We start from the raw sequence: 101,637 nt of genomic DNA, 5'->3' as shown, positions 1-101,637 counted from the left end.
TGAGAAGAAATTTCTCCTAATTTCCAACTAATGTTTTACTGCTGGTAGGCACCAGCGTGGCTTGCCCCCCCGTGCAGCTGTTGTCACCGTCTCTTGCAGCACTCGGTGTTTTTCTGAAGCCCATCCAGCCTGCGATCTTGTCGCTGCTGACGGTCAAGGACAGCGCTGGCAGGGGAACGCGCTGGCGTAAACCCAGCACGAGTAGTTCAGGCTGGATATTAAGAGGTTTCACGCCTCGAGCAGCAAGGTTCTGGGAATAGCTTCACAGCAGAAGCTGCAGAGGCCAAAACAGTGATGATTTTATCACGGAGCAGTGTCAGTTTGTCACAGGCACAGGAGGCTGGTCCCAGTCCCGGGTGTCTATTTGCAAAAGTCACGTTTCTTAAGCGATTTTCCGAGGCTCTTCTCTTCTACAAACTCCATGCTAGGAAAATTGCAGTTGGAATCTGAACAACTTGAAAGCAGGAAAACAAATAAATAGGATCTCACATTAATTATTTGAACTCTCGTGATTTATAGGGTTGGATCAAGAATTCTGGATGAAGTTCAGCATTTCTGAGTGCTTGGTTTGGCAGTCTGCCAAAGAGTACATTAAAACCTAAGAATAATATGGACCAGTTGTAATTTCTCCTTATCTCTGCCACCCTCTTGAAAGTCATTTAATGTGAAGAAGATACTACTTCATTTTTTGCCATTTCGATTTAAGATGGTGCAATGTTGTGCTCTATCAGACATTGCAGATGACATGTTAAATAAAAGATCTCACTGGACTAACAGACAGCTAGATGTCTGGGCAGCTGCGCCTTCTCAGTCAATCTCTGAATCTGGGCATATCGAGCACCATTTCTGGGCCTCTGCTGCACTCGGTCCTTCACAACATGCAAGTTGCCACAGGAACTTGTAATTCAAACACATAAAATTCTCAGAGCCAAAAGCAGATCATGTAACGGTAAAAGAAATCAAAGGCCTGGGTCATTCTGTCAGCCGTACTCGATCGATAAAGGTGCCTCCTAACTTCCCATGTTCTTACCCGAGTCATACCCGTGTCAGTTGCAGAGAAAGTGCTGCCTCGGTGCTATCAGATAATCACTGAGTATTTGTTCCCAACAACAGGTGGACTTGTGGGTGTTCCTTTTGCTTTGTTGTGCAAGGACAGAGGGAGTGACGATTCTGAATGGGTAATTCCGCAGCAGATGTGTGATCTATCACGCTAAATTCAGACGTCTCATTACCACATTCAAATCACCAGTGACTGCAATCTATGTTAGACTTCCATCACCTGACAGGCACTTTCTATCTTGATGGTATTGAAATACTAGCAGCAGTGACTGAAAAATTCAAGGGTACTAAATCAATAAGGCTAGAAAATATTCGGCCAGCAAGTCCCAAATAAAATAAACTGTGACGTGGCACGTGCATCTTAAAAACAGCAGTAGTTCCTGAATGTGGTTAAATCGGTAAGGTGATGGTGATCTTCCACATGAGCAAAGTTAGAGAGAAAAAAATTATACGTAGGTGGCCTTCCCTCAACTACTGCAAATCTGACAGAGTCTGTAAGTGCACTTGGCAAAGTATGATATCTCAGAGTCAAGCCAGCACCGTAGTTCAGAGAGGAAATCTGTCTACCACGTTACCACAGTTTGAAATGACCTTTAGAAGTAAACCTTTTATTTCAGCCAGTTGTACTGTATAGGAGGGAAAGGAAATCTCAGAAGCACAATTCCAAATATTTTTCTATAACAAAACCCAATTGCGGTGAACAGCTGCCCCATAGCATGGAGAGGATTTAACCCAGTGATTACTAATGATTTTTCCCCTCCTAATAATGTGTAGGAGAAAGTGAAGAACAGTATGTCAATGACTAACCAGTGATAGTGAATCACTGTGCTGGAGAAACTGTGGTTTTAACATCTTCTGTTCTTTACCACAATTTTCCTCACTTCATTGAGAAGGATGGAGTATGGGAGGCCCGGTAGTTAAAGGAAAAAAATGTAGGAGGCTATTGGAGACACTTGGGAAGCCTGGATTCTGACTCTTGGCAGTATGCAGATAAAAGAGGTAACATGAATCTCTGTTGCTCTCACTTGCTGTCACCCATTAGAAGGGGATCAGGAAGGGGATCAGGAGGTGCATAGTTGCAGAGCTGTGCTATTCTAGACTTTATAGCGTCTGTGAAGAATGTCCTTAGGGATATTACAGCTTATCTCCTGAGAGGCACAGCTGAGGATATTCTCCAGATTTGACTATTACAAGGCCAAAATGACAACACTTTGTCATTTTAGGTTTTTTAGGAATTGTCTTTTAGGTTTCACGAATACATGGCTTTTGCTTAGAGAACTTAGAGAAGTTGTCCAGAAGTGAGTGGTATGCGTCTGTCCTGCCCTGAGGACTTCTGATCTAGTTTCATGTTTCTGAAGTTACCAGACGGACTCCCAGAGTGCTTAAATTCACTCTGTAGACCTCAGACACTCCTCCGCAGTTGCTTATAAGAGAGATGCTCGAGTCCCTTCATCATCTTCGTGGGCCTTCACTGGACTGTCTCCAGTATGTCCTGCACTCTCTTGTACTGGGCAGCTCAGGACTGGACCCACCACTCCAGGTGCAGCCTCATCAGTGCTGAGGAGAGTGGAATAATCACTGTCCTCAACCTGCTGGTGACACCGTGCCTACTGCAGCCCAGGACACCATTTTTGCAGCCTTACCAGCAGTAAGCAGCATGGGGGGCACCTGGTGTGTCCGAACAGGCTGTCTGTGAGCAACTGCATTTGCAAGAGCACTGTTGTCACAGGTGGTATGTCTGGGAGCTCCCCAAACTGCCGAACTTGTGTGATGTGGGCATATCCCCTACGCTTGCACCATGTGAAGCAGACCACCAAAGGTTATCAGGACTGTTTCATTTTAAACTTACCTGGTACAGAAACTCTGTGTGTTAGGATGTGAACTTATTCTTTTTTATTGATAAAAGATTGTACCGGGGAGGTAAGAAGCACAGGCATTTTACACAAAAGCAAAAAATGAGTAAGGAAGGAAAATAGACATCCTAATCAGGAGATGCACTTCACCTAGTACTAAAGAGCATATCATGAAATCATTTAAAATAACTCCGGCATTTGATGAATTATTCATTAGTTGGTTGGTTATTTTCATAGGTCTCCTTAGAGCTTCAGTAGTGAGTCTGGCTGTGCCTCTAGATATAGGCAAAATATCCAGTTGCTTATGGCAACAAATTGGAAGAAAGGGGGAGAGAAAGGTCGATAAAACACTATAGACATGGCTCCTCCCATGGAGCTCTTTGGCTGCTCCCACCATGTAACAGACCAGTATTTAGGGGACCCCCTACACAACCACAAATCCCATTTTTTTGGAGCTTTCCCCATCCTTGCTGTCTTTCCAGCTTCTGTCTCCTTCCTCTGCTTTCCAGAAGGGAGGCAGTCATGAGCTTGTCTCAGGTAGAAAATTAATCTTTGCCTACAGCTCTGAGAGGCTTTGAGCCAGTTTGCAAAAGCATGAAGATAGGCTCAGCTCCACAAATGGACTTCGGTGTTGCAATGCTTAAGTGTTTCCTAGCTGACCCCCACAACAAAATCCAGGACTCAAAATCAGGCCTTTCAAACACCCAAAGACTTTGGGCATTTCAGTGGCTGACATGAGTTCAAGGGCACCCTAGGCTACCAAGTGAGGAGACAACTAAATTTGCCGATACATATCGAAATACTGAGGACTGGGAGGCCTTAACTCCCACAACTATATGGAGCTTCATCAGATCTTGCCCCTTGGATTAACCATCAAGTGAGACTGTCTAGGATGTGCTGGTGGTAGAGCTTAGATGGTAGACTAGCATAAGGTACACACTCCAGACCCCAAATCACTTCTGTGGATTTTGTCATCTGCTCTAATTTTATTTTATTTTTTCCAATACGCTGTTAGAATATGAAAACCAAAACTATAGGTAGCATCTATGGAGAGGAAAATGGTCTCTGTGAAGCAGCTCACCTGTGTTCTGTTAGAGCAAAGCTGAGTAGCACTACCTGGGAATATATCTAGCATTAAGAAAAAATTCAGATGAGTTTGAGAAATGTAGCATAGAGAAGCTTATTCTGGAGAAAATTTGTAGCTGGGATAGACAAAACTATGGAAGTCTGCTGCAGTAGTAGCGGCAGCAGCATCTGATATCTTTTGCTGGGCCGCAAGAGTCAGCTGAAGGACAAGTCAAGACCTAGGAGGGAGAATTTCCCCTGAGAGGCATTGGCTAAACCTAGCTCACTGCCTCCCTGAAGAGAGAGAAGGCTCACAGATTCAGACCAACACCCCCCCAGTTCACCACAGCTGTACAGTTCAAAAATCGTAGGTCTTACAAAAGCTGCCACTCAGATACTTTATTAACAAATTGGTAGCAGCATCGTGTGGCTACAAACCAACTCAGAATATCTCATGGGCAACGTGTTGCTCATCATCTGTGACTACTGATGGCCACTGACCTAGAAATATACAACATTTACATTTTTATCACCATCCGTATGAGACGCAAGAGATGTTTGTTCAGTCTGTGTCCTGTGGCTGCTCCAGAAGAAATTTGGGATGGAGCAAATGTGTCCTACCCCAGGTCAGGGGCTTTCCAGTCTACCCCAAGCAACTGGGCACAATCCAGGCTCGTTTAGTCACCCAGTGGTATGTATTAATTACACCCCAGTGAGCTAGTGATATATAATACAGCACTCAGAGTACTGGCATCATCTGGTTACCCTGATGTATTCTGAGTATTAAACACTGCAGTAGTGAAAATCTGAAATTTTCATTGCAGTTGTTTCACACTCCCACCTTCACACAGCATATTGAAGTATTCATTGCATTTAAAATGTGAAATGGATCTGCTATTATAGGTAATGATAAACAATTTCCACAAGCTTTTTGTAATCTCGTAAATTGGAAGCAAAACTGATCCAATTTGAAAATTTATAGTAGTTTAATATTTCCTTCTACTTTCCTTATAAATATAAAAAAATATTATGCAGTGAACAAGTATGTTTAGACTTTGCTTCATACACACCTTCTTGTACTACCTCGTGACTATTTTTTTAATTATCTGCCCTTTATGCTAGGAACTTCAATCCTGCCTTCCTCAGCACTGAACAAGATGCAAGGGTAAGCGAACAGATTCCAAATACACTGAACAAGTGCACCCAAGTCACACTGTGAGATCACGTCTCCATTTGCTGTGGCTGTTCCTGTAGTCTCTATTCTTTAATAATTAAAAAAATAAAAATAAAACCAAACCAAAACAAAAAAAAAATTAATGGTTTGCATACAAAAAAAAAAAAAGAAAGTCACAGTTGGCTCACAGTTGGCTCTTAATGATTATCACAAATTTATACATATTACATATTTTTTTTCTAGCTCTTTCAGACCCTTCTCAAACTATGTGAGTGCGAATTAGCAGTGACAGATTTATTGATAAAGATGGTGTCAACACTGGTGCTTCAGGAGGTCTGACCACTACTTAGCAATTACTTCTGCACGCCCAATCTCCAAATCAATCCAATTTACTCCCATCAGCTACTAAATCATCTGCTCCTCTCTTAGCTTCTTACAGTTCCCCCATATCAAGGCACCCGCTGGTCCCTGCGCTTCCAGGGAGGCTGCAGGTGCAGCCAAGATGCTGTCCCTGATTCTGAACTGGGGGTGATGGGTACACAAATTGCTTTTCATCCCTTGACCATTTCAGCATGAGATTTCCAAAATGAAAATTTTCAGTATTTTCGGTTTGTTTCTGATAATTCCTTTTTCCCAAAGCAGAATGGGACTCTCTCATATGACAGATGCAAATGTTTCCCAATAGAGTGAAGAGGCCACAGCTTTTACTGCAACTCTCAGATCGGAGCACATGTAAAAGGCCAAAACTATCACGGTTCTCCTACATATCTGGTTTGCCCTGGAGTATTTAACACTCTAAGACACCCTGAAATGAGATGGAAACCTTGAGAAAATCAGCTGGAATCGTTTTTAAAGTTCAGGTCCAGAGAAGTAAACCTAAAAGTCTTGCTATCCCCAACCCTCAAACAAAAGGTGTGTCTATCACATACTTTTGTATTCAGCTACCTACTTAGACCAGAGGACACTTTTACTTGGAAAGGTCCTCTTCCAGTCTTTGGACACTTCAGCCTCAAGACAAGCAGACCTTGGACGAGAGCAGTATTTTATGACAAACAGAAGGCTCCTGGGAGTGACAACGTGCTTGGGGATGGTATGTTGACTCTTCTGGGTTAGATGCTGTATTTCTCACATTTCTATGACAGCTGACAGAAAATCATTTCCCATATTCTTTAGGTTGCTCAGACCAGAAGTATCCCATTAACTTACAAATCGGATAAAAGGATAGCGCTAATAAAGGTTCTTCATACCTTCTGGATGGCTAGCAGCAGATTAACAGCGTTGCTCAGGGTGCACACCTACTGCTTGGAGAATTGCACTGACTTGAGAAGTGTCTCATGGACACAATATCTTCCCCACGAAGAAAATTGGAAATCAGGCTCTATTGTAACGCTTCCATTTCTATGCAAATTTTTGTGGAGGTTTCACAGTAATATTTTACCCTTCAGAATTTTACAACTTTTACAACAACAGCAACAAAAAAGCATGTATCAAATGTTCTAACAATTCCAGAGTAAATCGCTTAAAGACATTTAGGAAAGCTTTAATCACAAAGAAAATTTATGCATCAGGTTTAGGCTAGCAGGCAAGTATGGATACATTTCATGGAAGTCAGGGGCTTAAGCACAGCAGAAACTCGGCATCAAGCATGGCTCTAACTCTGCAATGTCAGACCACAAGGGCAATTAAGTAAATTAACACAAACCTTTATGAGCTCTTGTGCCAGTTCTTCCAGTCAGCCTAGGTGAGCAACCTTGACTTTGGCACTGCCTGATGTCAGAATGCTTAAGCTAGCATTTAAGTCAACCTTTACATTAAATGCATTTATATCTGTACACATGCACATGCATGCAGGCACGTGCTCACACATATTTATGTAAGCACACTTTGCTCATTTAAAGGAATAAAAGACCAATGCCGTTCTCATACGGGAATCACCCCTCGTACGTGGGAACCTGGCTGTCACATTCTGCTTCCCTTGTGTTTGGATGTAGGATTATGAGGCATTAAATTCAAGGTAGAGCTAGTGGCACGGGCCCAGAGAGGCAGATAGCTTCCTCAAGCTCACCGACACCTAAAAATAACCTTACTGAAATGTCACTAGGGTGTCACATTTTATGTTGGCCTCACAGCATGGCACAGAACTAAAAGAGGAAGCAGGGGCTGGGTGCATAAAATGGGCTGAGGACAGGGGAGCGGGAAGCCAAGACATCTCACCTCCACAGGCATCCGACTCTGCGTGAAGGGCCCTGCCCTGGCCCTGTAGGTAAGGGCAACATGTGGGCAAGTCTCCTGCCGTGTTGCTTTCTTTTCATGCAGATTTTCCTGTGGAAGAGTTTGAGTTGTGGCTCTGGCCCCTCTATTGACAAAAAAAAACACCTTCCAAAATAAACTTGTAGGGGACTGACCCCACCTGGACTAGCCTGTGGCATGTATATGTATGCCCCAGCTGGAGCTATAGGCCCCGGCCCAGAGTACTGCCTCCTGCCCAGGGGGAGAAGTTTGGGAGCTAACACTTCTGGGAGGGCACCTGAGAAAAACTTGTCAGGGCTGGGGACAAGACAGTCGTGAGGCAACATCATCAGGGCTTTCATAAACTCCCTACAACTGCTAAATCACCAAAACCCTTTAAAACCAATGCTTATAAAAGGTGCTCTTTGAAATAATTTCTTCCAGCTTTGATGCCCAACGTCTCTCGTGGCAGGACCAGGCAGCCCTTTGAGAATGGGACTCCTCGTCCCTCAGCAGTTCTCAGGTGCTGTTTCCTACCTTCAGGATGTAAAACTGGCACAACCTTTCCTCAGCTGGGGTTATTTAGGAGTCTGTACCTCCAGTCACTTGAACTCCACAGTTACAAAAATAAACTGTACGTAGGTATTTCCCTTGTAGCTCCCTGTTGTCATCACACTTTCCTCCTCTGCGTCTGCAAGCTTCCAAGGCAGAAGACTTAATTATCAAACAGACCAACTGACAATGCTTACTCCTAGAAGAAAAACACATCAATACAACAGGAAATACCTCAGTTATGTGATAAGAGATACCAGGTGCCACATTGTGCAAGCTAATTGTCTGTAGATACCAGAGGATTGCTGCTAAAGAGAACAAGATTCCTCATATATTTTTAGTGTCAAACTGTCACCAGGCCTGGTGTCAGCTTATCACCTGGAATTACATGAGAAACGTAAGGAAAAAACGTTCCTCTAGTCTGAAAATGGCACTTGGCTGCTGCCTACCCAAAGCTGCAGCTCCAGGCAGCCTGCAGCCTGGAAATGAAGATACCAGGCACGACATGAGGAAGGTTGGTGCTGAACCTGTCACCTTACACTCAGCTCCAACCGGGGAATGGGAAAAGGATAACTGAGGATTACATCCCCAACTTCTGAACAGTTAGTAGTTATAAATGTTTTATTTTAATATAAACCCAAGGTGGCACTGACAGGCTGAGGAAAACAGGCACGTTTACACCTGAACACACTACACAGCCACCAGAGACGAGACCTTTTCATCTGAACGTTGCGAGTGGTGATGCTATGAGCTGAGCACCCACCTTATAAGCTCTGTTATGAGCTGAGCACCACTATGATGCTGGGCGAGGATTCTCCAGCCCATTAGGATCTCTTGTGCCAGCTGCCTGCTGGTGTTAGCAAAGTTATAAACTGTGTCTGCATTGAAGTCATAAACTGTCTTTTATACACAGTCATAAAAGTACTGTGTGGGTTTATCTCCTAAATTACTTCCAAAACTGCTTTTTCAGCTCCGTCTGGAGTTGCTGAAGCAGTTCACCACCAGGTGGCAGATCCTCCAACCTTAGGAATTTCAAAAGTTCAAGAGACTCAAGCGGCAGCACCAATTCAAACAGTAATTATCTGTTATCCATTCATTTTAGAAAAGCAAACTGAGATTCTTCTTGTTTGACAATGTCCAAGGATGTGCTGGATGGATGCTACCATGCCACACACCCCAGGCTGCAGCCTATTAATAGGTTATGAAGTACAGGGCTGTAACAGGGCAGTTGTAACAAGTTTTAATCTTCATGTGGATTTTCATTGGTTAAGAAAAAAAGAAAAAAGTTTTTTTGGTTCACTAGGGACATTCGACGAAAAAGAGTAAAATAATAAATGTCTAACTGAACACTTACTAATTTGCACCTGTGCTATTCTACAGGCTAAAAGCTACATGGGACACAGTTTCTTACCATGTCTGATCATATTAGTTTAGGGTATTGCCATAAAATTGGCCTTTCAGAGCATTCATGGGTAGAACGAAGGGCAGAAAACAAAAACAGCACTAAGGCACTTCAAGAGCCCTTAACTCACCTTACTAAAGTTTCTCCACACTTCCTGCAGGAGAGCAAAGCTCCACGAGCAACTCCCACGTAGTGGGCCTTTTTTGTAAGATACTCATCCAAGCCCATTGCAATTCTGTACACTTGTGCACGTGACACATTGCAAATGCTCTGAGACAGGAACCATTTTATTTTTTTTTTCTCTGTTTGTACTGGGTTTAGTATGTTTGCACTCTGACTCCAACAATAAAATGTCATTATCACAGTAAGTCCAGGTACTTTCCAGTTCCAGCAGCTTTGAGAAGCACGTACTTCAGCTGGAACAAAGTGGGAGCTGAGGGAAAACCATTAGGGCAGTGGACTCTTAGTGTGTGTATTATCTCCCACCAGTCAGAACCTTTCACAGGTCCTATGATATAAATGTACTTTCGATAATATAGCTAAGATTTAGAAAGTATTAACTTCACTCACTGTCCATTAGAAAATCCTCAAGGCTGATGCATTAATTGAAAACCTGTTCCTAATACTTTTAGAGTCCAATATATTTTCATGACATTCATAAGCTTTGTCATTACAATCTTTTGTGTTTTTCCCTGTTAACACTTGCCATAAAAAAAAACAAAAACAAAAACAAAACACTAAAACAACTGCTTTTCTAGGTTAGAAAACTGCTGGGTTTTCTGGAACTGCTGACATCTAAATTACACTTTGTTCTGTATATTTTAGAACCTTAATACTTGCTTCATTGTGCAACTGTAAAATACATACAAACAAACAAACAAAGTCTTCATATTTTCCCAAAGTGTCTGCCTTGATATGTTTTTGAAAAGTAAAAGAAAGAACTTGTCACTGGACTTTATGATTAGACAAGCGTGTGTACAATAGACATGCTAATCTCAACCCATAATCTGATCTGTGTTACTCTTCCAATTTCATTTAGCATGTGGCTCTGATGTGCTGGATATAGTGAGACATATTTCATAAGCTATGTATTCTGCAAAATCAAATTCAAACTAGTAAAGGGCTGGTGATAACACAGTAATAAAAATGCTGTTTTAAAGATTTGCCAAATGCCTACATTGTGTTTGCTCAAATGTATTTGCTGTGTTAGGACCACAAATTATCAAACACTCAAACCATGTTTTTTGAACATAAAACCAACACAATTAAAGAAACAAATCACTGCAATTTAATAGCAATAATCTCACTTTACAACATAATAAAGGTGGAAACTTTGCAAAGGAATCTGAAAAAGAGACTGTAATTAAAAATGACAGACTTAAGATAACAGAGCTAAAATTAAATAGCACAGTAATTCTAGTAGGCTGAATTTTTAACCATAATGTTTATTTGACACCGCATTCTGATTAGTAAGTGACACCGCATTACCAGCACTTACTGATATCTCATAAACACTATTCCTTTAAAGCAGTATTTTGCAGCTCAGTGACCTTGCACAGATGGACAGTAAGTAACCCACCCCCCAGATCCAGCTCACATGTGGTCAGTAGCAAAATTCCTAAACAGAACAGGAAGACCTGGAATGCACGTAACCACTAGAAGGCAACATACAGCTAAAATGGTGATTTCAATATTTAATGCACTCCACAAATACTATTTATTTCAAGACATATACCACTGCCAAACATGAATCAAAGCAAAACAGAGGTGGTGTAGCTTTGTAGATGGAGAGGATTGGGATTTAGGGAATTTGGATTCCATTCCTGGGTTGAGCCCAGACTCCCAGGTAAGACATTCAGTAAAATGGAAATTACGACACTGGCCTTCTACAAAAACCTTGACATCTACTGGAAAAAGAAAAATAAAAAATAAACCAACAAAACCAATGAATGTGAGTTGGGGCTTATTATTTAATATTAAATAGGAACTATATAACACTTTCTCTAATCACCTTAGAGACTATATAATAATTAACTTTATTAAGTGTGGCTGCTGCTAATGCTGCACAGAAATAATGAAACATGATAAACAATATATATGAAGGACTTCACATGAGCAGAAGTCACATACTTTTTCTTCTTTGAACCCAATTCATGCTGAAGTCAGAAGTCTCACACGAGAACTGGTCCCGCACAAAGCAGACAAAGAGGGGTACGGTGATACTAGGATTTCATTTTGAAAGTCTTCAGTGATACGTAAGCAAACAGTTCAGTATTTACCAAGACAGAGAGGATGCTTTTCTGAAAAGGGGTCTATATTTCCGTATTGGCTGATGTTGATGAGAACTGCTTAAGAAAGTTTGATTGCTAGTAAGTGATATACATGTGAGTATGCACAGCAGAAGAGTAAACCAAAGTATTTTGCTCATTAAATAATATAAAATAATGTGATGACCACTAATAGAGGAAAAAAATCCACAAAGATTTTTTTTGCAGTTTATTTTCAATTATAATTTTTGGATAACCAAGCAGCTCTGTATGGAGAAAGCACAGAAGAATAATTCTGGCACTTTTGGATAGTACATTTTTTTTTTTCAAAAATTTTTCTAGACACATTCAGTCCATTTGCTCGGTCTATAATTCATTTTATGAGCATGATTAGCTCATATTATTCCAGAGGAAACTAACAATATATACAGTCAATGAAACTATCTTCTTGCCTACTCTGGGCCCTTTAAAATGTCTTCTAAGTCTACCCTGGCTAAACAGAATCCACAATATACATGATAGCTACAGAATACACTGTATTGAAATGAGGAATGCTCAGCACAAAATGGGACTCTTGGCATGCAGCTTAAAATAAAAGGTAGAAGTTCAGAAGTTTATAAAATCCCAAATGGGGTCAATTAAAAGGAGTTAGCAAAAGAAGGGACTGTTCATTGTTACTGTAAAAAAGGCACTTTGAGTAAATGGGACCAGAATTGGAGGAATCGTAGTCGACACAAAGTTCAGTTTGGTTTCATAAAAAGGCTTCAATGCTAAGGGATGCTACTCAAGTTTCCTGCAGTTTTACATTAAAATAAATTGCTGAGTAGTTTATAATAAAGGACATAAAATGTTTACAACCAACTTGTAAAATTAAGAAAAGCATAGTATAAGCAAAATATTACTAAAAGCAGCAATGCATAGCCTTTCATTGAGATAATGCACAATTTTGGACACCATGTGTCAAACTCTTGTTTTTAAGATACTTTCAGTAGCATTATCAACATAAAAATGGCCTACAAAACAAAAGCTTTACCAGCTCCCATTCATAAGGAGATTGAGGTCATAAACCAACCAAAACAATTTGTCAGTATTTTCAACATCCTGGATGACCAATATCAAGTATATGGAATAACAATCACACTCTTTGTTCAGCTATCTCATTGGAGGCAGCCGTTTAATCAGAGGAATGATTTTAATTATTTTTCTAACATTTACACAGTAATGCATTTAAGTTCTTTCAAACGTTGCTCACCACAGTTTGTTTTTCTCTTTTCTCTCCACCAAAAAAAAAAAAGAAAAAGAAAAAGAAAAAAAAATCAAGCACTTCCACAGAAAGAATATTTGGCAATTTTATACTCCACTGAATTGTGGATTTTCACAATAGCTCACTTTAGATTGAAAGTCATTAGTGGTCTTTCCTCTCGTTTCTGCCAAGGACTCTTCTTATCTTCCCCTTGGTCGTCTTCCTCATCCTCCTCATCCTCCTCCTCATCTTGTACTGATGTTCCATGTTCCGGACTAGTTAATGGCTCTGGTTTGGTATCCACAGTTCTCGTCTCCTCCTGCAGGCTGGGCAGCTGCACACCACTCCTCTTACTAGTGCCTTCTAGGAGGCATCGTAGAGCATTGTCCTCAGGGCTACAGACCGCTGTTCCACACTCGCTGCCGCTTTGGTCCATATCATCCAAATACACAAGCTGTGTGTAAGCTGTGCTATCTGAAGCCTTCCGCTCTCTCTGCTGGTGCTCTTGCACTGGCGGGTGACTCTGTGGTGCAGACAGATGATCTCCTCTTCCCTTCCGTGCAGATTTTGGTTCATTCATGTCAACGCCGGAGTCCAAACTGGCGTCGTTACTCCCGTTCCTACCAGCTCTTTGGAGATCGATGTATGAATGTCTAACGTGAGCATTTGAACGTCCATCTAGAGAAACAAACCAAGCTCGAGGATGAGGCAATGGCTTTCCACCTCCTAATTCCATCAAAGCCTTTTCTGTAAGAAGCTGCACTTCGCTATTCATTTGAGCCAGGGACGCATCATTAAGGGAGGCTGGAATGGAAATAGATTCGGACATGGAAGCGTTTTGTTGGCTCCACTCAGTCGCACCTGCATCTTGCAAATGTTGCTGGGATATTGCTTGGGCAGTCAGCTGTTGGGGCTGTAGCTGCTGTGGGGGGTGTGGAAAAAGCCGTGCGTGGGGGTTAGGAAGCTCAGCTTGAAGTCTTTCTATATCAATTGGCTGGTCGGCTGGGACAACCAGCGGCTGGCTAACATAAGAGTGTTCTCCCGGTAATTTCATGTAGTGACCTGGGATCACCAACGCAGGCAAAACTTTTCTGTAAACACTGTCATTAACTTGGTCAACAGAATTGCAGCAGATTAACTGACCTGGTCGAGGGAAAGATGTAGGTCTTTCGAGGTGATCGACTGAACGAGACATCATACATTCAGTAGGTCTGCAGTCCAGCAGCTCTTTTTCAGGGGCTGAAGGTGTGGGGTATATTTGTTCCTGAACATTGTATTTACTTCCAGTAGCAATATGGTTCATAGATACTTGAATTTCTCTCTCTTGCTTATCAAATAAAGGCTGAGATAGCATAGCATTATAACTTCTCCTGTATTCCTCTTTGACTGGGGACTCGTAGCCTTCAGCCGTTTCTGCAGATTTTCTTGTCTTTAAAGGAAAGCCATCTGCTGATTTGTGGTAGTCTTTTCTTAGAGACCCGCTGGGAGTCAGGTCATCCAAGGAAATCCTGCTCTTGTCTTTCTCCTTGTCAGAGAGCAGTTCCTCTCGGGAGCTGAACTCCTGGGAAGTACTGAATGAGTGTTTGAGCATAGGTGTGTGCATATCTGCTTCTCCACTAGGTGATACCATCTCCATGTGGACGGCACTCATTAATTCCTTTGCACCTGAGTTTTCGGTGTGCCCATTGCTAGCAACAGACAGCCCGCCAGGGAATTCTGACTCACGGCGTGAAAATATCAAATTTATATGGGACATAGAAGTTGCTTGATCCTTCTTAGAAGTGTCCAGTGCTGTGGAAAGCTGCAGTTTCTTGTGATGCTGACGTGGTCTTAAACATTTTCTTCTATAAAAGCCGGTAACAAAAGAAGTTACATATTTATGACTGTTGTACACAGAAACAAGAACAGCAAGTGCGTCTCAATAGGAGATTTTTAAGCAGTGATTAATGTTAGGGGAATCGAGCTTTTATTACATAACCCAACAATTAAAAGCTTATCTTAGCAGCAAAGATAAAATTAAAGAGTAACTTATGTCAACTGGGAAATGTCGCAAGCACCAATTATAAATTGGAGCAAATGCCTGGAGGAGGCATATACAAAATCACACATTAATATACACTTGCTGATATGAGCTTAACATTCATTTTAATATAGGAGTAATTAAAAAGGTTACCGGCAAGTGCAGAACAGATAGAATTACATAGATCTTGGACCAATGCCTATGTTTGATAGAAGGTTTTAGAAAACACAGGTGTGTGTGCTCCATTCAGCTACCATCCTACCAAAGGCAGGGACTATATGTGCTGCGTATGCAACCAGGAACACATTAAATTGATCTATTTCTTTTACTTTCAAGTGCTTGCTTTCTTCTTCTTTCATTTCAAGTACAAAAGTTTAAATACAACAGCTTTCAATTTCATGAGCACAAAAAAGTTTACACTCCTAACATGGCCTAAGTAATGATGGTGAATCTTACCTGCAATAATACAAAAGGAGACACAGCAAGACTAGAAGTATGAGAGCCATCCCTCCTAAAATTGCCAAAAGAAACATTGTGTGATAGCTGGTAATGTCGTGTGTTACAACGGGACCTGGAAGGCCAGAAAAGAGAATTTAGACCTGTAACAACCTGCAAACAAGAAGAGGAACAGTACTTTAAACAGAGAGGGGCATCTTCCCCGGTTATCAGGATGCTAAGTGAGCAACACTGCCACTCAAAGCCCTGGTGCGTACTGGGCAGACCGCCTCTAAAGAAGGGAGCAAGTTGTGGAGAATGCATGTGCTGGTTTTCATGTCTGCAAGTCCAAATAGATCATTCTGTGGAAAAGCAGTTAGTTTCAACGGGAGCATGCATCAGTGATTGCTGCCTTCCAGGTCCTGATGCTGACACAGTGCACTAAAGCTGTCATCACTGCAGAAAAGTCGTCACAGCATCTTCCAGCACTGTAATGCATGTAGCAGCTCTGTGGCTAACAACTCTCTAAGGACATTTGTGTTGCTTTGCACTGAACAGTACATACATTGCAATACAGGATTCGTTGGAAGATGTGTTGGTGCTCTTAAGCCTAGATCAAGCCAAGCCAAGTGGATCTTCAGTAGCTTTAAAAAGCAAACCACTAGTGAAACAGTGTTGTAACTCCAGGTTCCAATAATGCTTAGGAAATGGTCTAACATACAGAGAATGCACACATGTGGACAGCATCTGTGCACAATTTTGCATGTGTAACCCTCCTGGTTTGTAAAATCCTTATCATGATTTTGAAATAAAGGCCCAAATTTCCCTCTGCAGGCAAGGAGGTACGGCGCCAGCTGACAGAGTAACATGCATGTACCGTGAAGGACAGCAAACTTGAGCAACATTAAGGTTCTAGGTCATGAGGTTTGTAAATCCTCATTTGCGGATCTTGAGTGGTCTGTAGAGCCACTGCTAGGAAAGCAAAGCTCACTTCTGTCCATTTATTAGGATAAGAAATTGAATAGATTCATTGAGGAGACAAAATAAGCAAAAAGACATTAGCCTGATTAAAAATAACATCAGGTAGATTATATTTGGGTAATCTAAGTATTTATACATTCTATCTCACGATTACCTTTACATAACTGATTGATACTGTTGTTGATACATTAAGCAAAAAGACGAGAAAAATTATTTGATTTTTTCATGAAAACGTTGCTCCCATTACAATAAAGTTTTAGGAACTCTGACCTAGCCCTCAGAAAGCAGGAAACGTAGAATAAAAGCAGAAATTCTGCCGTACAAGTTAAATTGCAAAGACAAACGTAGGCCTTCTCCTATTAAGAGCTACAGGCTGCCTCCTAACTGAAGAGTTACAGTCCCAGTTTCATGGCTAGTGGAACTTCCCTACAGTCTGTGGCATTTGGCACAGAGCAGTTGTTTTTTCTTAAAGTACAATTATTTTGTAAAATTCCATTAAATTCCATATGATAGTTTATTTTGATCTGCACCTTTACCTAAACTCCAGTCAGCAATGAATCAGATAAATATTCTAGCAGTTTAAGGTAATATACCTTAAATAAAAAGCTTACATAATGTATAATACAGAAAAAAAAAACACTACATAGCATGAAATGACTTCATGGACTATACAAGTAGACTTTAAAAACAAAGTCCTCATGTTAGAGTTTGGTTTTTTGGTTCGATATAGTTTATTTGGTTTGTACAGCCAAGGCGAGAATGTTCTCATTTCTACTGTATTTGGTTTTCATCCTCTCTAAGAATACGAGATTTTTGTTTGTTTGATTGGCTCATTTATAGAGAAGTACCTCTGATTTTTGTTGGCTGAAGAACTAATACTAAGAAACCTGAGGCAGCCTCAGATAGGAAAAAGGAGGAGCAGGCTGCAACGTTAAGAAATCTCCATGGGCACAGATGTAAAACTAACACCTAGTCCAGAGTGACTGCCTGAAGTTGTACAGAGGCTTGCAGATGGCAACCAGTATTTCCATCTATCAAGGCCGCTCTACTGATAAACCTCCTGCAACTTTTACCCTAAGTTAATCGTGGTGAAAATTAATCGGTCACCAAGATGATGCAAAGCCTAAGCCAGAGCAAAATGGGGATCTTCAGGGGAAAAAGAAGTCCAAAAAAATGTTACAATCAATCAGTTCGTTAGTAAACGTCTGACCTGGAATGATGCTGGTTTTAGATGTATCAATTAATTTGGGAGTTTCTGTACAGAAACTTCATAAAACATATTTTTCTACCTACTGGATACCAATCCATTGATGTTACAACTCCCTTCATTTTCTAGCAATGGCTCTGCCAGGCAGTGGTGACAAATGCATCAAAGCAGGAACACTTTAAGAAGTTTCCCATTGAAATGGTTCAGAGATTAGCAAACTCAAAACAACTTTTGACCACAATTTTTGCCCCCCACAGTCCCCAAAAGATTTTAGCCCTTTACTTTCAGATTTCTGTTTTCTAATAATCCATTATTGATCAAGCTGTGGCATCTCAGATGAGGTCATTCTGAAAAATATAAACATTATATATGAATAAATAATTACTCAGTGGTGGACGTATCAATAAAATTCAATTCCATCTTACCTGGGATAGTAGGTGACATGGCTGCAACCCAGTAGCCCAGCTGAGGTGCAATATAAGTCCAAGTCAACTGATTTCCTTCTTGTTGTACAAGGCCCAAACTACTCTTCAGCCATGTCCCTGTAAATACAAAGGTTGTAGAAAGGCATTACAGATATATCTATGCATTCCTCTGCAAATGAGTGGAAAAGCAAACAGTAACCTATCGATGTGCTTTAGGTGTTGTATGCCTTGCTGTGAAGTGGGAGATGGTGCCTTTCTGTCAATAATGCCTGAGGGCTCCCTCAGGCAATCATTCCTGAGGCCTTTTCAGAAGCTCTGTACGGAAAAGTCCTTAAAATTTAGTATAACTCAAAGGTTCAAAAAGGGGTTATAGAACATAATTATTGTCATATTAGATTCCACTTTTTCCAAGAATGATATTCCTGGAGGTGATTATATGTAGACAGCCCCCTTAAAAACTCTATTTCAAGAGACAACAGATCTCTCAGACCACATGAGTTCTCCACACCACCCTTCTATCTCTTGGCAGTGCAAGTGGTGTTCCCAGAAATGTCGTTTTTCCCATACAGAAAAAAGGCTTAAAAATGTTATTTCCAGTAAGTGTAAAAGTAAGTTGTCCCATCACTTTGATTCAGCAATGTTAGTCATTCACAGTGTGTATGCATTAGGGAATGCTGTTTGCCTGGTAACGGATGATGAGTTTTCTAAAACATGTTTCTCAAAGGAAATACAATAATTTTTTTAGACTTAGGAAGTGATCCTTTCAAAATAAGTAGAGCAGACAATATTAAAACCGTGTGTTTAAGTTAACAAAACTCGTTAATAGTCCAGAGTGATGATCTGTATTAGTTGAGAGCCCTTCTAAGATAAGCTATCTTGCAAGAATTGGGCTACAAAATACCTTTATGACCAAAACAGTTGTTCGTCTTTTTTTTTTTTTTTTTTTTTGTCATTTATTAAGACCTCTAATTCTGGAGCTGTTAGAGAAAAAAAAGAATCACCTTGATTTCTAACATATTAAATGTCCGCTTTGGTTTGTAGATGGCGCCCATCTTTTCCTCTTTGAAAGCAGCACAGGATTGCTACACCGTGCACTGCTGAGAGTTAAATAATCAGATTGCAGGTAACAGACGGGTTACCTGCATGGGTCTGTGCAAAAAGATTCCCCAGCTGCAAGAAAACAGGAGTGAGCAGAGGGAAGGCAGGTCCAGGAGGCATTTCCTGAAGCTGCAGCCTTGACTTGGCATCACCAGTGGGGACCGCACCAATTACAATAATGCAGCCTAGACAAGGTTCTTTGCAGCCACTACCAGTACAGCTTAGCTGCATACACAGAAGGAATAAATCCCTTTGAATTTCCATAGAGTAACTCTGAATTTCTACCTAAAAGGCAGGCAGAATGCTGTGTTTACCTTACTCGGCTTCAAACACCCACTTGAAAAGCAAGTTGCACCTTGCACTTGTGAATCCCTTCCTTTTGAGTAGTCTCCTACACGGCACTCCCGGAAAGGTGCTTTTCATCAGGTGTCACTCAGCACTAAGCACGAGCATTTGTGGATGCAAGTCATCTGCACGTTTAGCAGTCAATGCAGAACACACGGAGGAGATACTTTATTTTTTATTAAAAAAAAAACACTGAGATCCTGATGATTTCCTCCACGTTTCTGGGATTATCCACCTGTGCAGACCCTTTCTATGTGAGAATGGCTTTTCTGAGTATTTATTTCCTCTCTGCTATTGATTTTTCCTGAGTAAGTACACCCGTGAAGCCCACCATCTGACTAGTGGCTCTGCATTTGAAACCAACCTGACTTTGTGGCCAACAGGAGAAAGAAATTACTGGCAATTTTTCTCTTCTCCAAGTATCATTTTCAGTCTGTACACAGTAGCAATAATCTGTTATTTCACACAGAAAGTCAGGCAAGATGAGGCTTTTTGATTCACAGTACCAGACAGATCAAAACCTGTATGTGTAGACTTGAATCAATAAATAGTGTATCCGAACACCTTGGTGCAGTCATTACTTTACCAATTTTGGGAAATTATTATTAAGAAGAACAGAACTGAATTGTCCAGTTGTGTGTAAAAGTTTCTGGAAAAACTAGGAAAAGCAGATTCATTTGCTTCCCCAGGATGGCCGTTTTCCCTTCAGATTTTCTACCAATGCACTTTTTTTCAGAATGCATTATAATAACAGGCCTGAACCACAAGCTGAAAAAAAGCCCACTGGGTCACTTCTATCTTGTGCCTACAAATGCCACTTGATAAGAAGACTGTAAGCTTAAATTGCACTTTTATTTTTTATTTTTTCCCTGCAAGATCTGTGGAGTAAAAATCCATGTGGAGATAATGAGAAAACTGCTATCTCAAAAAAAAGGAATATGCACCAACTATTCAAATACACAACTACGTGAAAGAAAACATTAAGATCAGCACACAAAAGTGCTGATTAAAAAAAAAAGGAAGAATGGCAGGGCCTGGGTGATGAACTTACTATTTTTACAGTCTCTAACCCCCCTAAATTTACGCACAGACAAAATACATACATAGGTAGCATAGCGAATTTCACTGCCATCTTTGTCATCTATTTTTATAGTTAATTACCTCTTCGAGCAGAAGCTATTATTGATTTCTTCACTAGGGGGACCTTGTGTCCAGCTTGCTTTACTGGCATTACGCTGCCTTCCAGCGAACACAATCCCTGTAATGCCTCTTTAAAAGCCTTTTGCTCGGTAATACCCAGCTTGCATAATGTGGCGATCAAGGAGCTAACAGAGGCTGCACTCTTATCGCAGTGAGCAGAGCTCAGCTGCCATCCTGCCAACCAAGCAGCAGCTCGGATTGCTCATATTTTAGCAACGAAAGGAATCCCTGCATTTGCAAGGGATGCAAACAATGGTGTCGCCTGCACAAGGTTGGTTGGGTTTCACGGTCGTTTTCTGCTCATTTAGATCACCCATTTTTGCTAACCACCGGGGACACACGAGGAAATGCAATGGTTGGTGTAACACTTGGGAACAATGGAATTTATTTGCTCTGTTATGCACAGCTAGGAGTTTTAAAAACCTAAGAGACATATATCTGATATCACTTACCCTCAGACAGGAGTTAGACGCTTCTGTTAACCATACCTACATGTTAGTCTGTGAGGACAGATGTAAAATAATTACTTTTAAAATGGCACTGATGTAAGTTCCTTCATCAGGGCAATGCCAAGTGTGGGTTCCCATGGGTAAAACAATCTCATTGGCTGCCCTTTTTAACATTTTCCTGGTTCAATAGTTTGCTGATAAACTTGCCTTACACTTCTGCCGTCTCTTACCGATAGTTCCCTAATATAAGAGTATCCTCCCATATGGAGGGATGAGGAGAACGAAGACCTCCATCCTTCACAACAGCAGCAGAAAAACAGGTTTGAGGGGAAACAGCTGAAACACAAAGTGCTGTCTTGTTTCTTTTGTGATCAAGTAGCTGAAAGCCAACACAGTGTTACTGGAGGGAAGTGATGTGCCTGCGGTATTCTGTAAGTCCATTAGGGTGTTCCCAGGTCTCTCTCATACTTCATCCTTCACAGGGACTAACACCCTGGTCACTTTTCAACTCCCAGTAAACACCAAGCAGTGTTTTTGTAACTCTCCATGTGCAACACCTCACTGTAATGACTAATGTTGGACCTTCTACCGAGCAAAAGTCAATCACGTTGTACTTACAGGCTATGCTCTTAGCATTTCAAGCTGCCTTGAGGAAGCAGCAGTTTGCTGCTGTGCAGTGTCAAGAATGAATTCCTTATCCTGTTCCAGGTCCTTCCTTGCAGTTGGAAGCAAGATGCTCTCCAAAAGTGCAGCTAACTACCCGCTGTGTCCTCGTGTACTTGCTCTTGTAAGCAAGAGGGAAGACCGAGGGGCAGTGAATAAAGAACTTCTTCCATTTTCTGTCCTCTCCTATCCACTAGCTTGCAAACGGAATAAAGGCAAGCAGTATTCACTTCTTCTGTGCAGGCAGGATTACAATTGCAGGAGAACTAAACAGAAGGATTTAGGAGGGAACAGAGGTTTTATCTCCCTGCACGGCTAAGTGTTATGATAATTTAATTCATTATTCTCCAAACATCCTATATCATCTACTTCCTTTTTCCTCCCAAGTCAGCACAACTGAGTAGCTCCACTGCTTGCTAAGTTATACACAATGTGTAACAACTACTAAGTAGCAAGGAATACACGATTATAAACAAGCAGCAATACGAATGACTGGATGTAATGGAACTGATCATTTTTGTTCAAGACTGGCTGTGTAGTTCCAAAGAAAACACGCCAATATCTCCTTGGAGCAGAAACAGCAAGTTCAGTAGAGTTTGTCAGCGCGGCACCATTTGAGCCAATTTGTCATCAATTCTTAAAGAGTGTCTGGTGCTTCACGGAAAACTTCTATATATAGAGACAATCTTGCTTATAGATCATTTTTACATTTCTCTTCCACTTTTTCCTCTATTACTGCTCAGTGAAGCCAACACGCTGATCCAGGACTCAAGTCAGGGGAGCTGTCTCCTGGCTCAAGCTAATGGCAGGGGGAAAACCTAGGAGTTTCTTAACTCTTTCCTCACAAAAATTGCATATAGTGTTACTGATATCTTGGAATAAACGTTGCCATTTAACAAAATTATTCTAAAAAACTTTTTAAAACTGCTGCCCAGCATGCCTTTCTACATTTAAGTGAAGTAAAGTACGAAAACTACCATCAATAACACTGCAAAGGATATAAAAAATGAAAGTACTTTAAGAAAACTTCTAATAAAAAAAAATCAGATAAAGCTGAGCTCCATCTGACTGCAGAAATACCCAAATACCAGAGACAGTCTGAAGATTTCAGCAGAGCAGAAGTTCTGCTAGGGTTATTACTCTGCTGCAACTTTGATTGTGATGAGCATGCTTTATTTATCTCAGACAGCTTTTAGGACTTTCCAATAAGGGGGGAGAGGTTACTATCCTAAGTAATTTTAGCAGCAAAAGGTTTTCATATTAGACCTCCATTTTAGCACACATTCTGCACTAAAAACGCCTTTCTGTTATCTAACTTACTTCTCAATCAGCTTGAAAAAAAAAGCACTTTCAGCAAGGAGAGTATCCAGATGGGCAGCTATTGCAGAAAATCCATTATGTAAAACCTGTTCTAGACTATTTCTCCACAAAATCAGGTCAGTGCACGTATGGCCAGCCTGCCCAGAAAAGACACGTCCTATTGTCTTCAAAGATGCTATTCAGTGTGACAGCTTGCTGGATCCAGACAGCACAAATGGGTCTGCTTTTGCAGTCTAGAGGCACGGCGCCTCAGATCAAGTCACTACTTTCATATAATTAAAGCTAGGCTTTACTATTTTAGATTAATCTCTAGTAAAATCAGTGGAAACGTACGCCCCTCTGGCTTCCATGTGTGTGACTGTGCCTGCTGACAATCACACACTGCTCCAACCAAAGTAAATGGCAAACCTCCTGTTGGCTTATAGGATGCAGGACTGGGCTGAATTCAGGCAGCACTGCCACGCGAGGCCATCTGCTCTGGATAGATGCATGTGACTCCTATTAAAGTCAAGAATAAAGGAGACAAATGCCCCTTTTAGCTGGGTGTGCTGACTTCAATAGGAGTTTGCACATTGGCATTCGAGCACCGATCTCAGCCCTCTGGGGAATGTGTAATAGCGCTTAGTTCATATCAAACTTTCTAAGCTGACCAATTCAGAGCCTTCCAGATCATTACCACTGCACTGACTTCTGCTTTCTTTGACTGTGCATCCTTCCTATTGCTGATCAAAACAATTCTGGTCAGTGACAGTCAGAGGAGTGTCGTGCAGCCAGCAGCTTCTCTTAAGGACAGTCATAATGTCTAAATAACACCAGTGTTTAAAAAATATATATGGTAGCTGTGGTTTATTTTCCATAATTTACTTTTACACATGAGCTTTTGTTAAGAGGGTCGTCCACTGACTAAGCACAGTTTGCTTTTTATTTTGGTTCTTTTAAACAACTTGGTGATAGGATCATCCAATCACACTGAAAGGTATCAAGCAGGGAACCAAAGTTGTGCTACTTACACAGCACAAATGATTTCCTTCCAATTGGTTTGGCAAATAAGAGGATTTAATTAGCCAGAGAGCAAATTAACCCTAATCCCATTAGATGAATTTATTTTTATTCACAACATTAACTTCCCCGGACAAAAGATTTTTTGAAAGAAAAGACAGAGGCTTTTAACAGTACTATTTAATAGCGTAGATGTTTTAAATAAATATTTTTTAATGAGAAGTGGTTTTCTTTCAGCACAGCTCTCTTCTGTGATGTCTACAATGTCTTGTAGGAACGTCCTGTTTAAGCAGAGATTCCCATTTAAATGGAGGTGTGTGTGTCAAAAGGCAAGAGCCAGCTTATTATCAGACAGACTGCGGGACTGCAGAGGATATTCAGAACACCCCTGCCAGTGTTTCTAGAAGTAATTGATTTAGACACTTCCAATGGCAATGTTATTATGGAGAGTTAATCAAGGGCGAGTTTTGAAAATAACTTCTTGAAGTACGTTCTGACATACACAAATTGTAGCTTTTCATTCTACCAGCTGAAAGCTGCTTATCAGATTTCTTTTTCCAGCAGAAAATCACCTCTAATCTGCATCTGCATAGGAAGTTTTCCTACAGAAGGATGTTTTTTTTTAGTTTTACTTTTGTTCATTTTATAAGCAGCTAAAAAACAAGGAAATAGGAGGTTGAAAAATTCTTCCTTGTGACTATCGGTAGAGATTACTCTCCTCCTTTTCCTTCCCCCAATGCACACAGGTTTAAAAATTTTCAGTATTTAAGTTAATATTACAATTTTGTGTTTTTTTTTTTTGAGTTGCTAGGCAACATCAAAAAATAAACGTCCCTGCTCTGAGCTCATACCTTCATTATTCTTCCAGTGTTACAGAGTTGGTTACACAAGCCTTCCGTGGCTAAGTCCTGCTACTGTTTAGCAGCACCATCATTATTTGGCGTGCTCTAAGGGAAACACTCTTCTAACCCACCTGGAAGATTTCTGCAAAATCAACCAGTTCAATTCCTGACTAATGTCTGAGAAGCTCTGTAGCTTTTGCAAACTCTATTCATCTTTCCCTCAAATCACCTGTCAAATATATAACAAAAGAGCATGCCCGTTTTTATTTAATAATTTTAATTGTGTCTGGGCAGAAGGCAGAGCACATCGTACAGGAACTGCAAGCATTGTTTCGGTCCCCTCAGCATTTCCTTCCAGAATGCCAGAACAGAAGTGACTTATTAAATAAAAATGACTTCCATGCATAATTCTTGCTTAATAATTATATTTCAAAAAGGAAAGCTTAGTTATGCTTGCTGAGCCACCATCCCTGGTCACTTGTGTACATGAAAGATACTGCCTTTAATCCTCACTTTATCGTATTATTAATCACAGTCAGCTATTGACAAAATTATTAGAACAAGTAATAAGTAAAAGGATGAGGCAATTCAACACACTGCATGCCTTTTCCTTCACTCAGCCTCACGTCACACTCACGGTCTCAGGCTGGCAGTGGAAGCAGAAGCCTGTTGTGATTTATCTACCATCCCAAGGCTGCAGAGCAAGGCTGTCCCAGGGTTTCCCCGTCTTCTTCCAACCCCAGCCAGACGCTTCACACTCGATGTGCCCTCCTGCTCTATGCACTCCTACCTCTATTTCCACCAACCTTCAATTCCTCTCCCACTCAAGAGCGCTTGCTTGTGCGGCTGCTTTTCTCCACTTCCCGAGTTTTGATGTCTATCTTGTCCCACCTTCTACTGCGTGGCTTCTGTAGGTGGAGCTACAGGGCCATCTACACAATACAATGTATAGTCTATTAATAAAACCTGTTCCCAGAAGCAATGCTATTTGTTTCAAGTTTGATTTCCTTGACAACATAATGGTAGATTATTTTCACATAGCAAATTTTGGTACCGACCTGATTCCTTCAACGTCCTCTTAATCTCCCCAAAATGCCCTACCAGCTCTGCTTTGCCACAGATTCCTCTTGCCACCACTCACTCAGCTCAGACAGCACAAGAGGTGGGGACAGGATCAAGGAATCCATTCACATCACTTACACGTGTGAAGCCCACAACAGACATTTTTAAAACAATGTACATATCCACAAACAAACCCGGCTGCCTCCTGTGATCCACTGCACCTCTCCAAAGGACTCAAGATAGAGAAACATACCTCAGCGAGCAACGCTGTGAAGCATCAGGGGAAGAGCTTATTTCTTTTCCTTTCACTGCTGAGGTCTGTCTACTACTCTGCAATTATATCTGCACCTATTATGTAGACATCGTATATGGTAAAAAGCTGGGTTTGGGAGCTGCCATTTCTATGGCAACACACAAAATACGAAATTCTTTAAAAGCAGTTAGTTAAAAACCTGTATTCCTTGGTGTATTTAGTTTTTAAGAATAATCTAACCTTGACATTTAACATAGAAAGGAAGTCACAGAGTCACAGAATGGCGAGGTTGGAAGGGACCTGTGAAGATCATCGGGTCCAACCCCCTGCCGAGCAGGATCACTCCGAGCACGTTGCACACGATGGCATCCAGGCAGGTTTTGAATATCCCCAGAGAAGGAAACTCCACAACCTCTCTGGGCAACCTGTTCCAGTGCTCTGTCATCCTCGCAGTAAAGCAGTGCCCTCGCATATTACAAAATCACAGAATGGAAATGAAATTCAAATCGTCAAGGAACTTGTATCAGCATTGTGGAAGCTTCATCTCCCTGCAGTCTGCAAAGCTGGTTATGCTGCTTGTATTAAAACCAGGCTTTGGGGGCAGAGAACATGTTCACTGTGCTGATTACAGTAATGCATTTTTTGCTGGGACTCGGGGCAATGCAAAAGCCAATTACAGTAACAGTGTTATGCACATCTCTCACACGTAGCAAACCCAGAAAAACCCACTGAGAAGCACATGAAGTCCCAGGTCACGTAAGCAGCTGTATGTAGTCCAAACACAGTCCGTCTGACCTAAGTTCAGAGCATGGACTGCATTATTTTTTTGTTAATTTAGTTCATGTCTATCGTGCAGTGCATGAATATGGTGGCAATCAGAAGTTAACTGAATCCACAACAAAGAGGAATGCATTTTATTTTTAAACTATGAAAAAGTTGTTGTTTCCTTTGGGAGAATTACTATTGCTACCACATGGGAAGTTCAAATTGGAGACTTTTACAAGTCACCTTATCTAGAACTATTAGACAGGCAGACATAACCTGCTACAGGTCCTGACAGGAGCTGCTCCTCTCTTCCTGTAAGTGCTAGGAACATAAAATGAACTTGATCTACACGAAATACAACAAAACCATATTGCAGTCAAGTTTAAATAGGTACCCACAGTCTTTATATGTAAGTATATTCTCACAACTTCTTACGAGCACAGAAAACATTATCTTCATTTTGCTGAAGAAGGAACACGTAGGACATTCTGACTCCACAAAAATCAATGGATATTTTTTCAGTGGAGGCAGCACGTCACCCAATAAAAAGTATCAGACATCCCAATGTATTTAGATATCTATTATGGCATCAAATGCAGCCAGAAAGCACTGACACAGCACAGTGAGAGTACATAAAATATTGCTCTTTATAAAGCTATAAAAAGAGTCCCCCAAGATACTTGTCTCCATATTCTGCTATCACTTTACATTAATACATGGTTGAGCTTTCAGGCACTGGGGAAAATCTCCTCCCCTGTGAAGAAGCTAGCAATTTAAACCCCACAAGGTCATGTCAGCGACGTACACCAAGTGTTTGGGGAGGAGCAGGAACAGAGAAATAGTACTCTGAACTTCATGTATGTTATTGCACAAAAGGGAACACATTTTAAGGAGTGAAGAGACAAAGGGAGGAGGTTTATCTCCTTCACTCCAAGAGTCTTTTGCCATACACTGTTGAGAAGTGTTGAAAATATTTTCCTGTTCCTTGGTGGGATTCAGATGCATCGGTACTGTCACTAAAGAATAAACTTCACTTCCATATTATGTGATCTGCAGTATTTAGTAATACTTTTAAGTCATTCATACAGATCTAGATATAGATCTAGTAGTCTACAGGCAATGTAATGCTTCCATACCACATGGGATGAAAGTGACAACTTGAAATGAAGAGTTCTGGTCTTACAGTTTTGCTCACTGATTCAAATGAAAAATGGACAGCTTAGCATAAAGCAAAAACCATTCCAATGTTCAAATGGCTGAGGAGAACACATCTAACTATTCATAGGCGTGATATTTTGCCCAGCTGGTGGGAGCAGGAAAACATTCAGGAGGTAAAAAGTTAAATTTCAACTGGGATGTATAGTGTGTAGTATTCATTTCTGACAGAAATGGACAAGGTTAGAAAGAAGTCCGGGACAGAAATTTGGTGTATATTGCTGTAAATCCTACTGACATCAAGGCAAACACACAAGGAGGAAGTCATGATCCCAAACATCTGCTTATGGATAAAGAAAAAAATGAAAAGTTTTCAACCACTTCAGAGTTTGGAGGGAAATAAGACAGGACTTAGAAAATGGAAAAACAAAACAAGAATCACTAAACAATCCTGATTATAAAAATGAAAATCCATATCTCTTATGTTCAAAACTGAAATATAAGCACTCTTCCAGTGGTGCATGATATCCAAGAGAGATACAGGTATATCAACAGTGCAGAATGATGAAATTGCATTTTACTGTATGTCTCCACAACATCAATGCACCTGTGCCTATTACCAACACTAAGAATTGCTGCAGAGAAAGGTGGCTGAGTATCTCCAGCACAAGAACAAGGTTGGAAGCATTCATTTGTCCTAAAACTTCTCCAGAGCATAGTTAGATGCTCTTCATTTCATTAATTATTCACAAAGGTATTAGTGCTTTAATTTGTTCACCATGCAGGCAAGGCAATAAGTTTGTTTTGTAATGAAACATCTCGTTTGTAACAATATAAACTAGATGCAGCAGATTGTCTTATCTTGGTGTCAGCCTGCTTTTTCTGGCTGGCTGTTTCATCAGTGTCAGTGGAGCTACCCTCAGCCTTAAGCAAACTATGCTGCTTCTCCCCCTTCTCTCTCCAGTTCTTCCTGGAGAAAAGACAGAAACTGTGGCAATGAAAATACAGACTGTTTATGGTAAACATCCTAAGAAGCCATTAATTATTTTTGGCTGCAGTAATATGCAAATACGCATAATTTCTGTAGAAACTATGAAAATCTCTGCACTTCCAGTCAGATGCCACTGGGTTTATATCAGCACATCATGAGCTCAGCAGAACGTATGCGATTCTAAGAATTGAAATACATTTCTAGTGTTTCTGTCCCTTCTCCACTCCCTCCCCTAAAAGTGAAAAAGTTTTTCTGCTTTTTAGAGCAGAAATTACACTTCCTACAGTAATGATGACAACCACATGGATTCTGAACAAAAACAATGGCTTGAATGAACAAGCGCCCACTGTACTGCAAATACGCTAGAGAGAAGCACTGCATTATTGCCTCGTAATACATTCACAGTTTTCCATCTCTGGCATTTACTCAATTTTCAGATACAAGTGTGAAAATTTAAGCCACTGAAAATCTATTAAGGAGAGACCACAACATAATTAACACTGAAAAAACAGCTCCTGAAATGAAAGCCAAAATCAGAATAATGAGGTTAGAGGCCCTATCCTGAGCAGGCACAGATCCGGCAATGCAAACGTTACACCAACTTACTTGCCTGGTAAACATTTCTCCAGCATGGAGCCATCCCAGTTATCAGCCATCCTCCTCCCTTCAGACTCCAAGCACAACAGGCACGGGGAATGACAGGGTACCACCGCGTTCGCGCTACATATGGCTAGGTTGACAGCCCTTAGGGTGCTAATGTAGCCCGCAAAAGATAGAGTAGCTGCTCTACTTATTAAATTAGGCTGCTCTAATTTAAATTGGTTGGGATGTGGCCAAAATTCTGCTAGAACTGGCATGCTGCAATCGGGGCTTAAATGAGCCTTTGTTCAATGTCTTCGGCTGCATGGAAAGATGCTTACTTCAGCTGAAGTGTGAGCTGGAGCCTAAGCATAACATCTTCAATACCTTCCTCTCCGTGGCTTTGTGAAGTCAAGAGCCCTGACAAAAAATGCTTTTTGTTTAGTAGTCCTCATGCCTTCTCCTCACAACACCTCAAGTACTCCAGCAGTTTGTCATGAAGCAAACAAGGTTGAACTTGTCTCAAGATTGGGAGCCTCAAGCTGCACCACTAATTAATGAGCCCATATTTATCTATACTAACATATACTGCACGTAACAGTGTAACTAGCTTTTTATATGCAACAGTAAAAACACATCTTCCATTGTAAGAGAGCTTTGGAGGCCTCACCAAAGGGGCATGGAAATTTGGCCATAAATGAGAAAGCTCCGTAATCAAAATCAGAGCCATTTTACTAGCAGTGAGTATCTAGCAGTGAGACATGCTACGGTTGTAACGCAGCTGACAGGAAGGATTAGGGATGGACTGCTCCTTGTGGAGAAGGCAAACATGAGCCAGTCTTACCAGCCTTTTCTTGAACAAGGGAAAACAAAACACTCTCTAGAATCACAAATCAAAATCAGTGTCAGGCAGAAAGTAAAACTTACTGTTAGGGGCACCACAAGAAAACCAACATTTCCCCAGTTAAGGGGAACCCTGAATTCATCATCACACTCTTCTTCTACTGTTCAATTTTGTACTGTGTTCAAACCTACTCTTTATTAAATCCTACTGCTGTACTCTCTAATACATCTAATTCCTGACAAAGGATTTAGCAGGAATGCTATTTAAAAAAGAAAAAAAAAAAAAAGGCTTTTTCAGCAAACAGAGGCAGGAAGGAAGCAAAAACACTATTTCCCCCCTCACCTCTCTCTTACCCCTTCCCCCAACAGAGCGGATTCAGGCTAGTTCTCCTTCTGGATGTGATCATAAACTGGCTCAAACTTTTGCCTTGCAGGGACAAAGCTCCACTGATTGTCTGTAATGATCTGCATCTCTGGCTTCTTTTTCGTTCTCTCTATCTCACAGCCTCCGCTTTTCTCACCTTCCATTCTTCTTCCTTGACTTCTTTTTAGCAACCATCTGGTATATACTTCAGAAAAGACAATGGAATAACTGAAGTAGAATCACCAGGACAAGACTTATACCCTTAATTCTTTACACTTTGAAAGTATAAAGAAGGCCAGCATGGTATACCAGCTAGCAATGAAAACAAAACAAAACAATAAAAAACAAAAACACAACCAAACCAAAACCCACAAAACCCTAAACAAAAATAACCCCTATATCAAAAAAAACAGAGATCCTATAACACGGATTTCTGGAGAAATCCCGCTCACTACAGCAAAAGTTATTCTGCAATGTAAAAAAAGAGAACATTTTACAGATTGCGTTAATTAGGCTTTTTGTCCTTTCAAAATATTTCATGACTTTTTTTTTAAACATCTACACGTACTTTCTTGATGGTATTAGTCAACCTCAAAGTGATTTACAAAAGGAGTCAGTATTATGTTTCCTATCTGTCAGACAGGAAACTGAGCCACAGAGAAAAGAGATGGACCAAAGGTCAAATAGCTGACTGGTGGCAGAGATAAGGCTAGTTTCCATTTCTCCAGACTTCCACTTCAGTGCTGCAGCCGTTATGTCTGTTTCTCAGTCTCTGGCTGAAATCAAGTCCTCTCAAAATCGTTTTATGGAAAATATTTAATAATTGTAAAATATTACATTTACAAAAGATTTTTGTCTGGAAGTGGCACCTCATACTGCTCAAGTATATTTACATATACAGTACATATTACTTGAATAATAAAACTCTGTCTTCTCTCCTTTTAGACAGAAAATCTATTTCTGTACACTCCAGTGAAAACTTCAATATATAACATAATAAGCGCAGTGAGACATCATTTTCAGATAAATGAAGCCATCGAAGGAAGCACAGTTAAATGTTACCTACCGAATTTTTGGTCAAACCTCCACGCTGGAACGTGTGCATTGTGCTTCAAGTTGCTGTTTGTTGGCAGAGGCACTGTTACATAGATGGGGCCATTCACTGGGATTGGAGTCCCATCGCTGTTGAGAAGGTGAACGCTGACTGCAGTGACAGGGGTGAGGTCATACCGAGTGCTGTTTCCTACCAAGAGAATGAATGAATATTATGACTACAGACTTTCCTGAAGTTTAAAAGACACTCAGGTGGTTCAACACCACAGCATTGGACTGACATTTCTCAAGGGAAGGTAGTATTAATCTGCCCTACATTACAAAATTCACCAAGATGTATATATTTTGGAATTTTCCAAAATTAAGTAAGTTAAAAATAGCAAAGACAAGAAAAATACAATGTGAATTCTCCTGTATATATTTTTGCACCTTCATTCATTTTAAACTAATACACACGGGTATCACAGACATAATCAGGGTTTTAAAAAAAACAAAAACCAAAAACAAACAAAAAGAAACATCACCTGAAATCAACCAAGCTAAATTGATTTATAGTATTATCTTATCTGTGCAATATTATTAGTATTCTTTATATTTAAACTATATGCCAATGGGCGTTACTTCACAACAATGTGGTTTAAAAAAATGTTATAACCCTTCAGCTAGGTCAACCAAATGAATCAATTGCAGAAAAATAAGGAAGATGCATTCAGGTATTCAGGAAAAAAGCTTCAGGTACTGCTTAAAACCAAGAAGATCTGGAGCTCAAAGCAATACCTGCAGAAGTCTAAACCAAAGGCATGGACCTGGAAGTTTTGCAAGGGGCTTGAGCCCACCTGGGTCCACACTGCTGCTACAAGCAGCTGCCCTGCCTTCTCCTTTGTCCTGGCCTTGGTGGTTGTGCAGCTGCTGATTTTGCTGCGGGGCTGATCTTTGCACACGAGAAAAGGAGCCTGGCTGGGGTGCCTGGTTGGCAGAGAGAGATTACACCCTTGCTGTAATCCTGTTGCCTGATATCTGCACTAACTGCCTGTGAAAGCACATTTTCACCCAAGTGCTGTGCCCATCAGCTACACCAAGTCACAACAAGCAGTCCTCTGGAATATGTAGCATCTCGGTGCCAGTCTTCATTAGGGCAAATCTGTTCAAGACAGCAGAGGGAGTGCTGGACAACAGCATTAAGACCTTTATGATGTCTCCTAGCAGTGAGTAAGTGTCAAGGAATGGCCTCTGTGAAGCTCAGTGCCTCTCAGGGGCAGTCAGCTCACCAAAGTAAAGACACCACCAGGAAAAGGCAGGAGGAGTGGGGGTGGCACAGGGGAAAAAAAGACAGAGCTCCTCAAAACCCCCAAGAACTTTAAATTCTTTGAATTTTGCAAGAGGTGCCAAGCTGAAGACATGCGAAATAACCACAAGGAACTCTGCATGTGGCTTGTTTACAACAGCATCTACTTTGACGCACATTTTTCCCACATTTCAAGGGGAGTGTTGCTGTTCCCCAGCTGACAGGCCAAGGACGGATGAAAGCACACACAAGGGCACACACTCGGCTTTGATCTGTCACAAACCAAGGGGCAGGGGCATGTCCTGCAGAGGGATTAAAGTTTTGAGAAAACAGGAGCACTGAAGATGGCCGTGTAAGAGAGCCACACAGGCAACATAGAGGAAAAACTAACAAACAAACAACAAACAAACAGAAAATAAGGTTTAAGAATTCAAATAGGGAATAGGGGAAAGGTGCCAGCCTACCCAAGCCTTTATATTACAGGCTCCAATGGTGCATGGTATCACACCCCTACAGCTTTAGGATATGAAGCAGAAAGAGAGGAGGGGACTGGTGGGGAAAGTTGTTTTATTCATGATCACTCAGTCCCCTGCCTCTCCCATGTACCTGTAACTTCTGTCTGATTGATGCCTGGCCCCAAGTCACTGGATTTGGGCCACTAGGCTTCTCCTGCTGGTATCAGAGAAATCAGTTCCTCTTGCTAAGCACCACGACCTGATCCCTTTCTGGCACATCCAAATTCCTAATGACAAAAAGTGCAACTTTGGATTTTAGAAACATTTAGATCAATATCTACAATTAAATTATATTTTACTTATTTTTACATATTGAAGTTTTGGAATTTTGCTTTCATTCCTGTCTTGATAAATCTTATCTGCTTTCAATGTCTGCAAAAAATGCATTATCTAGCCCCAAAAGAAGCATCCTAAGGATGAAACACTGCTCACATTTTTTTTACTTTAGGAGCGCTGACACTTTGCTCAATACTGGGCTGAAGTTAGATTAGAAGACAAAGAACTTTCTGAAATCTACTGATCTCTGGCAAGAAGAATAAAAAGTCCTTCAGTTTGCCATCTTGTACAGTATGTAAACTCTCGTTAAAAAGATATGTTTGTCTCCTTTCAGTTGTGAAGGTAAATTAAAATCAATGCTTATGAAACCCTCACATGCTATACAACTGATAAGCACATGCACAGATTAAATGGGAATGGACTTCAATAAATGTCAGCTTTCATTTATTTATTTCCATTTTTGACATCTGGTGACCTGTAAAGAGCTCTAAAAAAAAAAATCAGAGGAAAATCCACTGTGACTTAGACTTGACTCTTTATGAAAAGGAAACAGCCTACAAAAACAGCAGGAGTAATGATTATTAGACAGCTTGGTCCATCCCTGCAAACAATGGAAAGTTTTGTTTAGATTGGTTAAAAGGATATTTTGTGAAACCATCCTACTGCTTTCCAAGTGGTGACTAATACAAACAATAAGCTAACACTATACAGGCTTATCACGACTTGCAGCAAAATTGTTTGAACTTTTATGTTTGGAACATGCTGATTCATGCAATGAATCTCCACTGGCCCACATTACTACTTCAACATCCACTTAGGATCTTATAAAACTAAACAAAACCTGTTGAATTCATAGAGAACATGTTTTAGTTAAAGTAACTGCGAAGTCACTGGATAAAAGTGAGCCAGAGAACTGAGATGATTTAAACAAATGGGAGGACCTCTCTTGAAGTCCACAGACCTACTAATACTCTGTGAAAGACCAGTAGAGTAGTAGGTGGGTGGAGAGGCAGCAAAGTTGCTTAAGAATTCTAAAATTTATACATATTTTTATTCTTTTCTTTTTAATTCCCAGGTGCTGGTGTCATTTTTTATTCCTTCAGGAGTTTTTCAGGTGAAATCTTCATCAAGTCACTCAGAGCTGAAGAAAATGAAGTCAATCCAAGGTTAAGATTTTGAAGTTTAATGTTTCCACAGCAGGGGAAACTTCTACTAAAAATAGAACGCATTTCCCCTATACCATTATGCATATATGAATATAATGTATTCATAGTTTATATTCTACTGTACTAGATACTACAATATTCAGAAGACAAGACTCTTCTCAGTCTCTTAGAACTCATTTCTTTACAGATCATTTTGATCTTTTGGCACACACTTTTAATTGAAGGTTAACAAAGGTCAGATCCAGGACAACATGCTCAAACAGAACAGATCCTTTCATAGTCTGTGCATGCTAGCATACAGAAGACTAAAAAACTAAGGGTGCATTCATCTGTTTCGTAGGAGGCTAGGAGGTAAAACAGGAGGAAGATGATGTCCTACTTGTGTAGTTCCTGTGAGTGGTGATCATGTGAAAACAGGCCTTGCCAAAATGCCACTAAATAAATGCAAGTGTGGGAAGCTGGTTTGCAGAGCACTGAGAAAAGCACTGGGAGAGAGGAATTCCCCACACATTGTCAACAATTTGTTTAGTGGGTTTAGAGATAAAAATAAAGGAGATTAGGAAGTATACAGAGGGACGAATGTGATAGGTATGTCCCTTCATTTTAGAAGGAGATAAAAGATATTAGACTGTGTTTGAGTATAAACAGACAGAGGAAACTGAAGGTTGAAGATGAGAGTGGGGAAACGACAGATGAAGGGATAGGATGAGATGTATTCACTGAAGCAGACAGAAGAGTTGGAGTTAAGGTAGATGACACATTTCTAATTGTAATAAAAAAGGAGATATTCAGATATGTACAAAGGGAAAGGGAAGTTTATTTTGCTAGTTCCTGTTCCCCCCACCCCAAGGAAGAACTAGGAAGCTCAGTCACATACCCTTTACTCGCATGACCTAGCATTCAAAGTCACCTAGATCAAAACATCACAAGTAAATGTATCCTGAGAAACAGCAAGGAGGGACCTCAAGGGGTTATTTAGCCTGCTTCAAAGCAGCTCTGCCTCTGCCATCCTGACAGGTGATTTTCTAATTCAGTCCAACACCCTCAAGCAACTGATTCTATAGCTTGAATGACCTACACCACAGCAGGTTTTCCTAATCACTAATCTCAATCTCTTTTGTTGCACTGCAAGTCCACTGCTTTCTTTCTAACCCAATGCAGACACAGAGAACATGTTGTTCTTTTTGCAACATTTTAAGCATTTGAAGCTTTCTGTGTCCAATTCATCTATTTTTCTCTAGCCTACATAACAGCAATTATTTTAGACTCAATGAGAAGTGGAAAAAGAATAACAGGCAGTTGTAGTCATAAAATGCATTATGGCTTTGAATTTAACACTGCCTGTGTTTTCCCTTTGGTGCAAGAAGAATTTTGCTGAATTTTGCTTCTGCTGAAGCTAGATTTAATACAGCAGAGTATTAAATCCTTGATATGCATATTTTTAGATAAAAAAGCAACAAGAAACTTTATTGCATTCTCAATTTAAATTCTCTTTTGCCCCTTCACATTGATCTCTGTTTTTGTATGTGCACATGCAAAATGACATTATTTGGAGACTTAGTTTAACACTACAGGTATAAGAAACTTTTCTGTTCTTCCAAGGCCAAGTTTTCATCTTTGCTATTCAGTGTTCCCATTTAGGAGGGACCTTGGTCTCTGCATTGATTTGAGGACTGATTCCTTTAACTATGATTATCAGCAGGAGAATCAGCTGATGTCAATACCATAAGAATTCTGCCAAGTGAAAACTGCTCATTAGAACAGAATTTTGATAGGGCAGTTGAATATATAATGTTATCTAAATTCTGTTGGAACAGAATCTTGGCGTTGATACAGTCAAGAGTTGGTACCTTGACCGATTTGAAAATAGAGCAAAACTGAAGTGGTGGGTTACCTGTTCCATTTCCATCTAATCCCTGCAAATAAGGGAAACTGTCCACTTCCCAGGGTGAACTGGCTGCAGTCAGATATGCTGTCAAATCACTGTAGCTAGTGTTCTCTGGTAATTTCACAGATCTTCTCTGAAAGTGAACTTGTGGCTGAGTCCGTGCACCTAAAAAAAAATTAAAAGTGTCTTTACATCCAAAGCGGGCAGAATATTTAGGAGTTCACATTTATGGAAGCATATATACAGTTGTTTTCATTACAAATTAAAATAGCTTGAGAAGGACAGAGACATCAGAAGGCTGTTGAGCACATGGAGGAAAAACAGTAGTTCTACATTTGTTTTGCAATTGCTATTGTTTTTCTAGAAGCATTACTGAGGAAAATTGTTCAAGCATCTAATGTCAGAATCTTTTCTGACTACATTATTTGCCAGGATCACTTCAAATTTAATTACACACTTCTTTCAATGAATGTCACTGAAATTAAAATCAAATTCAGAGATATCGCATCTGAAAGCTCAGGGAAGTATCCTGTTCATCATTTTTTTGTTTACATTTTGTTTCTTTTGATATAGAAATTTAAATTGTTTGCACTCTAAAGTGTTATTCTAAGAAACTACAATTCTAGTCCCAGTTAACTCGGGTACTTTCCACACTGTATTTTTAGATAGCTTTTGCCATGATAACTGTCTCTACCACTGACATTAACAGTCACTTCTTATTTAAACCACTGGATAAAAAGATTCACTTGACAAAGCTCGGGTGAAAACAGTTTCCATACTTTCCCATGCAAAGTACACATCTAAACAGAACCAGATTATTTGGCATGTAATTTCTCTTTTTTCCTCTGTCTTGTATAGTTTTAGCATTTTTTTCAGGATCACTAGCTGTTAATTGAAGGGTCTTACTGTAACATGATTTAAGACTGTATCATGTGCTATTTCATCTCATTTAAATCCTGGATTACAGAGTCAATAGTCTTTTTCAATGGATGCTCACCATTAATACTGTTTAGCAACACACAGCAAGACTCCATCTGCAAGTTTGTGTGCTACATGCAAATTAATTTTTAAATCAGAATCTATTGTGTTCCCCAGAGCTCTTGTTGAATACTCATTGCACACTCCCCCCACAGCTTAAAATCAAGAGGCAAGCAGTTCTTTCCTTAATTTGTATTTGACTACGTGGTTCAAGGATGACAACTCAAAACAGTTTTGCTTCTTTTCCTAAAAAAAGCAGCAGCTTCAGGTTGTGTGTCATTTCACTGAGATAAAGATTAAAGAGCTTGACTCAACTCTTAAATGTTACAACTGCCAATGTCATTAACCAGGAGGCTGGCATCTTTTCTTGAATTACCTTCTAGCAGGAGTTCTAGCTATGAGAAAACAGAACAAGCTTTGTGTTGGCCAACAAAAATTGTCAAATAGGCAGGCAAGTGTATTCAAAAAGCTGATTATTGTTTAGCTGTCATTTCTTTAGTAATTCTGCAAGAATAAGCTGTTTGTTTGTTTTTTCCCCCTTAAATTCCTTAAACTTTACGGTATTTACAGCAGGATCTCAAGACTAGCAGTATTCTTAAATGTTTAAGATAGTCATTAAACAACACACCTGTGAAATGGGAAGAAATCTCTCTCAGCCAATTTCTAGGTGTAAATGGAAAACAATATAAAAGACTAAATAAATTGACTGAAATGAACTTGGGAAAGACTTATCTCCCTAGTGCTTTACAATATTGTAATCGTTTGCTGCTCCTCAGGGGCACATCTGTTCAAACACTCACAAATCTCTGACTGCACTGCTGTGGGTTCATATGTCCCATATGGATAAGCATCCACAGTAACAAAACAGCAAAAACCACAACAATAAAAATAGTATTAAGATTATCACTATCAGTTCAATGTAAAAATGTAGGATTTTCTGCTGACTAAATATCTGATTAAGATGAATTATTCAAGTTGCCAAGAATTGGCATTGTATTTCTGAAGATCCAAGTAATTAAGAATTAACAATAAAATAACTGTTGTTGAATCCATTACCACAACAATTTATGGGTAGGTTCTGGAGTTTTCTATTAAAAAAGGATTATTTAGTAGCACTGAGAGAGCCATGAGCTGCCAAATCATAAATACAAAGGGAGAAAAACTCAAAAACAAAACCTCAATTTTTTGAACCCTACAGACAACGCAAAATGTTCCCATGGCTAAGTCCCAAAACTGACAGGAAACCTGCACAGGAATAAATTTGTATGCAAATTTTAAGGCGGAAGCTACTGAGGAACAGCTTCCTTTGTAGCTAGCCTGTGCATATAAATACAAATAATTGGTACAGAATAACTACTTAATTCACATCCTAGATTAACAAACTCCTTGATATTGAAATGCCCCAAGGAACCCGGTTTCCTTTTAAGAGGTCAAGTCCAGGACCTCAGGGAAGCTACTCATCCTTTGCATCTTGCTCTTCCTCTCTCTTAAAACAGGAAGAGAATCATTCACCTCTCAGATGCTTAAATCATTAGGATGTGCTTGGAAATTTGGGCATTAAAGTGAATGCACACCCAGTGAAGACCGCGTTTCCAGGTAGGGATTTCTTTACGTCAGTAATGCTGCTTTCCCCTCAAGCTGTGCTGCCACAAGCTGTCCTCCCTCTCTGTCCAGGAATGTCCCTTTCTCCCCACTGGGGATGCTCATGGGAATTAACTTGTAAAAACAAAATTAAAACCAATACACTTTACTATAAAATTGGCACGTGAGCTCTCTCCATTTTGGTGAGTGCCATAAGGGAAAGGGCTTTTAGCACCAATCTTATCTTCTTTAGGCATCCTCTTGTCAACATACCAACTGTGATTTAAATGCTGTCATTTTCCATTTGCCAGTGCACTTCTCAAGGAGTTCCTGTAAGGCATCTCCTGCCACAAGGAATGTGTGACACGTGGCACCACACCAACAGTTTAGCTTCAATCTATGTGAAGTAACATCTGAAATATAATCAGTTCATGCTCTGATTGCCTGTATGGCAAAGAAAGACAAAGGGTGCTGATACAGTTCCCATGCACTGAATGCAGAAGTTCAGCTCATCACTGTGCTGGTATTAAATAACTTAAATGACCTAGGGGCTGAGCTGGCAAGCTCTATCTCAGTTACTGACAGGATGCAGCAATGGATATAACGCTATCATGAACATGAAGTTGGCTGCATCAACTCAGACAAACTTCTCAATTGCATAAGAAGTTGCTTGTTTGCTTAATTATTCAAAAGCAACTGGTAACTTACTGTACTAGACATGCCTTTCTTTTCCTTTGATTGGCGCCTCAAACACCAGTGTTCCCAGTCTGTGCCTAGTATACTAAGTTCTGTTTTGCTCTCGTTTTTGCATTAAGGTAACTCCTGATCAACTATTCTGCAGCAGCTTGAAGTAACTAGGAAATAAATTGGAGAAGTAACAGAGAAAAACTAGGTCACAAGGATTTTGGATCATGATTAGAGAGGTTCCATTCAAACACTGGTACAATGTCTAGGCTGTCTTTCATTTAGGTTTCATCACAGGACAATTCCCAAGAAAAGGAGCGTGGGTTGGTCCCATAAAATAGTTTTTACTGTGCAAGAATGAGAGTTCAAATTCAAACTCTTAGAATACTCTGGGTAACATTTTTTTTTCTTCATTTTCTTTCTCTGCTATACCAGCAGAATCAGTTACTTTATTCTAATATATTGGAACACCCTTGATCAACTCACCCAGGGAGCAAGATTACACAGAAAATGTTTAAGAGTCTCGTTGGCTGTTACATGTCTCCCTGGCCCTTAAGTGTCCCTGTTTATTTTTATTTTTTTTAAGAAAGGAAGCTGTAAAAAAAAAAACGAATATTTTTATTTTAAGCGAATTGTGTAATAGTAGCACATTTGCATAAGAATATGAGTATTTACTCTATAATGTTAGAAGAATACTGTTGGTAAACAGTGTTTCGTGTTTTGTCCTATGGAATCCCTTCTGATTTAACACAGTCCGCTGTCCATCTAATTTACCCCATTATCTAATGTCAGCTCTCAAGCTGCAGAATTTATGTACCACAGCTGTGTTGTTCTCTAGCTCCTTCTGAGCGTTCCATCAGCTATGTAATTTGTTTAGTGCTTTTCCAGCTTCAGTCCTATCTAGTGCTCTCATTAATGAAAAGCCTATTGTGTCTGGATGGTTTCTAACCATAAAAAAAGATGTTAGGAAGGCATAATTGAATTATATTCCCTCGGATAAAACAAGGTTATCTTGCAGTATTATTGAAGGTACTATTCCCCTGTTTATTATTATCTGCTAGAGTTTAAAATGATGGTATTCATAATGGATGTGAATAGGACAGAGTTTATGTACAGAGTGCTCACAGGAAGGATGACCCTTTGTTTTGTCTCACTGAGGTATCTTTAGGAAGTTCTGTTCTTTTGTTAGCAGACTTACCTCAGCATATCAGATCAGCTGGGCTAAGTTAGGTCAGATCCCTGCTAGATGAACATGTTGATTTTCTGCTGTGCAGTTCAGAAAATACAGCATATTCATTGGACTGATACTACAGCTTCTTTTACTTCTGTTTTGCCTTATGAAAAGGGAATCTAGATTTTATTCTTCTAATACAGTGGGTTTCACTGTAGTATGTGGGCTTGCAGGCAGTCTGCTAAGCGGTCCAGAGGAATTAATTAAGAAAAGCAAGTTTATATATTATCAATGCACATATGAGGTATTTTCAATTTTTCTATGCTTCTAGCATTCACAGTAGGAGGCAAGAAAAAATTAGAGAAAATTCTTAGATAGTAAGAACATCAGAAAACATGTACTGTAGGATGATCAGAGGAGGTTAGATGATCTAACATCTAACAGACAGCAAAAGAAATTTAATCTCTAGCTCTCAAATGGCACACTAAAGTTCAAACTTGTTTATTACCAAGTAACTTGGATTCCCTAGTCACAGCAGTTAGGGATGAATTTCACTATTAATCGATTCAGTAAAACCATCCCAGAGAGGAACATTCTGTAGGGAACTCACAAGAATCCCATATGAAATACTAGTCTCACCCACACTATAGAGTTCAGAATGTATGAGGCTGGCAGGTTTTTTTGTTTGTTTGTTTGAAATATCATGTAAGTTTCAATTCCAACTTCCAAAAATCAGCTTACCTTGAAATCCTGAGACTATTTGGACTACATCATCATAGACCATTAGAGTAGCTGAGCGTTCAGGAAGAAGGCCAAGACTCAGTGAAGAGAATACTGTAGAAGATAATTGGTTTAAGTGGGATATACTCGAATGCTCAGAAACATAACCCAACAACAACAGAACTTCTTTATTTTTGCAAATACAGGCAACCAACGCTATTAAAATCATATTATATATGGGAGAGAAATCACATGCATTTTCTAAACCAAGTAATTAAATTGCCAGGGTAATTATTATTGAACTAAACAGTATGTTCTACACTTTGATTCCCGATAAAGCCATGCACAGTAGGTGTAAGTACAGAAGGGTACAGTGGAAAGCAGGGTTTCAGGTTATAGTTCCCAGCTCCACAGAAAGACTTGCCATTACATAAAGATGAGTGAAACACTAACTCAGTCTGACTGAATTATTTCTGATGTGAAATGGTTACACTTCTTACCTCAGAAAGATTTTAATGAAACTTATACTTTTGAGATGCTTACATAAAAAGTCATACAGAAATGCAAACTATGGTGAATAAGCCTGAATAATTTGCTTTAAAATACAGCATGTCCTTACTGAGTCACCACCTACACTATAGAACCTCTACATATAGCAGAACTAGTGTCAATCTATCATGTGGTATGGAAGAGGACAAATAAATGGCTTTATTGCAAGAAATCTGTTTTGAAAGGCCTCCTCTGCCACTGGGCACACACATTCCTTAAAGGGGATGGGTAGGTGTGGGTGTTGGGAGGATATGCATACATATCTGGAAAGTAAAAATATGACATAATATCATGCCAAACTTTTCAGACCCAGCAGACCAGATATATGCACAGAATTAGCCACTGAGAACACCTGATTCCTGCATCCATCAAAATATGCACCCATGAAAAGAGCAGGAGTTATATCTGCCCGCACTTCATGCATGGCTTTCAAGGGCAGGAGAGCAGGGAGTTAATGCAGACTAGGCATTTTTGATACCTGGGCACTATCCTGCATCTGCACCTGGAAGGTGCTTGGCCCACTCTGAAGTGAGCATGAGCTGATGAAAACATTTCCAGAACTGATTAATAGAAGCACAAGGCCTTCAAATTTTCTGATGGTTTTTAAATTTCCTCTCAATTAACATGCATTGCTTTATACAAGAGATTAGTGGCATGGAATTCAACAAGGGTAAAAGCCGGGTGCTGCAGCTGATGGAGCAATGCCAGGCACAGGCTGGGTGACGAGTGGCTGGGAGCAGCTCAGCAAAAAGGGACCTGGGGGTGCCGGTGGCAGCAGGCACAGCGTGAGCCAGCAGCATGCCCTGGCAGCCAGGAGGGCAAACCCCATTTCAGGGTGTCCTGAGCACAGCACAGCCAGCCGGCCAGAAGAGGTGATCCTCCCTCCTGCTGCATTTGAATGTTGGTGCTGCCCCACCTTGAATATTGTGTGTAGTTCACAATATAAAAGGATGTTCAGGGCCTTGATAGCATCCAGAGGAGGGCACCAAACTGTAAGAGGGCTGGAAGGCCTGTGCTGTGAGGAGAGGCTGGGGACACCTGGGCTGTGGAGAAGAGGAGGCTGAGAGGCTGTCTCATGGCTCTGGGCAGCCTCCTGAGGAGGGGAGGCACCGAGGGAAGTGCTGGCCTCTGCTCCTTGGTGAGTGATGGCAGGGCATGGGAAGGGCACAGAGCTGTGCCAGGGGAAGGCCAGGCTGGATGTGAGGAGAAATGTCAGTGCCATGAGGGTGGTCACACACCGGGATGGGCTTCCTGGAGAGGCAGATGGTGCCCCGTGCCTGTCTGTGCTCAAGGGACGTTTGGACAATGTCCTCGGTGACATGCTTCACCTTGTGGCCAGCCCTGAAGAGGTCAGCAAGTTGGACTTGATGTTCTTTGAAGTTCCCTTCCAACTGAACTATTCTAACTCTAATACAGATGTTTGAAGAAAGAGGAAGACTGCATATTGTACTTTAAAAAAATAATTAATGTTTTCAAGATCTAGTCTTACTGCAGCCTTCTCTGAATTAATTACTGCTTCAGATCCAATTGCTGTGCTTAAACTAGAAAATACGTTGTAGAAAAGCAATCCAGTTTTCCTGTAAAGATGTCCAGTGGTGAAGGATACACCACAACATCAGCATTCTAGGAACAAATTACGATGGCTGTTAAACTGTCTTTCTACCTGTTGAAATTTATTGATCATCTTTACAACACAAGTCCACTAGACAGAAGATTTCTTACTCATTTCTATGCAGGCATTGATGGACTGTGATCAAATTACTCCATGATTTTTCCTATGGTGAACAAAATAAATTAAGCGCTGTTTCTCTGTAAGCAAGTGTTTCCCTGTAAGCCATATTTATATGGCTTAATCATTCTATATACCCCTGCAGTTTTAAACTTTCTTCTTGAATTGCAGATCCAGAACTAGACACACATTTCTCAGAGTGGCCATAACAAGAAGTGCTGAGATGGTACACCCAGTCTTCTCAGTCTTTGTTTTTCCTCATTTTACAGATTATTCCCTCTTGTTGCAGTGCTGCATCGTGAGTTTGTTCTCAACCACTGACCTACCATGTCTCATGTCTTCTGCAGAGCCACTGCTTCCCAGGTGAGATCTTCCCCACCAGAAACACAGCAAGCTCCTAGAACTGCTCCTAGAACCATCTTTCCCCATGGTTTCCTTTGGCTGATGTTACCACCCAGTCTGAACTGGGCTTCTCAGTAACATCACTCTCCCCTAAATGTCCTCCTGAATATGGAATAACAGTTGCAATTTTATTTGCTTTCAAACTATTTTCAAAGCAAAATCTATGTGTAGCCAAGAACAAATAGATGAGTACACATGGAAGCATCATGAACACTTCAACAAGTCAAGTGATGTTAAATTAATGAACTGTTAATAATTGGAGTCATGGCTCTGCTGATAAATAGTTTAATGGAAAAAGAGATCTTAATCTTTTCCTCCTGCCATTTATCACTATGTAAATAAATAATCCTCCTGCTTAAGTGGTAAAGAGCTAGTAATCATTTTGGTTGATATGAGAAAAGTTGATTTCTGCTGAATTATGAGAACAGAAAATCTTCAATGTTTGATTCTTAAAGCTACTACAATAATATCATGAGATCAGTGGCTGCACAGCCTTTCAGCATAACGTTACAACTAATGCATATTGCCTCTGATGGAAGAATCCTGACCCCTCAGCAAAGTCTTGTTACAGTGCTTTCAACATTATCAGCCTACAGCTTTCAAAGCTACTCCCACTTGTGGTTGTCATTTCCACATTGAGGTGGTGGAAATAATCTGTCCATATCTCCTTTACCCACAGCATACAGAATGGCACATGAGTTTAAACCACTGGCATGGGTGGAACTCTGCTCAGAATGGCATATCTGGTCTGTGGAATGACAAATACTAGTACTGTTAAACAGCGTTTTCATGAAGAAATGAAAGATTTTCATTTTCATGAGGAAATGAAGATCCTGCTGTAAGGGTGTACACTGCAGAAACAAGATCTAAATATGCTGCCTATTCCCCATCATTCAACTCAGATTAAAACCAAAGGCAACAAGAGAACCCTCATAGTTTTCAAAACTTCTACATTGTGCTGGTTACAAGTATCACAAGGGGGGGCATTTAAATACAAATGGATCTTTGTAAGTATTTTAAATACAACAGGCATTGAAGCCGAACACAAAAATAACAGCCTAAGTATTTTGGTCTGAATTATTGTGTCAAGGCCCTTTTAAGGAGTAATTCAAAGAACAAACCTGTTAAATCTACATGAGATGGATCAAGTTGTAACTTGTTGTTTCTTTAATCAAAGAAAGGATTAAGTTCACAGCAGGGAAAGCAAAAGAAAGGATTCTACTCCCAACTAAATCAATAGGAAATGATCTACCAATTTCAATGGAGAAGATTAAAGGTGAAAGGAATCTGTTTTCTGAGTAAAGCTCAGATTTCAGCTGTAGATAGAAAGATTTTGTGGAAACCGTATAGAATTACTGCTCTTTAAACTTCAATGACTTACCAAAACAATACTACCATATTTAATTCCCTTCCCTCAAAATCAATATATAAGAGAAAGCAACAAACAAAAACCCTAACTGAACAAACTCCAGGCCCATGGAAGAATATACAGCATTCAAAAGAGCTAGGGTGTGAGTAGGAAATATAGGAGACACAGGGCAAGGAAAGGTTAATGCATGCTCTAATCATTTATGATTGTATCTTAAGGAAGTATGTTAAGTATGCTGAGGAAGCTTCACTTCAGCATATTTAAATAGGAAAAAAAATCAAGGAAGTTTCTAGCTACAATCATAGCATAATTAAGGTTAGGAGGGAGCTCTGGAGGTCACCTGCTTCAGCCATGCATGGGGTTGTCCAGTTCAGTTCAGAATATCTTTAAAGGTAGAGATAACACAACCTTTCTGGGCAACCTGTTCCAAACTTCAGCTGCTGTTGCTGTACAGAATTGTTTCCTTTTATTTACTTGAAACCTTCTGTGCTGCAACTCATTCCAGTTGCTTCTTATTCGTTCATTATACTCCTAACAGCCTTGCTCTTCCCTAAAGGTTCAATAAGTAGACAGAGAACATAGCAGACAGAGGTAGTGGAAACATGGAAGAAGTCAGTCCATCTTTTCTGAAGCAAGCAAACTCAGGCAAGTAAGCGGCACGTTGAAATACGTAGAGCATAATTCTGGGTTTGAAGAAATTCGAACTGTTTACCCAGTCCAAACACAGATTTGCTGCTTGAACTTGAGGCAAGACACATGTTCCCACTCACTGTGTTGGTATTAATAAATAAAGCAGAGTCAGAGCATGGGACCGAACACTGCCCTGTGCCTTATGCTATTTTAAATATTATTGCATTTAACACTTGGCATGGAATTGACCTGGGCTAATTACCAAACCCAAGGTGATGCCCAGGTATGCTTTGGATGTAACACAGGTCTGAGACCACTCCCAAACTGCTTGGACCCTAATTGTGATTGGGGATTAGAGGAAAGGTAGATGAAAGCTGGGGGATGTGACCTTCATCTAGTTGTCATGTTTCAAGGTCAAAAAGGCACCCTTGACCTGTTTGGTTTAGCAGTACAGAAGTACGCTTCAGGACTCAGTTTCCCCTCCTGTACCACTAATGTAACAGCTCCTATCTTCCACAAAATTTTGAAGCATTCAGATAAGAAATAGCATGCAAGTATTATTACTGTAATTGTTTGCCTGTTGAAGAAACTAACCGTGCTAATTATGTTAGAAAGTCTTTACAACTGGATAACAACTACAGATTTAGACTGTCCTATGAGACATGGCCAAGAACTGGAAGGCCAGGGCTGGCCTATAATGCAACAGTTGTTGCTATACCTCAGGACAGAAAAGAACTAGTACATCACAGATGCTGAAAGTGAGCATTTGAAAACAGAGTTCCTATAAAGAAAAAGATCTGGGGTAGATCTGTACGTTCTGTGGAGCTGTAAGAGTACCAACAGTTGTTTGAAAACTGACACAGCACTGTATCAAGGACAGGCAGGAGCAGAGTGAATCTCTGCACAGCCCTGATGCCACAGCTTAGCTGAGGAAGGAACCTTGCACTTCTGAAACGCACAGATGTTCTTCCTCCCACCCAGGATTGCAAGCATTAAAATATATCATATAAAATTGTGTAACTTCCTTTAGACGCAAAATCTTACCTCAGAACAAAAATAAAGGTCTCTTACCAGGCAATCTTACAGGTTTCCATGGTGCAGAATTTGGCACATATGCATGTTTACTAGCAGTCACTATCAGCTGATTGCCCAACTTATACTGAAACTTGAGGAAGGCAGTGCCATCTGCTCCTGAGGTTCCAGATGCAATGGAGATCTGGTTGGTAAAAATCTCAATGAAGGCTTCAGTTACTGGCTGATGTGTGCTGGCATCGCTTACATGGACCTTCAGCGTTACTTCTGCAATGACAAACAACCACAGTGATTATCACTGGAAAAGCTTCTGCAGGAGGCAGCAGTTAGAAAGCACCAGCATGCTAACGACCATGAAGACACAGGGCTCAGAGACCTCGGACACGTTGGTGCCCGGTATGACCTGCTTTCCTGGCCTGCCATTCACCATTTCAGGTGGCTGCTCTTTCGCACGAGATGCTGCAGCTTGTCACAAGGCAGACCACGTGCTCTGGCCCCGAATTACTGCCCAACTGGCTAGCCCTACCTGTGGAGGCATGTACATCCCTCCTATGCAGCTGGGCAGCACATCACCAGTGGCAGGCAATATTCAATTGACGGGCAACGCATCAGTCTCATTGTAGCTTCATAATTCTATACACACATGCTATCTAATATCATAGATTAGGCACAGATGGTGCGGCACCCTCTGTATTCCTAGGGGAGCCTAGGAATAAAGTGGGCTGTGATACAGCCAGAGATCTTGAACCCTGGTAGGAAAGACTGCCCCAGGTGGCACTAGACTGCTCTGACGACATCTATCCAGGTCAGTGAAACCTCACAGGATCAGATCCTTGCCCTCAAAGCAGGGCATGACCAGGTGGGATGCTGAGTGCTAGTGGTGAACAAGAGAGAAACACCTTCCTCTCCCCGGCTCCCTGTTTACTTGCCCTTTTTCCAAAGGGGCCAAAATGTCACAGCACCTCGTGCTATCTGTTTGTCACTCCCAACACAAGTGAATTACCCCTCCCCATATACAACTGCTGAGTGTAAGCAGTGGAAAAGTGATTGTTAAGCCAGTAGGAGAATCATACATATTGCAGACACATAGTCAGAAGCCAACACAATGGACTACATCTTACTTGAGTAATGTGCCCTTTTTCCAGAAACTAATTACTTGTTTAAATGTTTCCAGATGTGCAATATTTGTCCACTCCTATGACTAAACCATGCATCGTGTCACAAGCCTTTTGTTACATAAAGCGGAGTGGCTTGTGCAAGACAGTCCCTCGGCAAGGCATGCCTCTGTATCGATGATATTTTTCTGTCCCCACAATAGTTCCTCTGCCTCATGCTCTGAAGTAGCAGCTGTTGCCTTTCTTCAATAGCTATGACTTAAATGCAATGCTGCGCTGAAAAGACCCGGCAGCAGCCCAATGCCTCAACCAAACCACTCCTTGGATTTTTTCCTTCATGGTCCCTTCATTCTCCTAAATGAGAACCTACCTCCTTTTTCTCTTCTCTCCCACTCTCATATTTCTCTTGTTCTTGCCCTCACCTTTGGAAATTCTCTTATTCTTGCATGAACTCCCCTCCCTTGGCTTAGTTTTTTCCACAAGGTGGTAGACAATGTTTTGCAAAATCCCTTTTTATGTCAGGGAAATGCAGCCACTAACAAGCAAGATGCTCATACTCCATGTGCAACTCATTTCTTCATGTGCTGCCCAGAAAAGAGAGCGTGACCTCATTTTCATATGTATTTAAAAACAACACATTAGTTTCTATGGAACGGAACTGGGGATACAGTTCTATTATATTAATACTGCCTATTAGGAAATTAAGAAATTATTTTCATATATATAAGCACTGAACCACCAAGACATAATACCAAGAAGAACAACAAAGAGCTTAACAAAATCTGTTGTGAATTTCAGTAGTGAAATGACACAACTGAGTAAGCTAAGAAACATCATGACAACATAAAATTTACAAAAGGGCATCATGATCTAATACAACCCCTCAAAATATCAGCACCTATTTCCTAAGGGCATTTCAGCTAGAAAGATATTGGGCCCTTTTATAAGCAGAGACCTTCTGTCTGAATCCCAGAGTACAAAAATATAAATATCAGGCAGCCCTGAACAAAAATCCCATTAGAGAAATTCATCATCATCACAGCCCTTGCTTTAGAACTTGGCAATGAAGAATGCCAATTTGGAGGGGATCAGCATGAAATACATTCTAGCTATTAAAGATTCTGGACTTGTTCCCAGTTTTGCATTTAGTAGTGAAAGAAAACAACATATATTGAAAAAACAGCATACATACACTCTGGTGCACACGTATAGAATGCGTCCTTTGAAACCTTGCTTTGCCTAACAAGTAACTTGTGAAATCTTGTGCATATGAAAGGAAGCCGTGTTCATCAGAGGAGAAATGAATATGTATTTACGCATTTACAAACTGTGCATGTATTTACAAATGTTAGGACAAAGAGCAATATAAGTTTTTATTTTCTGAATGTGCAGGGACAACATAGATCTAAAGCCAGATAGCTACGCTGTTAATGTTTCCCACTTTGAACTGCCTAGCAAACAATGTTGAAGAACAGATGTGGCTAAGAATAATGGGTCATGCATTAAAACAAAAGCAAGGAAAGAAGACGAGCTGAATGCTGTGGTTAACAGTATCACTAACATGTAAGTTAGCCTTTTCTAAACCAATCATACGTAACAAGGAACCAATGAGCTCTGGAATATTAAATAGTAATCAAGAAAGAAAACTAGAAAATAATGTAAGTATTAAGCCTATTTAATTCCTTATAGACATGCAAAATTCTAGGACAGAGAATAATACTAAAATTGATCAAGTGATGAAGACAGATCAATACACAAATTTACCTGTGCACATAAATCCACCTCACTCTCTCAAACAAGAGAGCTAGCCATGGGTATCTCTAGGAAGAAATCCATTTATTCCTCACCCTGTAGCTCCTGCATCCGTCTCATGAGGGTCTCCAAAATGCTCTTTCCAATCTGAAATGATGAAGGCCATAACCCAAGCTGGACGACTGACGTCTTGAAAGGCAAAAGACTGGAACTGCCACTAGATCTCTGGGGCTATTTATCCTCCTCTTTTTTTTTTTTTTTTCTTTTTTTCTTTTTTTTTTTTTTTCCCTAAGAAGACAGAGAAAATCCTAGCAGCTTGAACAACTCTACATTCTTTTCATGTATTATCTTCACTGACATATGTGTGAAATGTACACAACTTGCTTAAATCAGGGCTTTCTCCCACACAGCAGCTACTTTTTCTTCTTATCTAATGCAGCAGTGAAGTCATGAACACAGAACCTGCATTATCACACTAATTTCCACAGCAATAGCATGACCACAAGCTTTAAACTGGAAATAAATTGTTGAAGAAAAGCCTCTTTCAAACAGAGGCAGTGATAAGAACAATCTATAAAGCAGGATTACCACGAAAACTTACAACTATACAGTAAGCTTCAGAACTGGGATGAGATATTCAGGCACTTTTTCTTAAAGAACGGGAGGCATGCAAAAGGGAAAGAAGCAAACAGAATAAGGACAGCAAATGATCTATGATCAGTCTGACCTCAAATTAGTATGGAGGTCTTAGACTGAAAGATTAGCTATACTAAAAGAAGTATTTAATTTTAAAAAGCTGCTTAGAAGACTCATTATTAGCTAAGGAATAAAGTCCTTCAAAATATCTGGCAAACTTTTCAGCTGGTGCTCTCAACAAAACAGTGGGGATAAAGCATACAGTATTCTTGAGTTTTACAGAATACCACCGCAAGGAGCTCTGACAGAATTAAAGACACATGGACTCAGAGAAGGACACATACAGGAAGCAAGAAACACAATGGAGGCAGGGATCTGAAATCACCATGGAAGATGAATTCAGAGAACGTGAACTGCTTGCTTATAAGAGTGAGCTTCATTCTGCCACAGCATTGTAGAATCGCAGAATGGTTTGGGTTGGAAGGGAAATTAAAGATCACCCAATTCCAACCCCCTGCCATGGGCAGGGACACCTCCCACCAGACCAGGTTGCCCAAAGCCCCATCCAGCCTGGCCTTGAGCACCTCCAGGGATGGGGCATCCACAGCTTCTCTGGGCAGCCTGTGTCAGGGCCTCACCACCATATGAGTGAAGAATTTCTTCCTAACATCTAATCTAAATCTAACAGCTTTTACTTTAAAGCCATTCCCCCTTGTCCTATCACTACAATCCCTGACAAAGAGTCCCTCCCCAGCTTTCCTGTAGGCCCCCTTGAGGTACTGGAAGGCCGCAATGAGGTCTCCCCAGAGCCTTCTCTTTTCCAGGCTGGACAACCCCAGCTCCCTCAGCCTGTCTTCACAGGAGCGGTGCTTCAGCCCTTTAATCACCTTCTTGGCTCTCCTCTGGACCTGCTTTAACAGGTCCATGTCTTTCTTATGCTACCGGCCCCAGAGCTGAGTGCAGGGCTGCAAGATGAGTCTCACGAGAGTGGACTAGAGGGAAATAATTGTGATAGTGTTGTCCTTTCTATTATTTACTAAAGCTGGATTATTCTTTTCTTAGATTCTGAAAGAGCTTTGCTTTTTGCTAGTAGCAAGGCCTTGAAGGAAGGAAGCAAGTGCAGTGGTACTGGTGGTTCTTCTCCATGCAGCCAAGCAGAGGTGGCTGAGGTAAGAGGTAAGAATTCATCATGCTGATGAATTCTGACCGCGCTCATGCCCTGAGACAGGCCAGCCACATTCACAACGGGCTGTGCCTGAGCTGATAGCTCTGCCCAGCATACATGGCTCCTGACCAGTGAATACAGCTCTTTTGGACCTGAGCATGCACATGGTTCCCTGTTGGCTCTCAGGGCCACTCAGACTCACACAGGTAGAGCCAGAGGAATTGTCTGCACCTGTGATGCACGCATGTCCTACCATCATGTTCTTACAGCAGTGTTTCATGTCCAAGGCAAGAGCTAGTCATGTTAACTGCTTATTTCCAGGAGGTAGGCTGCTAGTGAAGATACTCTGTCTGGGTGGGCAAGAAGAATGCCTGCCCCTGCCTAACAGTGCAGCCAGGAATGGGCCACTTAAAGTCATTAAAAAATGTAAGGCACCTGGAAAACCCTGCAACCCTGCCTTCTAGAATCCCAAAGCAAAGTTGGAATAGCAGTTAAGTGGGAATACAGCAAATACAGGGTTAAATTCCATTAAGAGATCAAGGCTGCTGTATCTGTATGGTCAAGCAAGAAACTCTAACCTAAATTTATTTTCTTATATTTATATTCCTTTGTCTTCCTTCAGCAATCACATCTTATTTGTTTTTCAAATGAGAGCAAACCAAAAGTACTAGTTACAGTGAAAACAGCTGCTTAAGAGTAACTCCCAGTTTTCTAGTTCCAAATCTATTGTCAGCTATATAAAGCAAACCAGCATCTCCAAGGTTATCATTTGGGAAAGTGAAATAAAAAAAGACCAAAAAACCCCTTACATGCTAGCATTCCAATCCAGAAGCCCATCTGTCTACTTAATCTGATTTTTTAGATTTTACTAAGTCTAAACTTTCTCTGAGCAATCCTTCCTGTGCCATCTGCTCTATGAACCATGCTGCCTCCTCTGAAATACAAGCAACCTTAAGGCAACTGTTTCTGCAGTTGCAATCCCACTTCTTGGACCCCCAAACCCTCTTTAGATCACTGTGAACTCCCAGTTTGGGAAAGAACTGAACTGATACTATAAACAAACTCCTAAAAAGTGAAAAACACTGTTTTTCATTGTTGTTGCTGTTGTTTTTCAAATAAGCCAGTAACACTATATAGGAAGAAAAATCCCAAGTGCTCTTAGTGATGGCACCCTGTCAGATGTCGCATACTGAAATAAACAGAGAAAAGCGATGACAGCATTTGGGAATCAAAGATTACAATCTTATTTAGGTCCCAATCTTGCAATTTGGTTGCTGTGCACACACCCCTCTGTCAGGCAGACTCCCTCTGACGTCTGCTGGACAGATGATCTCTTTTGGGAGCAGGCTGACACAGGCAGCCGTTACCACTTATCTTTTCCTCTGGGGGTCCCCTATCCGTGGACAATGTCAGGATATTACCAAAGAAAGAGATATTTAAATTATCTAGGTTTTGATTAGAGAAAGAAAACTTCCTGCTCATTTAAAAAAATGCCACTAGGAACTTTATTTAAAATTGCATTCTCCGTGCAGTTCGAGCTTACTGGCAGCATGCCTGCTTTTGAATCCTACATGCCAAATGGATAAGCCTTTCTGCCTCTTAACCTTTCGCCCATGTGCAAGGTCACCCCCTCAGCCAAACAATAGGATTTTAATTTATCTGAGGGAAACCATTTTCCTAGAATAAGGAGTGTTCCACACTCCCTAGCCATGGATGCCAACCCAAGCACTCACATCTTATCTTTCTAACGAATTGCATCAAGAAGTCTCTCCTGACAAACAAACTTCAAAATAGTACCAGAACACATCCATATGAGAAAAAGGAAATGTGCGGGTAAAATCCCTCCAGAAACACACAGGCTCTGGTCTTAATTATTGTGGTCACCTGAAAGTGAGTCTACATGCATCCCCTCGCACAGCAAACCCTGCAGTCTCGTAGAGGAGTCACCAGAGAGAAGATGGCAGCACAGCAGAGCTTTCCCCTCTAGCACGAGTGCCCAAGCTTTCACCCTTGTGAGTGTCTGCCACTGACTTCTGTGAAGCCAGACCACGCCGGGGATGGGAGGCAGAGGGTCTGCTTCTGCTTGTCGCCTAGAAAGAGGCTCTTGATAGGTAACTTCACAAGCTGATGGGCTGCTGCTTGGAATTAGCATGGGATGCCGACAGATCTTGATGCGCACTTCTGAAACGGGTGGGAGGTGTTTATACAGAGAGGCACCTTCTCTAAATGAGGGAATGAAGACCATACAAGTTTTTAAGCAGAAGGACTCTTTGGTAAGTATGAGAAGGCAGCAGTAGCACACAAGACAGGTTAGACAAAATATGCTTTAAAGTCACCTCAGTAACAGTGCACTGGAAAAGGGCCCTAGAACAACTTAGGAGGACTGTTGCAGCCCCTGCCTCTGGGGAAGAGCAGCATCCAGCAGAAAGATCCTTACTTCCTTCTGTCCACTGCAGGAAGGATTTAGAAAACAGAGGAGTTCAAAGAGCTACCTAACAACCCAGGGGAGAAGAAAGCAGTCTGAAGGCCATCTAAAAACCCAACCTCTTCAGAAAGACTGAGAGAAAAGGCTGGGTCACTGCACAACAGGAAACTATAGAGGACAGCTGAGGAGCTTTTACTCTTGCTGACAGAGATGCAGAATCACCCACCAGCTGCACACCAAAATTAAGCAAAATTTAGGTGCAATTTCTTAGCGGGAAGATAATTTGACAAGAGAACTGCTTACTAGAAGGCAGATTCACTACGGTTGACAGCCGATGGGAAGATTTTTTTTTATTATTATTTAAAAAAAAAAACACTAATTTTATTTCTAGATGTTTCATGATTATAATTATTGTATAATATTAGAATTAATCAAATTCATGTTTAATTCTAGAACATTTATGAAGCTAGCCCAAATGATTATCTGTGGGGCTTCTTTTTGCACTGCAATCTGAATTTGCTAAATCCTGTTCTGCTTTACAGGCTGTGGGGAAGACTATCAGTACAGTCCTCTGCATGGTCTGAGCTCTTGTAGTGTGAGATTTAATTATAGTTATCACACCTCAAAAGACAGGAAGACATTTTTTTCCTCCAAATGCACAACTGACTGTGATTTCTGAGTGTGTCATTGCGTCCGCAACCCCCAACCCCCCTTGTTCTTCTTCAGAAACAGCAGAAATCTGATGCAATGTGAGCTGCAGAGGCTGACCTCGTAGCTGGTGCAGACAGACCCCTCTGCGAGATGTCTGGTGGATGCACTGGATAATCAGGATCTGGGGTGGTGAAGAAATCTTCTCTCTCAGGTCCCACCTGAGGCTTTTTTTGTCCTCTGCAGCACAGTTTGATTCATCTGCATTTCTCATCTAACATTCCTTGCCACTACAAGTGCCTCAGGCATTGCTGGCACCGCAGCTCGTTCCTCTACTGCACAGGAATTTAATTTCCAGGGGACTGAAATGGTTGAGTTTAATTAAAATAACTGGACTCAATACTCAATATTCAAATAAAGCACAGTAGTCTGTGATAGAAAGGTCAGACAGGTTCCCTAATGTCTCTTCAGGTTTAAAAAAAATAAGTTTACTAAAGCATTTAAAAATTAAAATCGATAAATACACTAGTTTATCACAAAATGCATTACTTACCACTGGCAATGCACACATTTTAATAAAAGTGTCACAAAAGGAACTAGAGCACTTCATACCACCTCCAATGACAACCAGGCTCCTACACAACCATGTGCTCAGGGGGGAGGGAGGGGCAGGTAAAGGGTAATAAAATAAAGACATTCATCACACAGGTGTCCAACATTTGAAAGAGGATTTGTATATCCTCACCTTCTAGAGCCTTGAGTATTACCACTAAAATTAATTTCTTGGGGGAAAAAAAAAAAATAGGAAACTGCTTTAATTTAAGAAAAAAAAAAAAAAAGAAAAAAAAATTGAGAGCTATATGCATAATGCCCAGATGAGATCCTGATACCCTATTGTTAAGTGATTAAACAAGCATTTATAATTAACTCAAAACTCACACAGCTATGAAACTCATGAATAGCAATAGTTGCATTAACAGGTCTGCCTTTGATCTCTACAGGAACCGTGCACGGCACAAACTAATTTCATTTCCAAACCCTGGATTTCAGGCATGGGATTGTATAAAGATACTGTCATGCCAGTGCAGATGGAAGTTGGGTTTCAAAGCTTTAGCCTGCCACCCGCATAATGTGTTCTTTACAAGACATGAAAAAGTAATCCCAGCATAAAAACCTCTCTTTTTCCTAATAGAGTCCTTTGAAACTCTGTTTGGAGATCAACATGGAATGAAACATTAATGCACTGATATTTTTCAGTTGCTCAGCATTAGGATTCTCCACTGATTCAAACAAGACCACAGCTGATTTTGCAACATCAGCTCTGAGACGTTTCGAGGATAACACGCTGAGCTCAACTGCTGCACAGCTCACAGGGATTTCAAGCCAGCTTTATACCTACTACATCATCACTCCAGCCTGGGGGAGGGCAGAAAGGGAAAGCTTGTATTTGCTTATCCATGAATGGCTGTGTTTCTTGGAACAGCTTTTTCCCAATTCTATAAATAACAGTATGCATCTGATGAATGCAATTTATAGCAGATATATTTCATGTTTAATTGAACCTGTGTACGTGTAACGGGGCAGGGAGGGGACAAGCACTTTTAGCTTATTTCCATGTAACATTAATTTCAGATTTAATCTCTACTTATTTCCTAAACCTGTTGTGAAAGCGGAGCTGGATGTGATTTCGGAAGTGTATTTTTAGGGTTTTTGTTTGTTTGTTTGTTTGTTTTTCACAAGCCACTAGCAATTCAAACAAACCCAGCTGAAGTGCCTCTCTGCATCCCCGACGGAGCGAGCCGCCTTCCAGTTCCACCTGAGCACTCCACCGACGTCAGCTCATAAACACACAGAGGCAAATTCCTGCATTAAAATTTTATCTAGGCACTTGCACACTCTCTTTTTTCAAGTAACTAAGTAGTCAATTTATATGCACTTCACTCCTTGAAGAGGTTATCCCCAGCTGGCAGACAGGCAAATTAAGCAGGGGTGAAGCTGCACATGGTTAAAAACCCCGATGCTCCAGCCTAGCTCCTGGGAGCTCTGCAGGCTGCAGCTGAGCTGCTCCAACACAGCCTGGGCAAACCCAGGAGCATCCCTTCCCCTCCCACTTCCACAGCCCAGGCTCTGGATCTTTTTTTTTTGAGTTGCTCTGCTCTCTGCTGAACCCCTCACCGCGCCGATCCCATGGACTAACCCAGCAAACCACCAGCCTAACCAAACGAATTGTTTGCTGCCAGGTTCACGCTGAACTGCTGAAGCAAAGCAGCCGCGAGTGCCAAGATCAACAGAGCGGGCAGGTGTGGGGGCGGAGAGGCACCGAGTCTTCTGGCCAAGCCTAACACTGGGGAGGAAAGGAGAAGCAGGACCACCCCTCCTGGCTCCCCAGCAATTAGGTCACGGCAGCTATACCACCCTGAGAGTCCTCCTCAAGGGACTGCACCTACGTGGCTGCTTTGGAGCGATGCCGGCCGCTGTCCTCCTTTGGACCCGCTGTAGGTCAGTATTTGACACCAGCACTTGCAGCAGGTCTTTATTCTGAGTTAGTCCCAAATAAAAACTGCATACCTGCACCACAGCAATGACACCCCGCTCCCATAAGGACAGGCTGCTTGTGACAGCGACAGGGAGAGGTTAGGAATAGAGCAGTGAAGACTTTCTCAAGGGGAATGTGCAGCTTTCAGAACCTCTCCTCTACAGCCACAGCTGGCACTGCTGTCTGGGGACACGGCTGCTGTCAATTCTTCCTAACCCTAAAAAGCATGCCTTCACTACGTGCCAGTTGCCATGACTTCTTTTGGTTTTCTTCTCACTACGGCACTAGGATTAATTGGCCCCAGCTTGTCTAAAATGAAACTTTGGTGTCCTCCAAAAACATATATTCTAAACCCAAATTTTTAAGATTTTTCTGTTCCAAACAACGTTTATATATCCTCTTGGAATAATTAAAAAATAACCCATGATCTAGTCTTCTAGATAATTAACAAGGACACACTACAGCTCCCTTCCTCCTGGTACCAGAAAGCATCCCCAGCCTGACACACGGCCATTTGCCATTACCCTTTGTTTACTCCTTCATCCAATCTCAATCATGCAGAAGCAGCTTTCTTATCCAAGTCAATTATTTTTTTTAATTAATATTTTGCACTGGGCTGCTGTACTGTCTGTATTTTAGCTCCGATGACTGCATATATATGCAGAGCACAACAACTGACTCAGCAACCAAAGCCTGCTTCGGTTTAAATTATCCCAACAGCCACAGTGATCTTAATTCTTGGCAGAGGGATTAATTTTATAGCTGTTAAAATTTCATAAGAGAAAAATTACTCATCAGACTGAAATTGTGAACTTTTGAAAATCCCTTTCTATTCCCCTGCACTTGAAGTCAATCACGTAAATCGGCGGTTATTGGCTCTTCCAAAAGTTCACAGTCATAGCTGGGATGTACAGTTATAATTACACTTGCCACACTCATTTTCCTTACAAGTTTGCTTTCTATAAAAACACAAACCAAAACCAGCCAGGGTTTTGTTATGCTACCTTATATTGCTGTCCGTGACTGGGAAGACCACCAGAGCACACCTCAGTAGTTCTGGGTCGCCTTGCACCTCTGACTCTCTATAGTGCTTGTCACGGTCCCACGGCTACAACTGCAGATAGGAAATGAAGGTTTTTAGCCTGCCAGTCCATGGTGCAGGCTTGGGGGATCTGCAGAAGCGACTGGGAGAAGCAAGGTCCTCTCGGCTGTGGAACCGTCCCCTCTAGGTGGGGTCTGAAGGAGGTGGCACTCCACTGAAAGGTTCCTGGGGTTCACAGGTCAAAATGTTGAAAACCAGTGAACCACATAGCATTAATGACTCATCAAACAAATCTGTGAACTCTCAGTTCTCTTTAGAGATAATCTCAACATAAAATGCTGTGACTGACCAAGAAACACATACGAAGGAAGAAGGCTCAGGGGAGACTGGCAAGGGCAATGCGCTCATGAAGCCCAGGGAATAATGCAGGGTGTGACTGACCACAGCTGCTGCAAACAAAACTGACTTCACCTCAACCCAAATGGGACTGGGGGGTGGCCCTGGTTTTAGATAAACAGCTATGTCAGTTAAGTGGATCAACTGACTGCATCGCAGATGAGTAGATGAAATCTTTCTTCCTGAGTTCATTAGAGGAGTATGAACGTCAACTTGAGTTTGCTGGGCCAGCACAGGGAAATACATACACAGCTCAGCCCAATGCAGAGTATAAAAATCGAAGAACTAACAAAAAGAAATTGATGTGAACAATGGACTTGAGCTACTTTCAACCCATGTTTGCCTTGTAGCAAGTGGGGACACCCAGCATTAACAGGGATCGATCACATCGGTGTTGTGATTGACCTTACTGCCACTGCTCTATTTTCTATTTGCTAAGCGTAGTTTACGTTTGTATTGTGATTTCAGTACATTTTGAATGACTCTGCTAAATCAATAATTCCACATAACATCAAATATCTTCAAATACATGAACCCGGTATAAACAGGGTATAAACATTATACCCTCCATGTGGAATATCTGAAAGAACCCGCCCAGAGCACTGGGCTCTGAGAAATGCTCTTATAATTTACTAGTTTGTCCATTTGACAGTAGAAAGGGGCTACTCCTTATGCTTTGGCCCAAACCCACTCCAGTTATTTATAGCTGTAAACATCGCTGTGCTTAACCTCCCTCCCACAAACAGATTCTCTCATTCTTTCATTTCGTGTCATCTGTTTCCTATAGTGGTGCTGCAAAACACATCTGTTTAACAGCAACACTACCGCTAAGGGCTGCTGGCATTTTCGCTTTGACAAATACATCCACTTTCCCATTAACAAGGAGATACGTGTAACTGAAAACATTCCCCTGGCTCTCCGCTCCCTTGGCGCAGGCGTCAACAGGAATATTTTGTAGGCCATTTAGGCTATGCATTAAGCTCGCATTTTAAAGTATTAGGCTGGTTTAAACAACCAGCTGTATGTTTGGAAAGAGTCCTACTGCGTACCAGCAATACTTACAGGGGAAGCAGGAGGAAGAAATTCCTGAATAGCCAGGTCATATGGACACTAAATGGGCAACCAGAAGTTGTATGAACAGGATGCACTGGGGGGGTAACAAGTAAATGAGTAAGTACAAAGCGAAGATCAATAATTGATACTGAAAGTGCAAAATATGCTCTATTATGTTCTAACTAAGATGAATATAAGGTTATAGGTCAAGGGTTCATTGACTTTATGCATGCACACATACATGAATACTAAACTGAAAATACCTGGTGCAGCTAATTACAATAAAAATGACAGCGTTTACTTAAAAGCTTCCTTGACTCTACTGCTCCACACCACTGCCCTGAAAACCACTCTAATGTGGGTTTACAGAGACCTTCTTGAAGCTAAGAAAATATGTATTTCACACAGGGATATGATCTGTGTTTGTTGGTTTGCTGTTGTCCTTGTTTGCAATTAATTCTGTTCTCACGGTGATGAAAGAACTGGTAAGAAAAACAACCATATACAACAGTTAACCAATATTGTAAGTGAACCATCCCAATAAATTAAAAACCTGTCCCAGCACATTCAGGCATAAAAACAATTGTGCTAAGTACTTGGGGAGTGCTAACCACTTTTTAAATATGTAAAATATAGATGCAGACTCATCATCTTTCTTTCTGAAATGTATCAGCTTTAGGAAATCTATAAATACTGTCTTTTTTTTTAGCAATAAATTCAGTACCATTTCATGCTACGTATTACTTTATTTGACACCCACTTCCCTGAACTGCCATACATTTCATTTTAAAGTTCAGATAATTTCTACATGTTCAGGGATTTGGGAAATTAACATTCCGCAGCACCAAAATTCTTTCTGCTTTGCTGAACATATGTTCTGAATCAAAATTACTCTGCACTTTTTTTTTTTCTCCCTCTTCACATTAGGCCCTGGGAAAAAAATACAGGCAACCCAGTGTCTGCATGTATACACACACACTCAACCCCGAGCAAGAGGTTTTACAGGAAAGCTGATGTATTTACTTCAACAATTGGTCTAATAACCCAAATGGCCAGTTGTTCTCTTGAGGTTACCAAATTACTTAAAGGAACAGTAAAATGCCAGGGGATTGTTCAAAAGCAGTAAGAATTCCCAGGCAGCCCCATCCTACTGTGCTAGCACTGCAGAGACGTCCAGCCACCACTTGGTAGAGCACAACATGCATCATTTTAAAGAGACGTGAGGAAATCCAGCAGCATTTATCCAGTGGGAAGGAGATGTCTGCTCCCAGGATGCTGACGACCAGCTGAGGTGCCTCGAATATTGACACAGAGAAAAGGATTTTGGCTCCATCCCTCTTGCAAGGTAACAGCCAACGCAGCACAGCGAAACAGTGACAGCTCCAATGCTACCACGCTGCAAACAAACTGTACGGGTACATTAACATTCCCTTACCCACACATGTGGGTGCAGTACCAGGGAGACAAAATAATTCAAAATCAATTTCTAATTGCCTTAAACTGTATTGTAAAACAACGTATCTGTAGACTCAAGTTTCTCCCAGAAAGGGCTGAGCTACGCCGATCTTAAGATGCTAAATGTGAGCAACGAGGATTTCGACTTCAACTTTGAACCACTCAATGAGATGCTCCCAGCTGAGTGAGTAGTTACATAAAGGGAGGCAAGTAACAATCATTAATAGCTAATATTACTGAAGAAAACCTTAAGTTAGTATTTCTGGTGATTAATATAAGATTTAGCTGATAATATTTTGTGGTTATGTTCATGTGGACCGCAAACTCCTTGGGATGTTAAGTAGCATGTAATATGCACGATAATCACTCAGCTAAGTACAGACACTCTTGCTACACTCACTTAAAACGTGCTGATTCTTATGTTACCTGTGGTATCCAAAGCCAAGCAAAATAAATTTTGCACTTTTTCAGTGGATACGCTTTATATAAAACACTGCAGTCTACTTTGGAGGCTGCTATTGAACTTCGTATTTGTTTCTGCCACATAAAGACTGCAGTGAGGTGGGTGGAATTTCTTAAAATCTCTTTTGAACCAGGCAACTCAGTGAACATATTTTCTAGAGCCACTGCTCCTATTCCCTTGGTAGAAAGGACTTTTACAAAATCAAATAGGTAAAGCACAGTGGGTGAGATTTCGTGATTCACTTCCTAGGGATGCAGTGCTTAACTTGCAACCAGAACGGACAGCTTTGCAGGCCGTAAGTTAGTTTTGTACCATGCCTATTGTTTTCCACAAATTAGATGATTTTCCTGGCAAAATTCATAGAATCATAAAATATCCTGAGTTGGAAGGGACCCTTAAGGATCATCAAGTCCAACTCTTGACACCGCACAGGTCTACCCAAAAGTTCAGACCATGTGACTAAGTGCACAGTCCAATCTCTTCTTAAATTCAGTCAGGCTCGGTGCAGTGACCACTTCCCTGGGGAGCCTGTTCCAGTGTGCAACCACCCTCTCTGTGAAGAACCCCCTCCTGATGTCAAGCCTAAATTTCCCCTGCCTCAGCTATGTAGAATGAAAGAAGCTTACGTAGAATGAGAGGGGATGGTACTTTCTCCTCTACTTAAATATTCTAAGTATTCCTTAGGGACTGTCTGCTGTATCACCCATAACAAAGCCTAGACTGAAGATGTGTGGCCTTGGCCTTGAGAGCTCCCTCATTTCTGCTGCCCAGGCTGCATTGGAGAGCATGGGGAGAGGGGCTGCAAGAGGCTGAGCCAGGACCAGTTGCAGAGCATCCTCCCCAGCTCAGGCTCCCGGCACACTTGGATGTGTAGTACCTCAGCTTTAAGCTTTCAGTACTGTTTGTCAAACACCTTGCTTCGCATTTAGGTACCTTTGCCCTGCTGTCCTCCCACTCCCAAACTCCATCACATACCAATACACATTTTTCTTGTTTTTATTTTTAAGGGAAAAGACATAAAAGTAAGCTCTGCTAGAGATATATCCAATCAAGTGGTTAAATGTAAACACCTGAAATAACTGCATTTACACTACAGTAATACATTTGAAGCCCCATTCTTTCAAATAGTAATTACAACCAATTACAACAAATATGCTTAAACAGCAGTCCTGCTACAGTTAAAAAAAGCAAGACATACATTTTACATTTGTCTCTGCAATACTTTGAAACAACCCATCTCAACTTTCATATGAGGTTGTACCAATTAGCAATTAGTTTCGGAAGTTCATAGTACAAAACCACAGAAATTTTAATATATTTATTTATTTATTTTAATATAAAATGGTGCGACCATGAGGAGCCATGGAAGACCACTTGATACACCCCAGAACAGTGCCAGCTCCCTCCTCCCCAAGTGTCCTGGAGCTCCTGCACCCAAGGCGAGGAAGCAGTGGGTCTAGCAGACTCAACAAAAGCAGCAGCATCTCCTCATTTAGTGTGGGCAGCCCTAATTACCCTCATATATCACTCATTTGCAACAGTTAACAGATGGGTAACTTGACCTACTCCTTTCAAGGAAAGCAATCATCCGTCCATCAGCCTGTTTTGATTTCATGGCAGTGTTTCTCAGGCTTCATACCAGGCCGTAGAAACTACAAATCAGTCTAAGAGACTCATGAATGACACCTGAAGAAGAGCAAGTCTTAGTAAATCTTACCAGTGTTATAATGGAAATTTTACCAGTAATGGCATTTTTCATATTGTTTAATAGGATCTGTAAAAGCAAGAAGGGTGAAGACGATTGCTGGATGATAACTGAAGTCTCTTACAGTGACAGCAAGGCTGCTTCTTGCTTTGGGGTCTTGGGCCAGAACACCTTGGCCTTGTGACTCCCATTTCCCTGCTCTTTTTGGGATCACTGGCTGCCTTTCATTTATTACAGCAGCTGGCTCTTTCAGATCTTCCTACGCACGTGGGGTTTGTATATGCAAAATATCATCTCCCCCTGGACAGGGAAGGACGAAAAAACACAGCTGAGTGTTTCAGGCTGCTGTCTTTGATTTGCACAGGACTAAGGCGCTGCTGTGTCCAAGAGGCCCGAGTCCCAGGGCTGTGCGCAGCCAGTGCTGCCGCGGGGCCAGGCCACACAGTGGGGCCGGGGCCGTGCTTTCCTGCGGTGCTCCCCGTTCCTCTGGGTCCCTCACCCCCATGGGCTGCCACCCTCACCCTGCCATCTCAGGGATGTCAGCTAGCCAGAACAGAAGGCAGAGGGGAAAATAATAATTAAAAAATCCAACGCTTTGCCTTCTCCCTTCTCACCAGTCAAGACAGGCTCGAAGAGACACAAGCACTTCCCTACCCACACGGTGTGACCTGATGCTGCTCAGGGATGGGGGAATGCTCCAGGCCTCCCCTCCCTCCCCCTGAGGAGCTGGCTGATTCATCCACATTGTGCAGGCATCAAAAACAGCAGCAGGGTACAGGGCTGGAGGTGTATTGAACAACAGGCCCGGAGCATGCTAAAACGCTGCTTTCAGTCTTCTGCAATGCGACCCAGGGGAATTGCTCAGCTCTCAGGCCTGGACACACTGCTCCGATGGATCCCTCCTGTGCTGGGAGGACGCCTAGGAGTGTGCCATCCCCTCTGGCTCCAGCAGCTGGCTTCCCACAAGATGAAATTTGGAGTAGCTGTAACCCATCTGGGCTCTGCCCCGGCCAGAACTGCAAGGCACATGAGGGATTTATCACAGAATCACAGAATAGCACAAGTTGGAAGGGACCCACATTGAATCCAACTCCAGGCACCTCACAGGTCTACCCAAAATTTTAGACCATGGGACTAAGTGCACAGTCCAAACGCTTCTTAAATTCAGACAGGCTTCTCCTCGTCTGAAGCCTCGGTACAGCTCATGTGACAGCACCCAGTATCTGGGACATCGCCACAGTTTGGAGGATAAGACCAGAGCAAGTTCCAAAAAGCATCTAACATTAACATGGCTTCTGCAAACAGCGACATAAACCATATAGTAAGCTGCTAAGTGGTAGAAGACAATCTGCACATTGCTTTATGGGTGGAAAAATAAAAAAAAATAATCAAATGGAGCAGTGGTGGAAGACATGTCATCAGTCAGATATGAAGCACAATGAAAAGGGAAAATAACAAAATGCATACCCTTAAACACAATAGGCCAGTCATAGCTGCTTTCTCTATCCCTCCGTAAGTCTAAAACTTTTCATGTTTTCATAGTCTTAAATGACCACAGATTTTTTTTTTATTAGTTTGTGTTCTTTATAGCCAGTAAAATATTTGCTAGCTTTTACACAGCAGTTTTTCTCCTAACAAGTTTTATTTGAAGTGCTCACTGTTGCTGCAGAATACAACTGTTGGACTCTCTCTCTGGACTCTACTTCCAGAACTGCAAACTTTAACAAGTCCAGAAAAGGAAGTTTCTGAGTAGTCTGTACACACCTCCACGATACCAGAGACTGCAGGGATTCACGCTCCTATGTCACCAGCATACTTTTGGGAAAAAGCCAAGCAACATCTGGAGTATAAGGTTAGGCTCCTATTTTTAAATGCTCTGTACATATAGCAATCTAGTTCTTAATTGTTCACATGGTTAGTACATGAAGAACAAATTTTAACACACTAATCCAATTTTACTTCAAAGGGTCAGCGACCATATGGAATACACAAAGTGTTTATCAGATAGTTGTTTAGTTCTGCGTTTGTGTCCAGCTACCAGGCTGCCATAAAGAAGGCCCCAGAAAAGGATGTTTTTAAGGAACAAGCACACGAACAACAGCATCAAGGCTACTGAGTCAAAGTGTGAGCAGAATTGCCTATTGTACCAAAGTTCTGCAGACTTAGAGACTTGATTGGCAGTATTTCAACTTCTGCTTTAATGGGATTTTTAAGATTCAGAAGCACCATTAGTGAGGATAGAATCCTAAAATCCTAGATTGGTATTTACAGTTCGGGCCCAGTGAAAAAAAAGACTCCTTCCACAGAACTTATCTTAAAAACAACAACAAAAAAGCAAACAAGCAAAAAGAAACCAAAACCAAACCACATGATGTGTATGAAACTGAATTCCAGGAGTACCAGTTTAATAGCAGCATTAACCCAGGAAAAAACAGCTGTGGGGTGCACCAGCTCGCTGCACTCCTCCCATTTCCAGCCTGGGCTCTGCCCAGACTTGGAGACAGAGTCAGGTTGGAAGAAAAGGAAGAAAAGCTGAAAATACTCCTGGGGTTTGAGGGAACAGACCACCAGCAGATGTGGAAAAGTTTCTTAGCTCTGGACACTCCTCGTGCTACACTGCACACCCAGCCAGTGTGCTCCTTCCCACATCACTCTTCCACGGAGGCATTGCAGAGGCGCTGTGGTGTTACATGTGGGACCAAAGGATTCGCAGGTGACTGCAAAGGAATGGCCCTATTAACCTCCTCTGCCCCCTTCCCCCCTTCCTTTTAATAAAGGACTTGATGTTTTGGGAACTGCGTGGTGACCACATGCAAGTATTTTTCCATTGTGCTGCAGGGGAGGCTGCCTCCCCAGCAAGCACGCTCACAGTGGCTCTTTTATTCACAGCGGGCTGGCAGCCGGGTGAGTGGGCTGAGGATGACAACCTCCTTGCGAGAACAAGGAGGAAGCTGGAGAAACACTAATCACTGCCTTCATTTTCGCTGCACAACCCCTCCTCTGCCTGCTTCAGGAGGCAGCTCTTGCCCTGCTGGGGCCAAAACGCAGAGACCCAGCAGCAGAGTGAGGACCGGGAACCACTCCTCCTCTAACACCTGGTGGGTTCACCATGCAAGTCCCAAAGACAGACCGAGGCCCTTCTCTTTAATCAAAAAAGTGACAAAAACCACCACAAAACTCGAATTTCCTGCTCCCAAGAGATCCTTGCTTTCTCAGCAGGGCTTTAGACTGACCAGGAGCCTCATAAAGCTACTGAGAACCTTGGTGGAAATGAAAGGTTCCTGCTTGGGTTTAGGCTAACTTTGCACAGAGAAGATGCTGCCTTCTTTTTCCTTCATGAGTAACAGGAATGTTGAAGGGCAAAGAGAGGCTACACAGATCACCGAGACATCTAATTATGCTTTGCTTTTAAACATGCAAGAGATTTGCAGCTTTTTGACAAGCCTACAAGGATACAGCGTTTTAACTTCTGCATCGCAAACTTTCACAGCCGATACCCTGACAGCTAGCAAAACAGGTAATAGCTTGCTGAGACTTCGCAACGTATAACATTCAGTCTGTGGGTGGTGTTTCTAAAGCAGCAGTCTTCCTCCTGAGAAGGTTCCTATTGCATCCCTTGGTTATAGGGAGGAGAACAAAATAGCTCACCACAGCAGGACATGCACTAATAGCCCGCTTCTGCACACCAAGTGCTTTTGTCATGCTCCGTGCCAGAGGCAGAGTAAAACACAGACACCACAGGAATTCACTGCATTTTATTAATGTACACCCTCGTATCGTTTACAGCTATTAGTGAAACTACCACACTGCAGATCTTAAAATTATATTTTCCTGTGCAGTAGAAGGAAAGAATGTTTAAGAGGAGTCACTTATTTAAAAGGGAAAAAAAAATACATGTGAAGTTTATAATGTCTTCAACTTAAGAAAGATTCTAGACAAGGTGGAATTGGAACATCCAAAAATTAGAATATCCCTTAGTTTCAGTGGCTCCTACAAAACTTTGTTTTATGCATTATATCCTTTGTGCATTCCACCCTCAATAGAAGTGTTGGCTCAGATGCCTAAAGGACAGCGAGGACTAACTTCCTTGCAGTTAAATCAAGAAACCACAGTTTCCACTTCATGTGGGCTTTGTTTCAGGGCTAGAACACTTGATCATATGGTATTAATATAGAGCTAAAAATCCCGACCAGAAAGGCCTTCATCATACCATGACTTTAGACAAACTTTAGTTCAGTACCACTCTGTCTGGTGGTTGCTTAATTATAAATGGCAAGCAAAATCTCATTGTACCTAACATTTTTGGGGACTGGAAGGTTCTAGCTCAAACAAACAAACAAACAAACAAAACCCACATAATATTTATTCAGTATCGTATAAACACAACATGTTTGAGAATTAAAATGTCAGACCTCAAGATGGATCCAGCAACGTGGTGTGGCTGCTTGAACCCCCCATCCATGCATGGCATGCTTTTCCCACTGTCAGCCAGACACCATGTGCAGTGGACAGAGTGCCACGAGCAGGATGATGGTGCCGCAGCTGTCTTACTTGGGCTGCCCTCCAGCCCCTCCAAGGTTTTCCCCCTTGGCTATGGCCCCTCCAGGCTCTGGAGGTTTCGTCTCCAGAAGAAAGCAACAGGACTGTTCGATGCAGGACTGCTGCTCCCTGGCATCTGACTTACCTTTCAGATCTTCTGACTTATTCTGACTCCTTTTCTTTGCAGATCCAAAGTGCTGCAATTACCAGATAAAGCTCTAAAAGCATAAAAATCCTGTAACTTAGACATAATAAGGAGGTTTTACACCACCTATTTTAGGCTGCCAGAAGCATTTAAATCCAGTATCTTCAGGGAAGATCACCATTTTCTGCACTGGCAATGCATGGAATACACTCCTTATTTTGGTACTCTGCTTTGCAAGCCAGTTAAATGCCCATGTTACCTTCAAATTAATATGCAAAATCATTCCATGTACATGAAGATATGTGCAGAAATATGCATATGCATCTACAGGAAGATATTTGCAGAAAAATCACGTGGCAATTAAGAAAAAAGTTTATGGTCAGATAGTCTAAGAAGTACTTGGTATGAAAAGAGAAGCTGATTAACAAAGCAGAATTCCCTTTAGTTGACTCGAATTCAGCTGTGTTCATTTATTTAACAGATGTCATAGATGGCAGACCATTATTTGTCAGTTTAGAGCAATTTCACAAAGCAGTCTTTAACCCCCAGTGGTATTATCTCCTTTTGCTTTCTGACCACTACAAAGTGGCTAAAGATGTAGTTGCTCAGCCTGTTATCAATGCTGATACCACTGTCAGGGTGAAAGCAATGCATAAAACCCACATTGCTGTCCAGGAAAATCATCTCCTAATTAAGAGAACACACGGAGGCAACAAATTTAAGGGATAACTAACTCTTGTCTTCAGATGGTTGAATTCCAACTTGCCTAGGATCTTCATAAATCAATCCACAAGCATACTGATACAAACAAATCTACCTATAAAATTAAGGTTCCTGCATTTTACATGTTCTCTTCTCCTTTTAATTACACCTAAATAATAACGTTAAGATTTTACTCAAGATGTATACAGTCCCATACCTTGCAACCACGTGTTTTTGCCTGCTGTCCACTGTGTTTAGAAGAGAAAGCAAAGTAGATGCTGTATGATTTTATATAGCAAGAAACACTCCTTGCACAAATTGTGCAGCAATAAGTTATCTTATTCTAAACCATCTTGAAAGAGTGATCTTGCCGAAAGACGTCCTTTGAGAAAATACAATGAGAGAGTAGTATGGAAAAGATATAACACTAAAGCAGGCTGGAAACTAGTTTAAAAAGCAATCTGTTTTTTCTTCCATGCTTAACAGAGAACATTATCATCATCAAACCACTTTTTAAAATCAATCAGTTTCCATTTCTCCTTGGAGTGCTTTCATCCCAATGCCTCCTCGAGATCTTTCCAATAATGACTGCATTTGCACCTCAATTTCAGTTGACATTTGAGTTCCCCTACAGGATAAATGTTAGCTGAGGGTAAAGCACATTACTTAACAGTTCTTATACGTGAATATAATGCATCCCCTTAATTACAGCTAATCTGCCCTCACTGCCACCCTGCTCTCCCCGAAAAAAGCCTCGCCACAAGCAGAAGCCAGAGCTGTAACAGTGCATTCGTTTACCACGGTATCGGAAACAAAGGATAGTAGTGGGCAAGCTTTCAAAATCCAAATTCCTCTACTGTGAGAGTCCTCCTGTTTTCAATCTGTTACAGTCAAATGCCCATGCTCATTAAAAGCATGTTTCGCACAAACAGTCCTTAAAGAGCAGTGAAATGTTCACTTTCAAGTAAAGTTAACGTGGTTGCTCACAAGTCAACGTGGTATCACCTTTTCTCTTGGTTGTATGGGGATGCAAAAAGATCACCAGTTACCTGCCAAGAATAACAGAACAACCAAACCCACAGTGCTTAATCATATACGTTTTTTTTTTCCCCAAATACCACATACAATCTTTCACGTGTAGCCAACTTGAATTGGCTTGGATTACTCCCTTGTTTTTTCAGCACTTTATTCATTTTTAAGGCTGTTAACTGATTTAAGGTCATTATGGTAAATGATCAAAACTTCCCCAATTTTGGTAAACATTTAGGAAAGTTATTGGATGTATGCCTTTAATTAGACTTTCTATTTCAACTTAGAAAAGGCTCCCTAATGACATTAGTCTACACTTACAAGCTACAGGGCTCGTGTGACTTCAGGCAACCTATTTTTGGAAGGGTGGGAGGAAAACCAAAACCACCTATGACAGTGAAGAAAGTGCCATTTATTTCTTCAGATTTATTTTTTTTTCCAATGACCTGCATCAATATTTGCTTGAAGAAAAAGGGTTTTTGGTTTTTGGTTTTCCCCCAGGTATACACTACACAAAAGTACTGTGGCTCCCAACCCTGTCTGCTTTTGAGCACTGCATAGGCAAAAGGGACACGAGGAACGGATGTGCAGTTTCCTTCTCCTGAGGACAGAAACTTTCTCTTGGCATGCATCACTGAAAAACAGCCTTAATGCAATTCATCCCATACAAGTACAGCACACAGGATTTTGAGGCATAATTCCATTACTTTTCCATTTTTTAAACTGCTCACGTTTTTGGTATTTTAAGCCACAATTTGCAAAGGCCAGAACCCCATATTCAGATGTATCAGAATTACTTCATGTTCCTTCTGCAACAGTACACAGATGCCATTCAATTTGGGACTCCAGACCATTGCAACACACAACATAAAAAGGGTTAGCATCAAAGAAAGCATCAAGGCAACGCTTTTCTCCAAAAGAAGTTTGGTTAGATCTAAAGAGTCTGCAGGTCTATCAGTTCAGCATCTCTCTTGCTTTGCCACTTTATCCGTGCTACCTGAATACGGCAACGTGGTCCAGATCGGAGGAATGTGAATGAATGTTAAGAGTCATGGCTACTTCACAGAAATCTCTCCTTGTAGCACCCTCACGATCCTATGAAGCAATTCTCCAACCGTGCAGGAAGTACCTTTATAAAGAGAGCTTTATGTCCTGGATTCAAGATTGCTACTGGTTATTGCATTTTCGAAGCCCTGGCTTGTTACTAAAAAGCGTGTGTGTAAGGAGAAAAGATGTAAATGTGAAGGAGGAGAGAAACCTGATACAAACAGTGATACACGATGACCTTCATGAGGCTCCAGATGAGATTCTGGATCAGTCTAAACATCCTTCATTTTTATCCAGATAGGAAGATCTACTCCTTCCCTCTTAGGCCCACCTACAGGCCAACGATCCTTTTCTACCATTAGCAATGTCATTTACCCAGCAAGCAGCAAACAGTCAAGCTACTCCTTAATTTTTTTCAAACCGCCATCAATCTGGCTTGAACTCTAAAAATTTGTGTACTTTATATGCATGTTTTATTACCAATGGACAAGACGGTGCTTAGTATCACTGCAATACCTACAGCATCACTGCAATGTCTACAGTACCTCCACCAGACCTACGAGAGCTTCATACAGTTGGGTAGATGAGCAGTCATTGCAATTACCTAAGAGCACAATAACTTTCAGTTCACATCCTTCGTTATCAGACAGAAGTGTCTGAAAACGTGTCTGCTGGAATGAATCTTTGCTTAGTTACAAAAACGTATCAGTAGTCCTCACATCTACTGTGTAGGTCCACATCCCTGTTATGAATCATGATAGTTGTTTTAGTGCCTTTAAATATAAACTTTTCCATATCCCACATCCTAATCCTCTTGCCAGGGAATTTAAATTCATCAGGTAAGAACAAGACCAAAGTGAACACAATTGCTGGTGTAGGAAAGAACTGGAGATCCCAGATGCGGTCACTAAACCAGGGGGAGGTTGTTATCTTCTTGAGTCATAAAGCAAATGAAAGGGTCTTTTTCTCAAGATTAAAAAGAAAACAACAACCAAACATACCTATCAGATAACAAAAAGCTATCTTCCGTGCAGTTCCAGAAGCGTATGAAGTCGAGCTCAATATAAGTCACTGTCAAGCGTGGTACCTTTTATCTTGACAGCAAAAGCAACATCTATAATGGAGCATGAATTATTGTCATCCTTCTCAACTAATCACCTACAAACAGATATCCTCTTAACTGGCTACTCATCTTATGCTTGTAAATATATAACAAGAATGATGGAAAATACTAAAACCAAATTCCATTATTGAATGAACATTTTTTGAAAGATAGGACTTCATTGTCAAAACGAACGTGTGACAATTATTCCCCTAATACGATGCAGGGTATTTTCACTGACAGCAAGCAAGGCAGAGAATTGACTACTCCACATTGCTTTCTGTTTGTGTGCTTGAGATGGGTGTTAGCCAGACAAATTCTGGGTTATCCAGAGCCAGAGAGCAGGTACAGCCCACCTGGCAGATCCTCAGTGACAGCATTCAGCCACGGCTTTGACTAAAAACATGCATCGAAGTCAGGCAATGATGCTGAACCACTACAAGGGGGCTTCTAGCAGGTGTGTTGGTGGGGATGTTTTTTGCTTCTGTTTTTGTTTTTTAAATAGTAGCAGCAAATACCTACTGCCAATGGGCCGAAGTCGAGCCAGTGGTTCTATAAATTGTATTGTCTCTTGTTGGGTTCTCAGTTATTGCAATTTACTAGTGTGACTACTAAAATAATTAAACCTGTTCACCCAATTAGCCCATTATATTGGGACCCCCAAAGGCCATACTTCTTTATGCATTTAGACACAGCCTAGTCTATATTCAGCCCCCAAATACGCAATTATTACAAAGTAATTAGCGATCTTTCACTGTAGTTTGGATTTAGATGAATCAGACTTTGCGCCAACAGATACATTTTTATAAAACATTCGGAAAAAAAATGGAAATAGGATTTTCCACACCAGATTAGACCATCAGTGTATCTAACATGGGATTTGCCTTTGGCACTGACTCAATACTGCAGATTTACAAGAAAGTGACAAAGAATGCCTAATTAAAAAAAAAATGTGCATTATGCAACTCTGCATTATGCAAGTTGAAAGAGCAAAGGATAAGGGAAAGAGCATGGTCTTACATAAACTCGTGCTAAGTTAGGCCATTTCTCAAGAGCTACTGCACTATTCGAGGTTATAATTCCGCAGGCAGTCTAAGGAACAACTAAGAACAATGCCAAAAGATTCTCACAAGCGCTACAAGTGACAACACATTTGGAAATAAAACAGATAATGGTGTCTTGACAGATGGGGCCCTGTCTGTCAAGCACTTCTGTTAGATACAGGAATTTTAAAAGAACTGGTGGGGAACTTCCCAGTGGGCACAAGAAGAGGTGTTCTGCAGAAGTGATTCCAGAAGGAACTTACCAGGGAATCCTCTACAAGACACCAATTCCCTCTACACCCCCACCTGTATGGATCGCTGAACTGAGCCCAGCTAAAAGGACACCTAAGGAGGAGAGGATTTGGTTTTCACCCAGATCAAGTCTCTGACTTGGGATAGTGGGTGGCAGTCCAGCTGAAAGGGAAGACAGTTGAGTGACTGGAGTCTTCAACACTGGAGTTGCACCCTGATTTTCTTCACATTTGCAGGAATATCTTTCCATCCATTTTTCTTACTCGATTTTCCATTTTTGGAGATGAGAAGAGATGCCCACAATATACCTTGCTTAAGACGTTTCAGGCTTAACAAGAAATTGCCCATGAGGGAGCTATTTTGACAATCAGAAAATAATTCCCTGTGCTTTTAATTAGGACTAAACAAGTCTTTCCTAGGCAAAGGAGTGTTCAGTCCAGCCTGATGTAGGTTAAAGCCCCACCCTTGGAGATAGACACAGCAGCTGTGTGATAGCATTATATGTTATATTGAGGTCCAACCAATACCTGAAGCAAAGGAGAAAAAATGGTAGAAAAAGGGTAAAAATAGGAAACTTCAAGACACCTACATAGGAAAAGATCAACTTACAGGCAAACCATAGTGGACTGAAGTAGCAAGCACAACACAAGACCAGGCCAGACAGCAGAAAAAGAACTTGCTTCTGGGATCCCCTTCTACTGCAATTTCACTTGGGATCAGTTTTCAACTAACAACCAATTTTGCCAAGCCAAATGTTGAAACAGAACATTCTTTGGCTGAATAATAATTAAAATATTGAAAATAGTTAAATAGTTATTTGCAGTAAACTCGGACAATCTTAGCTGCGTGGGGGTACTTCCTGAAGAAGGATATTCCATAACCCAGAGCATTCTTGCAAAATACCACATGTACAATTCCCATCAAAAACCATGCAGAAAAACCTGAGCTAAAAAAAAAAAAACCAAAAAACAAAAAGATGTATTTTAAAACGTGGATGTGAAGTAAAGGCAAAAGAGCATGCAGAGTAGACTGCATTTCCCAGAACAAAGTACAGCATTTTAGGGAGAACGACTGACATTAGCTATTTCTGAGATCATGGCTTTCTATAGTTAAAAGCTAGAAGCTTCTGCTGTGAGACACAGCAATACAATCTTCCCAAGTGCAGGACCTGCCCAGTGGTCTCATCTTTGCCATCATGAATAGCAATAAGCAAAATGATTACAGAAAGCTTCTTGGAAGAAGTCAGACCACTTCCTCTCAAAAGCAACTTGATTTGTATACTAAATGACCTGATATTTATTAAATCATCATACATTTTGCATCAAAATGTCATTTAAATTTTCCCAAAATTGGGATCTGCATTTCCCAGTTTGGTACAGTTTACGTAGTCCTTTTGCCGTCCAAAGGTGGCTCTGCATTAGCAATTAACACCCACCGAAACCACCACAAACAAAAAAGCAAATTCTCTCATATTTAAATCTCATTCAAATCAGCACTGAAACTCAGCTACAGTATGTTTCCTTTCAGTCTCTTGTCCACACGTTAATAACTTTGTAATTTTACTCTCAGTGCACATGTAATTATTTTCAACAGAATTAGAGTTCTCGTTCAGGAAAAAGAAACAAAAGAGACTTGCTTAAGACAGTAATCTGCAACGAAATTATCAGTGTATACTAACATACAATCCTTAATAAACTGGAACATAAATACACGAGGGAGCATAAACCTCAAGATATCAGAGTTACTTTTTCCAACTTCTTGTGATGGTTTTGATTTTTGCTTTTTATTTAAAGACTGGGTAACCTCAGGCCATTTTTAGAAAAGGATTTTATTTTTCCAGTGTTCCACTTCAAAAAAAGCAACAAAAATGCAAAGGAAAATACATCTTAGCTGGACCTTCATTACACTACTGCATCTTTTCTATGTTTCTATTTTTTCCCCATTTGTTCTTAGAAGGAGTGTTTTAAATTAGAATAAGGGACATAAAGGAATCCTGTGGGAAGTCAAACCTATGCCTTCGCCACCACAAGAAACACACGTCATAAAAAGGCTCAAGCTTTTCAAGTTCCATCTTAAAAGGTAATTACACATCTCCTGCCCCCACACAGTAAGGTGCTGTGCCAGAACACCATTCTTCAGTGGCTATTTCTTTTACCTGCATACTTTTCTTATGGCCAAATTCCTTGGTGTTATTCTTTCCTTAAACAGCTCTCCTATTTATTTATCTATTTATTTATGCGGTTCTCCGCTAATCAAGACACATTCTCCTTCGATTTATCAACTTAGCAAGTATTTCCAAATGTTTGAACTCATCTTTTCCAAATAGGAAAAAAGATCTGAAGCCAGACTTTCAGGGAAGGTGCTGCCAATGTCTTTACAGCAGCATTAATATCCCCTTTCTGCTGAGAACAACTCACCCGATACATTCTGCAATCACATCTGCTTTTTCCATAGCAGAATCACTGCGGAGGCTCATAAAACACTGCGACCGACCAATATTCCTGTATCTTTTACTTCCTCTGTAACGAACAACTGATGAGCCTCCAAGTTAGACATTCTTATTATTGGTCCCAAAATACACAAATCCGTACTGTAATATAGTTGCCTCACATTGTAAAGAATGCCATAAAATTAAGTCTTTATAAATGTTATTATTAGAAATGTGAATAAAAATCCACTAGTAAAAAATATTCAATATCTACTCAAAAGGCTGGTGGGTTAGGTCACACAGGAATGCTTTTACAATGCCAAATGTGAAGCAAAATCCTTATGAAACGTTACTAACAGCTTTGTTACTACAGGTACCATAAGGTTTGGTCTTTACAAGCTTAATATTGAATGGGATAATAGTGCAGTTCCTATTAGGTTTATGTGCAATGGCAACATGTTACAGAGAAAGATCTAAAATAGCGTTTACAAGAGTCTCTCTGTCAGGATTTCAGCTTTGTAGAAAATAGACGGAAACAGTCATAAATGTTCATTTTCACAGCCGTTTTCTGACTCTAACAAATGAAATGGCAAAAGAAGTCTAGAAGGATAGACTTTTTCCCTACCAAAAAAAAAAAAAAAAAAAAAAAGTCACTGATTCTGGAAACCTAAAGACAAGTGCAATCTGCAGCCATGTCAAAGCCTTTATCAAGTTGAAAGAGTCAGAAGATCATAAAAATTTAAGATTCAGACTCTGCTAGCAATCCTGACAGATAGGATGCTTATTCACACTAGTGGGTTGCTGCACCATGAAGCCACTTATTTCAAGGCCATTAACGTATATATTAACTGAATGATAGGAACATGACTGGATATATTTATGCTGTTTAACACTAATAGCGTTAGGTTCATTTTATGGTTGTCATTAACAAAGCAACAACACAAAGCAAGCACATACTCTTCAGGCCATGAACTTTGATAAGGTAATTCCAACCTCACCAAAAAAGCAGTGCTGTTTCTATGAACAGTTAAACCCACAGAAGGGCAGTGAGGTAAGCAAAATAATACCTTGTTATCTCTGGATAAAATGCTTAAGAAAGTTCCTGTGAGAGTGAGCTTCCTATCTGTGAAAACTAAATTACAGTGTTAGAGCCACAAATGCTCTAAATAGATGGAATTGTGCCCTGGCCACTAAGAAGGCCAACAGTATTCTTGGCTGCTTTAGGCAAATTATCGCCAGCAGGGCCAGAAAGGTGATCCAACCGCTCAACTCAGCAATGGTGAGGCTGCATCTGGAGAACTGTGTTTGGTGCTGGGCCCCCAGGTGCAAGAGAGACATGGACATGCTGGACAGAGCCCAGCAGAGGGCTGCAGAAGTGCCCAATTCCCTGATGTGTACACAAGGCAGGGAATTTCCACCTCTATCTCCTCCTTTTGCCTGGAGGCAGTGAAAACAACACCTACCATGCTCAGGTGCTCCAGCACCTGCCCTTATCCAGAATATTTCCAGAACTCTTGAAGAGGGGCTGCAGGTCGAATGGGAGTAACCTGTGGTTAAGCAGGGTACAGAAAAACAGTCCATGTAGGAAAATTTAAGACTTTTCTTCTATCCCCAATGCCCCCCTGCTCTTTTTTATTTCGTTAAAGGATAGATTACTAATTTTTTGTAAGTACTTGGATGCCTCATTAGGTCACAAAACAAACGAGAGTCAAAAATCACACACTGACATACCCCGAGATGCTGATACAATCTACCATATAAAACGATTGATGTGTGATTGAGTAAGGTCATCTGCAGTTCAAATACTAGGTATCAACAAACATAACAGAAACAAGAAATAAAGATTAATAATTCATTTATTATCTCCAGTCATCACACGTTGATGTTTAGATGATTATTCAGGGCCTGAAGCGCCTGTTTCCTCCTTTCTGGGAAAAGAGAAAAAAAAAAAAAATTGAATGTGATGGAGTTGTGCCAGGTGGCACAAACAGACCTGAAGAGAATAAACACAGCCACACATGGCTTTGGGAAGCTCTGAGCTCAGGCAAGCAACAGCAGCCTTCTCTGTGCAGGCAAATAACATCCACTTCATATTATCCAGAAGAGTAAGGCAGCCTTTTGAACAGGACTAAACACTGTTGTTACAGCTACTTACCATGGATACAGGAGCGCAGGTGTATGAAGCTGTAAAATCACAAAGATCAGTAGCAGCTTAGCATGCTCATACCCATGCCACCTTGCTCCATCCCTCACCTGAGTATTATTGCTCTTCCAGAAGAACTGCAGTGCATTACTTGAGCATACGTGAACTCTGTCAGCGTAGACTGAGTCTCTATCTGGCTAATTTTGCCAATGATGCTTACAGGTTTTTGGTAAGGGGGAAAAAAAAGGTAATCTGAACTGTATAACAGCAACCAGGAAATGCTGTAAGATCCTAAGCTGATTTTTCTGGATCTGGAAGGAGGGTATGATCACATCTTAACTGTGAGGAAGAAACAGTATAAGGAGTATGTTATAAAGCTGCTTATCAAGTCAGGTATAGATGTTAACAAATATGACCCTACAAACTTCCACTACACTGTGGAAGCACAGTGCTACCACAGTTCACTGTATTTTAAATTCTACATAGCCAGAGCTATGGATAGACAGAGGCAGAGTTAAAACATTGTTCATGAAACACTTTAACCTTTAAACACCCAAAATTTCCAGCAGCCCACCTTGTATCTTTACCACCCATGTTTTAACAAGGGCTATCAAAGCAGTAAAACTCCACTCAAAAAACCTGGCAGACTGCTGGCAACATCTTAGCCCCAGTATGGAATTAATAACCTGAAGGAAACAAGCGAGGCATGATTTCCAAGGAAGATATCTTTTAATGGATGAATAATTAGTAAAAGCTTGATAATTTTTCAAATACAAAACTGCTTCTACCCTTTCTGGTCTTATCAGTAGCAGCACCTTCCAGCTAAGCTCAACCAGGAAAAAGCTGCTTTGAATGTGGCATAATTATGCTATTATGTGTCAGTTTTTCCTCACATTCTTCTTCCTCATAAAGAAGACAGGGCCAAGCTATTCTCGGTGGTGCCCAGTGCCAGGAGGAGAGGCAATGTGCACAAACTGAAGCAATGGGGGTTCCCATTGACCTACAAACTATGTAGTGATGGTAATGGGGCACTGGCACAAGTTGCACGAAGAGGCTGCGGAGCCTCCATCGCAGGAGATATTCAAAAGCAGCCTGGACATGGTCCTGGTGTCCCTGCTTGAGGAGGAGCATTGGACAAGTTGACCTTCACAGGTCCCCTCCAACCTCAGTCATTGTCTCGTTGTCTTTCTTGCCCCTCACAACTTGAATGTCTTCCTTTCCTCAAGTTGATGGTCATAGACTAACTTTTTCCCACCCTTCAACTTGTCTTGATACTAACTAAATTCAAGCCAGAGCAATTGCACTGAGGTATGTACAAGTTGAAAAGCCAACTCTGTCTGAGACATGGAGACAAAACAAAGATTTGTGCAAGCCCCATTCATTTGGACAATACTAGAGAAGGAAAGCACAAGGTATTATCAGGTTCATGCTAGCTTAATGCTGCAGGTCAGTGACTTCAGTTCTCCTGAATTACCAACTGGAATTAAACACTTCCTTTTCCAAACAGTTTTGGCTCTGTACTGGTAAAGTGTTTTCTGCATCCTTTTTGGCAGTGACCCTGTGTGTCCAATCTTTGATTTTTAAACACTTCCATTTTATTATTCCTGTGATTTTTCCCCCTATGAGGGCATTTGTTCAAGTGCTAGGTTCACTGACCCAAACAATTCAATCCACTTAGGAGCTCTGACCTAACTATTTTAGTTGCTGTTATAGACAAAAAGTATTGCTGCATTTGTTCGGGACAGTACAGAATTGCAAACAGTGACATGCTCTGAAACATCTTCCGATACACAAATTGTGGAATCGAACAGAATTCAGTTTTAAGACGAGGTCAATCAGATTGACAAAGAGCTCACATGGCACCTGCTGTAGGGTGACGATCCAGCCTGCTCCAGTCCCACACTCCTACACTTCCACTGGGCTTAGGATCCACATTCACAACTGCACTCCAAACATACTTGCATCAAGCACACAGCTTAGCACATGGCTGCACTTCATGACCTCTCCCTGTCTACAAAGGGAGCCGTGGTCACATCACGCACGCCACCGGTAACTTCTGCAGGGACACATTCCCAGATCCGATGGCAGAAGGGACGTGTGGTGTGACCCACAACGTAACGCTGAGGAGTTTCACCTAGTTCCAAATCCTGTTCTGCGTGCATGCACCAACACCAAAAAGGAGAAATCAGCTAGCAAATATTTGCTTTCCATATTCTGCAGGTAACAATCACCCTGCTCCAGGCTGAAAGCAAAGCAGACAAGGTAGTCTACACTGTTAAAGCGAAGCGGGAGGAAAAAAAAAAAAAGAAGGAAAAACACAACAGTAATCCAAAAATCAAGTTCAGCCTATTGCTGATGCCTTTAACAGCTTTCAGAAAGTCAAATAAACACAGATTACTAGCAAGGAAATCTGAAGTTTATGTAATACACAAAATCTTGAGACTATTACTGAAAGTTATGAAGTGCTCCAAAGACTACAAATGGTCCCCGAGGAAATGATTCTAAAATAATAATAATAAAAAAATTAACCAGAAATCACAAATTGCATTTGTTCTGGCATATGACCTGTATATTTCTTGGAATTAAATATCTGTCTTTTTATTAAAAACATCCATGTCTGTTCATGCTGGGTTTAAAACACGAACAGAAGACATTTGCTAGATTAACACCCTTGCTATCATGTTAACTTTTTAAACAATCACACAATAAAAACTTAGCATCTGATTCTCATCAGTTCACGATGTAGTCCGAAGTTTTTCTTCTTCTTATATTAGCTTTATTTGTCACTCGATATAAAAAAAAAAAAACAGAAGGTAAAGAGTTAAAGCTGTTTGGCAGCTGTTACTTTCAACTCCTTTGGGTTTTATAATTTGCAGAGCATGTCAGTTCCTCCATCCTGCAACTTTTTTTTTTTTTAAAGCACCCAAGCAGAGGAATGTCACAGCACTATCATCTGCCGTGAGTACAACAGATATGATATAGCAGGGGACCTCTGCCTCTGAATCTGTCAATTGTAATAAATTATGGTATAGCCAGGAGCTGACTGAGGGCGAACAGACAGAGAAATCAAAACTAAGAGAGTGCGTGGAATTGGACATGACCTATATTGAAGTGATGTAAGTGGGTGAGCAGAGCAGGATGATTTCCTAGAGGGAGAAAATATGCAGAGAGAAGGGACAAGGACAGAGCCTACCAGCACACTGAAGTGGAAGGGACAGATGAGTATAAAACCTTCAGTGCTCTTACAAAAAATAAGCTTTTTGAGAGCTGGTATTCAAGTACAAGGCACACCAGTTTTCTGCTAAAGTTGCTCGGAAAATAAAGACCAATGTGTGGTCCTAAAATCCAGCCACAGTAAAATGAGAGCAAGAAGAAAACTCACCAGACAGTGTCAGCATCAGAACAACTGAAGGGCATGCAGCACACAGCAGACTGTGCTTGAAGAGAATACCTATGACAGAATCTTTTGCAAACTAGCTTAAGAAAGAGAAACACTTGTTTATAATTCTTAAATAAAATAAAATAAATATATCTGCTTTTCCCATCAGAGTCTCTTTCCACACCTAGGTAGAAAGGCAATCTCATCACACACATGTTGCCTAGTGCTACACCAAGCCCTGGATCTAGACAATTCAACACACCTTGGAGTGGAGAGTCCCTATGCCAAAGAGAAGCTGACACTTAAAAAATTGCTATCCCATCATTCCATAACTTCGCACTACCTTTGCTACCTCTAAAGGCACGCACTCCCATCAAACCCAAGCTGTCAGCAAGAACGAATGGACAGTGAACTACCCTCGGGCTCCTACCTGGTACCACAGGGCAATACCTCTGCAGCACTCACTCCTGAGCACGTCTCTTAGGTAAGTAAGGATGGCAAATTCACCTCCTCCTGGTTTAGAATAAGCACCCAAATCCAGCAAGACCCACATGGATATCTCTCAAGTATCCTCTGCTATTTTGGTCAGCTCTTCCAACTACTTGCATTTTCATATGAACTTTTTTCTGCGTTTCCACCTGACTTGCTCTTCCCTACCGCACACTTGCAGCATGAAGGATCACAAAGCACAACTTGTCCTGTTTGGCTCCCTGTGCAGTGGGAAGAGGAGAACAAATGCAGCAACCTGACAGGTTACAGCCCAGGAGACCCCTGGTCACAAGCTGGGGCCCTGATGCACTGCTGCTATTTGCTAGCAACGTAAAACCCAAAAATTTGGATTGGCGGTAGGTAGCGCAAGGCCAGCATCTGCCTCCCGCAAGTAGAGACCAGAACAAGGAGACATTTGTTCTGAACTTACACAGCACGGCAAAAACAACTGCACAGCAGCCACCATTCTCCTGAACAGAAGCCAACGGGATGATTTTATTTGATTTTGTTTTTAAATTTCCCCAAATGAGTTCAAAGAATCCTCGGAAGAATCGCTCTGTTCTTGTAATTATCGCATAGCTCCGCACAATCCGGATGCAGAGTTATTCAGGGAAAAAAAAAAAAAAAGCAAGCACTGGGGTTGTGGTGAGTGCAAAGGAGCAGCAGTGCCCTGCTGCACCAGCCCAGGGCAAGAAGCTGCAGCTTAGGATCCTGAGCTGGCAAAAAGCCCATGCCACTGAGCTGTGGGCAACTTCCAGCTGGACCTTTTTCCCCAAAATCCAATTTCTGCACCACAGCTGCCAGCACCAAATGTCAAAAAGACAGTGGCAGAAGATTCAGCCATCGCTGGCATGTTCAGATGGGATGGATCAGAGCATTTACAAACTGCGTGAAGAGATCAACGCAAGAGATCTGTCTCTCTCACCATGGATATTAAAAGTATCCACAGAATTCCCATTCTCTCATTAGATGGTATGGTGACTTTAATTGAGCATCTTGCCTTACATCAGGGCCATATAATCTTGGAAATAGGACTTCTTTTTTTCTTTGGTGACAATACCTCAATACTAAACCACATGGTATCTAGCACAAAGCACTGCTGAGTCTGGAACGAGAAACAGAAATACACAAAATTCATCGGTTTTGGGCAAATACCCTACAAACTGACATCTTGAATCAGATATATCATAACTACCTCTTGACTCCTGCTTATCTTAATACAGATAGAAAGACACAAAGTAGGTCAGGTCTCTTTTTAGTAGTAAGCATATTTGTGTTTTTAGAAGGGATTATTTATGAAGGAACTATTGCAGAGTAAAGGATGAATTTTCTAGAGTTACTAGATGGAAAAAAAAAAAAAGTGATATGGAAAAAAAAATCTAAGTGATATAGACTTAAATAAACATTAAAGCTTTTAAAAAAAACTATTGAAAACATTGAAGTCTAACATTAAAATCCACTGTTCCCGTGGAAGTTGAAAATTTGTAAGACCTGATAACAGTATGCAAATATCACAAAAACTGCAGGACGACAAGACAAGAAGCCAGTAATGCTTAATTAGAGGCCTCAGCTGATTGTTTCAAACACTCAAACAAGGAAGCGCACACACTCATACACACAATTATTCACATGCCTTGTATATGCTAGCAAGGATTTATTTCAAATCTACTGCTATGAACAAGAGAGCACAAACACATCTGTATACATTTGCAAGCCAAAGCTGCTTTGAATAAAGCAAGGGAGCAGGAAAGAAAAGACGACAACTCCTGGCGTTATTAAAATAGCCACAGCGATCCAAGGACAAAATTTAAGCCAAGTATCCTGGATAACACATTAATTCCACAGAACAATGACCATGGACAGAAGACAATCACTTAAGTCGTTCAAAGCACAGGATACCCTACCACGAACACATAGCTGAAAATGGTGGAAAATGCATTACATTTTTACTACCGTGAGGTAAGGCTTGATTCATACCATATGGCCTTACACGGCTAGCATGTGCGCGCGTCGGCACATGTGTGCACAAACGCCGAGGGCTCCAGTCCACAGCTGTGTCCATCCCACTCTTCTAGAAGTGAGAACACGTGAGGATTTGGGCAAACACAAAATCCATACTTTTTCAGGGCCATGAAGGAAAACTGTCCATCATGATTCACTGTTTTTGTCTCAGAAATCAGGTAACTAACACAAACCCAGATAACTTAAAGCATGAAGATAACACCTAATTATGTTTACATACTACACCACATCTCTACAATGCTTAAAAACCAGTAAAACCTAACAACAATCAATCACACCAGTGCCTGAATAATTCATGATAAAGAAAAGGATCGATGGGCTTATCATTAGGTTCCTTTCTTCTCCCCTATTCTGTTTAACGTGCTATAAAGCATACAGCAGTTTATTTGCCCCTTGGGCAAAAAGGCCCTGTTAACACAATATATGGCTACCTCATAAAATCGTATCTGAAGCCATCAGTCTGGGTTTAAACCAAAGAAATCTAAACCAAATATTATACTAGGACCACAGACAGCATTACTTACAAGATCAGTTAGTTACCAGCATATTTCTCTGAAATCAAGGTTTGTTTGCATTGCCTCACTCTGAGATAAAATAATTGCTTCTTACAATATTTTCTTTACTGTTAACTACAAACAATCACTGACTTTCCAACAGCACCTTGGATTTAAGGTGTTTTGTTCCCCTGGTGCTTAGGAAGATGAAATGAGACTGATGTTACTAACATCAAGCTTGCAAGTTACATTTGAAATACAGATCTGTTTACATGACCGCTTTTGGAAATGTAGGTTGTCTTCTGGTAGATTGAAATTAGGTTTAAAATTTAGCTCAATTCAATAGGGAGTGGGTAAGGGAAAGACTAAGAGGAAAAGGAAGAAGGTTTTTAGTACTTGTAGCTGGAATCCATTCAAATTTCGCTTCCTACACTGAAGTTTTACATGCCCACCTTATCATCATTATGGTATTTTTTTCTTACTTTAATTAGACAGATTCAGAAACCAAGATCATCATCCATTTTGGGGACAAGTGATTCTGTGTCTACTTAAAAAAACCAACCTCAAATTCGAACATCAGGATAGCAGCAATGGTCACTGAGGCGGCTGCTGTCTGCCTTCCACACGTGCTGAACACCAGCCCAGGCTGGGGAAGCTTCATTGCCCACGGCCAGGCAGCTCCTGGCATTTCTCCTTATGCTCACACAAGCGTGACAAAGAAAAGCATGGAATGGCAAGAAAAAGGTGATGAAACCTGAAAATAATTTTGTGAGGGTCCTGCAGTAACTGCTGGCTGAATACCAGTAAATTCCTTAAACAGTCCCTGAACACTGAAGTAAAAGCAGCAGAAGTTAAGACCCTCGGTTCTTGTATGGCCTGGGTTTACTTCCCAGCCCTCACCTGGACAGTGTGCCATCTCCATCACTGTGCTTTCTCTGTACTCCTCAACTCATCTTCTGCACAAGTTGAGTATCTTCCCCATCCTGTGGATAGAGAGTAAGCTCTTGAAGCAGTGTAAGCTCTTGAAGCAGTGAAACACTTCTTCTTGAAGAAGTGTTACTTCTATTTCAAAGTTATGCCCATTTATTAATACAAACTTTTATTTTACCACTCAACACGCTATAAGAACAATTTCGAGATGCAGCTGAGCAAGAGAAAGTGCTACTCCTTTTGGTGACCACACGTACCTCCTTCAAAACCTGTCCTAAGTGCTTCTGACTCAACAACATTTTGACTAACAAAGGTCAAAAAGACACATAATCAATGACCAGCCAGCAACCTGATGTTGTTATATACTATTTATGGTCAGCCCACAGATCCACAAAGCTCTTTCACAATGGATTATTTAGAACACATCCTTATTAGCAGCTAATCTGAGTAACAGTGGACAGAATGGCATAAAGTAACAGTGAATGTAAAAGCAATGAAAGTTTTGCCCACATCATGGTCAGAAAACACTGCTGTGCATTCACTCTTCCTCCAATTAAATACATAACTTCTTGTAAAAGCTAAAATCACCACGATTTTGTAAAGCACAGGCATGCACGAACTGAAGAAATGTCACCTGAGAAGGAGTTTGGCCTGATTTGAGCTTCAGCTTTCCCACCATGCAGCCAGGCTCGTGGTAAGGGGAGATGACACTTGACCATTCTGAGTGGCTAACTGATGCAAGGCTTTTAATACTCGAATGCACCAGATATTAAAAAGCATCTTTGTTTATGTGCAATCACCCATGGTAAACAGATTCTCCACTGCTATGACTGAACCTACAGGGCTATCATTTATTTATAAGAGTTTGATCTTGAGAGCTAACAATTACTCTTTTTTTTTATTTTTTTTTAATTTTTCTTCACCACAGAATAATTTCTGAAAGTTTGGGCCGCTCACTTAAATTATGCACTAAGTGAACATATACAGTATTTTCTTGCACTAGGGTAAAAGCATTACCTTTCTACAACAGCACCAAAAAAAAAAAAAAAAAAGGCTTGGCTCTGTTACCTAGCCCCTCACCTCTGAAAGCCCAAAGATTTGTCTGTGCTGAAGGTTAACGTGTGACATGACACAGCTTTGATCCTTTCTCTAAGGATGTCTGCTAAGTTGACTTCTGTAGCTATCTTTCTGCAACGACAGTAAATCATGCTTTAAAAAAAAAAAAGAAAAAGGAATGTTAATGAAAGATTAACTACACGCTCACAGGTAAAATTACTAATTAAAACAAGATCTCCAGTCAGATTTTTAACCCAGCTAAGGAGTGCCAAGCAGTTTTCACTGTGGTAAAGCTTCACAGAGCAGATAGCTATTCATATCTGATCTAAAGAAGGAAGTCCTTATCTAATCAAACGTCTGGAAAAGCTAATGGTTTTCAGCATGAATTTTAGTACATGTAGGTTCTCTTCCTTCAACAACCGATATTTAAAAGTACTTTTACCAGCTTAATATTCTGAAGCCTGCTGCAGTTACAACCCAATAGCTTGCAGCAATGAGAAAATTTGAAATTCATCCCATTAGAAGCTCTCGCTCCTACTGCTTCAGACTGCTTGGAGCAAGTGTATTTTGTAATTTTCACACAGGCTGCTAACAACAACATTTACATCAACTGAGTCCAGTGCCATAATTCCCTCGAAAAAAGTTTTAACAAGCAGTATGCTAAAGAATGAAAATAACCATCCTGGTAAGAACAAAGAAAATCTTAACTTTTGAAGAAAATGAGCTTCTTCATATTAAAGTTTTAATAGAAGGGGGAGAGAAAAAAAAAAAAAGTAACACTTCCCCCACACAGACACCCTGCAAAACAACAGAAATACAGCTCTCGTTTCAACCATCTGTGTTCCTGGCTCCTGTAAATCATACATCATGAACCCAGACACTGCTGCAAAGTTAAGTTATTTGCCAGGACCTTGACTGCAGCACCACGGGCTGAAATAAGCTGAGTCGCAGGAACGCTCTGGGTGCTAACAGTAAAGCTAAAAGAGTGAGTATATTGCTGTGCTCCGCAGTGCCTGTCAACATTATTACCACAAGTAGCTCTTTAAACGACTGTAATATTTGTCCAGGTCAGCGTGCTGCTCAGCAGGTTTCCGAACTTGCCAGGAGCACGATTTAGGGCAGAGCAGAGGGAACAGCTCTTGCTGCCACCTCGGGCCGATGCCACCCCTTCTGCAAACACAACGCGGCGCCTGGGCGAGCTATTGCCGGGCTGCCCAGCAGCACCTTCCCGTCCTTGTCTGCCTCACCCCCACAGCCCAGTGCTGTCTGCAGAGCTCCTGAACACGGTTAATTCCCTAGCATTGCCCAACCGATCCCAGCAGAAATGAAAAGCCGCCACGCACACTCCCTGAGCTTTCAGAGCTTCCTGCTGGTGCGAGGCAAAAGCCCTCCAAGCCTGTCAAGGTAGGAGAAGGCCAAGATGGGAACAGAAGGAAGAAGGGTAGGATAAGAAGTTTTCACGTCTTATCGCTCAGCAGACACCCCAAAGGAGGAGTCATCAATGCAGGAACGCAATAACTAAGGAGAGCAAGGCAATTACCTGGAGGAAAGCGGGATTTGCTCTGGCTGACAGAGAGTTGTGAGAGGAGTGACCAGCCGCTATCAGGCGCCAGGCAGTAATTACACCAAATCACATACTTGGAGTTAGCTGATAAAAATTGCTCTATCAGGATGCTATGTTAAGCACCCAGACCTGCCCTCTGCCTTTCTTGCGCCTTTCATTTGGCCAAAGAGCATCATTTCCTCCCAGGCCGTGAGGGAGGGGCTGAGAGCAGAGCCAGGATGACTTAGGTGCTAACCCACGTCCCTCTAAAACTGGTGGACAACTGGTGAGCGCTACGTACCGCGGTCACATCGGCTTAAACCATGGACAAAACTCTGCTGAAACGACCAGGCACGAAGTGGAGTAGCAGAGAGAACAACCTGTCCTGCTGCAGACAGAGACGGCTGCAAGCATCTCAAACCATCCACAAGTATATCCGCGAGGCCATATTCACAGCTCCGAGCTCCAGTGCAGTTTTCTCAGTCTCCTGTGGGCAAATTAGTTATCCAGAAAGTCTTCATACCTTATTTTTTTGAGCAAAGAGGTGGTAAAAAACTTTCAAGAGTTGTCTCACTTCTAAAACAGCTCACTTGCTAGAAGCTGTCCCCTGCTAATTACACTGTAGTCCTACAATCGATTTAATCCTGCATCAACTGGCACTGCTGCCATGAAGACGTTTTCGTTTACCAGCTCCTCTCAGCCCCTTCCTCCACACCAGCAGCAGCATCTGTGTAACTCCCAGGGAATCTACCTGACTTGGGAAGTGATCCAGGTGAAAACTGACCCTGTGTGTACAAGCGTTTTCAGTGGGGTAACTTCCTCCACCTGATTTATCACCCAGCTACACAAATGCCAGTAAGAGAGAAAACAGACAAAGGTGAGAGTAACAATGCAGCTTAATCCAGAATAAATCAACTCTTGGGAACACAAAACTAATTAAAACTGTGGGAAAAAAAAAAAAACAACATGGAGACAAGCCCAAACAACTCTGCAAGCCTCCTTACTTGCTTCTAAACCTTTCTTTTTGTTTATTTACCCTTGGGAGCAAAACACTTAAGACTCATAAACGTAACACTACAAAGACAAATGGTTTAGAAATGTAAAATAGTGCAGTAGACAACAACTGGTTTGAGCCTTGAGAAATGCATCATAACCCAGCCAGGCAGGCCATGGGTGTGCTTTCATTCCTTCAGCAGTGGTTATGTGCGACGTACTCAGTAGCTCTTAAGCTCTGGGCAACAGCGTCCTGATGAGACTTCCAGTTATGATATCTTGGGGAGGATTCATCTGACTAAATGGGAGTGCAAAAAGCATTTCTGGGGAGTGCCCGGGCTGCTGGGCTATCAGCGGAGATCCCTACAGCCAGCGGATGCTGCAGCATGATTCATCTGACTCAGGGTGCTCACTCTGGGTAGCAGCGACGACGCTCAGCTCCATTAGCTGGATAGATCAGATGGTTGTGTCTGCGGGAGGACTGCAGATGACTAAGATGCAGACGTCTGAATGAGGCGAGATGTATCCCACCCAGGATGACAATTGCATGTCCTTTGCATGGGAAGTCATACACTCATGCACCAAGTGAGAGATGAGATGTCTGGATCTCAACCTTTCACTTTGCACAAATGCCCAAGGCATAAGGTGGAGAGCAAGAGGGATAGATAAAACTGCCAATACATTTATTTCCTCCCAGCAACAGCCTAAATAAAGCATTTACATTTTTGTTTGTTTTTCTTTTTTTTCAATCAAGGAAGTCTCATAACATCACTAGAGAAACACTTGTTGCCATGCTAGTATACAGCTTTGCTTCTAAAGGATAGAAGACAACAGTATTTTCAGTAATGGTGATCACCAATGTAGGATGAAACTGGGTGCTCCCAACATTGCTATCACCTCTAGAAACATCTCCAAGAAGAAGAAAGGCCTCTTTGTTTCCTTTTTGTTTTAAGCAAAGCAGGATTACCTTATAACTCTACCTCTTATTTACCTTGGCATTTACTGACTGTTAAATTAAGCTCCCTTTCACTGTTAAACTTCGCTATTATATTACCCACACCTACCACTCAGTACAACAGTTCTCCATCACTTTTGCAGCTTGGATTTCTTTAAAAAAAATGGAAGCATTTTCCACTTTATTGGATTCAGCTCTGTTGCTGCCCCCGTGCCAAAAGGATGCTGCTGCTTCCTTCCCTTGGCTTCCCCCACGTCCCTGCTTCCTCCCCGCTAACCACTGCTGCCGCTGCGGCTCCTCAAAGTCTGCTTCCCATAAAGTGGGGAGGCTGAGGGTGGCCCCTGCGGAGTCACCCCAAGTCCAGCAAGGTTTATACGGGCTCATCCCCATCTCTTACTTGCCTCACTATCTGCCACTCAACCATCAAGCAGCACAGCTGAGCTTCCCACCGGTGCAGGTACAGGTTTCAGCTCACAGTGACAGGTTTCTGCTTCACCGCCTGGTGTACGAGGTGCACAGATAATGGATAAGGACAGGATTTCACCCACGGTGACAGCTTGTAGAACTGCAAAAACTAGCAGCAGGAACAATTAAAAGATAACTTCAATATTGGATTTCCAGAGGTTTTTTTGTGCCCTGCCTGCACTTAGACCACTTCTATTCTACATTGTATACTTTGCACTAACAGCAGCTCTGTTTAAATATACCCAACCCCCCACGCAGTCAGCACGGGAGCCAAATTTACAGATTATACTGTACATAAATTAATTTTCCTTTCAGATCATCTCTGAATTCATTGCTCTTCAAACAAGTGAAAAAGCAAAATGGGTATATCCGAAACAGAACATTTCACATTATTTGACCCACCGGCATTTCACAAGGAATGAAAAATGTAGCCTTGTGCTGAATCCTGCTTTCAAGGTCCCAGACTTGCCATATGTCAGATAGGATTCTGTGTTGATATTTTAAAGTGAAAGATTCAATGCATTTATTAAAAGCAAGAACAAATTACAGTATGTTCACATTCTTATGGCTCCGTAGTAACAAATGCATCCTTCCAGTTTCCAATAAAACTAAAGATGGTGCTCCGAAAAAGCATGTGTATAATGCTTATTACCCATGCACAACAAGCCAGATATTACATTAGCTGAAAACTTAATGTAAACCAGCTTACAGGAAAATGTTTCTGGAATTTCTGGAAAAAAAAAAAAAAGCACTCAGTTCTCTTTGGTATTTCCTAAAACAAAACGTTTTAGTGTATATGGCAGGTTCTAAAAAGCGCTGCTACAGGTAGGTTGGTTGGATTCCTTCCCCTCACAAAAACTTGTCAGAATAGACTAAGAAATTAAGATGTCCTTTCCCCCCCAGGTAAATTAACGTAAAAATTTTCGTGTTACTTGTTTGTTCTAGTAAATACAAGCCTCTTTACACAGGTTTCTTGTCTTCCTTACTTGTGCTGCCTGACAGGTATACAGCAAAATCCCCGAAACCTGCGGGAGAGGCAGAACACCAACACCACAGCTCTTACTGAAGCTGCCTTTCTTCAGATCCAAAGGCGGAACTGATACATGCCGGTGCAAAGGGAAATTAATCCTACAAAAAGGGCCATACAAGGTAAACATCAGCGTCACAAAAAAAGAAGTACTGAAAACGCACACCTTGACTTCAAGTTGCAGACATTTTGAAGGCTGTTTGATTTGCCTTTGGCTGACTGGAAACAATAACCATCTCCCTACATCACTGGTTCGAGGTAGATGACAATTGGATTGATCAAATGCACTGGAAAAATTGCAAATACCTGCAAGCAGCATCACTTCCAACCACACTGCTACCCAGAAGCCAAGGCACGCACCCGTGCTGTCACGCAGCAGCACAAGCTGCCCTGTGCATCCACCCTGGGGAGGCTGCTTTGTGGTGACAGATGAACTGCTGCTGGACAGGCAGTGAATCTCCTCCAGGTGAGCTGCTCACGGCTGCTGTGCAGAAGGCAGCATGCCCATTCCTTGTCATGGAGTTTAGTTTTGCCTTTAAGAAACTTCTGCTGGTTATTTGCATTATAATGTATTCCATCTTCTCTTTTGCTCCTGCCTTAGGAAACACAACTTCTTGGAGAACACCACCTTGCCCACGGCAGGGAGGTGGAACTGGATGGTCTTCAAGGTCCCTTCCAACCCAAACCATTCTGTGAAACGAGTTCACTAGGAGAAGCTTGTTGGAACAGTCCTTAACTCCCAAATCACACATTAAGTCTCCCTGCCATGAGTTTTGCTCTCAGTTCTTCATGCACCAAGACTGCTGGTAGTCATTGCTCATTTACAGGAGTACAGAACTAATCTGAAGTATGTACTGACAGCAGGCAGTGACATTCCTACCACTCAGTGCACCAAAATCACTGAAAATTTCTCAAGTTTTCCAATGACCCTGAAGGCACAACCCTCCCTCCATCCCCACACACATACACCAAGCCTTCTGTTAGGTACCGGGCATATGGTAAAACTGGATTTCATTGCTCCGAGAAACCTCTCCTGTAGAGAGGGGACTGCTATCTGAAACCCTTCACTCGGCCAGCAGTTGGCACAGAAAGCAGATGACCCTAAAACTTTCACGAACCAGGTCTCATCCAGTCAGAGGTGTCAGTATGAGGTTAAAAACAAAAACAATGAAAAAAAAAAACAAGAGAGGAAGGGAAAAGGTTGTTTTTCCCTGTGTATTAGGGAACAGACGTGATTAACACCATCTCAAGGCTCAAGCAGACAAGTGGCCACAGGGAAGCCAGCGTGGGAACTCGCCACCCCCTGACGAGCACATACACGCGTGCTCATAACCGCATGTACTGGACGCTGAACCACTCACTGCAAAGTGATACAAGCCAAAAAGGTGAACACAAACATTTGCCAGAAAGGCTGCAATTTTACACCATGCACTCACCAAGGCAATTGTTCATTTGGCCCAGCTCTCAGCATGCCATCTGCATGCATTAGGAGTTTAAGGTAAACACAGAAAAGTTTAGCATTTTTCTTAATCTGATAACCAATGAAACCAACAAATACATCCCCCTCATTCAGATTTTACAATACTATTTAGCACTAAGCAAACAACTTGTTCCTCCTAAACTAAAACATCTTTTGTGCTGTTTTAGAGCAGTTTAGTTTCCACTCTGGTGAGTCCATTTGTGGTCTCAGTGAAATAATGTTTGCATTTGAAGGACATCAGTAATTTACAGCGGCTTGAGAAGAGATGGTGCAGCCGTGCAAGATGAAAGAGATGACTGGTTTTACTTCATCTTAACTTTATCTACCATCACAGCTAGAACTGCAAGCTTGGCATAAGTGGCTTAAAAAGAAGCCAAGAACTTGAGGGTCTCTTCACTGCAGTTACTGAACCATCCAGAGCAGAAACCTTCGCAAAATGTCCAGCTGAAATGGTTGTGAAATTGGCTTTCACAGCACCAAGTAATGTAATGCCTGGTTGCACGCAGGCAAGCAGCACTCAAGCATCAATTTCCCTATCGCCCATGCACCCAGAGGGTGAAGATATTGTGGATTCTGACTAAGTTGTGACAGCTGAACTTTTATTCACCATCATACTAGGAAAGAACAATCTGCCTGATCTTATCCCGTGGTTACAAAGTTGGGACAGCCTGAGCACACGCGTCTACCAGCAGAACAGTTCTTGAACTGGATGTTATTTATTATTCAAATGTGTTATTTTATTATTCAAAACTTCTTAGTTTTGAACAACTAACAAAGCATAAAGACCATGGAAGACATAAATTAAAACCTATATCCACTGCATCAGCTGAAAGCCATCCTGGGCTTCTGCACAGCAACGTAATACTGGAGCAGTTCTTTTATGAGATCCTCCCTAGCATCCACGAATGAATCATCACCGCTTTCCACTGCAAAGCAAAGTTAAAAGCCAACAAAAAGATTGAACCCCTCTCAAATTACACTGATTTCTCTTGCATTCTGCCCGGGTTCCTGTCGCCTCCTCACATAACTCTTAAACTCCCACCTTGCCAAGGCTCCCAAAGTTTAAAAGGGGCTGCTCACGTGAAGAGGCTCATCGAGTATTTCAGCTGTACTCAGCCAAATCACCTAGTGACAGTCAAAATCCAGCCTAAGGGATTTGTGGGTATTTTTGTTTGCTTGTTTTTATTTATTTATTTATTTATTTTAATTAAAATTTCTATACATTAATTTCAGTATACATTCAAACCAATTTAAGTTTCGAAATAAATAATAGAACATTTTTTTTTTAAATCAAATATAATTTAGTCCCGTTTGAAACACTGGCCAGGTTGTAAGCATGTGAGAGAAATTAGAGAGAACATCATATCAATCCTTAAAGTATTTTCCTGGAATTCTAACAACTTCATTGCTGGGATGCTAAGTCCCAGTAATGACAAAAATGAATATCTCATCTGCATGGACTCCAGTGTACAAAAAAAAAATAAAAAAATAAAAAAAATTCTTCCACTTACTGACACTTACAGGTTACCTCTGTGACCTTCGGAGGCCACACTGTATCTGCATAATGAGCCAAATAAGGTAACAGCCTGCCAAAGTCATCCAATTTTCTAAATAGGGTGCTAAATGCGGAGCTTAATTACCAGTACTTTCCATATTCACCGATTATGTAACCAGCCTGCCTGAGCAGAATTTCAGGCTGGAATCGTCTGAACAGAAGGCCGAGAGCAGTGAGAAAGAGAAATGCTAGATGCAAAGACTCGCTCATCTTCCCTTCCTCAACCAGGACACCAGCTACATAACCCATGTTCAAATAGCTCCAAGTCCGAGACATATTCACATTAACAGAGGAATGGAAAATCTTAACTTTATGTCCCATCTAACCTATCCCACCACAGGGAGGATTCTGCCATAGTCTCTTGTAATCTGTCCAGTAATAAATGCTGCAGTTGAAGCAATTACTTCACAATAGCATCCTCTGGTTTTCTCACCTCCACCTTCATTCAGATGCCTTGGTACTCTACTCTCTTCCCAGCCACAGGGGGTACATCCATTCAGAGGAAAGAATGTCATCTGCATGCATCCCTAAACTTTGGCAGTGGTGCTCTCTCTTCACCTGTAGCTAGAACTATCACCACGGTGCTAAAGGGCAGGAGGGAAAAAACAGTTGGTTTAAGCTGTACAACCACTTAGTGCTTGCTGTGCTCAGCACACAAACAAGGAATGTGCGGGGTGCTAAAACACTTCCCCATCCCCATCCCCCTGATGTTCACACCTGATGGGTACACAAACAACAATTTTGCATCACAAGCTTTTTTAAAAGAGATTCACAGTAAATAGCTGGTAACTAATAATTACAGCTCATGCTTCAGTGCTAGATCAGCTCTACATACCCATTTACCAATGCAGACATCCAAAGCTCACAATAAGAATTTGGGAAATAATGCTACCTATGAAAGCTGAGCTGCTCTTACACTGAAGATAAAATTAGACCATCTACATCCAAATGTTCTCAACTCACTGACATAGCTGCTATTACTTAAAGCATCAGCTAGCAGTTCTGATGGGAATGCAGCAGCTATGGAGACAAGTCTCTCCAAGATACTCTGAGCTGAGCTTACAGTAGGAGGTAAGATCAACAGGACGGTTGAAAAGCATTAATTTTGCTGATACTTCACCATTCTGATTGTGCATACAACAGATTTCTCCTACGATACAGAAATTACAATAGAACTTCAGATACCTAGTACTAGAATCAAGGGATGCACACAGGTCTTTTTCTCCCCATCTCACCTGTCAGTAAACTCAATACAGTCCTGAGTTTAATGGCCCTTGAGTCATAGTTTAGTACTTATTTTGTAACAGCTGATGTTCTGTCCTTAAAAGAAGGACTGAATATGACATTGACATCAGATTGCCTGGAGTGGTAGGTTTTGCTACGAGATATCAGCACCTTTTGAATATATGAGCACAAGAGTCTACCTAGAGCATATACCATAACTACAACTATAAAAAAGTCAAAAAATATTACTTTGAACGTATTCCTTCATTTCTTGTGGCAAGCATCGCTTACTGGGTCTTAATGAAGGGCAGGACAGGAAAGCTTATAGGAAACGGGACACAAGCACCCTCTTTACAAGACGTACTTCCACCCCACCGCAGAGGGAAGAAGGCCACTGAGCACAGCCACGGGGGCTGAGCTGGAGTAAGACCTCTTCCACCCCTGATGGTGCACAGCCACTTGACAGCGCAAGCTACGAGGCAACTGACGATGCTGGAGATGCATTTAACCGTGGCACATCCAGGGCCTGGCACGTTCAGGACCATCAGGTCGCCAGGTTTTCTGCTTTCTGACACAGTCCTGGTCACACTGCTGCTGCAGGGCCCTTTTCCAGGCGCAGCGAGGAGCAGCTCTCCCGTCACACCACGCCGGGAGCCAGCAGGGCACGGAGCATCGCCTCCTACCCACCTGGCATCCACATGGGGTGCGGGTTATGGGGCAGGTGCTGCTCCACACCGTGCCCACGGGTACCTGCGAGGTGCAGGGCAGCACAACTGGGCCCAGGAGGGCAGCGACTGCCACAGGGGCACCCCCACAGCACTCCGGGGTGCTGTGCTCTCGCCCCAGCGGGGCTCCTGCTCCCAGCCCAGGGGTGCTGGTGGGTGCCAAGCCATCAAATCGCCTTCCCCGGCTGCCCCAGCCCTCCTCACCGAACAAAAGGCCGGGATGAGGCCCCAAAACGTCCCTGCGGGGCCCGGCCAGCCCCGGGGGAAGGGGGCGAGCCCGCAGCACGGCGGCCCCACAGAAGGGGGGCGAGGAGCTGGGGCCAGGAGCCGGGCGCCCCCCAACCCCGGGCCCTGCGGCAGGAGGGCTGCCGGGGGGGGATGGACGCAATGCAACAGCTCGGGAAGCGGGGAGGGAAGGAAGGAGAGAGGGAGGGAGGGAGGGAAGGAGCGAGGGGGCCGCACAATGAGGCCGGCGGCAGCCCCTGCCGCTAACAAAAGCTCCCCAGCCGCGGGGGTCGCACCGCGGGGCTGTCCCCGGGAGGGGGTCTCCCATCGCCCCCCCCCAATTCCCCCTTATTTCTCCCCGGTCCCCCCCCAACCCCCCAAGGCTGCTGGCACGATGCAGCCTCCAGCTCCGGGGAGCCGCGGCACAAAGCGGGCCGGTCCCGCCGCCCTCCTCCCCGCACCGACCTTGAGCCGCCTCGGGCGCCCCTAAGGTTTTGGTCACCGCCTTCCAGACGTTGCAGCCCAGCAGGCAGAGGAGAAGCGCCGCCGACCTGCTCATCGCCGCCGGGAGGGAAGCGAAGCGCCGCCGGAGCCGCTGCCCCGAGCAGGAGGAGGAGGAGGAGGAGAAGGAGGAGGAGGAGGAGGAGGAGGAGGAGGAGGAGGAAGAGCCGCATCAGGGGCCGGCCCGCTCCGCGCCTCCCTCCATGTTGCCGGGCGCTGCCCCTCCTGCTTTCCCCGCCCGGCCGCCGCTGCCCCCGTCCCCCCCGGGCCGGGCGGGGAGGAGACGGGGGAAGGGCTCCGCGGCCCCGGCTGCCTGCGGGGGGGCACAGCGCTCCCTGCCGGCCCTGCCCCGCCGAGGGGGGCGGCAGGACGATGGGGGTCCCTCCGCCGAGCCCCGGAGCCCGGCCGTGCTTACCTGCCCCCGGGCTTCGTCCCCGCTATCCCCGCCGCCCCCCTGCCTCCCCTCGGCAGCCGCAAAATGGCCTCTGCCCGGCGGGGGGGGACGGGGGGACGAGGCGGGCGAGGGGCGCGGTGGCTCGCAGGGGCCTGCTCGCCTGTTGCAGGGCGAAAATAAAGGCTAGGGAGGGCGAAGGGCACACGGGATCATTTCGGGGAAAGGGCCTTCAAAAATGGGGCAAGAAAGGAAGGGCGAGCGGCTGAAGGCAGATGCTGGAGGCCGAGGTGGCGGCTCTGCGCCCGCTGTGGCCTTGCAGAGCCCGTGGGGATGCGGTGGTGGCTGTCACCGCATCCTAGCAGGCCTCACAGGAGGGTTTCTCTCAGGTTTAATCTGCCCCATCCGTAAGAGCATCTCTCGGTGTACATATCTCTCGGTGTACTTTTTCTCCAGGAGATGACACAATGCCGCAGCGCTCACAGCCCCCTGGCTCTGCTGAGCGTTGTGCTTCCCAGGCGCTGCTCATGTTTCCTGACTGCTGCTAGGGACAGCTATTATGGCAAGTCTCTACACAGCTGTGCAGAGCAAAGCCTCGGCCCCACCAGCTCACGGATTTCCCATGATCTGGTCCCAAATGCTGTCTATGCTTCTGTTTGCCTGTAAGGCTGAAGTTCGCATACCTGGAAGTTTAATCCCTCATAGAGACATCTTATTTTACAGCTTCAACTTTTACTTGTAACATAATTCTATTTTTAAATAAAATCTACCATAAAAAATGTTGTATATTTATTTATAGGAAGCAATACAGTTGTTTACCACGTCAGTATGTAACCAGACTAGCTACCACAAGCTACAGGTTGTTTCCTTACTGAATTTTATGCAACTCATATCCCAGAAGTATAAAACTGATTTTGCAATCCTTGAATATTTTCCATTTTCTTTTTGGAGACACTCCAATTGATTATAATGTATTTTACCCTGATTTTATTGTTAAGAGGTTCAAATACATTTTCTTAGACTTGACAACAATGGTGTAGACATTGCTATTTTTATTACTATTATTATTTTTATTGAGAGTTTGGAGGATTTATTTTTAAAGCTCGTTCCTATGAGAAAAGTAGTTACAGAAAGACTATTCATTTCAAAGAACAGACCAAGTGAGCACATACAGATCATCTGATCTTATCCCTGTATCTTAAAACAAAGATTTGAATACTGTCTCGTGTCCTGTCTGAACATTTGCAATGAACCAAAAATGGTCTGAAGAGCCCAGAGGATTTAAAACAGAAACCAGATGAAGGTTTGGAGGCTGTTAGTTGCTATCATAGAATCACAGAATCATTAAGGTTGGAAAAGACCTCCAAGATCATCTGGTCCAACCACCAACCATCATTACTATGACACATTCCTTCATAAAGAAAGAACGTTAGCCATATGATAAAAAAAAAAAAAAAAATGCATACGGTCTACCACCTTTTTAAGATCCTACTTCTCTTTCTTTGGATGTCCATGGATTTAAATTAGTACAAATAAGATGAAAGTCATAGCTTGAAAGTTAAGTGTAAGAGATCTCTGTCCATAAAGAAAGCTAGACCTATTTCTTACAAATGATATGCGTTTTCTTGAATATAGTTCTATTACTTTTATAGAAAATGGATACCATGGTCCTTGCATCATCAGCAGATAACTACTCCAAACAAAATTTTGACTATTATTGCTGTTTGAAAAACATGCTGTTTTAAATTATCAGTAAACCCTACATCACCTCAAAGAAGGCGTTAGTCTGTGTATAGCATCAAAAAGCTACCATACTTTGTCTCTTTGTTAGCCATTTTAAGAACATTGAAGCAAAATAAACAGCATAGAAGTGCTTTTCCATTTCTGATTAGTATGTCTGGGTAGCTGTAGCAATGGAAACAGATTTCAAGTTTCTGTATTACATCAAAAATGCTTCATTTTCTGTAGACCAGAACTTGGCACGAGTCAAGTTTTTGCAAGAGCAAGCTGAAACGGGCTGGAAAGTACTGCACTATTAGTCCATGTAATGAGGAAAAGTTTACTCTAAAGCAACAAGATACCTGGATATTTATTATTAGCATTAATATTTTGATAACAATTTTGCCTTCAAATGTTGGCATTGAATATATCTCCTCAGAATGGTTGGGGTGGAAAAGAAATGAGATATTGCACTGAGAAATAGGATATTACACTGAGTTTTGTCCAGAATTTACATTTATGAAAGTAAAAAGCCCTTTACATGGGGCTTGATCATGTTTTACAAAAAATATAAACTTTTGCTTTATCACTACTAAACAAATATTCTGTTTCAAGATTCAGTTTTGGTGGCATTTGTTCACCTGACCCATTATTCAATGAATTTGCAGTTTCAGAAGAGAAAGGTTTGTAATTCATAGTAAAAGCTACAGGCGTATGGAAAGTTAGCTTTGCTTTTTCCTCATTGCCTTCTTCCCTCAAATAAGAAAGACAATGTGTAGCCACTCAGCATAGCACCTGCCCCTCTCCTGTGGCTGTACATTGAGAACTATCAAAACTCATCAGGATTATAGACTGATCTGGCCTTACCCTGTTATGTTTCCCTACCTAACTTGATTAAGGTACCTTAAAGTTATGAAATTCAACTTTGTAAGGCTAGTGGTCTCATAGCTTTCAGGTTTTATTTAGCCTGGGAAATACAGCTCGCCAATCTGGATCCATGACTAAGAGATGCCATTATCTGCTACCGCTTCACAGAAGACAATTAGATGTGAAGATAGGGCGAAAACTTTGTGGGAAGTGCTTATTCAGAGATCTCTTATTTCCAAATGACGTATCAGTTAATATCTATATATTGATATTACAATATTCCATCTAAAGATAACTTCTCAGATGATGAAAAGAAAAGCGGTATTTTCCACTCTATTTCCATAACTAATTTGACCTTCTGCAATGAGATGCAGACACCTGATCCTAAATAGGCTATGCATATTTTAAAAACAAGCTATATATACAATACCACAGGCTTCCTGGGTTAGCTCTCTTTATTGGAGCCCAGATATACTTAAAGACTATACTGAGCACACAGGGCTTGTCTCTTTCCCAAGTAAGCTAAATTTATATATATAATTATATGGTAGCACTCTCATAAATACACTCATTCATGTCATGAAACCAAGCTATTCTTCCAAATAGCTCCTCTTGAGATGATCCTTTCTCCCTTGCTTCAATGAGCACTTAAGTATCTAATACTGACATATTGGTAACGCCATTGATTTCTGAATGAACACTCACTGTGACATGTGGGATAGTTCATGTCTTAGAGCTCAGTTCAAATCCTCTTCAGACTTAAGCAAATATCAGTTACACCCCAGTCATGTTTTCATGCTTTTTTTTTTTATTATTATTATTGGTACCTATTGGCTATATACCTTTATAGGAAAAAAGGAGCTGATTTCTTGCAGCTTGAGTAAACAACACATGAGAGATGTCAGTAA

The 101,637-nt window shown here is 41.6% G+C and overlaps 1 protein-coding gene across 5 annotated transcripts; it reads right to left on the bottom strand.

Moving 5' to 3' along the window:
* Positions 1-10,599: 10,599 nt before the first annotated feature.
* On the bottom strand, positions 10,600-98,019 carry FAM171A1 (family with sequence similarity 171 member A1). 5 transcript variants are annotated; one of them, XM_068673857.1, is made up of 10 exons: positions 97,717-98,019; positions 87,084-87,191; positions 85,974-86,056; positions 47,908-48,135; positions 42,179-42,271; positions 37,030-37,188; positions 31,907-32,083; positions 17,913-18,029; positions 15,321-15,435; positions 10,600-14,688 (listed from the first exon to the last, which is right to left on the bottom strand). In XM_068673857.1, exons 3-10 carry the CDS (start codon positions 85,993-85,995, stop codon positions 12,987-12,989), a joined length of 2,613 nt encoding a protein of 870 aa, XP_068529958.1. In that variant the 5' UTR covers positions 85,996-86,056; positions 87,084-87,191; positions 97,717-98,019; the 3' UTR covers positions 10,600-12,986. The 5 variants fall into 5 exon arrangements, with proteins under 5 accessions (XP_068529958.1, XP_068529957.1, XP_068529960.1 ...); XM_068673856.1 differs by lacking the exons at positions 85,974-86,056; positions 87,084-87,191 and having other exon boundaries at positions 97,717-98,018; XM_068673859.1 differs by lacking the exons at positions 85,974-86,056; positions 87,084-87,191; positions 97,717-98,019 and adding an exon at positions 56,163-56,249.
* Between the last annotated feature and the right edge of the window lie 3,618 nt (positions 98,020-101,637).

Source organism: Anas acuta, chromosome 2 (assembly GCF_963932015.1).
Source record: "Anas acuta chromosome 2, bAnaAcu1.1, whole genome shotgun sequence".
Classification (NCBI taxonomy): Eukaryota; Metazoa; Chordata; class Aves; order Anseriformes; family Anatidae; genus Anas; species Anas acuta.
The sequence above is the reverse complement of the archived record's forward strand: the minus strand, read 5'-3'. Positions and strand labels throughout refer to the sequence as shown.

Coding starts and splice junctions, on each gene's coding strand:
- FAM171A1 (XM_068673856.1), bottom strand. CDS start 97,810: ATGAGCAGGTCGGCGGCGCTTCTCCTCTGCCTGCTGGGCTGCAACGTC. Junction 48,136..97,716: donor GGCGCCCGAGGCGGCTCAAG/GTCGGTGCGGGG, acceptor TTGTCATTGCAG/AAGTAACGCTGAAGGTCCAT. Junction 18,030..31,906: donor GAGGTTTGACCAAAAATTCG/GTAGGTAACATT, acceptor TTGTATTTACAG/GGACATGGCTGAAGAGTAGT.